The sequence below is a fragment of the Chlorocebus sabaeus genome, chromosome 19, assembly GCF_047675955.1.
Source record: "Chlorocebus sabaeus isolate Y175 chromosome 19, mChlSab1.0.hap1, whole genome shotgun sequence".
Taxonomy (NCBI): domain Eukaryota; kingdom Metazoa; phylum Chordata; class Mammalia; order Primates; family Cercopithecidae; genus Chlorocebus; species Chlorocebus sabaeus.
This window is the reverse complement of record NC_132922.1, coordinates 13,328,197-13,441,329: the sequence shown is the minus strand read 5'-3', so window position 1 is coordinate 13,441,329 and position 113,133 is coordinate 13,328,197. Positions and strand designations below refer to the sequence as shown.

Genomic DNA, 113,133 nt, shown 5'->3' with positions numbered 1-113,133 from the left:
TCTGCCCTTTAAACTGAGCCCTCCTACAGGGCAGGGGCGGTATCCAACACATGGTTTGTAACCCCCGCAAGGCTGGGCAAGAAGCAGGGTCCCAGCTCCGAGACCCTGTCGGAAGAGCCCCTCAGGCGGAACATAATGGCCTCTGCGCCCTCTAGCGGATCCCTCGAGAAACGAGCGTGCTCCCCAATCCAACAGCCCCCCTGTGGCTCTCAGGTCCAGACACTTTCTGAGATGGGCACTGGCAGATGCCACCTAATCCGCTCCTGCCCAAGGAACTGAGCAGTGATGACCCCAACGAATACCAGGCAGCAAGTGGCAAAACAACCTTTTGCGGCTCCATTTCCGAGACGTTCCCAGTCATCTTCCAGAGTGCAAGTCACAACCCTCTCTGAGCCTGTTTACTCCTTTGTGAAGGGAATATAGCAAAAGCAGCCAGTCCCCCCAGCACAGTGCCGGCAGCTCCCTTCTCCCTGGAGACCTCCAGGTCTGGCTGGATTCGCTCAGAGTTGGTTTGAAGCTCTAAAACGGTCTAAGAATCTCCCTTTGGAGACTTTGCTTTTACTGAGCAGATGTGCATTGACAAGAGTTTCAGCTCTTAGCTCACTTTCTGCCACCATATAGAAGATGGAGTTGGCCTGGCCTGAGGGTCATAGTGGACCACACCATCTAGACACTCGATCGGGATTTCTCTAGACCGTAGTGGAAAGGATACACGTCTGCACTGTCAAAGACAGTAGCCACTAACTGCATGTGGCTATTGAGTGATTGGAATTGTGGCTAGTGTGGCTGAGGAACTAAATTTTTAATTTTTATTTTTATTACTTTAAATTTAAATAGCCATAATGTGGCTTGTGGTTGCCATGTGAAATAGCGCAGCTCTAGACATATAGCAAGCTCCTTCCTAAAATCAAGCCCAGACAGACCTAATGCATGCACACAGAGAGACACACGCACACAGGGAACCCTGAGGACCTGGGGATGCGGGAAGTGGGGAGCTCAGGAGATGCCTGGAATCTTTAGCTGGATGGTTAAGACTGAGACAAACATAAGTGGTAACATATCCATTCCCACAATCACTGTCCCAGGCCAGCCTTGCCATCACCTGGATACTTGCAACAAACTCCCTCATCACCCATCTGTTTAAACCCTCCCATAGCTCCCCAGAGCCTGTGCAGGGAAACAAATATGTTCTCTTTCTCATGACGAATGATTGGCAGCAGCTGCCTAGAGGTGCTCACCCTTTGCAGAAAATGGCATGATCGATTGGTGATGTCTGCCTCAGGAATAAACAGAAGTGGACGGTAAGCCCTCTCTGCTACAGGATAAAATCCAAACTCTTTATTTATTTATTTATTTATTTATGAGACCGTGCCTCTCTCTGTCACCCAGGCTGGAGTGTAGTGGTGCAACCTCTGCTCACTGCAACCTCCACCTCCCAGGTTCAAGTGATTCTCCTGCCTCAGCCTCCCGAGTAGCTGGGACTACAGGCACATGCCACCATGCCTGGCTAATTTTTGCATTTTTAGTAGAGACGAGTTTTCCGCATGTTGGCCAGGCTGGCCTCGAACTCCTGACCTCAGGTAATCTGCCTGCCCCGGCCTCCCAAAGTGCTGGGATTACAGGCATGAACCACGGCGCCCTACCAAAAATCCAAACTCTTTAACTTGCCCAAATAAGGCCTGTTGCAGTTGGTCCTTATTTACTCCTCCAGCATCTTCAATATCACCCCACAAATGTTCTGAGTCCCAGCAACACCAAGATCTGCCCTTTCCAGACTATGCCACGAATCTCTCACCACATCATCTTCACACCTTTGTGCTTTTGATCCTGTTCCATTGACATGGGAAGCCTCTCCTCCTCTCAGATCGCTTCCCTGCCTGTCTACTTTCAACCTATCCTCAGGTACTGCTTGAAGGCTACCTCCTCAATGAAGCCTCCCCTGACCACTCTTAAGCTGAGCTGGCTGAGCTACTTCCTTCTCCACTGACTCCCAGAACACTCTGTGGAGGCCTCAATGACAGCACACATCACATCATGGCATTATTCATTCTCTATGTGCCCACCTCCCCCAACTTATTCTTCACTTGGTCGCCTCTATCAAGTAGCAACCATGTGTCAGAGGCTCACTCAGGGCCAGGCACTGTGCAGGGTCATTTTCACACATTATTCTTATTAATAAGCCACAAATCTAGACAGGAGGAGGTTCTCTTCCAGGCACACAGCATCCACCCCCCTTCCTACCAGCACCCCAATTTCTCCTCTCCCCACCACCATGTACAGTCTTGGAGGAATGTGAATCCAGGTACCTCTTCCTGCCCTTAGGTAGGCTAATTGCACTGTGGGTGGAGTGACGCGTGGGTAGGAAAATTAGCCAGAGCAGAACCATCCCCGAAATGTCAGTGCCAGGTGACACGGGTGGGCTGGACCCCTGCCCTGCATCCCAGAACCCCATCTGCTCGGCCATCTCCCAGAGGTGCACAGGAGCTGCCCCTGGCTGACAGCTCACCAGAAAGTGCCCTTTATCTTCAAGGTGAACAAGCATGGCCCACATCCAAATGACCCCACTGCCCCGGCCATGTCACCAGAAGGACATTTTTTCCAGAAAGTCCTCCTTTTTTCAAGGCTTAGAGAACAGAGGAGGAAGAGCGAGAGGAACACAGAAATGCTAAAAGCTTCGCACGTTGTTTAAGGTGAATAACAAGATTTACCCTTTGTACTTAGGTGACGTTTTTTTCACTTGGTCTCCGTGGTGTTTTGAGTTGATGCTAAGAAAATTAGGTTAAGTGATTCCTTCAGAGAAACACACACACACACACACACACACACACACACACCCCAGAGCCTGTGCGGGGTGTCACATTCCTCCTTTGGATCCAGACCTAAAATCACATTTCTGTTGTGCCTCCAGTGCTGGAACTGAGGACATCAGTTCATTGAGGACAGGAGCCAGTGGTGAGACAGAGCCTGGAAGAAAAAGATGGGCCTGGAAGGAAAAGCATGGTCCTTGCCCACGGTGGAACCATCCGAAGTGGACTAGGAAGAGATGGGGGCTGAGCTGCCTTCTGGGAAAGGTGGGCCCCCTTATCTAGGAGTTTTGTTTTTTTGGTTACTGCGACAGGTCAGGGCAAGCAAGGGTGAAGGTAGTTGTCAGATGCTGGGGCTTAGGGGAGAATGAGTAGGAGAGAGAAGAGACCACAGGTCAGGAGGAAGGTGAGGTGGAGGGAAGCCCCTCCCCCCACCCCAGGAAGCCTAGTTGCGAAGAATACATGTATTTCTAGAAAGGATTTTGACATTCTTTTGCTGTGGTGTGTACAGTATGAGCTCCCTCCCCCCACTTCAGTCTCCCTACCACCTCCTTCCCCCTATTCCCTTCAGAAACGTCTGCGTGTTTCTCCTATGAGTCATTTATTGCTTTGTAATGAATTACCTCAAAACTCAGTGGCTTAAATTTGCAAAGAGCCATGCCTATTATTTCACAGTTTCTGTGGTCAGGCATTTGGGAGAGGGTGATTCAGCCTTGGAATGTCTCATAAGCTTGCAGGCAAGATGTTTGGCTGGGGTTCCACCCATCTGAAAGCTGGACTGGGGCTGGTGGATCTGCTTCTGAGATGCTTCGCTCACATGGCTGGCAGGTTGGTGCTGGCTGTTGGTGGGAGGCCTCTGTGTCTTGTCACGTGGACCTCTCCATAGGACTGTTTGAGTGTCCTCACACTCAGATGGCGGCTGCTTTCTCCAGAGTGAGAACAAGTAAGAAGCCTGTGTCTCTTATGACCTGTCCTCAGAAGTAATACTCATTTTTGCTTTCCTGTTGGTTCCACGGATCTGACCCGTTCATCGTAGTGAGGAGCCACACAGCGGGTAGAGCCCAGGAAGGAGGTACCATCAAGAGCCAGTGGGTTTGAGATCAATCGATTATATTTGGGGAAGTTGAGGAAGTTCTGTGTTCTGCATGCAGACTCGCAAAGATGAAAACAGATCTAGAGGAGTGGCGGCCAACACAGGGAGTCCATGATTCTGAGAGCCTGTGGTCTTCATTGTTTATGGACCAAGGGCAGCTCAAGGCTAATGATGCATGAAGAATGTGCGTAAAGACCCTAGGGCTGGACAAGAGTCAAGGGTGGCCAAGGGTGTGGCCCCAATGAGGGGGTGCCTGTGAGGACCAGAGGCCAGGGTCACACTCTGGGAGATATTTTGAAGTGTCCAGGTGGATGCCTGTTGGTCCAGAGACCCAGTTATGGGAGAGACCCCAGAGAACCCTTGGAGAGGTGCTGATGGCACCCTGCTTGCCTGGCTTGGGGCTGAGATGGCTGGATGGTGAGGTTTGCCCTGTTGCCTCCCCACCAGTCTTGGTAGAGCAGCCCCGGAGTGTGCTGTCAGACAGGGAGGGGACAAGAGGACAATAGGGGGTAACCCTTTTGACATACCTGCTGCCTCCACTAGAAGGTGAGCCATTTTCAGCCAATTCAACCATCTAATCCAGATCTGTGCCAGTCACAGCAGGTGCTTGGAGAGGGTCCTGGTGAACTGCCCTACCCAATGGTGCAAGGGCCGGACTGAGAGTGTTCACCCCTCCCCCAAGCCCGAGGCCAGCTCCAACAGAAGTGAGATCTGCCGAGTGTGTACGGCCCCACGGCAGATTGCCTCCCCTCCAGCTCTCTGAACCAGGAGACTCCTCTGAGACAACCCCAGGGAGAGCTGGAGGACGAGGGAGGAAGGCTCAGGTCTCTGCATCTGCCTGACTTATCCTGTCCCCTAGCCAGAGGCCACTGCACCCCGCACTGTTGTGTGGCTGCCATCTGGATCTGAGCACCCTTGCAGGGAGCTCTGGAATTCTGCCGTCCCGGGATTCTGCGGGAGCCACAGCACAGGGAGTGGAATGAGAGCCTCAGCTGGCTCAGCGGCCAGGAGGTCAACCCGGCAGCCTGCATTATTAAACCATCTATCTGGCTCCATCCAGGGAGATGCTGGGGGTGGGGGCAGGCTGCTGCCTGGGTCCGGAACTGGGGCAGCTGGCAGCTCCTGGGAGCTAGAGGTCACCGGCCTCATGGCTGGGCTTGTCACTGCTGACCTGCTGCTGGCTCCGAGGTTCCAGATGCTGCAGGGGCTGGAAAGGAGCTGACTGGCTGGTTTCTTCATGTTCTTTTTTTTCTCCTCAAAAGCTCCTAGTCTCTGACTCCATAGGGTAAAGCACCAGCTCCTTACACTGGCATCTGGAGTTTTCTGCAGCCTGGCCACACTCTTCCTAAAATCATAAGAGCCCAAAAAGGAGGTGTTTACTCTCCTTCAGGCTTGGTGCCATGTGCTCTACATGAATTAAAGTCTCTGTGAATAATGACAACAATCTACGAGGTACTTCTGTTATTCTCATTTGACTGCGGAGGCTCAGAGAGGCTAAGCAATTTAACCAGGATCACACAGTGAAGAAGAGGTGATGATTCCCCCAGGCTTTCCTGCTGATGCAGCCAGGCTGTGGCCACGAGACGCCGGGGATATTTTAGGCTCAAAGCCCCATTCTTAGCCCCACGATCACTTGTCACTTCCCAGAGTCGTGCCTTTCCTGAGGTTCTCTCAGTGTAGAATCTGGGGGACTGACGGTCCCTGGGGAGGGGGGTGCATAGTATGTATTTCCAAGACTCCATGCGGAAGGGATGGTTTGTTTGGCTGCTACCAAGTTACTCAGGCCCAAATCCCAGATGCTACCTGGATGCCATCTGGATGCCACCTGGGCTCCTGTCAGCTCTGCCTGCTAAACCAAGGCTCTCCTCTCTCCCTCGCTGCCACAAAGGCAAAGGTAGGTGGGTCCCATTCACCTCTGTGTGCTCAGGGTCTGGCATGCAGACGGCACTCCAAAAATATTTGCTAAGGAAAATGATCAAGTGTATGCCTGAATGAACAAATGAAGGAAGAAAAGAAAAGGGAGTGGCCAGCATGAGGAGAGGAAACGGACGGGTGAGCAGGAAGGTCGGTGAATTCGACTTTGCCCTGGGGGCTGGGGGTGGGCACTGGGCAAAGGAAATCTTCACACAAGAAGAGACGCTCCAGGAACCTGCCTGACAGGTGGGAGGAGCACGCAGGCAGGGCGCCTGGAAGGGGCAAGGTGTGGAGGAAGCTTTGGGAGGGGGCAGTGAGAGCGGGCCAGAGAAGAGGCCTTGGTCTCACTGAGATCCTTCTGGTAGTTCTGACTGGTTTCTCCAAAATCTCCCCATTTTCTCTCATCTCCTACTTTCCGTCTGCCCTCATGCTTGGAGGCCATGGAACTCCAGCTCACACGGCCCATCACAACTCATTCTCAGAGCAAGCACTGGCACAGCCTTGGCATCTGACACCTAGCTGTGCCTTGGTTCTGCCAGGTCTGGCCAGGGCAGTAATAGGGACTTCCCCTTTCTTCCGCCATAGACCCGGCTCTGGTCACAGCCAAGACCCTAGCTCCCCACATCCAGGAGCTGGAGGAGGCTGGAGCAGGGCCTGGAGATGGGAAGGGATTTGTGAACCAAGCGGGCTTCTTTGAAGCAGGACCTCTCCTTCCTACCAGGGGCTGAGTAGGACCAGGAGGGGAGTCTGTGTCAGGGCCACAACCATGCAGGCTGGAGTTCGGGGCAGTTCCCAGACTCCATGGAGAGGATAACAAGACCCCTCACCATGTAGGGGTGGCTCCCCTGTGCCAGGTTGTAGATACGCCACCATGTCCTCATGACAACCTGAGAACATGTCATCAGTCCCCAGGACTCATTGGTTGTAAGTGACAGAAACCCAACTTAAACCAGTTTGAACTGGATTACACTCAAAGGTGATATATTGACTCCCATAACAGGGTAGGGTGCCTTGAGGAAGACTGGGAAGGAGGAGGAGGCCATCTTGAATGCCATCAACATCCTCTCTTTGTACTTTAGTTCTCTCTGGCCCACTGTCCCTGCTGCAGGAGAACCAGGAGCCTCCACAGGCCCAGACTTACGTCCTGACAGATTCATGGCCAGAGTGGGAAGAGCTTCTCTTCCCATTCCAAGCTGAACAATTCTAGGAAAGGACTCTGATTGGCCCAGCGTGGGTCACATGCTTATCCCTTGGACCAATCGCTGTGGCCAGGGTGACCCAGCCTGGGTCAGGTACCCCCGCCCTTGTAACCAGGGAGAGGACCTGTCAGCAGAGGAACTGGGAGGGACCCTGGCCAGACAACAGCAACAGCAGCAATGCAGGGACTTTTTCAAAATACATGTTTTATTTGGGAATAATTCAGGATTTATGGAACCAATGCAAAGATAGCACAGAGAGTTCCTAGATACCCTTCACCCAGCTTCCCCTGAAGCCAGCATCTTATATAACCATGGTACCTTTGTCAAAATTAAGAAATTAGCATTGGTGCATTACCATTAACTGAACTCCAGCCTTCATCCAGATTTACCTGTTTTTCCACGGATTCTTTTTCTGTTCCCAGATTCTATCTGGGACACGACATTGTATTTAGCCATCATGTCTCCTTAGTCCTCTAGCCTGGGACGGTTTATTGTACTATGCTTGCTTTGCTTGACCTTGACAGTTTTGAAGGGCCAGATATGTTTTAGACTGTTCCTCAATTTGGGTTTGTCTGATGCTTGCTTTTTTTTCTTTTTAAGACAGAGTTTCATTCTTGTCACCCAGGCTGGAGTGCAATGGCACAATCTCAGCTCACTGCAACCTCCACCTCCTGGGTTCAAGCGATTCTCCTGCCTCACCCTCCCAAGTAGCTGGGTTTACAGGTGTGCGCCACCATGCCCAGCTAATTTTTGTATTTTTAAGAGAGACGGAGTTCCTCTATGTTGGCCAGGCTGGTCTCGAACTCTTGACTTCAGGTGATCCGCCCGCCTCGGCCTCCCAAAGTGTTGTGATTACAGGTGTGAGCCACCATGCCTGACCTGTCTGATGCCTTCTTATCATTAATATGGGTCACGGTGAGGGAGAACAGCCCAGAGGTATAGTACACTGTCACTGCTGCGTGTCGGGGGTACAGGATGCAACGCTGGTGAAACTAACCCTGGTCACTTGGTTAGGGTGGGGCTTCCTTCACTTAACAGATAGGCCTTAAACTGAGACCTGGAGAGGTGAAGCTGCTTGCACTGGGGTGATTGTAGGGCAGGAGGTGAACCAGGCCCATCTGACTCCCATCATCCCACAATTCATTGGAGTTTTAGGCAGGGAAACTGAGGCAGAAGCCCAGCTCTAAGAGTTGGAAGGTGAAAAAAAGCTGTGCCATGGAGTCTGTATTCGGTATGCAGCAAGAGAACTGAGCCCAAGACTTCTTTTTTGGGAGGTGAGTCCCCATCAGAATGGGCCTGGGGGCCTGGAAGTCATGGTAGATGCCAGCCAAGAGGAGTGGGGAAAGGAAACGGGGGCGGGCACGAGGACCGTGGGAAGAATGAAGGAAAGAGGGAGTGGTGAGCACAACTGAGCTGAAGCAATCCAGGAAGGCTTCTTGGAAGAGAAAGCCACAATTTTAAGAATAGTCAGAAGAGCAGCTCAGGTGTGAGGTCCTTCCCAGGAGACAGGAGAGTAAAGTATTTAAGACCACAGGCCAGGCTGGGCAAGGTGGCTCACACCTATAATCTCAATACTTTGGGAGGCCAAGGCAGGTGGATCACTTGAGGTCAGGAGTTCGAGACCAGCCTGGCCAACATGGTGAAATCCTAGCTCTATTAAAAATACAAAAATTATCAGGGTGTGATGGTGGGCACCTGTAAACCCAGCTACTCGGGAGGCTGAGTCTGGAGAATTGCTTGAACCCAGGAGGTGGAGGTTGCAGTGAGCAGAGATTGTGCCATTGCACTTCAGCCTGGGCTACAAGAGCAAAACTTGGACTCAAAAAACAAGACCACAGGCCGTGGAGTCCAAGAGGCCTAGGTTTAAACCCCTGTGCTACCGCTTCCTGACCGGTGATCCTGGGCAAGCCACTGCTTCCCAAACTGGTGGGGTTTTCCAGCCCCCAGGTCTTGCCTGTCCTGCTCCCCTGTCTGAAACACTCATTCCTGAACCAGCCCCTGACCTCCCCAGACTGAACCAGCTGCCGATTTTGTGAAGCTCAGTGAAAAATGAAAATACTAGGCCGGGCGCGGTGGCTCACGCCTGTAATCCCAGCACTCTGGGAGGCCGAGACGGGCGGATCACGAGGTCAGGAGATCGAGACCATCCTGGCCAACACGGTGAAACCCCGTCTCTACTAAAAATATAAAAATTAGCTGGGCGCGGTGGCGGGCGCCTGTAGTGCCAGCTACACGGGAGGCTGAGGCTCCTAGGAGAATGGTGTGAACCCAGGAGGCAGAGTTTGCAGTGAGTGGAGATCGCGCCACTGCACTCCAGCCTGGGCAACAGAGCGAGACTCTATCTCAAAAAAAAAAAAAAAAAAATGAAAATACTGGACTCTGGACTCCTTGTTCCAAAATGTATTATGAATTTCAAGACAGCAATAGCAGAGCATTAAACCAAGCATGGGATCCTTCCAGGTGGGAAGCCGTGAGCGACTGTGCAGATTACACACCCTTGAGGCTGGCCCTGTCCCTGGCCTCAGTGACCACCTGAGCCCTGTGATCTGATGTCCATATTTTCTCTGCAGTTCCTTGTTAATCACGAGCTGTCTGCCGCAGCTGCTCAGACCATCACATCGAACGGTTGCTTCACTCACACATGTTTTTTCTTGTCTTGCCCTGGGTGGAAGGTTAGATGCGATGGACTCCAAGGGGCATCCAACAGTTAAATTTGATGTCCTTTAATTTTACGGCTCTAATATTTTTCACCAGGAAGCTTCTGAGCTTCCATGACCTAAAAATGCTAAGAGTTAAGGGGTCAGAGCTTCCCCTGTGCAGTCTCAAAATTGTGATGATCCCCGGGCAGTTTGGAGGTTTCAGATGAAAGAAGAAAGGTTGTTAGAATTTCATTTACTGATGTTTTGCAAATTTGAAATGTGAAATTAATTGTGATTTTTACAGGAATTTCCCAGTTCTTAAAGGTGCTGTGTGTACTATACAGTCCACCCATCCAAAATGGGTCCAAAGGAAACCGGATGCCATGGCTTATGCTTAAAATCCCAGCACTTTGGGAGGCCAAGATGGGAGGATCATCCAGCTCAGGAATTTTAGACCAGTCTGGGCAACACAGTAAGACCCCATCTCTACCAAAAAAAAAACAAAAAACAAAATTAGTCAGGCACGGTGGTACGCATCCGTAGTCCCAGCTACTCGGGAGGCTGAGGTGGGATGATCACTTGAGCCCAGGAGGTGTGGCTACAGTGAGCTACAATTGTACCACTGCACTCCAGCCTGGGTAACAGAGCAAGAACCTGTCTCCAAAAACAAAAAGAAAAACAATGGATTTCTCAACAGCCCTGAGCCTGGCTGGCACATTTTTACATGTTTTGCATAACTACTTGTTAACTTTGCGTTTTTCCCCCTTATTATTGTCAAGAGGCAGAATATTAGAATCAACTGTACTCATCTCTTATCTCTTCCATGAGAACATGTGCAAGTTGCTTAATCTCTCTGGGTCTCAATTTCTTTATCTGAGAAATGGAGATTAAATGAGTTCTATGTCTTCTGGTGATCATTGCTAATTAGAAATTCTGGTGGTGCAAAAAAAAAAAAAAGGCACAGCTGCTTTATTTTGCTCAAAATTCTGTGGGTCAAGAATGGAAGGGCTTAGCTGGGTTGTTTTTGCTTAGGGTTTTCATGCAGTTGGCCTCAGATGTCTGCTGGAGTTGCCATCATCTGATAGCTCAGCTGGGATGGGTGCAATCAAGATGGTTCACCCGCACAGCTGGCACCTGATGCCTGCCATCAGTTGGCAGCTCTGCTGGAGCTGGTGACTGAAGTGGCTATCTGCAGCATAGCAGAACCAGAGGAGCTGGGCTTATTACACGGCAGCCGGCTTCCCCCAGAATAAGCATCCCAGGAGAACCAGGAGGAAAACACTTGGCCTTGGAAACGACAAAACATCACTTCTGCTGTTTTCTATTGATTATACTCGAGTTACTAAGTCCAGCCCACATTTAAGAGGAAGGGACATAGACCCCACCCATCAACAGGAAGAGTGTCCAAAATTGGGGTCATGTTTTAAAACCACCACAGTATTTATAAAAAGCACTTAGAGCCGGGTGTGGTGACTCATGCCTGTAATCCCAGCACTTTGGGAGGCCAAAACAGGCAGATCACCTGAGGTCAGGGGTTCAAGATCAGCCTGGCCAACATGGTGAAACCCCATCTCTACTAAAAATATAAAACAATTAGCTGGGTGTGGTGGCGCGCACCTGTAATCTTAGCTACATGGGAGGCTGAGGCAGGAGAATCACTTGAACCCGGGAGGCAGAGGTTACAGTGGGCCAAGATCGTGCCATTGCACTCCAGCCTGGGCAGCAAGAGCGAAACTCTGTCTCAAAAAAAAAAAAAAAAAAAAAAAAAAAACCACCTAGAATAGTGCCCAGCACAGAGTTGGCCCTATGTGTTTCCTGTCGTGCTAAGCCCCAAATGACAAAAATGGATGGATAAGGCAAAATGGTTGTTGAAACATCAAAGTGGGGATGAAAATATTAACAAAATTCTGTGATTCAGAATACAACACAATCATAAGTGGTAAGTAGGATTTTTATATGCCTGTGGAATGTGCTGGTTCGGAAATGTATGATTTTGCACAAACAAAGAAGAAAAGTAAAAATAGAAAGTGCAACCCTAAATACCTGAAAGAGGAGACGCATCATACCTCTGGCCAGTGTGGGCTCTCTTATCTCAGGTGGCTGGTGGTGGCTGGAAGCCTTTGAAATGTTTTCATCTTTCCCCTACAAAACAAGGTATCACTCCAGGGAACCATTGGAATTTTTTTAGAACAAGCACAAAATAAAACTTTCCAGTACAAAATTGATGACTTCCATCACTAAAGGCAGAGAAGCGACCAAAAGCACAGAGGTATTATTCAAAGTGGTATGCCGTGTAGAAAAGCCAGGTTCAAGCCATTCTATTGCCAAGACACTTATAAAGCTAGTCACACAATGAGTGACAAGTCAGAGAAAACAGGTTAGGCTATTGGCAAGTAACACTACTGGTGGAGAGGTGCTTGAAATTCATGGCAAACAGTATGGAAGGTCCATAATCGTCACATGTGCATGCCAGCAGTTATTTCACTAGCAGGTGAGCAAAGCTGCTGGTGAACAGGACGTATCAGACTTGGGTGGCAGGCACATCCCCCATCTTTCTCTTAGCGAACCCATCTTTCTCTTAATGGGACCCTCGAGGAGGCAGTGCACCCTGTTCTAAGCCAGTCTGGAGATCCTGGTTCCTGATTTCCCAGCCTCCCTTGCAGCTAGGGATACCCATGTGACCCAGTCTGACCAATGAGATCTAACCAGAAAGCAGCCAGTGCATTTCTAAAGAAGTTTTTTCCTTTTCTTTTAAAAGATATGAGACACAACCAGTGGGGCCCCACCTTTCTTCCACCTGCTTGGAATGCTGGTGGTGATGCCGGAGCCCACTGAGGAAACCATCTTGTCCCACCTTGAGGCTTGTTGTCATGTGAGGAAGCCCCAACCCCTGCAGCAGAAACACACCTCCTCTGCCCCAAAATTTCCTACCACTCTTCCCCATCTTCACTCAAGACATCCATGACCTTGCTTCCCATTTCACTGAGGGAGCAGAAATTGTCTGAAGAGGCTCCACCAACACCTACATTCCTCTTTCTGAGACTGACTCATCAATTCTGCCCCTCACCAAGGTCCACCTCCTCTGTGCCCTATACCCAGCCCTCTTACTTCCTTAAGGAGGGCACTCCTGCAGTGTATACCCCTCTTTCTCCTCTTTCTCCTGCATTTTCATTTTTCTTTTTTTGAGTCAGGGTCTCTGATGCCCAGGCTGGAGTGCAGTGGCACCATCATGTTTCATTATAGCCTTGAACTCCTGGTCCTGGGCTCAAGTGATCCTCCCACCTCAGCCTCCCAAGTAGCTGGGACTGCAGGTGTGTGCCACCACACCTGGCTAATTTTTTTTTTTTTTTTTTTTTTTTTTTTTTTTTTTTTTTTGGTATTTTTTGTAGAGACAGGTTTTTGCCATGTTGCCCAGGCTGGTCTCAAACTCCTGGGCTTAAGTGATTTGCCTCAGTCTCCCAGGTAGCTGGGACTACAGGCATGAGCCCTGTACCCAGCCCTCCTGTATTTTCATTTTTCCTTCTCCGGGATCATTCCCATCATAACCACATGCATGTACTGCCATTTCTCCATCTTAAAAACCTGTCTCACACACACCTATAGCCCCAGCTACTCAGGAGGCTAAGGTAGGAGAATCGCTTGAACCTGGGAGACAGAGGTCGCAGTGAGCCGTGAGCTGAGATTGAGCCACTGCACTCCAGCCTGCTGACAGAGCGAGACTCTGTCAAAAAAAAAAAAAAAAAAAGAAAAAAGAAAAAGAAAAAAAAAAAAAAAACCTGTCTCAACAGCACATCCCCAGTTCTCTCCTTTCCTTAATAGAAAGAAGATACATCCAAAGAGCTACCTTTTTTTTTCACCCCAATTCCTATGCATTAGGTACTAGACTCTCCAGGCTTTTCCCTTTCATGTCACTGATATGACTTTGTCAAGGTCTCCAGGGACTCCAACGGCCAGATATTCACCCTGCCTCTCTCTGACGTGCCCATCAGCTACAATAGACTCAGCTGATCACTCCCTCCTCCTTGAAACGCTCTCCTTCTGGCTTCCAGGACACCAGGTTCTCCTCTCACTTCAATGTAAGCTCTGGGAAAAACAGGATGTTTGTCATCTTGCCCACTGCTGTATCCTCACCATCTAAAACAGTGCTTAGCAAGAGTAGGGGCTCATCTCTCTTCATTGAATTCATGAAGAGCCTGCTGGTTGTCCCTCAATATCCACTCTCCCTTTCTTCTACAGTAATATTAATAGTTTTAGCTGAGTCCATGGCTGCCTAGATAAAGACTACATTTCCCAGCTTACCATGCACCTGGGCATGGCCACATGACTGGATTCTGGCCAATGAAATGAGGGCAGAAATGAGCTGTGCAATTTCCTGTTCAAGCCCGCCAAAGAAAAGGTGCGTTCCTCCCTTTGTTTTTCTGCCCTTTCCATGGGCTGAAATGCAGATGTGATGGCAGGAGCTGCAGCAGCCATTGTAAACCAGATGGTGAAGCCACCTGCAGGTTGAGGAAAATGGGTAATAAAATGGGCACCGCTCAGCATTGGTCACATTATGTTCAGATTGCCACTGACAGAGAAGTAAATGTCTATCTTATTCAAATCATGGTGATTTTTGCTTTTGTTATAGCAGACAGACCTGTACTCTGAGGAATGCACTGTTATTTATTAAACCAATTGTAGTTTGATTTTCCATAACTTGCAACTTGATCCATCCATCCAGGAAGGAAATGGGTACCACTATGTATTTGGGTCCTGTTCATCACATAACAGTGATGCTGCAAAGGAGGATGTTTATGGGGTAAGTTAATGAATACTTTGTGAGCTGGAAAGGGACTCTGGGAACCGGACCGGCAGAGTGCCCACCATGTGGGCTGCCAGGAAGGGCACCGCTATGTGGATGGAGGCACCTGCTCCAGAATGCCAGCACTCGGCACTTATTCACAGTGAGCAGCTGGTGGGCAACAATGTGCCTCCCAATCTTCATGCAGCACAGAGAGAAACTGAGAACATTACAATTAAACCCAGGCCACTGAGTGGACGTCGTTTTAGCCAGCTGTCAGAAGAGATGGGCAGAACAAAACTGCTTTTCCAACCTGAGCAGTTCTCACTGTGGAATAAATGTGCATGTCAAGTTTTTTGAAATGAGGGGCAAGATTTTTTCAATCTTTTTAATCTTGCTTTTTAAAACAATTTTTAAATTTTTTTGTTTTGTTATTTTATTTTATTTTATTTTATTTTGAGACAGAGTGTTACTCTGTCACCCAGGCTGGAGTACAGTGGTGCAATGTTGGGTCACAGCAACCTCTACCTCCCAGGTTCAAGCAATTCTCGTGCCTCAGCCTCCCGAGTAACTGGGATTACAGGCATGTGCTAATTTTTGTTTGTTTGTTTTTGTTTTTGTTTTTAGTAGAGACCGGATTTCACCATGTTGGCCAGGCTGGTTTTGAACTCCTGACCTCAAGTGATCCACCCACCTCAGCCTCCCAGTACTGGGATTACAGGCATGAGCCACCACGCCCAACCTAAATTTTTTTTTAATTTTTTAAATCTTGGTCTACCAGGCACCATGGCTCACACCTGTATTCCTAGCACTTTGGGAGACCAAGGCAGGAGGATCACTTGAACCCAGGAGTTCAAGGCTTTGGTGAGCTATTACCACATCAATGTACTCCAGCCTGGGCTAGAGTGAAACCTGTCTCAAAAAAAATAAAATAAAATAAGTCTCTGTATGACACAATAATGCCATTGAAAACTATTTCTTTGATTTTAAGAAACATGACTCAGTGACACAGTCAGCACCTTGAATATTCTGCCTCTGTCGCCTTGAAGCTAAAGCACAATTTTCACCTTTGATCAACTGTGGGGCAAACTTCTTGATCCCCGACAGCCTGACTCTATCCCAGTACTGGTTGTTTTTGTCCACTGCTCAGGGGAAGAAATCAATGACACAGCAATGAACATCTTAAAAACCACATCCAAGTACTGCTGTCAAACAAGAAGGAATCCTCTCGAGTGTGAAATATTAAATACAACCAAAGCAGGGTCCAGGCCGTTTGTTTGGACAACTTGCCAGTTCTTGAGTGTGCTGTGTGGGATGTCTCCTCTTCTGAGGGGTACTGGAAGGAGGCTTCCATGAGAAATCACCTTTTTGTCACTTCTGAGTCTGTGTCTAATCCCCAAATCCCAGAACAGGCATTTTCGGGTGCCATCCCTGACCACCTGCAGCCTAGCAAGGGGCTATTGGCTTTGGGGAGATGAAGAGTGCAGGGAAAGAAGCTGCCTGGATAGGAAACATGAACTGCTGGCCGAACTAGCTTGCCATGGTGCCAGCCGGGACCATTTGTCCACTCAGCAAACAATGATTAAGGATCTACTGTGTGTTGGGAACACAGAGCCTGGAGGCACGATGGTGAACAGAAAAAAAAAAAAAAAAAGACAGAAGGATTGCAAACAGAATCATCACTCTCAGTGACACAAAACCTTGTTTAAAAAATTGTGATAAAGGGCTGGGCGTGGTGGCTCACACCCATAATCCCGGCACTTTGGGAGGCTAAGGTGGGCCGATTGCTTGAGCCCAAGAGTACAAGACCAGCCTTGGCAACATGGTGAAACCCCATCTCTACAAAAAAAATACAAAAATTAGCCAGGCATGGTGGTGCGTGCCTGTAATCCCAGCAAATCCCAGCTACTTGGGAGGCTGAAGTTGAAGGATGACTTGAGTCCAGGGGGCAGAGATTGCAGTGAGCCAAAGATTGTGCCACTCCACTCCAGCCTCAGTGATAGAGCAAGACCTTGTCTCAAAACAAAAAAAAAGCAAAAAAAAAAAAAAAAAAAAAAAATTGTGACCAAATATATGCAACGTAAAGCTTACCATTTTTAATCTTTTTATTTATTTATTTATTTATTTTTTTTTTTAATTTTTTTTTTTGAGATGAAGTCTCGCTCTGTCACCCAGGCTGGAGTGCAATGGTGTGATCTTGGCTCACTGCAACCTGCACTTCCCGGGTTCAAGTGATTCTCCTGCCTCAGCCTTCTGTGTAGCTGGGATAACAGGTATGTGCCCCCAGCCCAGCTAATTTTTGTATTTTTAGCAGAGACATGGTTTCACCATGTTGGTCAGGCTGGTCTCAAACTCCTGACCTCAGGTGATCCACCTACCTTGGCCTCCCAAAGTGCTACTGGGATTACAGGCGTGAGCCACTGCCCCCGGCCAATTTTCATCATTTTTAAATGCACAGTTCACTGGCATTTAGTACATTCGTGTTGTGCAAACATCATCACTGTGCCTTTCCATGCCTTTTTCATCATCCCCAACATAAACTCTGTACCCACTCAATGATAACTCCCCAATTCTCCCTCCCCACTGCCCCTGGTAACCCCTGGTAACCTCTGTTCAACTATCTCTATGAATTTCACCATTCCAGGTACTTTCTATGCATGGAATCATACAATATTTGTCCTCTTTTTTTTTTTTTCCTTTGAGATGGAGTCCCACTCTATCACCCAAGCTGGAATACAGTGGCGCCATCTCGGCTCACCGCAAGCTCCGCCTCTTGGGTTCAAACGATTCTCCTGCCTCAGCCTCCTGAGTAGCTGGGATTACAGGCACCTACCACCACGCCTGGCTAATTTTTTTATTTTTAGTAGAGACAGGGTTTCGCCATGTTGGTCAGGCTGATCTCAAACTCCTGACCTCAAGTAATCCACCTGCCTTGGCCTTCCAAAGTGCTTGGATTATAGGCATGAGCCACTGCACCTGGTCAGTATTTGTCCTTTTATGTCCAGTTTCTTCCACTTAGCATATTTGCGAGGTTCACTCATGTTGTAGCATGCATCAGATTTCCTTTTTAAGGCTAAATAATACTCCACTGCATGTCTACACCACATTTTGTTAGTCCGCCCTGTGTTGATGAATATTTGGGCTGTTTCCACTTTTGGCTATTGTGAACAAGGCTGCCACAAACATGGGTGGACATGTATCTGTTTTAGTCCCTGCTCCCAGTCCCTTAAGTTACATGTCTAGGAGGGGGACTGCAGGATCACATGGTGATTCTATATTTAACTATTTTTTTTTGAGATGGAGTCTTGCTCTGTCGCCCAGGCTGGAGTGCAGTGGCATGGTCTCGACTCACTGCAACCTCCGCCTCCCGGGTTCAGGCAATTCTCCTGCCTCAGCCTCCCGAGTAGCTGGGATTACAGGCGCCCACCATCACACCCGGCTAATTTTTGTATTTGTAGTAGAGACAGGGTCTCGCCATGTTGGCCAGCCTGGTCTTGAACTCCTGACCGCAAGTGATCCACCCCCCTAGGCCTCCCAAAGTACTGGGATTACAGATGTGAGCCGCCGCACCTGGCCCTATATTTAACTTTTTAAGGAACTGTTAAACTGCTAAACTGTCTTCCACAGCAGTTGCACCCTCTACATTGTGTTTTGTTTGTTTGTTTGTTTTGGTTTTGGTTTGGTTTTTTGAGATAGAGTACCGCTCTGTCGCCCAGCCTGGAGTGCAGTGGCCCGATCTGGGCTCACTGCAAGCTCCGCCTCCCGGGTTCACACCATTCTCCTGCCTCAGTCTCCCAAGTAGCTGGGACTGCAGGTGTCCGCCCCCACGCCCAGCTGATTTTTTTATATTTTTAGTAGAGACGGGTTTTCACCGTGTTAGCCAGGATGGTCTCGATCTCCTGATCTTGTGATCCAACCACCCCAAACTGCCTCTCTACATGCACAAGCCTTCTCTGAGGATCCTGAAGGTGAGACGTGGGAAGGGACTGACACACACTCCACAGAATCGGAGGTTTCCAAGTCCTCTCAGGGACAGCACCACCATCAGTATCCCTCTGTCTAGCCCCCTCAAGCTGTCTCTGGGTCCCCCTTCCTTCTGCCCAGATCCCTGCAGCACCCACCCCACCCTCTGCAGCAACAAATTTCTCTTCCTTCTGCAAAGCAGTGGCTGACATGCCCAACCCACCATGGCAGCCTCCACAGAAAGCCGGGCGCTCTCACTCCTCGTGAGCAGTCAGGGCTGCTAAGAACAAACATTTTTCCCCTTTGTCACATAGAGTAATAGACTCTTGAAAAATCACATTCTGGGAGGCTCATGGCTGAATCTTATAATCTGAGACTCTCCATCAAAGAACCTCAGAGCCACCGTCTAATAGAATCTCGAAGTCAGTGACCGGAGAATCCTACAATGCTGCACTCTCTCCATCACCGACTGGACAACAGCTGGTGTCACAGAGCAGGGCAGGCAGGGAGGCTGAGGGATCGTGGAGGCAAGAAAACCTTGGGGTACAGAGGACAGGGTGGGGTGCTGGAGGGAGGCCCAGCCTGTTGTCATGCTGGAGGAAGCAGTTGGTGGGTGAGGCCTGGCTTTGTTACTGATGGTTTTTAATTATGTAAATCAGCCCAGGGCCTGCGCCTGGCACAGGCTTGGCATTCATCAGCTGGCAGCAGAATTAATCAATAAAGAACCAGCTGGATGGGCCTCGGCATGAACACCCAGCCACGCCCCCACCACCCCTCCAGAGGGGTCCTCCCAGGTAGGCAGGGGAGGAGCTACATGGAAGCTGCTACTCCTGGCTATCAGTGCAGTTGCACACACACGCACACACACGCACACACACGCACGCACACGCACACACACACACGAACGCACACGCGCACACACACGCACGCACACACACGTACACACACGTGCACACACACGTGCCCGCACACGCACACACACGCACGCACACACGCACACACACGTGCATGCACACGCACACACACGCACACACATGCACCACGCGTGCATCAGCAGCTTGGACTCGCTGTGCATATGCACAGGTGAATACACCTGCACATACAGAGAGGCGTGGCATGCAAAGCACGCACTCAGACCCTGCGCCCCCACAGCCCAGCACACATGCAGGAATATAGCCATGAGAGGCGAGGGCCTCGTTACAGCCTCACATTTCTCAGCTCACAGCCACACCATTCCCCTCTACAACCCGCCCTGGGAGGCTGGCTGGGCTGGGCTGAAGCCCTCGTTTTACAGATGAGGAAACTGAGATCTAGAGAAGGGACTTGCCCAGGGTCCTCTCCAGGGGTCCTTCCTCCCTACCCACCTCACTCCAAAGTACAAAGGTGCTGCAGGCCCAAGAGAACTGAGGAAGGAAAGAGGGGGGCACAGGTGCTGGTGGCCCCAAAGCTTCTGAGGCAAGGTCTCCTCCCTGAAAGTAGGGCCCTTGGTGACCTGGCAGAGAACAGGGCAGGGCAGGTGACCCAGTGGGGGAACAGGTGGGGGCCGGGCAGGAGCAGGCAGTGGAGCTGGGCGCCAAGGCCCTCTCCGCTCTCCAGGGAGCCGTGATGGATGGCTGCCTCCCAGCCTGCGTGCTCACTCCTGCTCCTGGGGCTGCCCAATAAATCAGCTCCATCGTCTCCGCCGTGGCTGTTCCTTGATCACTTTTCAGCATCGACAGGAGAGGGGGATGTTCACCATCCCTAGGGGCAGGAGGGAGCTAGCAGAAAGGATCATAAAATTAATAGAAAGGTTTTCTCGTCCCCTTTTTGCCTTCTCTCTGCTTCCAGCTTTCTGCCAGCCTCTACCCGTCTCTGGCTGGGGCTCACTAAATACTGAGTGAGGAAATAAGACCTGAGGCATGGATGAATCTCCGAGACATCTGGCACTGTGTGTCTCTGTCACAGCCTCAGCCATGGGGTTTCCTAGCAGCCCCCAAAGACCAGGAGAGGAAGCAGGAAGGTGCCCTTCCTTATCCGAGCAGATCTCTGGAAGGAGGGCAGGAAAGGGCCTTGGGCACCAGGGACCCCTTTTAGAGACCAGCTTTTGGAGCCCCCCGCCCCTTGGAGAAGCCAATGAAGGCTGTCGGTGTCTGTGAAGGCCCTGGGAACACGATGCCACACAGCGCAGTAGTTAGCAGTTCGGCCTCTCGGCCCAGCCTCCCCAGCCCAAGTTCAGGTTCTGCCACTTAGTAGCTGTTTCACCATGGGCAAGCTGCTTCCCCTCTCTGTGCCTCAGTTTCCTCATGTGCAAAGCAGGGTGAGTTACAGGACCTGCATCCTAATCAATAGATACATATTCTTTAGAAGAGTCACTGGGGATTATAGAGTTAAATGCTCTAAATATGATCAAGTGTTATCGTTATTAAAGACACTGGCTCTCAGACCTTTGTGTGTATTCGCTGGAGGCTTTTACTGTTTGCTGCCCCCTGAGTTCCTGTCTCAGCAGGCCTGGGGAAGGGCCCGAGGTTGCATTTGTAACAAGTTACTGGCTGATGCTCGAACACTGGCGGGCCACACTCAGAACCCACTAGAGCCCGTGTTGGTGTTGCTGATCCAGCTCAGCCTCCTCAGCACTCCACATCTTAAGAGCTGAGGCCCAGAAAGGTGAGCTTGTGCCCAGGGCCATACCCAGTGAGGGTGGCCTAGGCCTCAGTCTACCAGGGGGAGGGGTTCTCAGCAGGAAGTCAGAGGAGGGGATCTGGAGGTGGAGGCAGCTCCGTCACAGCCACCACCCACCCTCCTTCCTCCCCCATTCACCCCCAACCAGCTCCAAGAGCAAAGAGGCAGAATTTGCCTTCCTGGCCAGAGGTAATCTTTTAATCTCTTTGGCTTTAATCTTGCAGCATAAACCCAAATCTGTACAGGGGAAGGAAGAGGGTGGGAGATACAGATCTCCTGTCCTGGGGAGGGGATAATCTAGGCTTTGCCCTTCACTTTGCCACAGATCTCCCATACCATCTCCACCTTCCCCACTCCTGCTTCTGGGAGCACTGGGCTGGGAGGCAGATCTAATAGGGCATGAGGAGGCAGACAGAGCAGCCAGATGGGGTGAGGCAAGGGAGATTCACTTGTTAAGAGCACTCCACTTTGATAGGCAAAGCTTTCTTAAACAAGACATGAAAAGCATTAGACATAGAAGGAAAAAAATTACAAATTGGGCTTCCTTACAATGAAAAACTTATGTTCAGCGAAATACACCATCAAGAGAAAGAAAAATCAATCCACACACGCAGAAAAGATATCTCAATACATATATGTGACAAAGGACTAGTAGCCAGTATAAGTAAAGGACTCCTACCAATCAATAAGAAAAAAAAATAATTTTTAAGTGGGCAAAAGATATGAACAGGCACTTCACAAAAGAGAATATCAAAATGCTCAATATATACTTGAAAAAGACACCAGCCATGAGCAAGCAGCGGAGATACACAACTTGAAATTACCTCAAGCTGTCATTCACACTCGCCAGACTGGCAACATTTAAAAGAACAAAAACATCAAACGTTGGAAGGATGAGGATCAACTCTCTTATACAGTGAGTGGGAGTGTAAATGGTTCAGCCACTTTGAAAAACTGTTTGGCAGTTTCTTCCTGCTGTGGTTTGAAGGTATGTGTCCCCTCCAAAATTCATGTTGAAACTTAGTTGTCAATGTGACAGGACTAAGAAATGAGATCTTTAGGAGGTGATAAAGCCATGAGGGTGGAACCCTTCTGGATGGGAATCATGGTTTTATACAGGAGGGTCAAGGGAACTGTTCATCCCTTTTTGTCCCTTCCACCATGTGAGCACGTAATAAGAAATCCCAGGCCCTCACCAGACACTGAATTTGCAGGCATCTTGATCTTGGACTTCCCAGCCTCCAGAACCATGGGAAATACATTTCTCTTATATGAATTACCCAGTCTCAGGTATTTTGTTGTAGCAAGAGGAAGGGACTAAGACACTTAAAAAACTAAATAAACACCTATTCTACAACCTAATCATTCCATTCCTAGGTATCCACACAAGATAAATGAAAGCAGGCAGACACTGTGGCTCACACCTGTAATCCCAATACTTTGAGAGGTCAAGGCAGGAGGATCACTTGAGGCCAGGTGTTTGAAACCAGCCTAGTCAACAGAGTAAGACCCCATCTCCACAAAAGAAACGTAAAAAAAATTAGCTGGGTGTGGTGGCATGCACCTGTAGTTCCAGCTACTCAGGAGGCTGAGGTGGGAGGATCGTTTGAGCCCAGGAGGTCGAGGCTGCAGTGAGTCAAGATTGTGCCACTTGCCACTGCACTCCAGCCTAGGCAACAGAGTGAGACCCTGCCTCAAAAAAAAAAAAAAAAAAAAAAAAAAAAAACCAGAAGAAAAGAAGAAATGAAAGCTTATGTGTATACAATGAATGCAAATTCTCACTGACTAATTTTAGTCCCAAACAGAAAACAGCCCAAATGTCCATCAACACGTGAGTGAATAAACAATTCTGGTCTATCCCCACAATGGAGTTCCAGTCAGCGGTAAAAAAGGATCAATTCCTGACATACAAACCACAACCCAGATGAATCTCACAAGGCTTATGCTAAGTCCAAGAAGCAAGAGAACGCACTTTATGAATCTATTTGAGGTATAAGAACAGGAAAAAACAATTTCTAGCAATAGGGGTTAGAAAAGTGGTCACCTTTGTGGAATGGGAGGTCATCGACTGGGAAGGGACACAAAAGGGACCTTTTGGGGGTTTTGTTTTCATTTTTTGTTTTTTTGAGGTGGAGTTTCCTTCTTGTTGCCCAGGCTGGAGTGCAATGGTGGGATCTTGGCTCACTGCAACCTCTGCCTCCCGGGTTCAAGCGATTCTCCTGCTTCAGCCTCCCGAGTAGCTGGGATTACAGACGCCCAGCTAATTTTTTGTATTTTTAGTAGAGATGGGGTTTCACCATGTTGGCCAGGCTGGTCTTGAACTCCGAACCTCAGGTGAGCCACCTGCCTCAGCCTCTAAAAGTGCTGGGATTATAGGCGTGAGCCACCGCGCCTGGCCAAAAAGGACCTTTTTGGAAAGCTAGGCATGTTTGATAAATGTATGTATATCAACAAACTAAACACTTAAAACCCATGCACTTTCTTTGCTTTTCTGTATGTAAACTATACTCAGTTTTTTTAAGTTAAAGTAAAAAAGAAAAGGTACCACATTAGGAAATGCACTCAGGCCATCCCCAACCCCCTCAGGAATGAAGGACGCAGGGACCCAGCCCAGCTCTGCCACCATGTACCTTTCACCTCATTCTTTAGCCTCCCTCAACCTCTGCACCTACACAGTCTTCCCATCTGTAAAATGGGGATGACAATCTCTGCCCACCCTACCCAATGTGGAGAGGACCAATGGGAAAATGGAGGTGAATGTTCCTTCCTGATTAAATGTCCCCTCTCATTGTCACAACCCTCGTGACGCTCTCCCACGGCCCAGCAGAAAGAGTGAGGAGCCAGGAGCATGGGCTTGGTCACTGGCCCTGCCGCAGAATCTCAGGAGGCCGTTCCAGGCGGCCTGCCATCTGCGGGTCACCACATCCGCAAGACCCTGGGGCGCCTCTATCCCGCCCTCCCGGATGGGCCACCCAGACCTTCCAACTCAGAGCGATGCCTGCAGTGTCAGATGACTACACTGCCACTATCGCCACAGTTCCTCTCGGAACATACCTGCAAGGCACAGCCCCATGCCTGGCGGCCTTCTCCTTCTCTCCTTAGATCCCTTCCTGACTGTCCACAGAACCTCCCTCCCCAAGGCTGGAACTGCCACAGGATACTAAGGGAGAAATCAAACCCCGAACTCACAATCAGCTGACGGGGCGGGTTTCCGGTGCTCACCTGTGGGACTCCTTTCCCCTCACCTGTCTGGCTGTTTGGGCTGAAACGGTCACAGCGCTTGGACAGACAGGTTGCACCTTGGGATGCACAGGAGTCTACTGTGTGCTGTGGCAGAGACTGTGGGGTGCCCCTACCATATTCTGTCTCCCACTTGCCTTTGCAACAAACACTTGGATGGCAACGTGCCTGGCCAAAAGGTTCTGTTTCTCAGCCTCCCTTGTGGCTAGGAGTGGCCAATGAGGGCCAAGTGTAAGTTATCGGGTAGGACAGAAAGCAACATTGGGCTAGTGTGTGCCCACTCCCTGCTAAAAGTTAGACGTGATGATGGAGGCCCAGCAGCCATCTTGGATCATGAGGTGACCTTGAGGATGGAAGCTGACTGCTAAGGCGGGTGGGACTGAAAGAGAGGAGCCTGGGTCCCCGAAAACACCATTGGGGCCCCCATCAACCCAGGACGCCTACCCCCTGACCACCTGTGTTAGGTGAGAGAGTGGGAAGTCTGGATATGGTTTAAACCATTCTTATCAATATTTCCAGCCTCTGCTCAGCAATGGGAAATAAGCCCTGACTGATACACAAACCCTGTGAGGTAGGTATTGCTGTGCCCCTGCCTCTCACACCCCCGTTTTACAGATGCACCCCCAGCCTCCCTGCCTCCCTCTATGATGTCCGTGATGCCCAAAAGACCAGTGTTCCATTCCCAGTCCCGAGACGCTGTGAGTCAGCCTCTGCCGGACCTGGAGCGGGTCTCACGGCTGCAATGTCAACGGTGCTCCATGGTGCGGCTCGAGCTGGTGATACGAGCGCTGTTGAGAAAGCAAAGTGCTGTCATGGACAGCGTGCCCTGCTGTAGAGATCAAGGGGAAGCCGGAGAATATTTACAAACCACAGAGAACAGACACACGAAGCGAATGCCAGTTGGGAATAGCAAAAGCCTCTTTTAAACCTGTCCTCCTCTTTCTCTGCCGTGTGAAATCAAGTCATTGGCAAGAAGCTCTCCGGTAAGACTAAGGTTTGCGGTTCTGCTGCAGGAAACACCGTGAATTCCACCCCGTGACCATGTGTGGGGCTGCCCTGCAATGCAGGGCACAGTGGCTGGGACTTGGCAAGGACCCTAGACAGCCTGGGCTCACATCCCTGCTCCGTGAACTGGTTAATCTCAGAGCAAATTACTTCACTTCTTTGTACCTTAGTTTCTTCATCTGTGAAATGGGCAACAGAGGGCGGCTGATCTGGGAAGAGCTGCTACACAGGAGAGGATATTAAGGATCAGCACCATTCTCAGGTGCACGGTGAGAACCTAATTCCCTTATTGTCTGTTTGTTATAGGAAACTGAATTTACTCACCAGTGTTGGAACATTCCATCCGCTGAGTCACACTCACTTCTCTTATCATCATTAACCCCATGTAGGGGCTCCTGGCGCCAGGAGGAGCCACCCAAAGCTCTTCGTCGTGGTGAGGCTGATGCAAGTAAAAATAAGTGGTGATTATAAGTGATTCATTTGTCAAATGCAAGGTCAAGGGTCCCAATTTGTACATGTCACTAAGGCAGCATCAAGAAGCTCCCCACATCCCAAACTGTCTCCCCTCTGACACTAGTGGAAATTTCACCATCAGAGCCAGAGAACTCCGAGGAGGAGAAGCAATTTCAGAGCACAGCGTCTTAGAGTAAATGCACATATCGAGGTCAGCTGTGGCGGGGGCGGGGCGGGGGCGGGGGGGGGGCGTGAATCATGGCAAGGAAAGGGAAGGAAGGCCACAGGCAAGTATTTGGACCCTCTCAGAGTGGTTGAGGATTCCGCAGTGACTAAAGGCGTGCGCGCGCGCGCGCACACACACACACACACACACACACACACGCTGGTAATCGCTTTACCCCAGTAGTAGAGGCTTAAGCCTCCATCTAGGCTAGCCCCACCCCCACCCCCAGCTGCGTTAGCCACCTCTGTCCCAAGGCAGGATCCCCAGAGGTTCAGCAAGGAAACCCTGCAGGGCTGGAAGCCGAATGCAACAGAGAGTTAGCAGCCACCAGTGGTCACACACAACTCACATGCATACAACACTCATGCACTCATACACACAGACAACACACTAGACTCAGACACCCACCGAGCTGTCCTCCCAAAGTCATGACAAATCCAGAGAGATGTCCACAGAATTGTCCTATCCCAGAGAAAGCCACAGAAACACAAGAAGCTGGGCACCGAGATGCTCATACTCTGTCCCCGGGATCTCTCTGCCTGGGTGCCCCCATTCCTGCCCCTGGATAGACATTCTGCCCCCGGGAGCCAACCCCAGTCAGGGTTTCCTCTCCCCACCTCTCCTTTCCCAGGTACGCAGGCCCCCAGTACATTTTCGCCTCCCATACCTCCATTCGTGCCCCTCCTCGCCCAGGGACTGTGAGAACCCAAGAACAAGGACAGTCTGTCATTTTCCTGCCACCTCCCCAGCCCCCATAGCAGGAGCCGCAAACCTCCCCCAACCCTTCTCAGGGTTCACACCTCATTCCAGCTATTCAGAGAAGCTGGCGGCTCTTCTCATTTTCCAGTGAGTGCGTGAAAATACAGATTAGACCAATTAGGGAAAAGCCATCAGAGGGCAAGGCCAGAACCACCACTGCACCTAATCGTCAGGTCCAGCAAGGCACGATGAGGCAGAGTCACAGATTACAAATGCACACAAATTCCGGAGCAGGAAGGGGGGTGGCGGGAGGGGAGCAGGCGAGGTCCATTTTAGATTCCCTTGTTTTTGTTTAGACGGCTCTCCCCTGTTGGCAACACACTTCTGCGTTCATGCTCCCAGGAGAAGCAGGTAGGGTGGGAATGATTTCAGTCCCATCTTGCACAAGGGGAACATGAGGCCCAAGGGACTGGTAAAGGACAGTTGCAGAAGGCCCAGGCTACCTGGACTGGTCTTCTCCTGGCTGGGCTGGAGGTGGGATTAAGGGGGCCAGTCCCCAGGAGAGCCCCCATTGGCCCAAAGTCCTGCTCTCTGTCCCGCTCCTCTCCCTACAAAGAACCAGCATGTGCCCAAGAGGCAACCTTGGCCTTCACCAAACGGCAGGATTATTTAACTGATGGCTGCTGTCCCCCAGATGGTCATGTTTATTAAATCTGGTAAGGAGATGTGCTGTGTGTTTTCTTCCCCCTGGCTGGGGAGGATTTTCTCAGAATCTGAGTGCAAGGGGCCCACTTTCATGCCCTTTTATCCCATAAGGCCCCTCCCAAGCCTGGCCTGGTACCCCCCAGCGGCACCCCAATCATCTTAACCTTCCAGCCAGGCCTGCCTTGCCCTGGCCCAGGTGAGAAGCCAGTGGTGATGCATGAGTGCCCCCTGCTGGTGATGTTCTGCACTGTCCACTGGGACTCCAAGCCCGGATCCAGCCAGGTAGCAGCATTCCCCACACACACCTCCAGGACTGCCTGGCTGGCTGGAAGGAAAGGGTGGGCACCTGTGGGAGGAGCACAGCGCCCTAAGACTGTGCTTCATAAAGGCCGGAAGAAGCTGGGAACAGCTCCATTCCTGTTCCAGCAGCAGGGAGTGTGACTGTGGGTGGCAGGTAGACACTGAGCATTTTCCAGCAGCGGGCAGCGGAGGGTCCCTGTCATTGAGTATGGACTGCCAGAGAGACTCAGGATATGTGGGATGGACGAAGGAAGGAATGAGTGAATGAGGAATGAATGAACTCATTATTTCCTAAAAGGTCGTGTGAATAACACTAGTAAACGATCAGGGTAATTTTTAGATAATAGTGATGAACTTCTCTAAGAGTTATGTATCTATTTTGATTGTATCTGATCCATCACATTCATTAATATTTAAAACAAATGTCTTTAGATACAAAAGCATCCATGTAAAGAAAGACATTAGGTAAATAACATGTATGTACTCTCAGCTCCTAGCATAGGTATTCAATAAATGCTAGTAATGAATGAACAAAGAAGAAACAAATGCAGGTACAGCTGACAAGGCAGATCATAGATGATCATTACAGGGCAGTCGGTCCCACACTTAGCTGTACCTTGATATCACCTGGGGAGTTTTAAAAATTATCTCTGGGCAACTCTGTCTCTGAATCTCAGGGGGCGAGGGAGGAAGATGGTGTACCCTGGACAACCCTCAGAGGAGGAGAAAATCACAGGCGCCCAATTTGGGCAGCGAATCAGAAGCAGCATGGATTAACTGCCTTTTGAAATAGTGAGGCCGGGCGCGGTGGCTCACACCTGTAATCCCAGCACTTTGGGAGGCCGAGGCGGGTGGATCACGAGGTCAGGAGATTGAGACCATACTGGCTAACACGGTGAAACCCCCCTCTCTACTAAAAATACAAAAAATTAGCCGGGAGTGGTGGCAGGCGCCTGTGGTCCCAGCTACTCGGGAGGGTGAGGCAGGAGAATGGTGTGAACCTGGGAGGCGGAGCTTGCAGTGAGCCGAAATCGCGCCACTGCACTCCAGCCTGGGCGACAGAGCGAGACTCCAGGAAAGAAAGAAAAGAAAAGAAAAGAAAAGAAAAGAAAAGAAAAGAAAAGAAAAGAAAAGAAAAGAAAAGAAAAGAAAGGAAGAAAGGAAGAAAGGAAGGAAAGAAGAAGGAAAGAAGAAGGAAAGAAAGAAAGAAAGAAAGAAAGAAAGAAAGAAAGAAAGAAAGAGAAAGAAAGAAAGAAAGAAAGAAAGAAAGAAAGAAAGAGAAAGAAAGAGAGAAAGAGAGAAAGAGAGAAAGAAAGAAGAAAGGAAAGAAAGAAAGAAAGGAAAGAAAGAAAGAAAGAAAGAAAGAAAGAAAGAAAGAAAGAAAGAAAGAAAGAAAGAAAGAAAGAAAAGAAAGAAGAAAGAAAGAAAGAAAGAAAGAGAAAGAAAGAAAGAAAGAAAGAAAGAAAGAAAGAAAGAAAGAAAGAAGAAAGAAGAAAGAAGAAAGAAAGAAGAGAAAGAGAGAGAGAGAGAAAGAAAGAGAGAGAGAAAGAAAGAGAGAAGAGAAGAAAGAGAGAAAGAGAGAGAGAAGAGAGAAGAGAGAGAGAGAGAGAGGAAGAGAGAGGAGAGAGAAGAGAAGAGAGAGAGAGAGAGATAGGAAGGGAGAGAGGAGAGAGAAGGAAGGAGAAGGAGGAGGAGAGTGAAACTGCCGTCATTGGAGAAAGGCAAACTCTTCTGGGAGAGAGGTTTGAACTAAGTGAACTTGAAGGTTTCATGCAAGGAAAGAGAAGTGAGCTGATATTTATGTAAACCAGCTTCTAGATTGACACTAAGTATAAAGCTAATGTGTATTTACTACGGCTTTAATCTATACCAATTAAGAATGTCTCATTTCTTCACCTGCACATCATGTTTTACTTGGCGTATGTCTTTATTATAGTTAATATAAATATTACATTAGTTGCTTACAGAGCATATAGAATTTGCTGTCCTGAGTTTATTTACAAGTTAGTATCTCGCTTATGATACTTTTTACCCCTTGAGAACATCCACCTTCTTCTTGAAAACTGTGACTGGTTCATTATAAACATATATTCATATAATGGAGTTAATGTGGTTATTATCTGTTTATCTCTTGGTTATTATCTGTTTATCTCTTTTAATTAGGCCCTGATTTGCCCATAACAATTTCAGTTACTTTCTTGATTACAGTCGGAGGAGCATGTGGTTTGGTGTGGGTTTGGTAAAGAGCTGCTCTCTACTTCTCTAAATCCACGTCTAGCAAACTACGTGCAGGTTGAGTTAATATTTGATACGTGAGTTATTCCCTTATCTTGCTATATAGTCCTGATAAAAGAATTCCCACTCATGAATTTTCATGGCTATACCTCTGGGAAGGAATTGAGAAAAATAAACGTTGTGCTCTTTGGAAATATTGGGAGACACGTTGCAATGGAGTCTGAGTTTTGATATCAGCTTAATGGTTTTTAAATAGTAGCTTTTTTTTTTAGCTTTGAGCGGATTTTTAAAACATAAAGCATAAATAGATTTGTCACAGTGCAGGGTCAAAATTAGTTCTGTCGATGGCAAGTTATGCAATATTAATTCTGTTTTATGAACAAATGCAATTAAGTTGCAAATCCCTTGACAGAGTGCAATGTTAGGCCAATGTTTTCATCAGTATGAGGAAATGGCAGAGTAGCCTCCCCAAGGAAGACAAAATCTTTGGCACGATCCCGAAAACATACGTGTTTGTTTTGTAGCTGTGCCTTGCTCTCTTACATGGCTGGTGGGAATAAAAGTGGACATATTCACTCTCGAGGACAATTGGACAGCGTCTACCTAAATGATAAATACACCTTCTCTCTCTGTTTCTCTCTCTTTTTTTTTTTTTTTTTTTTTTTTAGACGGAGTCTCACTCTGTCACCTAGGCTGGAGTTAGTGCAATGGTGCGATCTTGGCTCACTGCAACCTCTGCCTCCCAGGTTCAAGTGATTCTCCTACCTCAGTCTCCTGAATAGCTGGGATTACAGATGCACACCACCACGGTTGGCCGATTTTTGTGTGTGTGTGTATTTTTAATAGGGACAGGGTTTCACCATGTTGGTCAGGCTGGTCTCGAACTCCTGACCTCGTGATCCACCCACCTCTGCTTCCCAAAGTGCTGGGATTACAGGCGTGAGCCTCCGCACCCGGCCATAGATGCACCTTCTTTTTAATCCACCAGTCCTCCAATGTACTCACACCTGCACTTAATAACACATGTATGAGAAAATTCACTGCAGCATTGTTGGAACAGCACATGATTGGAAAAACCATCCAAATGCCCATCCGTAGAGGACTGGTCAATAGAAAACTGTACATCATCTATTATGTGGAATGCCATGTGGCTGTCAAAAAAAGAATGAGGACTCAACAACAACAACAACAAAACCACCTGAATAAAAACTGGGCCAAAGAGTTAAATAGACATTTCTCCAAAGAAATTATATAATGGGTGGCCAGTAACACCTGCAAAGATGCTCAGCATCCCTAATCATTAGGGGAATGCCAATCAAAACCACAATGAGGTGCCGTTTCATACCCAGGACAATGGCTATTTTAAAAAAGAAAAACAGGCAAGTGTGATGACTCACGCCTGTAATCCCAGCACTTTGGAAGGCTGAGGCAGGCGGATCACCTGAGGCCAGGATTTCGAGACCAGCCTGGCCAACACAGTGAGACCCTGGCCAACACAGTAATTTTTGCATCTCTACTAAAAATGCAAAAATTAGCCAGGTGCCATGGCATGCACCTGTAGTCCCAGCTACTTGGGAGACTGAGGCAGGAGAATGGCATGAACCCGGGAGGTGGAGCTTGCAGTGAGTGGAGATCGTGCCACTGCACTCCAGCCTGGACAACAGAACGAGACTCATCTAAAAAGAAAAAAAAAAAATGGCTAAAATGGCAAATTTTGTTATATATATTTTAAAGCAATTTTAAAAAATTAATCATGTCATTTTTAAAAGTGTGGAAGTCTAGGGCTGAGCACAGTGACTCACTCCTGTAATCCCAGTACTTTAGGAGGCCAAGGCGGGTGGATCACCTGAAGTCAGGGGTTCAAGACCAGCCTCGCCAAGATGGTGAAACCCCTTCTCTACTAAAAATACAAAACTTAGCCGGGCATGGTGGTGTGTGCCTGTAATCCCAGCTACTTGGGAGGCTGAGGCATGAGAATCGCTTGAATCTGGGAGGTGGAGATTGCAGTGAGCCGAGATGGCGCCCCCGCACTCCAGCCTGGGCGATAGAGCAAGACTCCATCTCAAAAATAAATAAATAAATAAATAAATAAATAAATAAATAAATAAAGTGGGAGTCTAAATCCCCTCCCTTCGAATATGGGCTGACCTTGGTTACTGGATTCTAATGGTATGATGCTGCCTATCTTCCTAGACCAAGTCATAAGAGGCCCTTTGGCTTCCACCGAGCTCTCTTAGCTGGGAGCCCTGAGCCAACATGTAGCAGTCCAGCTACCCTGCAACAAGATACTGGAGAGCACTCATAGTCATAGGAAATGATGCCTGCCCAGTGCTGGCCCGATAGGACCAGCTGTTCCAGCCCCAGCTATCAGGGTCTGCCCCACCTGGGCCTCAGACAGGTGAGAAAGCCTCCTGATTGTCCCACCCCACTTGGGGCCACCTCAGTCAACACGGTGCAGAGGTGGATGGAGCAGAGACGAGCTTTCCCACGGAGCCTGCCAAAATGCGGGTTCATAAGCAAAATGAGCGCTGGTGCTGTTTTATGCCATGAGGTTTTGGGGTGGTGTGTAATGCAGTGGTAGATAAATGGAACAGTGAACATATTACTTATGTATTTGAATTTGTTTCAATTTAATTTAAAAAGCATCAGATTTAAAGAAAGTGGATTTAAACTACATAAATGTCTCTTGCAAACCAATTGGTAAATTGGATGGTTTTCATTCTCATGGTTTGCATCTTGCCTCTATAAAGCTATTAAAGGTACAAAAATGTTTTCACCTGATTACCGAACAAAGCTTGCAGTTGGGGGGCGTCGTCAGTGAGGTGGAGTGAGGGGGAATATAATTCGGAGGGCTCTCTACCCAGAAGGCAAGGGCGGGAAGGGGAAAGGTGGCTGGGGCTACATACCATGAAGGGGCAGATTTCCAACCCAGAAAACGAAAGACAAACCTAGTCAGCAGGTGCTTGGAATAAAACCCAGAATGTGGAGAAGTTAAGTGAGTGATTGACACATCACCTGAGATGGGGTTTCAGGAGGCTTGAGAAGGGAAGGAAGTTATATGGCCTAAAACCAGGACCCCTGAGGAGCTAAAGGTTTATTCGTTAAGCTTAGAAGAATTTAAAAGAAATCCGGCTGGGCGCGGGTGACTCCCACCTGTAATCCCAGCACTTTGGGAGGCCAAGGCAGGTGGATCACCTGAGGTCAGGGGTTCGAGACCAGCCTGACCCATATGGTGAAACCCCATCTCTACTAAAAATACAAAAATTAGCCGGGCATGGTGGCAGGCGCCTGTAACCCCAGCTACTCAGGAGGCTGAGGCAGGGGAATGAGGCTGAGGCAGGGGAATCGCTTGCAGTGAGCCGAGATCGTGCCACTGCATTCCAGCCTGGGTGACAGAGCGAGACTCCGTTTCAAAAAAAGAAAACAAAGGAAATCCATAATATATCCTCCCCCAAGGATTCTCCACTGTCCCCTTCCTGTTTATTTCCTCCATCACCCCATCATCTCTGAAACTCCTGCTTGTTTGCACCTGCTTGATGTCTGTCTCTCTGTATTTGTCAGGACAGGTTAAGTGCTGCAACAAACACCCCAAAACTTAGGGCCTCAACTCAACACTAGTATGTTTCTGCTGCTCACAACAGTTCAGTGCCACTATTTGGTGAACAGACTTCCTCCTGCTGTTTCTGTTTCTGGGCCCCTCCCATCTCCAGGCTCTGCCCTTTTTGCACCCGAAGGCTTCTCTCACCAGCCAGGGATGAAGACGAAAAGAGATCATCTCATGGGGGAGGGTTTTATGGGCCAGCCCTGCAAGTGGGGCACATCCATCAGGCGGAACTCAGTCACATGGCCACCCTCACTGCAAGGGAAGCTGGAAACGTCGCCCAGCTGGGGGCACAGGAGCAAAAGAGAAGGAGCCATGTCTGCCTACTCTCCCAGTATCAGATCCCTGGGTGCCAGTTCTCATCCACCTTATTGTCCGTGTCTGGCACTGTACCTGGCATATAATGGGTCTTCAGCAAATGTGGAGTCTATGAATAAATGAATGGTGCTGAGGTTGGGTCCTGGGAACCAGGCCAGGTGGGCACTTTCCTAGTACATGCTGGGGGGTGGGGCAGGGATAGAAGGAGGGATGCATTCACTCCCAGTTCTAAGATCAGGAAACCGAGGCTCTGAGAGCAAAGACACATGCACAAGGTCACGCAGCTTGTCAGTGCCAGTTCTCAAATGCGGGAAGCCTCTGCCACCAAATGTCTGTTCTCTCCACTCCCCTGGCTGCCTCTCTAACACGCACACTGACCGGACTCAGGGTCTGCTTATCTTCAAGGCTGCTCTCCTTTCTAACAACCAGTGAACCATGTTTGACAAGCTGCAGGTGGCTTGAGGCGGCGGCTCTATCTCTCTCTCATCCCTACATGCCCTGTGGCTACCAGCACAGCCCTTGAACACAGTAGGTGCTCAAACCATGTTTGGGGGATTAATTTGTTCACACAGGCTCAGGCTTCATGCTTTGCTGCTTGCACAGTATGGGGTCGCTTACAACTTATAAAGGAAATCGAGGGGATATTTATTATACGGCCCCTCCCTGCACAGAGTTGAAGCTGTCTCTGCAGTGAGACTGTTGTCCTCCCTGAAATTTGCTCCCGAAGCAGGGACCGAGGCTGTGTCATGCGGGGGTCAAGACCACAGGTGTCACCTGGCCCCCATCAGGATTAGACTGTGGATCCCTGCCACATACAGAGACTGACCTTCCTTGCCCCCCCGCTAGTCAGTCCCAGGAAAGAGAGTCGATGGAGGTGGCAGTGTGGCTCTGTCCACGGTGCTGAACTCTCTTCTAACTCCCTCACCTCCTTCTCTAACCCAGCAGCAACTTACGACCTCCTGGGTGGGGGGGCAGGTAAAAATACAGATTCCCTGGCCCTCTCTTTAAACACTTGGGCTCTGAGGGTCTAATATGGAGCCCTGGGATCTGTTTTAACCAACTATCCTAACTGCCTGTGATTCTATCCAGCCATTTTGGTACTGGCCTGAGTTTGAACACTGACCTCAATAATCAGTTGGTCTTCATGGATTGCCTGCTATGTACCCAGCACTGTGCCAGATACTGTGAGGCACAGAGCTGCATCAGGCAGGGTAGACGTGGGGAGGGAGGGACAGAGGGAGCCCCTTCTGTTTTGTGTAGACACAGCACCAGGCACATACCTGGTCTTTATCCTGCAAGATGAGATACAAAGGCACATGAAAACAGTAGTTATTATAACCATAACCAGCATCTGTATCTTTCCTTGGAGTCTCCATGGCCCTATCTGCAAGACGGAGTATGACACAGTCTGCTCCTTCAGATCTCCTCATGGCCTAGGACCCAGACACAATGCCACTTCACACATCAATGTGCCTGATTCCTGCCACCCTGAACCCCCCAGAATGTAGTCCACCCTCCCTGCACCCCACGGTTGCTGATTATCATTGTTTACATGACGTGCTATTTATTTATTTATTTATTTATTTATTTATTTATTTTGAGATGGAATCTCGCTCTGTCACCCAGGCTGGAGTGCAGTGGCACAATCTCGGCTCACTGCAACCTCTGCCTCCGGGGTTCAAGCGATTCTTCTGCCTCAGCCTCCTGAGTAGCTGGGATTATAGGCATATGCCACCATGCCTAGCTAATTTTTGTATTTTTGGTAGAGATGGGGTGTCACCATATTGGCCAGGCTGGTCTTGAACTCCTGACCTCATGATCCACCCGCCTCAGCCTCCCAAAGTGCTGAGATTACAGGTGTGTGAGCCACCGCGTGGCTGCTATGTTTTCAATCATGTCCCAGCTGGGATTGGGACTCCCTATTGAAAGCAGGGCTTGCACCTGATTGTCCCGTGTAGCATCTGACACAGGGACCCATCCCATCCCTACTTCTGCCACCCTGACCCCTGCCAGAGGAGGTAAGCAATTATTGGAGGATGAGTGGGGAGAGGAATGTGCCCATGGGCAGTGCTCCTGGGTTACAGAGCAGCTGAGACAAGTGCTCAGAACCCAAAGAAATCAGGGTGGGCCTCTGGGAAACCAGGCAACAGGCCAAATGCAAATCAGGCAGAGGCCAGCATTGAGTCAAGGCCTGGCTTTCCTTTCTCTGGGTGTTTGGGGCTAACAGGAAGTGGGGCCAGAACAGCTGTGCCTGGTGAAAACAGATGTTCTCTGGGCCTGAATGTGGGGCATGAAGGAGGGGAGAACTGGAAGGGGAGGGCCACAGCCAGAGAAATGAAATATGTACAGACCCACTTTTATTTATTCCATTTTACTTTTATTGTGGAAAATCTCAAACCCCTACAGAAGTAGAGGGACGGATATGAGGCATTCCCACGCACCCCTCACCCAGCTCTAACCGCCATCTCCACTTTGCCATTCTCATTCCATTCCTCCCTCAAGCCCCTTTTTAACAAAAATGTCAGACATCAGATCATTTCACCCATTAATATTTCAGAATGTATCTCTCACACATTAGCACATTTCTAAAAATAAGTCCAACATCATCACCACACCTAATAAAATGAACCATTCCTTAAGATCCTCTAATATGCAGTCCATCTTCAAATTTTCTCATTGTCCTGAAAAATGCCATTTTAGGGTTTGTCTGTTTGAATAAAGATCTAAACAAGGTCTTGTTGGCCAGGCTGGAGTGTAGCAGTGTGATCTTGGCTTACTGCAACCTTCGCCTCCCAGATTCAAGCGATTCTCTTGCCTCAGCCTCCTGAGAAGCTGGGATTACAGGCACCTGCCACCACGCCTGGCTAATTTCTGTATTTTTAGTAGAGATGGGGTTTCTCCATGTTGGCCGGGCTGGTCTCGAACTCCTGACCTCAGGTGATCTGCCCACCTTGGCCTCCCAGTGTTGAGATTACAGGCATGAGCCACAGCGCCTGGCCCATACATTGCATTTTGGTGCTTTATTTCTTAAATCTCTTTTCCTCTCTAACAGTCCTTTCTCTCTTCCTTTTTATGCCCTTTTACTTGTTGAGGAAACCAGGCCCTTCGTCATGTGAGACTGTCCTCATTGTTGATGTGGCGGACCGAACCCTCATGGTGTCATTTAACATGTTACACTGTCCTCCTGCTTCCTGTGGACTGGTGTTTAAGTCCAGAGGGTGGATGTGATGTAGTGTCAATTATTCTAGCAAGCAGACTTCCTGGGAAGTGTTGCGTCCTTCCTACAGGATCACATCTGGAGCATACTAAGAATGCTTTCTGGGTGATACTAAGAAGGTGTGGGGCGCTGGTGCACTGCTCACCCTTAGGGAAGAATGAAGGCAAATGGGCTTAAGATGCCGGCCACGGCCAGCACATAAAATCATAGGATCAGCCGGGTGCGGTGGCTCACACCTATAATCCCAGCACTTTGGGAGGCCAAGACGGGCGGATCACGAGGTCAGGAGATCAAGACCATCCTAGCTAACACGGTGAAGCCCTGTCTCTACTAAAAATACAAAACATTAGCTGGGCGTGGTAGTGGGCGCCAGTAGTCCCAGCTACTCGGGAGGCTGAGGCAGGAGAATGGCATGAACCTGGGAGGTGGAGCTTGCAGTGAGCCGAGATCGCGCCACCGCACTCCAGGCTGGGTGACAGAGCGAGACTCCGTCCCAAAAAAAAAGAAGAAGGTTTGGTGCATTCTGCTATTGCCAGTCTGATCCCTCCATTGCATTGCCTCAGTTATTTCAGTACCTTTCACAGAATCTTAAAATACGGACAGAGATGGAAGAGATCTGAGAAGTCCATTCACTTATGTTTCTATTTGTTCCTCAAATATTTGTTAAGCATCTACTATGCCAGGTCATGAGCTGCAGGGAACAGAAGCAAGGGGATCCCTGATCATGGAGCTCACAGCCAGGTGGGAGTAGACAACAAACAAATACCTGGAAGGCAGGTCTGCAAGGATGACGGGTTATGAGTGACTGTAACAGGAGGTGATTGATGACCACGAGTGGCTGCTGTGTAATGGGAGTGGGGAGCCTCCCTAAGAGATGGGACATGGGAGCTTGACAAGAACAAGCCAGCTGTGCAGGAATGGGGGTTGCAATACAAGGAGAGGCAAGAACTGGTGCTGGCAGAGAACATGGCACCTGCCACAGCAAGCAAGGAGGCCCTTGTGCCTGGAGCCAGTGAGCAGTGGAGAGAGGACTATGGGAGCAGTGAGGAGGCTGCTGTGATAACAGCCCGGGCAAGGAGTGGAGGTGATGGCCAGCCCAGTACCCCTACCTCTTACTGCTGAGAACGTGAGCTCAACAAGGACAGAGAGGTGCTACTTACTGAGCAACTACCCCGCATCAGGAGCTTTCTAGGCAGCATCTCAAAGGCTCACATCCTGCTGCATAGGAGTCACTGTGCCCATTTTACAGATGAAGCCAGTGAAGAGTGAAGCCACCTGCCTAAGGGCCTAGAGCCACAGGTGGGCAGCAGGGTGGAGCCCAGGCCTGAGGAGGTTCTCCAGCTCTTCAAAGTCGTCCCGCAGCGAGATGACCGCTGCAGAGTCAGGCTGCCTCCAACCTTGGCTCTGGCACCAAGGAGACCTGTGACCTGGCCCAAGGACCTTCTCCCCTTCTGTGCCTCAGTTTCCCAATCTGTAAAACAGGAATAATGATTGCACCTACTTCTAATAGGTGGGAATGAAATGAATTAATTTATGTCAAGCACTTAGAACAGTGCCTGACCACCAGCATGCCCTTGATAGTAGATATTTACGTTTACAGTTCTGTTGGCATCAATACTTACAGAAGGGCAAAGCTGAGATGCTAGTTCACCAGCCTCCTGGGGTGGAGTCCACCTCACTCACAGCAGGTGCAGGTGCATCAATTAAGAGGTTGCCAGGGCCAGGCGTGGTGGCTCACATCTATAATCCCAGCACTTTGGGAGGCCAAGGCGGGCAGATCACTTGAGGTCAGGAGTTCAAGACCAGCCTGGCCAACTTGGCAAAACCCCAACTCTACTAAAAATACAAAAATTTGTCAGGCGTGGTGGCACATGCCTATAATCCCAGCTACTCAGGAGGCTGAAGCACGAGAATCGCTTGAACCCGGGAAGTGGAGGTTGCAGTAAGCCAAGATCACACCACTGCACTCCAGCCTCGGTGGCAGAGTAAGACTCTGTCTCAAAAAAAAAAAAAAAAAGTTGCTGGGAGGAGAGGAGGTTTACCTTGGGCCCCCTGCACACTCCTTGCTGGGGATAGGGGCTGGATGAGGAAGCCATAGACCCCTGGAGAAGATCTCCAGGCTCCTTCTAATGTCTGCCCCAGGCCAGGGCTCCTGTTCTGGCGTCACTCTCTGTCCCTGTTATCATGGGGGCCTACCCTCAGCCAACCAGCCCAAGGATCAGTGACCACCCATGGTCCTCAAAGTATCCCATCCGCATGCACCCTAAAATGGGCAGGCAGGGCTCAGGCTAAACGCGAGGACGCTGAGCGGCAGCTATGTGCCCAAGGGGCATGGCAAGGCCAAGACTAGGTGGCCTAACCTTGCTACCCCACCCCACACTCAGCCCCTCCCTCTGGGGTCCAGATGGGTCACTTCGGCACAGGGCACAGGGAGCTTCCTAACTTCCCAGGCAGACACGCAAAGGGTTAAACTCAGACTCCCTCCTTCCTCCATCCCAATTCTGATCCTTGCTGACTCTGCTCCCCCTCCCTACCCCCAGCTATTCTGGGACAATGGAGGCAGCAGATGGCCCAAGTCCTGTTCCCTCCACCCGACCCTCAGGATCTGGGAGCAACCCGAAAATCTGCTGCTGCGTCTAAATGTGGGCCGACGAGCAGCCTTCCCTGGGTGGGGTGGGGAGGACGACGGCTATGGATGGCACCATTCCAGCCCTACCGGGCTGCAGGGCCAGAGGCTGCCCTCACTTGACTGGCATCCAATAAACCCAGCCCTGGGCCAGCCCAGAAAGAAACGGGGCTTTGGAGAAGCACAAGAGGCCGGCTGCACCCAACTCACTGTGTGACCACAGCACGTGGCAGTCCCTCTCCAGACCTCTCCTCCCTGGAAAATAAGGGGCTGGCTTCAGGTGCTCAGTGGTTCCAGATGTCCCCAACACAGATGTAGCCAGAAGATAGTTTCTGATTCTTCAGGGGTGGAGCCCCTGGCCCTAGCTCCCTGTGTCAGGGCCCCTCTGGCCCTCAGGATCCCTCCTCTTCCTTCCCCATCCGAGAGCCCCACTATGACTCCAACTCCTAGCATCACTGGGCATGATACAGACCTCCCCTCTCTAACCCTTCCCTGCCTACATGCCGCCATACCTGAAATTTCACCATGATCACTTTCACTCATCCATCCACCTCCTCGGGATCCGACATTCCAAGGGCACTTGTGTTTATTCAGTTCCTGCTCTTTGCTGTCAAATCACCCTTTGGCACCATTATCTGATACCTGAGGCTAAGTCCCTCAGCCCGGAGTCTCCATTCCGCCTTCCCTGATTCTCTGACCTCCCCCAGCCCAGGGGCAGAGAAAAGGAGGAACCACTCCACACCTCACAGCACACATGCTCACATGTACACATCATGTACACATGTGCAACACAGCCATAAAAACACACACGGCAGGCTGGGTGCAGTGGCTCACGCCTGTAATCCCAGCACTTTGGGAGGCCGAGGTGGGTGGATCTCAAGGTCAGGAGATTGAGACCATCCTGGCCAACATGGTGAAACCCTGTCTCTACTAAAAATACAGAAATTAGCTGGGCATGGTGCACGTGCCTGTAATCCCAGCTACTCAAGAGGCTGAGGCAGGAGAATTGGGAGAATTGCTTGAACCCGGGAGGTGGAGGTTGCAGTGAGCCAAGATTGTGCCACTGTACTCCAGCCTGGTAACAGAGTGAGACTCTGTCAAAAAAAAAAAAAAACATGTACATCTTTATGCACAGACACATGTAGAAGGTATATGCCACACACACACACACCTGTGCACTGCCTCACACACTATGACTCACAAATACACTAGTAACAGTCACCATCCACTGTGCCCTTCCTTTCTCTGTGCTAGGCTCTGTAACATGGTCTTGCACGCATCACATCACACCACCAAAAGTGACCGCCATCTGCACTGTGATAGACAGAAAAAGACCCTACCCTCGTCAGGAATACTTTGGCTGCATGTAACAGAAAACTAGACCAAGAGAGACTTAAACAAATAAGCATTTAATTTTCGTACAGAACCAGATGCTGGAGGGAATAGCTGGGATGATTGTCTTGGCCTTTCCTTCATGGTAGCAAGGTGGCTGCCCCAGATCCAGCCATCACACCCACATTCACAGCAGGAAGATGGGGAGTGGGCTGCAAAACCTTCCCCAGAAATGTCTCTATTGGATTTGCTTAGTTCCCTGTGGCCAGAGCTGGTCCCATGGTAGCCCCTAACAGCAAGGGAGGCTGGGAAATGAGCAAAAAGGATCATCACGATTGGCTGGGACCCATTATGCTCCATCATCTGGGTCCCAGCATGCTGAGGATCCAAACCAAATCTGGTCCTGTTAGCAAGGGGTAGGGAGCAAGGAGCTTTGGGAGATTGGTTGGCAACAACAGCAGGTGCTTCAGACCCTGGATTCTGCCATCATTCCCATATCCCTTCAGGAACTCAGGACCCAGGTGAGGGAGGCAGCAGTGGACGGCCCAGTGCTCGAGCCCCAGGGGAATGACTGAGAGACATGAGCCAGGGCCAAGGGCCAGACCCCACCCAGAGGCCATGTCACTGCCTAAAGGGTTAGGACCCCTGAGCCCCAGGCCAGCTCAAGTGCCCCCTGCCCTTTTTCAGTTCAGCCTCCTGAGGCAGTCTAGCCCCTGGAGCTTCTCTGGCCATCACCTGGTCCACCTGGTCCCCTGGGCTGTCTAACTCACCTCCCAGGGGCCTGGGGTACCTTCAGTGCCAATTGCCACCCAGATCCTGGGCTTGCCAAACACCCAAAGGCCCTGCCAGGGACTGCCTATCACAAGACACTTGCTAGGGACCCTCAGTGCCACCTTGCGAGCCAAGGCACACCTAGAAGCCTCTGCCCAACCTTTGCCCAGCAGTTCAGGATTCATCGGGCACCCAGCTGAGGACACCAGGGTGTATCTGGGTACAGGAGACAATGGAGGGAGCGAAACCTGCAGAGAAACCAGAAAAGGACAGGATGGTCACCCCCACTTCTGCTCTCAGCCCACTCTCCTAGGTGGACACATGCCACAGAGACGATTTGGAGCAGGGTTTCTCTAACTCAGCACCACTAACACTTAGGGCCAGAGAATTCTTTGTCGTGGAGCCGTCCTGTGCCTTGCGAGATATTTAACAGCATTCCTGGGCTCTACCCACAAGATTCCAGTAGCATCTTCCTGAATCGTAATAATCAAAAATGTCTCCAACATTGCCAGATGTCCCCTAGGAGACAAATCACCCCTACTTGAGAACTGCTGGTTTGGAGAAACTTCAAAAGCCAGAGAAGCCATAAAGAGACCTCAGCTAAGGCCAATCATCTGACCATATGCATCTGAATCTCTAAGTGGCTCCAGACCCATTTGACAGTAATCTATGACTTCTAAAATCTGTGGGCTTTGAGGAAATTTAACAGCAATTCTTAAAGCTCTTGTCAGTATAGCTATGGCTTACACACTTCTGCTGACGGGAGCTCATTCTATTAGAAGGCAGCTTCATTCATCTTGGAATTTTGAATTTTTGTTCCTATATCGAGTCAAATTCTGTCTCCTTGTAATACCCAACTTGTTCAATGCAGCCTTGGCCGCAAGGGCCCTCAGCATCGTGGGAGCCCTCTGCCCCGGGAGAGGCAGCACTGCAGAATGTCAAGGCCAGGGGCCCTGGTTCCCCCAAGCATCGCAAGCGTCCAGACAGAGCCTACAAAGGCCTTGGAGAGGCCCCCTGCCACGTCCCCAACTAAATCTGACACCATTCCTTCCTCTTCTCCACATTCTGGTCACACAGGCTCCCTTTCCTACCTTGAGCAGGTCAAGGCCTGTCTCCTGCCACCAGGTTTTTGCATATGCTGTCCCCTCTGCGGGAGCGATTTGCCACCTGCTCTTCTCCTAGCGAACTCCTGCTAGCCCTTCAGGTCCTTCACGTTACCTCCTCAGAGAAGCCTTCCCCGACCAGCCACTACTCCCCAGTCAATATCAGGGCTCTGGCTTACTCTCCCATAACAGCCTGTACTTGCATACTCACCCTCATCCCCTACACACACAGTCTCCCGGACTCCCCATCCCCCAGGAATCCCTCTGGATAAGTCTCTGTCACTCAAGTGGACCCAGAGTTCACCCATGCCCTCCTCTACTCATTACCTCCCTGAGTCTCTGCTCAGTCCCCAAAGGTAGGATCAGGCCTCCTTCCCCAGTTTCCAGACCCACTGCATGTCACTACAGGGAGCAGAAATGGAAATAGAAGGGCTGGGGCCAGTCCAGCTGCCCAGAGATGGAACAGACGGCCACAGGAGGGAGGAGCTCCCCATGGCTGGAGGCATGCAAGGTGAAGCCAGCCCATCAGTTGGTGGAGATGCTGGGAGGGGTCAAGCATCAGTTTTGGGGTTGGACTGATGGGCCCAGAGTCCATGTGTCCCCTCCCCCTACTCCTCTCCACCCCCATCCCACCACCCCTGGCCAGCATCACAAGCTATAGCTGGGCCGGGGGCAGCGGCTCATGCCTGTAATCCCAGCACTTTGGGAAGTTGAGGCAGGCGGATCACTTGAGGTCAGGAGTTAGAAGCCAGCCCGGCCAACACGGTGAAACCCCGCCTCCGCTAAAAACACAAAAATTAGCCAGGCATGGTGGTAGGTGCCTGTAATCCCAGCTACTCGGGAAGCCGAGGCAGGAGAATCGCTTGAACCCGGGAGGTGGAGGTTGCAGTGAGTTGAGATCGCACCACTGCACTCCAGCCTGGGCGATAGAGCGAGACTCCATCTCAGAAAAAAAAAGAAAAAAAAAAGAAAGAAAAAGGAAAAAAAAACAGCCATGGCTGGCAGGTGCTGGTGTGTGGAAAGGAAGCTGCATATCACAGGCTATGTTCCAAAACTGCTCTAGACCAGTCAGGAGCGGATTTGGATGACCCATCTCCCCGTGGCCAGTTCTGGGCAGAACTGGAAGGCATTATTCCAACCCTTTACCTACCTAAAAGAAGCATTTAAGAGTATCAAAGAAACAATAAGTCCAAAAGAGATAAAATAAAAATCCCACATTAGAACCTGAAGTTCCACCATGAGAGCATTGCCTGTGCTCAGGGAAGGCATTTCAGCCTTCCAGGGACTCCTGAAGAACCCAGAAGACTGGGGCTGGGACAGCTCTTCAGATCCACGATGTCCAGTGTCCAGGTGTTACTAATGGGAGACTGAGTCCCAGAGAGGGCAAGACACTTGCCCAAGGTCACACAGCAAGCCAGTGGCAGGGTCAGAAACTGAAATCCACTCCGTCCACTCCTAGCTCTGTGCTGTCAGCCACCAAAACCTGTCCAACTCCGCTCCCTCCCAGCTCCCCCATGCTTGGATGCCTGGACTCAGCCCCCACTCCTCCCATGCAAGGTTCCAGCCCTCAGACCCACCTGGAGGGGTCCTCCTCCGGGGAGAAGGGGCCCTGTAGCTTAATGACGTTGAGTTTCCCCTCAAAGACACCGTAGCTGAGGGTGACCTGGGCAGGGAGATAAAACAGTGAGTGTTGGGGTGTCGCACTGGGGATCCCCACAAGGGGGCAGCATCTTGGCACAGGTGGAGGAGGGCGTTTAAGCTGCAGGGAAAGCTGCCCCGGAACCTGAAATTCCCCACTGGTGGTGGGAGCTCACCCCACGCCCCAAGGCACTTCACAGCTGGAAAAGCACTGCCATGCCCTTAATCCCATTTGCTCCCTCAAGAGTTGAGCTCCCCTGAGAGACTGGAACAATACCGCACCTACAGATTTGGAAACTGAGGCTCAACAGGAACAGTCACCTTTCCAGTAAGCTGCATGCCTGGACTAGAATGGAGGTTTTCTGAGACTCACTGGAGGGCCCTGGCACATCCCTCTTCACCGGGAGCCTGTACTGCACCAGTCAGTGATGACATAGATCATGATTTCAGCTCAGAGTCTGCAGAGCACAGTGGTTAAAGACTGTGGGCATAGGGACCACCCAGCTAGGGTTCCAGTGCCCCTCTGCCCTATATTAGCTGTGTGCCGTGGTCAGTTCAGCTCGCTGGGTCTCATTTTCCCCATCTATAGAATGGGGATAATGTTAGTACTGACCTCGTGTAAATACTGTGAGGAAACAGAGAGTTAAAGAAGGGTGGCTGGGCTCGGTGGCTCATGCCTGTAACCCCAGAACTTTGGAAGGCTGAGGCAGGTGGATTACTTGAGGTCAGGAGCTCGAGACCAGCCTGGCCAACATGGTGAAACCCTGTCTCTACTAAAAATACAAAAAATAGCCTGGCATAGTGGTGGGTACCTGTAGTCCCAGCTACTCAGGAGGCTGAGGCAGGAGAATCACTTGAACCCAGGAGGTGGAAGTTGCAGTGAGCCAAAATTGTGCCATTGCACTCCAGCCTGGGCAACAGAGTGAGACTCCATCTCAAAAAAAAAAAAAAAAGAAGAAGAAGGGAAAGCCCCCAGCGTGGTGCCTGGCATTATGGGTACTCAGGATACCCTAACCATCAGGGTGCCCTGGTGTGGGCTGCCTCAAATCTGCCTCCTTTTCCTGGCTTAAGGCCCTGCCATCTTAATAGGACCAACCTCACATCCCAGTTCCAGGCCTGGCCAATCGACACTAACTCCAGGTGCTGGTAGGAGATCAGTCACGTGACCCAAGCTAAGTCGTCAGACCCATGAATGCCAGCCCTGGGATCTGAAGGAAGGAGGTGCTCTCCTCCGATGGTAGGGGGAAAGCTGGGGCTGCCATCTTGCCAACATGAAGGCTGAGCCTGCTTGAGGACGGGCCAACTTGGGGGAGAGCAGACTAGAGTGGAGAGAGTCTGGGAGGCCATCTGCACACCTAGACCCCGCCAGACCTAGCCAGCCAGGCCCTCAGCTTCTCAGTTATGTGAGCTAACCATTTCCTTTTCCAGTTAGCCAGTCTATGTTGAGTTTCTGTCACACTGTTGGGCAGGAGATTCTGGGGACAGCCAGGACCATCTACAGCGTCACAGGGCAGCCTCTCCGAGGCAGAGCCAGTTGGACCTGTATTACCTGCCAGGTGGTGGGATGGGGTCCCCCTTCTCCCCCAGCCTAACGTAATGCTGAGCATCCCCCCGAAGACCCACTCCATCCCGGTAACCTTAGGGTTGGCAGGAACAGCACTGAGCAATGGATAGGGGAGTTTTGATGAAGCAGGGGTCTCCCAACGGGTAAAATCAGAAAGGGCCAGCTGGGCTCCCCGGGAGGAATGTGGGGAGGATGGAAGACTGAGTAGAGGCAGCAGTGGGGAGCAGGGTGTTGGGAACCTGGAGACAGCCTCATCTCATCTGTTCAGGTCCTTCCGGCTGGCATTTGAGGACCAGATCAAAGAATTTCAGCTTCACAAATGCTAATCCTTGAGGGTTAGAAGTGAAGGGGTTGAGTCCCTGTGTACCCTTAGGGGGTCCTTTGCCATCCTAGGCCTCAGTTTCCCCATCAATAGGGAAGAGCCAAGCCCCATAATCTGGAGTTCCAGGTTTCTTTCACACACCAGGAGTGAGGGTTGGAGAGACCTCATGTTCCTTTGGTTCCCCCTTCCCATTTGCCACCTGCCCCAAGGCCAGCTCACCTGTTCTGGGAGCTGCGCAGTCCTCAGCAGCTGCAGGGTCTCCAGGTGGGAGTGGAAGAGGGGGCTGGGCTGCAGGCGGCCACCCAGCTTGCACTCAATGATATAGCCCATGGTGCAGTCATCAGGCAGCCGGATGAGAGCGGATGTGTCCATGAAACGGGAGCCGCTGAGAGACAGAGCCAGACTGTAGACACTGGCCCAGGCCCTCCACACCCAAAGCCATGGGCTACCCCATGAAGGCCCTCCCCTGGGACAAGCTGGCGAGCAGAGCACCTGCCTCCTGCTTACTGTATGACCTTGAGCAAGTCGGGAACCTTGGGGAGCCTCAGCCTCAGTCTCCTGTTCTATGAAATGGGGATGCTAATGGCCCTGTCTTCACGGGGCTATTGTGAGGATTAAACGGGAAATGGAAAGGTGAGGCCCTTTATAAATGTAGCCTTTCCTTCTCTCCCTGTCTTGTTATTCATTCATTCACTCATTTATTCATTGCTGATGCCAGATACTACGCTAGGGCTGAGGATACAGAGATGAGAAAGAAACGCTTCCTGCCCCCAACAGCAGTCCCTATTCTGGAGGGAGACAGAGCAGGGAGCAGGTCTTTCAAAGAGTGGTGCTAAGTCAGAGGGAAGTACGCTGTCTGGGGGTATAGGAAGAATCAGGCAGGCTTCCCAGAGGAGGTGGTAGTTTTTTGTGTTTGTTTGTTTGTTTGTTTTTGAGACAGAGTCTCCCTTCATTGCCCAGGCTGTAGTGCAGTGGTGCAATCTCGGCTCACTGCAACTTCCGCCTCCCGGGTTTAAGCAATTCTCCTGCCTCAGCCTCCCAAGCCCGCCGCCACACCCGGCTAATTTTTGTATTTTTAGTAGAGACGGGGTTTCACCATGTTGGCCAGGCTGGTCTCAAACTCCTGACCTCAAGTGATTCACCCACATCAACCTCCCAAAGTGCTGGGATTACAGGCATGAGCTACCTAAGCAGTCTTGCAGGATGGGCTGGAGTCAGCCAGCGCTGAGGGGAGAGAGGAATAGAGTCCCAGGCAAGGACTTCAACTGGCCGCACACACCGCATTTATGCTGCTGCCCTGGGTGCTTGGCCAAGGGGCAAATGGGTGCAGAAATCCAGCCTGTACTCCCCTCCCCAGCCTTCGAGCCCTCAAGCTGCACCTGCAGGATTTGGAGGCAGTGGGCTTTTTCTAATTCACACAAAGGTAATTTAGAGGTTGGCAGAAGCCTGGGTGGGGGCATCCCAGGCACAGGGATGACCCTGGTCATGTGTACACACACAGTTCTGTGGACATGCCTCAGGACAATGAGCCCGCTCTTGTCCTGGGGGGCCCCTCCTAGCCAGGCAAGGCAGGGCAGGCTTGGGTAGTAGCAAGGCTTGCAGACCATGGAGCCAAACCCAGCAGCTGAGTGACCTTGAACCTGGCTGACCTCAGACTGGCTTCATCTCAGCGCCTCAGTTGCCTGAGATCTAGAAACACAAGGCTAAGGCCACCTTCTCCCCGAGGCGTTGTGATCCTGTTGCTGGAGCACAGAGCTGGTTCAGAGTCAGCCTCAATACAAGAGAGTGGCCGCTGATGGTGCTGTTAATAACAACAACAGCCGGGAAAGACCTCCAGAGGCCAGGCCTTGCCACTTCTGGAATACCAGTGTCCCACCCCCACACACTGCGGCCTCCACTACCCCTGAGATCCCCTCATGATATTAGGAGTGATATCATCTCCCTTAGACGGTATGACGAGTAATACCACAGGGTGTACACCCACTGTGATATTAGGAGTAACATCATCTCCCTTAGATGGCCCAGTGTAGTGTACATGGGGCTGACCCAGCTCAAATACCACCTCTTCCTGGAAGTCTTCCCTTCTGCCCTCAACCAGAAGGCCCTTCTCCCTCCTCTGAAAGCCCTTACATTTGGCCTTCGCCTCCCCTACGGCACTGACCAGTCAGAAAAGGGCAGCAAATAGCACCTACCAGGGCCAGCCCAGACATTTTCTCATTGAACCCTTACCACACCACTGGCCATTGTATTATCAGGCCCATGTGCAGACGGAGGGACTGGGGCTCTTGGAGATGATTTGACTCGCCTGTGTGTGGCAAGTCATGCACTCGGCCGCGCAACCCCGAGGGCAGGTGGCAGGTGGTTTGCTCGCCACTAACTGCCGCACTGTGACACACATGAATGAGGAGCAGCTTCTCCTGAGCTCACTCTCAAAGCCCTTCCTGCTGCCAAGGCCCCTCCTGTACCCCAGCCGCCACCCCCTCCCTGCCTGCCTTGGGGTCTCTGCTTACCTGGCCCACGGAGCCATCTTCAAAGCCAGTTTGCGATTGATGCAGAAGCCAGCACCCCCGGTGGCGAACCAGAACTGTACCAGCCTCTGAGGGAGAGGAGGCCAAGGGGCAGAGTGAGCCTGGGGGGATTTGTGGGGGAAAGGGACAGCCAGACCACCTTTCACCCCCAACCCGCATGGCTCAAAAGCTCTTTATTTTGAATCTCACTAGAATCTCGCTACAGCCTGGCACTACTGTGCCCATTCTATAGATAAGAAAACACAGGCCCGAAGTCACATAGTTAATTAGGAGTGATGAGGTCACTGGTCAGACTCAAGTCCAGCTGGATTCCAGTTAAAGGGGACGAGTACTGGTTTACCCACTTGCCCCTTGGCCAGGCATCCAGGGCAGCAGCATTAATGGGGTGTGTGCGGTCAGTTGAAGTCCTTGCCTGGGACTCTGTTCCTCTCTCCCCTCAGCATTGGCTGACTCCAGCCCATCCTGCAAGACTCTGTTTAGGTGGCTCATGCCTGTAATCCCAGCTCTTTCTTTGGGAGGCTGAGGTGGGTGAATCACTTGAGGTCAGGAGTTCGAGACCAGCCTGGCCAACATGGTGAAACCCTGTCTCTACTAAAAGGCCACTGTGCCCCTTTCCCCTCACTCCACGTGGCTTGGGAGGGGCTGCCAAACACCGTACCTGCTCTCCTGGGCCACAGAGGTGGGCCTAGGTTGACGGGGCCTGAGTGTGCAGAGGAAAGATGTGGCTGGGAAACAAAGGTCAGGCTGTGTCCAATACGGATCACTAACACTTTCTTTTTTTTTTTTTTTCAGAGACAGAGTCTTGCTCTGTTGCCCAGGCTCAAGTGTAAGTGCAGTGCTACAATCTCGGCTCCCTGCAGCCTCCGCCTCCCGGGTTCACACCATTCTCCTGCCTCAGCCTCCCAAGTAGCTGGGACTACAGGCGTGCACCACCACACCCAACTAACTTTCGTATTTTTTAGTAGAGACGGGGTTTCACTATATGTTGGCTGGCCAGGCTGGTCTCAAACTCCTGACCTCAGGTGATCCATCCGCCTCGGCCTCCCAGAGTGCTGGAATTACAGACATGAGCCACCGCGCCTGGCCTCAGATCACTAACACTTTCTAGTGTTGACTTCGTGCCAGGTCTCATTCCAAGGACTTGGATAGATGACCTCATTTCATTCTTTCTTTGTTCACAACCACTCTTTGAGTAGGGGTTGCTATTACCCATTTCACAGATTAGGAAACTGAGGCACAGAGAGGTGAGGTGACCTCATCAAGATCACAAAGCCAGGAGGTGGCAGGGCTGCCATGTAAACCCAGGGAGTCAGGCTCCAGCACGCAGTTCTCCACCCCAGAGGCAAATGGCTTAGGCAGAGGTGAGTGGCCAATGGCGAAGTGGTATGGGAGCCTGGGGGACCCCCTGGCTCCCCTGGAATCACTCACACACAGAGCCCCAGGGCCCAGAAGAATTTAATTAAGGTTCAGAGGCTGATTAGCTACTGATAATTAAGGTTTTGTGTTTTCTGCTCTTGTTTTTTTCCTAATGAAGCAGATGGTGACCTGAGAAGGGAGGTTGAGCCCTGCTGTGTGCCCAGCTCCTGCACCAGGCACTGCCTCTAGAGAGGGACCTCCCGACCTGCCTTTTTCCTTGGGCCAAGGGAGCCCTAGGGCCTGGACCACTCTAACACCTGATATCCAGTGGGTCCTGGGGACAGGGAAAGAACCATGCAATATTTGGGACATACTTATACTAAAAAATTCCTCATTATTTATTTGAAAGTCAAGTTTAACTGGATGTAGTGGTTTTTCATTTATTTGTTTAATGAATCTGGCAACCCGAATCAGCATCCATCCAGGTCAGGAACTGAGGTGGGTATGGAGCCCCCTGTTGTGCCAGGTGTCAACTCTTCAGTCACAGGCTAGTGGAGGTGTCTGGAGAGAGAGGGTGCCCAAGGAGGGGAAGTGGGGGAAGGGTTCTGGGGCTCAGGCAGCAGCAATTGATCACCCAGCCCCACAGTATTCCAGCAATTTTTTTTTTTTTTTTGAGACGGAGTCTTGCTCTGCCACCCAGGTTGGAGTGCAATGTCGCCATCTCAGCTCACTGCAACCTCTGCCTCCCGGGTTCAAGCGATTCTCTCTCTCAGCCTCCCAAGAAGTTGGGACTACAGGTGCACGCTACTATGCCCGGCTAATTTTTGTATTTTTAGTAGAGACAGGGTTTCACCATATTGATCAGGCTGGTCTTGAACTCTTGACCTCAGGTGACCCACCCACCTCAGCCTCCCAAAGTGCTGGCATTACAGTTGTGAGCCACTGCCCTGGCCGTTCCAGCATTTTAACAACCTGCACACCTACATGGTCACATGAGGTGGCTGGGAGCCCTGCTGTGGTGTCACGCAGCCTCAGCTCACCTGGAGGCTCCCTGAGTGACCAGGACAATCCGTGGTTCCTAGAGGACGGAGGCCTCACTATGTACTATCTCTGTGCCACGGCTGCATGATCTCAGTCTCCTCATTTCACAGAGGAAGAGACTGAGGGTCAAAGAGGGGAAGCCGCCATCCCAAACCCACATGGGGCCAAACCCGGAACCCAGAACCCCTCTCACCTCTCTAGCACACCCCCGCCCCTGGGACTGGCCCGGCCCTGGGACCAATGGGCCAAGAGGCAAAGGAGGAGGAGAGGGACCCACCGTGCGGTTGTGGGGCTGTGGCTCTGAAGCGTGGATGGGCCGGTTCAGGCTGGGCCTTCCCACGTAGACGTCGCTGGCCAGCGGGAAGGCTCTCAGCAGCTGCAGCAGCGCTCTTGGGTTCACATAGTTGTCATCGTCCACGTGGCAGAACCACCTGTAGGGATGAAACAGGGACAGTGAACTTGTTAGTGGGGGGTGTTCCAAGCCAGGGTCCCCAAGCACCCCCACAGTCGGTCAACAGTAACAGAATGGGGGTGGGCTGGGGGAGGCTGACATTTAAGGCATCTGTTTTGTGCCAAGTTGCATATTGTGTAAGCTCGTGAGGAGGGTACCCACTTCACAGTTGAGGACCAAGACTGAGAGGTTAAGACACTCGCCCTGGCCAGGTGTGGTGGCTCATGCCTGTAAGCCCAGCACTTTAGGAGGCCGAGGCGGGTGAATCACTTGAGGTCGGGAGTTCGAGACCAGCCTGGCCAACATGGTGAAACCCCATCTCTACTAAAATTCCAAAAGTTAGCCAGGCGTGATGGTGGGCATCTGTCATCCCAGCTACTCGGGAGGCTGAGGCAGGAGAATCGCTTGAATCCAGGAGGCGGAGGTTTCAATGAGCCAAGACTGCACCATTGCACTCCAGCCTGGGCGACAAGAGTGAAACTATCTCAAAAAAAAAAAAAAAAGTCATTTTCCCAAGGTCACATATCCAATCCTGAATGGCAGGACTGGAACCCAGCTGGACTTCATCTGCCCACTGCCTGCTAGGGGAGTGGGGGCTGAAGTCAGACCCCAGGAGGCCCACGGGTTATTTCCTCTGGGCCCAGACCACACCTATCCCCAGAGACCCAGGAACACTCGCCTAAGCCCACTGGCCAAGAAGGTGTCGAACTCAGCAGCCATCTTGCAGGACAGAGCTGGGTGGCTGTGTTCTGCGGAGCAGTTGGTGACCACAAGGTGGGACCCTGGAGAAGTGAGAGGGAGTCAGGGGACCCTGCCCAGCTCCCCGCTTCGCAGCCCTGAACACAGAATACAGAGCAAGGCTGGACTACAGGGAGCCTGGAGCGGCCCACCCACTCCCATTTTACACATGGTAACACTGAGGCCCGGGGAAGGCAGACCTGCCCAGGACCACAGAGCTAGTGTACAGCAGGCTGGACTGGGACTCAGGTGTCCAGGGCCTTATCCAGCACAGCTCTTCCCCTACCCATGCCCACACCAGTTTCCAGGGAAGAGGCCCACTTCCCTCCTGGGCAAAGGGGGATCCCCACATGCCAAGGGTGGGCAGCCCATTTCCTGGAAACCCTCAAGCCAGGACACAGCCGCCCCAGCTTTCCTGGGCAACAGCTAAAGACCCCCACCCAGGCAAGGCTGAGTTACCCAGTCTCTCCTGGAGGCCTTTGTCTGGACTGTCGGTGAAGACGAATGTCTAGGAAGGAGAAGAAGGGGTCAGGACTCACGTCGGCCCAAGCGACACCCCAGACCAATCCACAGCCCACCAACACCAGGCCCCAGATGGACTCTGTACTCCTCCAGTGACACACACACCCCTCTCATGGTCACACGCTGCTTCAGGACAACATATAACACATACGACTCAGCCTTTGTAGACACACAACTTCAGGATGTACACAGCCCACAGTCTAAACACATACCCTCGTCCCCTTTCCAGAGGAGCCACAGGGACCCAACCACAACCACACACCTGGGCAGCATCTCACCCTTTTCTATCACATACACACACACACACACACACACACAATCACAGCTGCACTCGGCTCCTCCACAGTCACATAACACAACCTTAAACCCATTATCAGGACATAAACTGTATGTGAACAGACCCACGCCCACGCCCTGGGACACTGCGCCACTAGGGAGACATCACACCTTCACAGCCACACAAACCCCCTGTGAAAGCCATCTCGGAAATACTGCCTCACAACCCAGTCCAGCTCTCCCAGATTGGACATGCACCTGCCCCCAGCGACCCTCAAACCTCCAAGGCAGGTGTTTTCATCTGTTCTCTTCCCAGACGACGAAAAGGAGGCTGAGCGATGGACCAGGGTTGGCAAGTGCCAGGCTGACATTCGAACCCACGGACCTCTCCCTGCCGCCTCCCAGGCAGCTAAAGCTGCTCAGCCCCTACATAATCCAAACCCAAACTCTGAATGAGAGGTACAGGAAGCACATGGATGCGACAAAGACAAGCCAGGCTGGGGACAAAGACGAGCCAGGCTGGGGACTGGTGTCCTTCCCATTTCACGCCCGGCCCAACACGGGCAGAGCTTCTCAGCTGCCCAAATGGGTCCTCTCACTCAGTGAGCACCTCAAGGGCCTTCGAGGGCCTCCCCAGCCCTGGGACTGCCCGGCCCAGGACTCAGGACAATTCTGGACCCTTTCCAAGTGCCCCACCTCTTTAAAGCCCCCAGACTCTCTCAGCCCCCACTGGCGCCACACTCGTGGCTTAGCCCTGTCCTCCCTCGAAGCTCAGGGCCTCCAATTGCAATGCTCCCCTCTGCTTACCCACAATCCCCTCCCTCCTTTCCAGGAATTAGCCCTTCAGATCAGAACAGTCCCCGCCTTGAGCCTCAGTTTACCCATCTACAAAAGGGGTAGATGGCTGTGAGTAGTGGCTGTGAGAATAAAACAAGATTGTGTGTAAAAGATCAAGGAAGAGTTGACAGTGAAGTCAGGCTCATCTACTTGTATTTCAGGAGAAACTGAGGCATAGGAGGCCAAGAGGCCAGGAGCCAGGTTTGACACAGGAAGGGGCAGGAGAGAGCCAGGCTGTCTCCCAAGGCCCATGGCCACAGCCCTGCTTCTGAACCACTATCACCTCTCACTGGACTATTGCAAGACTCTGCCTCTATCCCTCAGACATGTTTTCCTGCCAGGACCAGAATCAGATAACATCCACCTCCACCACCAGCCACTAACACCTTCCATGGCTCCCTACCACCCTTGGGATAAAGGCCAGCCTCCCTGTGGCCAGTGAGGGGCCACCTGGCCACCCTGCCTGATGTAGTCTGATCTCATTACTTCCTGCCCACTCTTGGGGCTTCTCTCTCTGTCTCTCTCTCTCTCTCTCTCTGTGTCTCACACACACACACACACGCACAGGCCCACACCTCTGATCCTCTGCACATGCTGTGCCCTCTTTCCACCCTCTAGCTCCCAGCTCAGGCATCACCTCCGCCAGGAAGCCTTCCCTGACACCCCTCCAGCTACTTTAGGGGCCCCTGCTATGTGTTCCTCAGCCCTCTGTTCCTCCTGTCACTAACAGCAGTTAGCAAAACTCCCTAGTTACAGAAATTTATCTCTCCATCTCTTGATGCCAAACAATGGCATCCTGGAGGCCACAGGCTGGGTCCAATTTGTGTCCTTGTTCCGGCACCTGGCTCTCCTCGGGAAGGCCTGAGCAGTGTCCACCGTCTGAGCCCCTCTCCCTGGGGTCTGTCTCCCACCGTCAGATTTAGCAAATGCTGGAGGTCTCCGGATTTCCGCAGGGGGAAATGTTGGTGGTCCAAGCCTAGGCCCTGGTCCGCTTCTCCACGAAGCCCACTCCATCAGTGATGCCATGCAGCCTCTCAGCTTTAAACACCATCAGGGAGCTGGAGACTCGTGGACACCACCAGCCCTAGCCTCTCCCTGAGCTCCAAACTGTCAAATCCCCTGAAACCACGACACCTCCTGGGGGCTTAACGCATAAAGACTGAGCCCCCGTGCTCCCCAAGACCTGCTCCTCCCTCTCACTGGTTGGAACCCAAAACCTCAGACTCTCTGCTCCTCCTCTCTTCCTCTCACACCTCCCCCCGAGCCTATCATCAATTCAGCTCACCAGCCTCCAAATAGTCTGGGACGCTGCTCTTCCCTCCAGCCCGCCCCGGCCACCTGGGTCCCCTCCACTGGCCACTGTCGTCACCTGCTGCCTGCTTTGCCGCAGGCCCTTCTCCCTGGCCTCCCTGCTCTGTTCTGCTCCCACCCCAAGACTGTTTTCAACACAGCCTCAAGGGATCCTATAAAAGAAGCCAGGCCTTTCCTGCCCTGCCCTCGGCAAACTTTTGCCACCAAACAGCCACCAGATAGTGAAGCACTCTCAAGCTTGGAGCATGGGCCAAATGGGCCGAGGACCATTTCCGGGTGAAGATCTAGTAACCTGAATAAAGCAGAATAGGCACTTTGGGAGGCCAAGGCAAGCGGATCACCTGAGGACAGGAGTTCAAGACCAGCCTGGCCAACATGGCAACACCCCATCTCTACTAAAAATAGAAAAATTAGCCAGGCGTGGTGCACATGCTTGTAGTTCCAGCTATTCAGGAAGCTGAGGATCGATTGAAACCAAGAGAAGGAGGTTGCAGTGAGCCAGGATCACGCCACTGCACTCCAGCCTGGGCAACAGAGTGAGACTCTGTCTCAAAAAAAACAAAAACCAAACCAAAACAAAACGAAACACATCAGCCGTGAGCAGAGTGAGGGAGGGAGCCAGGAAGGCGAGTCCAGGTCCAGAGGGGGCGGGGGCACGGGAGAGGGCAGTGAGGCTGGTGCTTTCAGTCCCTGGGAATCCTAAGGTTGGCACAGAGCAATGGGCAGAGTTTCCTCGGAGCCAAGGGCTGTATTTGACTTGTTTAAGGAGGAGACCTGACAATGGGGAAAACTTCACAGGCAGCCGCAGGAAACAAAGGGACACGCAGGCTGCTAGGGCAGGGGAGGGGTGGCCGGGGACCATCTGCTGCAGACGAGGGGAGGTGTGGGGCTGCTGCCACGTCTCCCCCCAACGAGGGGACCATAGGGAGGAGAAAGCCTCCCCTTGAGCACAAAACCCGCCTCCCCCAGCCCACCCCTCAGCCCAGGACAAAGGCCAGCACACGAGTCCCGGCCCCTGCCACAAGGCCCACCTGCCACCCGACCGCCCTTAACCAGCCAGGCAGGCGCCCAGCGCTGCAGTTAACCAGCTCAGGCCCGGTCCAGACACTCCTGCCCCGTGCAGACGGGGAAACTGCGGGCTGAAAGGGGAGGGCCTTGGCTGAGGTCACAGACAGAAGTGAGCCAAAGGGTGAGAGATGTGGGGTAGCGAGCGAGGGCCTCCCTGTCCTCCCACCTCCTCCTCTATCTCAGCATCCTCCTTCTTTCAACTTCAAGGACAAGATTTCTAGAGTCTGCCCCTCGCCCCTTGGGTCCAGCTGAGTGGATTCATCTCCCGCCTCGGCCGAACCCTGCTCAGTGTTTGCACTGTAAGGCGGGAACATCACGGTCATCACAGCCGATCTCTGGGGCTTACTGTGAGAGTGAAACAAGCAACTCGCCTGATCTACAGCCCTGAGCGGCGGCAAAGCTGCCAGCACCCCCACTCCCACCCCACCGCCTGATTCGCATGTGGGATCGAGCTTGGGACAGGGAAGGGGATGTTCTTGCCTGCCTCTCCTGGCCTGGTACTGCCAGGCACAGCCACCCAGGCTGAAGGCCAAGGACCCTCTCCTGTAGCCCAGTGACCCAGGCCTCACAGGGCTCCCAAGTCTCAGCAGGGAAGAAAAGCACCCAGCCAGGAGCAAGGTTCTAGGTCCCACTGGGCACTGCCCCCTCAGGCCTTCTGCGTGACACCACGTCAGCCAGCACTTCCTCCTCTCTGGCCTCAGTTTCCTCATCCGGGGCAAGGGCAGCACCGCAGTGATGGAGACAAGACAGGAAAGGGCCGTGGGCCACGTGAGGCCACGCTCCCGGGTACACAGACGCATAAACAGGAAGGCCTGCGGGAGGGCCCGCCTTGGCGGCTTCCGCAGGAAGAACCAGGATCTCCCCAAGATGAGAAGCCGTGTGGGGCCCAGAGAAGAGCTGGGGTGCTGGGGGCCAGCTGGGGAAGAGTTAATCCTGAGTATAAGGGCAGAAATCAGGGCAGGGTGCCCCTCCCCAGGAGGGCCTGGCCTCTGCCAGCCATCTTCTCCCCCTCCTTTTGGTCTTCCAGGAGGCCTCAACTATCTCCAAAGACTCAGTCACTTCCTTCCACTGAGCCAGCCGCCAAAGAGGGGACGGATGTGTGTGTGTGTGTGTGTGTGTGTGTGTGTACCCGTTTTCCACCTCCCCCATCAACGGTCCCTAACACCCGACATCACTGACTTTGCTTAAGGAAGATACTGGATGCGAGGAGGGGAAAGGCTGGAAGAGACTTGGCTTGCCGGAGCCATGCAGCCATGTGACAGACACGCCTCTTGTCACGCACATCTAGCACACTCCAGCTCCGTGCATGTGAGCACGCGTACACACACACACAATCCCACCTACTGCCTCACTGAGGCCTCCCCGACCTATTGCCCACCACTGCCTCAGGCACCACCCTTGTGGCATGCGCTCTCCTTCCCTGCCTCAGAAGCAGCCCACAGGAAGCCAGCGCAGGAGACCAGACATGGCAGCCTCGGCACACCCAGGGCAGCAGAGGCATAGCGGGAGGGGCTGTCGGGAAGCCCGAAGGGATGCCTCCCCCAAGAACAGACCCCACCTAGACATTCTCCCCCTATCCTCCACCCCCAGAGCCTGGGCAGGACAGCACCTAGGCTCTGGGTGGAACAGCCTGGCCTGGGCACGGGTCAGGGTCAGGATCTCTTGGAAGCCTCCACCCCAGCTGCCCAACATCCACCATTACCCCCGATGCCAGGCTGGGTCTGGGTGGCTGGGGGTGAAGCCCTCACGGGAGCAGCTAGGAATAGAAGGACCCCCAGGAAGGACCTGGGAGCGTGGAGCAGGGGCCCAGCCTGGCCCCCAAAAGTGGTAGAGTGGTGGGACCTGGATGGACCTGGAGTCAGGACCAGTACAGGGCACAGGCAGGACCACAGGCAGCCCCTGAAGCCGGGAAGAAGGAGAGGGGAAGAGGGTCCCAGATTAGGCAGGTAGCGGGCAGCTTCTCCCATGAGGCAGTCAGGGACCCCAGCCCAGTAGAAAGACCTCTGAGAACCCCTTAGGCCAGGGGACACTCCCAGGGCCCAATGTCACCCACTTGTCACCTGTTCCCTGGTCCTGGAAACCCACGTGTCAAGCAGCAGCTCCAGGCGCAAGCGGTGGAAGGCCCGGGTCGTCTTCACTGCGATGAAGACATCGTGTAGCTGCAGCTCAGGGGGCCGCGGGCTCGGCTGGCTCAGCTCGGGGGTCTCCTGCACCCGCTGCGGGGACAGGTTCAAGTGGTACCGCAGACACAGGAGCCCCATGCACAGGAGGGTGAGGAGGGCTCCAGCCAGGCCCCGCGGGAGCCGGCACTGCATTGGTTGGCCCTGGGACCCCAGACAGCTCAGCCCCCAAATCCCAACCAGACAGGGAGGGGAAGCTGGTCAGGCAGGGGCTCCGGCAGAGGCAAAAGTCTGGCAGGCATCAGGGGCTGGCAAGGAGGGAAGAGGTAGGAGCTGAGGCTCTGGACCCAGAGGCTGAGCCATGGCAGCACGATCTCGACCGCCGCCAGCCCTCCACCTGCTCCCTGCTGTCCGGCCTGCCGCAGCCTCCGGGACCGCCTGGCCCCGCCCCGCTCAGCCCGAGGGGCGGGGCCAGACGAAGGGAACCCCAGACAGACGCGGCTGAAAGGAGGCACCAGCAGAAGGGGCAGCCCCGGCTCTGCCAGCTGCTGCGGTGGGAGGAAGTCACAGCAAACCCTCCGTGCCTGGTGGAAGAGAGGGTCCTCCAGCACCATCCACTCCTGCAGAGAGCTGTCAGCTTGGCCCATTCAACACCGGTTACTTTGGTGTCCTGCTTCATCCAGCCCCCAGCTTTTGCTCACCGGTTTCCTCCGGGATGCTCTCCCATCTTCCACCAGTCTCACCCACATTCCCTCCGCTAGGCTGAATTCTATCTGGACTTCAAAGCTTAAGGGTTCCCTTCTCCAGGAAGCCCTCCGTGATAACCTCTTAACCTTTGGGGCTCCCACAGTTGTTTGCTCAGTTCCTGTGGTCTTCACAACAGCACTAGGACTGTCATTCCCAGTTTATAGCTGAGGACATAAGGCACAAAGGTACAGAATGAGCAAAAACAATCCAGCAACTCAGCTGCAGAGCTGGTGGAACCCAGGTCTCTGGTCCTCCTCAGGTTCACAGGAGGTCCCCTGAGGGCACCTGTCCAGCTTGCCCCAGCCCAGACCTGACTTCACTCCGCAGTCTCTGGAGCTGCCTCTCTCCCAGCACCCAGCCAGTGGACAGACAGAGGGCCTTCTCCAGCCACCACCTCCATCATGTTTCACACAAGCTCACTCACACCTCCTCCCTCCTCCACTCAAAGCCTGCACTGGCTCCCATTTTCTTCAGAACAAAAGCCAAAAAGCACACAGCAGCCCACAAGGCCCTGCGTGAGCTGGCCCCCAAGTTACTCCCACCCCATCTCCTGCTACTCCACTCCAGACCCCTGGGATCCCGGCTGGCCCAGGCATGCGGCCGCCACAGGACCTTGGCACTTGCTGTTCCCACCTGGGCCCCTCCCTAGAGACCTGCACGTCTCACTCCCCCACTCCCTTCTGGTTTTTACACAAAGGTCACCATCTCTGTGAGGCCTTCCCTGACCACGTTGTTAACACTGCAACCCCTCACCGCCTCCTTCCCAGCCCCCAGGCCTGTCCCTCCCAAGCCACTTCACTGTTTTCTCCATCATGCTTTTCATCTTCCAACATTCTGTATGTTTAATTTACTTATTGTCAGCCCTCCTCATGAGAATATCAGGGCAGGATTTCTTTTTTGATCACTGAGTCCCTAATCCCCAGTGCCTAGAACAGTGCTTGGCAGACAATAACTCAATCAATGTTAATTCAACACAACAAAGTACCAGGTGGCTGGCGAAGTGAACTGGCCCTGCTGGGCTCAACCCTGCATGAGGACAGCTTGGGGAGAGGAAAGGAAAACCAACCCTTTGAATCACCCTCTCGTGGGCCAGCCCCCAGCCAGGCCCCTTCACAGGCCATATTCTCAGAATGGTGATGATGCCAGCCTTAGTGATGATCCCAGGCTCTGTGCTCCACAGACCAGGTTCAAATCCTAACTGGGGGCTGGGCGCTGTGGCTCACGCCTGCAATCCCAGCACTTTGGGAGGCCGAGGCAGGCAGATCACTTGAGGTCGGGAGTTTAAGATGAGCCTGGCCAACAGGGTGAAACCCTGTCTCTACCAAAACTACAAAAATTAGCCAGGCATTGTGGCAGGCGCCTGTAATCCCAGCTAGTAGGGAGGCTGAGGCAGGAGAACCACTTGAACCAGGGAGGCGGAGGTTGCAGTGAGCCGAGATGTCACCACTGCACTCCAGCCTGGGCAACAAGAGTAAAACTCTGTCTCAGAAAGAAAAAAAAAAAATCCCAACTGGGCCACTCACTGGCTGTGTGACTCTGGCCTCCATACCCAGGCACCTGCGTGGTCCAGTCTCTGAGACCCTCACCACCTCTCCTCTACACCCACTCCTTGTCTCCTCCCACTAAAGATGGAGCTGTGGCCCCCCAATCCACACCCCAATCCCCTCTCTCAGCTTCCCCATTCCCTTCTCCACCCACCGCCCCAAATCCCCAGTCCTGACCCCTTCTTAAGCATTTTTCTTGTCACACATGGAGATCCAAACCCATCCCTGGAGGCCACAGAGCCCCTCCTTCCTGTCTGCTCCTCTCTCCTCCACTGCCCCTGCCCCCCGTCGGCCTCAGCCCTCTCTGTGTCAACTCCCACAACCCTGCTCCCGCATCCCCAGAGGCTCCCACAGCCTCCAGGGCACAGCTGAAGCTCCCCTGTGCTCCCAACCCTGCACCCCTGGACTTACCCTTCCCAACCTCATTTCTGACCCCATCCAAGGTGGCCAGATCCAACCCGTGCTGCCTCTGAGCTTCTGCCCTTGAGGCTACCCTATGTAGTTAGTACACCTACACCCTAAGCCCCAGGGGCCTGCCCAGGCTCCTCACAGTGGCTGAGGACAGTCACCTGCACTTGGACACAGAGGTCCAATAGGTGGTTCTGGAAGGAAGAAATTCCAACTCCCAAGTTCAAGTGGCACCTCCTCCAGTAAGGCTGCCTGGATTGCTCCCAGTGGGAGCAACCATCCTCTCTCTAGTAGAGCTGTCTCAGGAACCTGCGTGCATACCGAGGGTTTGCTCTTGAGCTCCTGGGTTCAGCAGCCAGGTCCCTTCAGTCTGAGGCCACACCCTGCCAGTTTTGGTGCTCCACTCCGGGGGACACTCCTCTGATGGTCAGCTGTGGGCAGGGCTGAGCACTGGGGTGGCCCATCTGTGGGGCCCTACTCTGGTCATTCAGGGGCAGGTAAGGTGACGCCAGCACAGATGGCAGGCGGCCCTGGGAAGAGGCAGGCAGGAAATCTGACCCTCCCAACGGGCAAGCAGGGACCTGAAAGGTGGTATCCACCTGAGCTGGGAGACAAATGAGGAGAGTGGCAGGGGCCCAGGCCAGGGATACAAGCGAGCAGAAGGCCACCAGCATCTATGACAAAAGTGTTTAATGTTCCATAATATGCAGCTTCTGAGTGAAAAAGGCCCGTTAATCACCCACGGGCCGTACATTCTCATGACAGAGCAGCCGCCCTCCCCGGCCCCCCAAGAGGGAGGCAGGGAGTGGGCCCTGTGAGGCACGGTCCTGCGTGTGCCCACCAGGAACGCACGCGTGTTAGCGCCCACATGAAACGGGGTGGGGCGTGACATTTACACAGGAAAGAACCACAGACACCCATGTGAGGAGACACGAGGGGCACCGTGGGCCAGGGAAGCCCCCAGTCCATGCATGGCTGAATCCATGAGGAACATGAGCTGGATGGCAGGAGTCATGCGGTAACAGGCTCAGGGCTCCTGGGAGCAGAACAGGCCCAGGTCCTCGGGAGATCTCGTGCCCAGGGCAGCTGGACAGACCTGAGCCTGCCCGTGAGAACTTGAGTGTGCAAACCTGTGCACAGGTGTGAGAACAGACTCCAGGGTGAGTGTTTAAGGAGAAGACATAGACACACATGTGAGACTCACTAGTGGGAATGTGGAGACCCCGGGACACGTGGGGAGGCCCAGAGCAGCAAGTAGAGGGGAGTGGGCGCTCTGTCCCGGGGCTCCTGCAGGCTCGGCAGGGCCAGAGACAGTCTTGGGGGTGAGATGCCAGAGCCAAGGGCCCTGTGTCTGAGAGTCCAAGGGTCTAGGAAGGCTCAGGGTGGGAGGGCCCAGCTGCACCGCAGACACCAGGGTCCCCCCTGACTTGGGAAGAAGCTGCAGGTATCAGATGAACCTCAGGCCTCACTGCTGCCGGGGCAGCCTCTGCTGCTGCCGCGCTCCACCCACACGAGGCGGGCCTGCTCCTGCAGGATGCGGCCGCGCACCACCTTGGCCAGCTCCTCTGCATGGCCCCACTCATGGGCAGGCACCTGCACCCAGGAGCAGGGCAGCCCCCAGAGCACCTGCTCCGAGCCACGGCACTGCCTCAGCAGCTCTGAGTCCCGCCAGCCTGGCCGGCCCAGTAGACCCCTGCCGAGAGAGGAGTGGGCGGTGGTCAAAGTAGGGGACCAAGACAGACAGAGAGACAGGGAGAGAGGGACGGACAAAGGGGGAAGAGTCAGAGAGAGAAGACGGACAACTCAAGAGAGACAGATGGCAGATGGAGAGAGAGAGAGAGAGAGGTGGGGGGGAGGGAGAGAAAGGGGTAGGGGAGGAGGGGGGAGGAAGGGAAGAGCGAGGGGGAGGGGGGAAGGGAAAGAGGGGTAGGGGAGGAGACGGGGAGGGGAGGGGGAGGGGGAAAGGGGGGAGGGAGAGAGAGGAGTAGGGAAGAAGGAGGGGGAGGGGGAGAGATGGGGGAGAGAGGGGGTAGGGAGAGAGGGGTAGGGAAGAAAGAGCGGGAAGGGAGAGAGATGGGGGAGAGAGAAAGGGGAGGGAGACGGAGGGAGAGAGGGGGAGGGAGGGGGAAGGGGGGAGGGAGAGAGGGGTAGGGGAGAATGAGATGGGGGGAGGGAGAGAGGGGTAGGGGAGAAGGAGAGAGGGGAGAGGGAGGGGGAGGGAGGGTGGGGAGGGAGAGAGAGGTGGGGAGGGAGACAGAGGGGTAGAGGAGAAGGAGGGGGAGGGTAGAGGGAGGGAGAGAGGCAGGGAGGAAGAGAGTGGAGGAGGGAGAGAGAGAGGGGAGGGAGAGAGACATCCTCAAGGTGCAAGCTCTGGGGTCTGAGTGCCCTGCCGCTGCCCCACCCACCTCACCTGACTTCCCGGACGTTCTTCTCAGTCACCTCCACATGGATGACGATGGGGTAGATCTCGTTCTGCACCAGCTCCCGCACACCCCGAGCGCCCAGCTCCAGCAGGCAGTGCTTCTGCTTGGAGGATCGAGGCTACACTGTACTCTCGGGCCAGAGACATCAGCCTCCCACGCTCTGCTCCCAGAAGGGTCCCCTATCACCGCCTTCCCAGATGCAAGTCCTGCCTCCCCACCCAGAGGGACCCTGGCAACGAGGAAGGAGTCCAACAGGACAGAGAAAAAGCCTGGGCTCATGGGCGACCTGGAGATACAGACCTCCCCACCCAGAGGATGAAGCCGACCCAAACCCACCCACCACCCTCCACCCGCCAGCCGACCACCAGCTCCCAGGAGAGTGACAAGTTCAGCGACAAGGACGTGTAGGTGAGCTGTGTCAGCCGGACACCTCAAGGGGGGCCCATATGCAGTCAACTGCCCCCACACACCCAGACCACAGGTGAGGAAACTGAGGGCCACAGGAGGGAAAGGACTTGCCCGGGGCCACCCTGCCAATGAGCAGCAAGAGCATGGCCCGCACTCAGATGCCGGCGCTCAAGCCTAGAACAGTAGCTCCCACTCTGGGCCACCTCTCTGAGCACCCCAGACCAGCCCTCAGCACCCACCTTCCCAACAGACTCCTGGATGGCCCGGATCCTGCTGCCCAGCCCAGGGGTGGCAGGCTGAGCCTTGGGGGCTCCAGGCGCTGAGGATGGGCACAGTTCCTCCCCGGAGAGGCTCTCTGCACAGGGAGTGGAGAGGGAGAGATGAAGGGTCCGTGGGCCCAGCTGCCCAGAGGGCCCCCCAGCCCTCCCCTCCACGACACACGGTCTCACCCGCTGGGCACACTTGGAAGTCCAGCCTGGAGCTGGGCAGGTCTAGCAAGTTGCGGATAAGCCGGGGCGCCAGGCACTCAGGCAACAGCACCACGGGCCGCAGGGCAGACACCAGCAGCGGCCGCACCAAACTGTAGGGTCTGAGGCTCCGCTCTGGTTCTGTGGCAGGGGAGGGGCGCAGAAGAGATAAGGGCACAGGCAGGCAGCATACCAGCTCCTTGATACCCCAAAACCCACACCGCCACCCATCCCTTCCTAAGTCCTGCTGCTGCTCCTCCTACACACACACACACACACACACACACACACACACACACACACACACACACACTCCCTTAGTAGGACCCACAGTGGCAGTAGGCTCCTCCCTGATTGTCTGCCTCATCCCTGCCCCCTACAGGTCATTCTCCACCCAGCAGCCACCGAGGCTTCGAAAAGCAAATCAGATCATGTTAACTCCCTTGCTTTCCACACACCAGTGACTTCCCAGATTCTCAGGAATAAAAACCACAGCCCCCACGCAGGTGACGCAGTCCTGCCTGAGAGCCTGGGGAGGCTGCCAGCCACTGACCCCACACCACCACCTCCACTCTCCCTTCAGCTGCCTCCAACCACAAGGCCTTTGCATGACCTGAGGCTGCCCAAAGCCCCACCCCCCACGCCACTCAATCCAGTTAACCCTTGCCCTCCCTTCAGAGCCTAGGTCACACCTTCCCTGGTCCCCAGACAGCAGGGCCCCTGGCATGTGCCCCATGGCCCCCGGTTCTCCTCCACTGCACACCTCACACTCTCTAATTGTGTTCATAGGTGGGATTATCTGACCCCCTACCCCCGAGTTAGACGGCAAGCTCCATGAGGGCAGGGACAGTCACATCCCCAATGCCTGATGGAGCTGGTGCTCAATACTCACCTGCTGTACCCAAGACCCTCCAAACACACCACACACAGCCATGCCTCTGTGCCTTCTGCCTGGAACGAACTCCTCTTTATCTTTGAAGGCCCCAGCGGAAACTCCCTCTCTTCCAGGAAGTCTTCCCTAACTACCCGCTCCTCTTGCCCAGATTTGCCACTCCCTCATCTGAGCTCCCACAGCCCCTTCTCCCTGTCTGGCCTGAGACCTCACCCTACTGCCTCCGGGAACCCCCCTGGGTCCTCACAGCACCCACCACTACACACACTCTGCCAGACAAGAACAAGCCCATGTTTGTCTGAACCCACAGTCACAGTCACGCCTACATGCACCTCCCTGCAGGGTCTCCCTCAACCTTGGCGATCACCATGGCAGCAGGGTGGTCTTGTCTCTCAGGTCACCAGCATGACCCCCACCCCTGTTGGAACCCTCACAACAGGCCCTTCCAGGCCAAAGAGGCCACCCAAGCTAAAGGACACCCAGCTGCACACATCCCTGGACACCGGGAGCAACACGGATACAGCTTTGCCTCCGCGCACTCACCTGCACAGGGCTCCAGCAGCAGCTGCTCCGGGGAGTCCCCTGTGGGCGCCCCCATGGGCTTGGGCCTTACCAACCGCAGTTGGTCCAGGGCTCTCTTCTTCAGCTGGGAGGGTACAGGGAGAGAGGAGCATCTGAGAGCTCAGCCCCACCCGCTCAGGGAGAGAGGAGGAAACGGGACCCCTGGCGAGTGGACTCCACGGCCACTGTGGTCCAGGCTTGCCGGAAGAGCCTGGGTCAGCAAAGATGTCCTCCTCAACCAGGCCCTCTCCTGCCCCTCCCCGGCCCAGCACAGTCCCCCAGGCAGATGAGAGCAGCCATCCCTGTGGCCCCAGGAAATCAGCCCGTCTGAGCCCAGTGGAGGAGCCTTAGGTCTAACCCCTAAGTTACAGATGGGGAGACTGAGGCCCAGAGACCAAGAGGAACCAAATGTCACATACGAGGCAAACTTTAGGGTCTCTTCCAATGAATTAGCAAGGTGACCTTGGTAGGAACATTAATGAAACCAATAACGACGTCTCTGACAGGTCCCCAATGCCTACAACATGACAAACACTCACTAAGCCCTTGAGGGGCAATAACTCACGGAGGCCATCTCCCGCCATGCACACAGCCTGAGAGGCAGTGCAACCCCCGCATTTTACAGATAGGGAAACAGCCTCAAGGAAGGCTCAGGTGATTGTCCAGTCACACAACTGATAGTGGCAGAGCTGGGGTCGAATGCAGGCTTCCTGGCTGGGGCCCTGTGCCTCCTTTATCTGATGGCTCTGAGCCTCACTTGCCCTTGTGCACAGCAGGGCTGGCCATGTAGCCCAGCCACCATCCAGGCGTTGGAAAAGGGTACGTGACTGCTGTTTTTTTGTTTTTTGGGTTTTTCTGAGACAGAATCTCACCCTGTCGCCCAGGCTGGAGTGCAATGGCGCGATCTCGGCTCACTGCAAGCTCCGCCTCCCAGGTTCACACTATTCTCCCGCCTCAGCCTCCCAAGTAGCTGGGACTACAGGTGCCCACCACCACGTCTGGCTAATTTTGTTTTCGTATTTTTAGTAGAGACGGGGTTTCACCGTGTTAGCCAGGATGGTCTCGATCTGCTGACCTTGTGATCCGCCCACCTCAGCCTCCCAAAGTGCTGGGATTATAGGCGTGAGCCACCGCGCCCGGCCTGTCAAATGTGCTAGGGGTACTCCTGAGTACTAGGCACACTTTACCTCATTTCATCTCTAAACTACCCCGGATGGTGAGCTCTGCTGTTCTGTTTGCTAGGCACATAGTAGATGACCAATTAAATCACCAGGGAAGGAGGGAGGGAGTGTCTTCCTAGGTTGCCAGAGAACAGAGCCTGCTAGCTCCCTTTTGGGCTCCACCCTTGGGGCCCCCCCACCCACTTCCCACCCAGCTGTGCTCACATTACTGCGGGGGCCTCGGTGCCGGCTGGAGGGCAGGCATTTCTCCTGAACTTCTAGGAGCTGCTGGGCTCTGTGGGACGGAGTGACATCATGTGTGTAGGAAGAAGGAAAGCACCGCATCTCTTCTCCTTGAATCCCCCGCCCTGTCCCAGAGGATGGTGAAGGACTGCAGGAGGAGGGAGAGCACCCCCATCTGGGCCCTGGCTCCCAGGAGGACCCCATCCCCAGCTCCTGGCTCTGCATCACCTCTGATAATTGGGTACGGTGCCCCGGTCCAGGTCCCGCAGAGTGAGGGGGTCAACCCGGGTGCAGAACCATTCCTGCCTCCGCTTGTAAGCCGGGTCCACCAGCCGAAGGATCTCTTGGGCTTTCACACAAAGGGCATGGGGATCTGCCCTCTCAGGCAGGGTGAGGTTGGCACGAATGTAGAAGGGCTCGGCACTTGGCCCCTTTGCCCAGGCTTCTAGGGCCTCGTGGAAGGACTGGCAGGCTAGGCATGGATGGGGCAAGGGGCAACAAGGAGGATGAGAGGAGGATGGTGAGGTCCAGGATCGGCCTCGGTGGGGCCATAGTCATGGCCCTCTCGAGGCCTGAGCTCCCAGGACTTCACCTTCCCCTTCTTAGAATGAGAGACTTAGGTCCAGAGGGAGCAGGGACTTGCCCAAGGCCAGTGCCTTCTAGGAGAAGAGCTAGGACTCAAACCCAGGTCTCTGGACTCCTAATGCAGTGCTCCTTTTCTGTAAGCTGCTTACAGAGGGAGACAGAGAGAAAGGGCACAAGGACAGACAGAAGGAGGTGTCAGCAGCGGGGGAGCCAGGAGAAGGGCAATTGGGGCGAGGCTGGTCCCTTCTCAGGTCCTTGATCCCCTGCCCCCATGCACCACGGGTTAGAGGACCCCTCTAGGGCCATCAGCTCCAACTCCCAAGCCAGACTTACCCTTCGAGTCCATCAAGGAGGGGAGGGTGGATCCCTGGTTCCAGAGCAAGGTTCTCTGCTGGGCCTCGGCTTCCAGGCACGCCCCCTCCAGACCAGCAGCTTCCACCCTTTGCTGGGAGAAAACCCAGGCAGGGAGGGAAAGAAGTGAGACTCTGAGAGCAGAGCAGCCCAGGGACTGGAGGAAGACCGGGTGTGGGGGTGATCATGCCTCACAACTCAGATAGCGCCCCCTCAGAAACTGCCATGCCCAGCCCAGTCAGACCGGCCCTCATCCACAGGACTCCCCAACCCACCCAGCTCATCCGACTTGAAGTGCAGGGATGTAACATGCTGTCAGTTGGCTCCACCTCCCAGTCCCCGCCCAATCAGACTTCAATTAACCCTGGCTGAGCGGGCAACCGCAGCTAATCACAGCCCGCTTCTGCTTTGGCCAATCCCCAGAAGCTCCGCCCAGTGATCTTGATCCACCAACTAGGCGGTGTCCAGCCTGGGCCAAAGCACTGACCCCGCCCCCCAGCTCAGGAGGCGGGGCCTCACCTCTCTTGGTTCCATCCTGGCGGACCCAGGCCCAGACAGCACCCTGCGCACCACAGCCCCAGACCATCTGTCCCCATAAAACGACAGTCCATCTGGTCCCTTGTCCTGAGGCTCTGGGCCCCCTGGGGGGCTCCGGCCAGACACCCGAATAGCCAGAGACCTGAGAAGGGAGAAAGGAGATGAGAATTAGAGTCCAGTCAGTACTTGCATTCAGTTCAGCATTCTTGGAAAACCACAGTGATTCCATTTCCCAAGTATGCCATGACTGCCACCCCCAGGCCTCTCCATCTTCTGTGCCCTCTGCCTGGAATGCCCTTCCTTGCCTTCTCTACCTGGGAAATGTTGACCCTCCTTCAAAGCTCAAATCACAAGCGGCCTCTCCCCTGAACCTGGGCACAGGGTGCAGTGGAGCCTGCCACAGGAGCACGCCAACTTTGCCTTGCCACAGCCCTTTCGTTTCCTTCATCAGAACGAACGCCTCCAGGACCAAACTTCTATACTGTTACGCTCTGTATCCCTGGCACCAAACCCAGTATCTGGCACATAGCAGATGACTAATAAAAGCTTGTTATACAGCCGGGCACGGTGGCTTACGCCTGTAATCTCAGCACTTTGGGAGGCCAAGGCAGGTGGATCACGAGGTCAGGAGTTTGAGACCAGCCTGGCCAACATAGTGAAACCCCCATCTCTACTAAAAATACAAAAAAATTAGGGAGGCGTGGTGGCAGGTGCCTGTAATTCCAGCTACTCGGGAGGCTGAGGCAGAAGAATTGCTTGAACCCAGGAGGCAGAGGTTGCAGTGAGCCGAGACCGTGCCACTGCTCTCCAGCCTGGGTGACAAGAGTGATACTCTGTCTCAAAAAAAAAAAACGCTTGTTATGCTCACAGTCTGAGGAGGGAGGTCACCATGAGCGCGTGGCACAGATCTGAAGGTGGTTACAACCAGCCATAGAAGCAGAGAGAGGCTTCCCACGGAAGAAGTACCTGGGCTACACACTGGTGAAGAATAGACGCACTTTGGTGACAGATGGAGGAAACGGAGTTCCAGGCTGAAGGAATATATCAAAGCAAAGGTGTAGAGGACAGAACACACAATGTGTGGAAGAATTTAATAACAACAATAGCAGCGAACACTTCCTGGGTGCTTTCCATGCACCAGACACCATGCTGAGCTCCTTGTCCTAATTCTCATTTTACATCCTGGGAAGCAGCTCCCAGGAAAGGCAAGCTGGAGCCACCCTTTGGAGGGCGTGGAACAGAGGTGTCTGGTTTTCCTCCCATGGGCAGGGGGACCACTGACAGTTAAGACATCACCAAAATCCCCTTCATGGTAGGGTTCTGCCTGTCCCTGGATGAGAAAAGGTGAGGCCTTGTGGCCAGGCTCAGAGACAAATGGACCCAAAGTCCCCTGCCAGACACCTTGGCCTGGAGGAGGTGGGGAGACCAAGGTCAGCAGGTGTGCTGGCTGGAGAGGCAGCAGGGCAAAGCATCTACATCCACCCAGGAGCTGCAGCCCAGACACAGCTGCACTGCCCCCTGCTGCCAGCCTGGGGAGGGCGAGGCTGCAAGGACCTTCACCCAATCAGCACCGCTGGGGAGCAGCCCTGCCCCTCAGGTAAGACACAGAGCCAGGCCAAGGGGCTGGGCAGATGCAGGCATGGGAGGCATGATTCAGTGCTCATGTCCTGGCTGCATCGAGGTGGCATGGAATGGTGGCAGGCCTGAGACCCAGCCTGGCTATGCTGGCCCTGGGTGTGTGGCTGGAGCACACGGTCCGCTCCAAACCCCAGGGTAAACTGTACCCTAGCCTGGGCAAATGAGCCGGTGGCTGGGCATCAGTTACCGCATGCATAACACGAGGCTGACAGTGGCACCCCCTGCCCTCTGTGGGTGTGGGCGGGGGGGCACATGAATAAAAGATAATGCAGGGAGAGGGGGATACCAGAGAGCTCTGGGGCCTCCAAACTGCAGGCCTGGCCCTTAGTGGGTGGTGACATTCCCTGGGTTGTGACTGGCACAGCTAGATAATGCAATGGAATAGAAAGTACAAGGCTATCCCCCACCCCAGGTAAATCCAATTATTATCTCATGACTTTTTTGTTCCAGGCGTGTGTACCAGGTTTCTCTCACTGTGGGTTGTGGTCAGATGGTCTGAGAAGCACAGCACGCAGGGCGCCAGCAGGAACTCTGGGGTCAAATGGCCAGGCCGCTCAGCCGCTGAGCCTCAGCTCCACCTACCTCTCTGGCTACTCGCTGAGTTTAGACATGGGCAGCTCTCAGAACAGGGCCCAGGAGACACTAAGTGCTCTGTCAAAACTAAACATTGACTGGCACCAGGTGTAATTCATAACAAATCACCTCTCTCGCCTCAGTTTCCCACCTGTTTCAAACCCACAGGCAACTGACCATCACGGCCTCCCCAGACCAGGGCCCAGTGAGCAGCCGGAACCCAGGCTCTTCTGCCAACCCCACCCACCCCACCCACCCCACCCACCCCACCCACCTCTACTCGCTCCCTCCCCCACACCCCTCCCCTCTGCAATGCAAGTATCAAGGCTGACCCCATCCTTGACCACAGGTTTTTCAGGCTCTTCTTGACAACTGCTACAGATCCCTGAAGACCCAGTTCAGGCACCCCCTCCTCCAGGACACCCTTGCAAACCTCCTCAAAGAACCAGTGACTTCTCTGAGACTCCGCAGATCAGGAATACCCACTCCCAGCATCCTCGGAGTCTGCAGAGCCCACCTGGGGGCTTGCCAGGAGCAGGGTCCAGATAGGGTCCCTCCCAGCACCCCCGCCTCAGCAGGAGAGGTAGAGACAAGCAGGAGGGGTAGAGAAATAACATGGCAGGGAGAGGGGCTACCTGCTCCCCGCTCCTGGGACTGGCTGACCAGCTGGCTGCCTGTGGGGTGCTAGGAAGCACGGTGTCCCCAGCCACCTGCTCCCGGCCACCCGCCCCGAGTCAGGTCAGGTCACAGGCAGACAGGAATGGGGCAAGTCTGCCAGCTCTGCCAGCTCTGAGCAGTGACGGGCCACATGGCCTCAGTGAGTGTCCCCCAGGGCCCTGTGGGAAGATCTCTGAGTAGTCTGCATGCCTGCTTGGTACCAGGTCAGGGACCTGATGCTTAGACTGAAGCATGCCACACAGATCACCTCAGTCAATCCTCCTGACAACCCGATGGTTGAGATAAGGGAAACTGAGGCACAGGAAATTTAACTTGCCAAGAATGGCACAGCTAGTAGGCCATGGAGCCAGGCAATGACTTATGGGAACCTTCTCTTTGCAAGGACAGAAAGTGCCAGAGATCCCCTGGGGCCACGTGAGCGAGCTGGGGCAGTGGCGGGGCTATGCTGGGGAGACAGCACCCCGACACCCTCCAATGCTCTCCATGCCCTGCCCCTCTCACCCAGCACCTCACTTGCCCCATGAGCTCTCCCTTGCTGTCCCCAACCTGGCTATCTGTCAGCCCATCCCCCTGCCTGCCCCAGTCCCCCACTATCCACCATCCCCTCCCGGCACTCAGGCTCCAGGAGCTGGGAACGACAGGGCAGAGGCTGAGGGCAAGAGATGGGCAGGAAATGGGAAAGAGGAGAGAAAATGCGCAACATGGTGCCCAGCACACAGTGGACACACAACACAGATGTGAGATCTCCAGCAGCTGAGACAGGGGGAAGGCACGTCAGAATCCTCAACCAGCTCCAAGGGGCCTGTGACTTGGGACCAATTTCTGTTTTTGAGACAGAGTCTCGCTCTGTCGCCCAGGCTGGAGTGCAGTGGTGCGATCTCGGCTCACTGCAAGCTCCGCCTCCTGGGTTCACGCCATTCTCCTGCCTCAGCCTCCCGAGTAGCTGGGACTACAGAAGCCCGCCACCATGCCTGGCTAACTTTTTGTGTTTTTAGTAGAGACGGGGTTTCACCGTGTTAGCCAGGATGGTCTCGATCTCCTGACCTCGTGATCCGCCTGCCTCAGTCTCCCAAAGTGCTAGGATTATAGGCGTGAGCCACTGCGCACGGCCCTTGGGACCAATTTCTAACTGTCTCTGCACTTCAGTGTCCTGGTCTGTGTAACCAGGTTAAAATTCCAGCCCTGCAGAGCTGCTCTGGGGGTTAAATAACAATGGCGACAATAATCATAGCTAACCGTGAGTATATGCTGACATCCACTTTGAGTGTGCTAAGCATTCTAGAAGGGATACTGGAACCCCCACAGTGACTCTAAGGGACAGGCACTATGTGAGCCCATTTTACAGAGCAGGAAACTGAGGCACTGGGAAATTCAGAGACTTGCCCAAGGTCCCACAGTAGCAAGTGCTGGCACCAAAGTCGGTTCTTCCTACCTCACCACAACACAACCCCAGGAGACATGCAAGTTGCCCAGACCTGGGCCCTATCTGGGCCCTCATCTCCCTCCCCACCTGTCCGCCTCTCTCTCTCTCTCTCTCTCTCTCTCTCTCTCATTCTCTCTCGCTCGCTCGCTCTCTCTCTCTCGGTCCACCACCTCTGCGCCCTCCCCAGCCTGTGTTCTTTCCCAGGATCCTCTCTCCTCCCCAGGAACAGCATGGGCAGCAGAAGTGGCCCCATGTGACCGTGGGGCCTGGGCGGGGCTGGGACAGAGGCTCCTGCTCCCTGGCTGCATGCTGGCGCCCCCTGGACAGCAGCCAGGACCCCTGCTGCAGCCCAAACTGGAGGAAGGGAGGAAGGGCCGAGGCGAGCAGGAAGGGAGGCACCTCCACCCCTTCCCCGAGAAGCACGTCCTGCACAGGCAAAAACAATGTCTCGCTGGGCCCACTGCCGGGGGCCAGGTGGGGGCAGGGCCTGCACACTGGCCTGACAAAGCCACTCCGGAGGCCAGAGGCCCCGGTCCAATGCTGCACTGATCTACTGCGTGACCCGTCCCTCTGCAGCCAACACCCCCACATTCCAGCGCTGACAATTCACGTTTCCTACGCCCTTTCCAAAACCCAAATCTGATCAGGTCACTACGAACCCAGACCTGGTACTTCCCAACTGTGGGACCCTGGGCAAGTTGCTTAACCTCTCTGAGCCCCAGTTACCTCCTCTATGGAACAGAGATAATCGTAATTATGCCTACTCCCAGGACAAACAGCATGCTGTAAAACGGCCAGCAGCTGGCCTTGCAGTTAATAACTAAACCCTCCCACATTTCCCAGAGTGTACAAGCCAAAGTCCACACTTTCCCGGCCTGACTCAGGAAGCCTTGATTTTCACCCTTCCCCCTCCCTCCTCCTCCACAGTCACCGGATGCTCTCCCTACCTGCCCTCTCCTCACAGCCGAGTTCCAAGACCACAATGGCAGTGCAGCCCCCGCTGTGCCTCACCCCTCCTTAGATACACTGGCAAGTGTGAACAGAGGCCACGCACCGGCCACACCGACAGCACGTCGCCTACAGTGCACTCTGTGCTAATGGGCTTTGTGACTCCTGTTACGGGCCTGTGGCTGGCCCAGTCACAGGGGCTCCTGAGGAGACCCAAGCCCACCCACAGCATGAAACTTTGCTGGGTGGCTCAGTCCCAGGGACTCAGAGCCAAGGGACTGACAGGCACGACACTGGGACAAGGATAGCTTGTAGTGACAACTATCACTAAGCACCTGCTATGTGCCTGGCAGAGCTGGGTGCTTTGCTTCTGTGAGCAGAGCCCTCAAAAGACCTCCATGCAAAACGGGTCATTATCTCCCTTTAGCTACTCAGGAAATGGAGGCCCACAGAGGTGAAGGGACCACCCAAGTTACAGGGATAATCAAGAGCAGCGGCAGGATTTGAATCCAAGGGCTGCCAGTGTCTACAGACCTTAATCTTCAGACAGTTGCATAAAACAGGGGTGAGGCAGTTGCTCCTCCCACCTCACTCCTGTTCCCCTCTCAAGCAATCACCCCAGCTCCACCCACCACAGGCAGCTACAGTACCTGTTGAGGAGGTCCAGGCCACAGCCCCGAGCCAGGAGGCCTTCCGGCTTTCCCAAAGGCCACACGCTGTCGGAGGACGAGGATGAAGAGAGGCCAGGGGACCAGGGCTTAAGTGTCACACTCCCTGGGGAAAAAGAACAAGGTTCAGGGGTCTGGGACTGGGAAACAGGGATGACCAGGGTCCATGACCAGGGCTGACCCCCTCCAGCCCAGGACCCGAGGGGCCTTGGCAGGTTGGAGGCCCTAGGAACACATCAGACCCACTGGGCTCAGAGACAGGTCAGGGCCCACCAGGGTGACCCCGCAGTTTCCTGGAAGAGGGTGAAAGGTGGCCCAGAACTGAAGAGCCTCGTACATCACAGCCAGGAACAAGAGTGAGGCCTAGGACTGGGCTCAGGGTGAGAGGCCAGAACCAAAGCCCCCAGGGGCCTCCCAAGCACAACCTTCCTGCCTGGCAGGGGCCACAGTGGGGCTTCAGGGAAGGGGATGCAGGCCAAGGGTAGCACAGGTGGCAGGCTTCAGGTGGACTGCAAAGCCGCCTCCCCCTCCCCAGAGGAGCCCTCCCCATGGAACCCAAGGGCTGTTACCTGTGATGTCTGACATGCTGCTGAAGGATCTGGGCAGAGAAAGGGCAGGGAGGGGGCAGGGAGGGGGCAGGAGGTGAGGCATGGTGGGCACTCTGCCCTGTTCCCTCCTCCTGCCCCCACACCAGATAAAGGTCTCACAGCCCCCAAGCAAATGCAGGCTGGACTCAAGGCGGGGTCCCAGGTACAGGGCATCCATGCCACCTGGCTCCCCTAAACTCACAGGGCAAGAAGTTAATGTCTTGGCCTCTGTCCAGTGTTGTTCCACCTACAATGCCCTGGCATGCCCTTCAAAGCCAGCTCTTTCAATGCCACCTCCTCCTGGAAGCCACCCCTGACCTCTCACCCCTCACCTCACCCTCACTTGCCACCTTTGTGGTTTGTGGCTCCCAGGTACGCCTCCTAAATTAAACCATGGCCTCCTCATCAGATGCCTCCTTGGGACAGATTCACACAGACCAAGGCCATACTGACCACAGCCTCCCAGGCCCAGCCTCTCACCAGTAAAGGAATAAATCAAGGGCTGCTTACAGGGGAAAAGCAGTGACAGGGATCGCGCCCCAGGAGGCAGGCTATCTCCCGCCCTTGGTCTTGCTACCAGAGGGTGCGCCTTGGTCCCTATTTTCTGGTCCCTATTTGCTGCTGATGCCCAGACCTGAGGCCTGGCTTTCTTGCTCGAGGTCCCTGACACCTTGAAACATTCTCCACGCCCCCTAGTCCTGCACCATCAAGCTTCTCCTTGGATATAGGATCTTCGAGGCTTGACCCCCAGTGACTCTCCTGCCTGGATGCTTGGCTAGGACTGAGTTCGCTCTGCCCATCGGCCTTGTCTTAACCCTAACCTTGGTCGCCCCTGTGACTCACAGGGCCTGGGTTTCCAGAGCTCCAGCCATCTGAGGGCAATAAAGGGAAGTGCCTGCCTGGACCTGACTTTGGCATTGCAGATTCTGGGAGGTGGCTGTTCAGGACACAGCAGCCCCACCTCCCTGGGTATCTACTGCTATCCCCAGCCATCTCACCTCTTAGGGGGTGTGGGGTCCTCCTCACGCTGCCGGCGGAGGATGGAGCCAGCACTCGGGGGGAAAGGCAGGATGGACAGCCGGTTGATCTCCTTTTCACTGTCTGTGGCTTCCTCCTGCAATGCCATGACAGGGCCTGGGTCACCCCCACTGCTCAGCACCACCCCAGTCCTCAGCACACCTGGTTTGTGCCCATTCCACAGATGAGAACTAGGGCCCAAAACAGAGGAATGGGGTCTACATTACAGTGTGTGGGTGGCTCCCCAGGCCTCCTGGCACCCGGGCCTAGCAAGGAAATGGTTCTGGGTGAGCTTCAGTAAAGTACTTGACCTCCCTGCGCCTCAGTGTCCTCACCTGTGAAATGATCCTTCAGAACGCACTCTCTACGTTAGTAATAATGCTACAGCAGCATCCCCCCTTATTTGGGATAGGGCAGTTGTCTTACCGAGTTGTGAGGTTCAGGTCCCCCCATGACAGCGGCCTCCCCAGGTGCTTCTGGGCCTCCCAGAGGGGAGGGGAACTCGCTCAGGCTCCAAGTGCTGCTGAGGTTGGAGCACAGGGAATGGGAGGAGGCACAGGCCTGGAAGAGGGAGAGGGGAGGAAGGAGGTGAGCAGTGCTAGGCCCAGGACAGTCAGTCCTTTACTGAGCACCTGCCATGTGCCAGCACAGGGACAGATCGCTGTCCTCAGGGAGCTCACAGCCTAGACAGGGAAACAAACTGTAAACCAAGAGACATGTGAACAAAATAGCCTCAAGCTAAGACGACAGCAAAAGGAAGGTGCCTGGGGTGTGGAAAACATACAAATACCCCATCCAGCCTGGGAGTCCAAGTACTCTCCAAAGAAACTGTGGTTTGAACTGAGAACTCAAGGGTATACAGGCACTAAGTAGGTCCAGTTGGGATGGTCCAGGCAGACCAATGGCATGTGCAAAGGCCCTGAGGCAGGACTGTGATGCATTCCAGTTGAAAGGCTGTAACCCACAGAACCAGGTGAGAGGACAAAAGGAATCCCATCCGCAGGGCCTCTTGGCCATGAAAAGGGACTCTGTCTTTACCAGACAGCAAAAAAGCCACTGGGGGTTTAAAAAAAACAAGTCATGGATTAATGCTGACTTTTCCTATATATTCCTCCGGGCCCCAATGCTTCAAACACCAACCTGCAGAGCTCACTGTCAGGCAACTCAAAATAAAAAAAAGCAGGCTGGGGCCGGGCGCGGTGGCTCATGCCTGTAATCCCAGCACTTTGGGAGGCTGAGGCAGGCGGATCACGAGGTCAGGAGATCGAGACCATCCTGGCTAACATGGTGAAACCTCGTCTCTATTAAAAACACAAAAAATTAGCCAGGCGAGGTGGCGGGTTCCTGTAGTCCCAGCTACTTGGGAGGCTGAGGCAGAAGAATGGCATGAACCCGGGGAGGGGAGGAGCCTGCAGCGAGCTGAGATCGCGCCACTGCACTCCAGCCTGGGCGACAGAGCGAGACTCCGTCTCAAAAAAGAAAAAAAAGAAAGAGAAAAAGCAGGTCCCAGCACTTTGGAAGGCTGAGGCAGGAGGATCTGTTGAGGTTAGAAGTTTGAAACCAGCCTGGCCAACATGGTGAAACCCCCACCTCTACTGAAAATACAAAAAACTTAGCTGGGCGTGGTGGCAGGCACCTGTAATCCCAGCTACTAGGGAGGCTGAGGGACAAGAATAGCTTTAACCTGGGATCCAGCCTGGGTGACACAGCAAGATTACGTCTCCAAAAAAAAAAAAAAAAAAAGAGGGAAAAGCAGAGCTCCCAGCTGCAGCCTGAGGACCACGATCCAATTTACAATGTGTCTGGGACTCCAGCTCCAGTGCCAGCTGGCTGTGTGGCCTTGGGCAAGCCCCTGACCCTCTCTGGGCCCCGTGCAATGAGAGGATTAGACCGGTTGGTCTCTGAGGGATGCTTAGGCTCATGTTAGTCCTGACTAGCTGGTCTCTGAGGCTCAGGCTTTGCATTCTAACAAGCACACAGGCCTTCGGGCAGCCAGCTTTCCCCAGCTAAATGCAAAGACCAGCTCCAAACTATTCTTAGTGTCCCAGAAGCAACCCCAGAAACTCAGAGACCAACATGCCCCCTGCCTGCTCACCAGCCCACACCCAGCCCAGCCTGGGTTCAAGTTCCCACTCCTAACTGAGGGCTCTTACCACTTCCCCCAAGCTTCCTCCCCCAGCTGAGGTCTCCCACCAGGGCCGGCATGTTCCCAGCCCTGGCCAAGAGCTCCTGCCTGGACCCCAGCCTTCCCACCAGGACTCCCACAGTCCTGACCCGCTCACCTTGAGGCAGGTGCCACCCTGGGCCCGCTGCAGCTGCACCTCCAGCAGAGCCTTGGTGCCCTCCAGGCTGGTGAGTGTCGTCAGCAGCTCATCCCGCTCTGCCTCCAGGCCCCGCACCTGCTTGCGGTACTGGTCCTTCTCGATGAGGCTCTGTGAGTACTGCAACTGGATCCGGTCACGGCTCTGGATGGCCTAGGGTTGGGGGAGGGGAGGCAGCAGCTGAAGGAGTCACCCTGGCCCAGCTGTCCTGGCCTATGACTTGGAGAATGGGGACAGTAAGGAGAACGGCAGCTATCACTTACTGAGCACTGTGTGCTGGGCCCTGAGCTAAATATCAGCTCATTTAAATATCTTCATACTAACTGGCTTAGTGAGATACTATTAATATCATTATTCTCATTCTGCAGATTGGGGAAACCAAGCCAGGAGAGAGAGAGCTGGGATTCAAATCGGGCAGTCCATTTGCAGAATCCAGGCTCTCACCATTTCACCAAGAAATGAAAACTTTTCCACGAGACCTGCTGTGTGCCAGGGGCTTCACTCCCAGCATCCCAGTTGGTGGAGAAGCCGGGAGTCAAACCCAGCCCATTGCATCCACAGTGGAGACCAGGGGCTCTAGATCTAGACCCATGGTCCAGACCTGACAGCCACGCCTCAGAGAGAGCTGAGGGCAGCCCCATAAAATGCAGATTCCTGGGGCCCACCCCAGACCACCTGAATGAGAACATCTGGAGAATGAAGCCCCAATTTTGCACTTTCAAGCTTGCCAGGGGATTCTGAGGGCATTTCTAATATGTAGACTTCGGCTGGGCATGGTGGCTCACGCCTGTAATCCCAGCGCTTTGGGAGGCTGAGGTGGGTGGATCAATTGAGCCCAAGAGTTCAAGACCAGCCTGGTGAATATGGTGAGACCCTGTCTCTACTAAACATACAAAAATTAGCCGGGCGTGGTGGCATGCCTGTCATACCAGCTACTTGGGAGGCTGAGGCAGGAGAATCACTTGAACCCGGGAGCTGAAGACCGCAGTGAGCTGAGATGGCACTATTGCACTCCAGCCTGGGCAACAGAGCTAGACTCAGTCTCAAAAAGTAATAATAATAATAACAATATGTAGACTTCAACTCCTCTAGTGGGATTCACACTTGGTCAAGAATAACAATCTCCTGCCCTCCCCCACTGCACATGGAACCTGGTGACACTGGATGGAGGTCCTCAGCCCACCCTACAACCTTGGCAGGAGACAAGGGTCATAGTGCCCAGGGACGGAGAGCCAAAACTTTTGAGAATTTCTTCATCGGCTTCTATTTGTAAGCACCTCCTCTGTACTGGCCTTGTCTCTGAGATGGACAGAACAACGGATATTCAGAAATGAAGACACCAGGACCAGCTTCTGTAACTGCCATAGGAGCTCAGACGAGGCCAGTGGGTCCAGGGTGTAAGGTTGGTATCTCAAGGGCTCCAGGTCCCCTGTCTGTTCCCCCAGCCTTTGTGCCCTGTGCTAACCCACCAGGGAGCTGCTAACCTCTCTTTCTACCCTTCTAGTCCCCTCCATTGCTTCTCATCTCCTCCCATATGAGAAGCAGCAACTGGCCCAGGGCCTCGTACACAGCAGGCTGGGCTCACCTGGTCTCGCTCCTTCTCAATCTCCTCCAGCTGGGCCAGGACAGTGGCCATGCGGTGCTTGTACAGGTCACAATCCTTCTGCAGTGTGCGGTGCTTGAGCCGCAGGTCTTCCATCTCCTGCAGGTACTGAGGGTGGCACGGGGCGGGGTCAGACCAAAGGGCTGGGGACCACCAGAAAGTTAACCAGCAGGTGCCCAGGAGGGCCAGTGAGAGCCAAGAGCCTGAGACCCGATAACAAGTCCCCTCCTGCCCAGTGGAGTGGTCTGAGCCACTGACTTTACCTCACGGGCCCTCAACTGCCTAATCTGTAAAACGAGAAGAATGATCATCATTTCACCCATCCGGTCACCCTTGGCCTCCCCACTAAAACTGCAACCAGCCCCTTCCCCAGCTCTGCGTCTCCCACGGTGCTCATCGCCTTTGGCTATATGAAACAGTTGACGTGGGACTGTGTGTCTCCCATACTGCCGGTCTCCCCTGCTGGAGTTCCCCCTAAAGGAAAAGGCACCTTTGTTTTGCTCACTGCAGCATCCCAAGCGCCTAGAAGGGTGCTTCTGTCAACATCTGAGAACGAACGAACGAATGCAGTTCTCAGTAAGGCACCTGCGTCAAGCGGATGCTCAGGGAAGGTGTGAGCACACTGGCCCTGGCTGACACCCTCTCCCACCAGGGGCAGGGCATGGGCAGGGCCCCACCTGGTCGCGCAGCTCCTCGGCCCACTGCAGCTCCCCCTGCACGGCGTGCAGCTTCTGGCACAGCTCCTGCCTGCTGTCCTGCGCTTCCCGCCAGTCATGCTCTAGGATGTCCAGCAGGATGCGCTCGGAGCCCGGGGCCCCTGGCCGGCTTGCCTCCTGGGGATCACAGGGCAGGGCCACCTCAGGGTCTGGCTCGGGGCCCACCCTGGGCATGGGAAGGAAGGGGACACACGGCTGTCAGCCCTCCAAACCCACCTGACCAGCTCTGCCATGCTGGCCTGGGGACTGGACCCTCTCTGGATCTCTGTTTCCCCCTCGGCAAAGTGGGCGTGGACCCACCAGCCCTAGCTACCCTCCAGGGAGCATCTGGCTAATAAGCTAAGTGGATAAGGGTGTGACTGGACAAGTTCAGCCAGGATCTTATTCCTAAACAAGCACCAGGCACACACTTGTGCTCTGGCCCTCACCCACCATCCGGGGCAGCAGACGGTGGCCGTTTCCAAGGCCTATTCCCACCCCCATGACTAGGGGTCTTCAAGGGGCTGATCCTGGCCCATACAGGTAGACCCTGGGCCCAAGATCTTGCCCCCAGACCCACACTCCAGCCAAGTGCCCCAACCTCATGAAACACACTGGTTCCCATCCCCCACTTCCCGTGTGGAACAATGGCCAGGAGGCAGAGGCCCATGCAGCCGCTGACCTGCCACTGACCTGCCACAGGACGCTAAGCAAGCCCTGGGACCACCAGACCACACTGGCTACAAATCAAATGAAAGCTGGGGCCCTTTCCCCAGAAAAATGCTCACACTCAAAATCAGGTGGACAGTTTTAGGGAGTTCGGGGACCTTCTGGAGGCTGCTCACACACCTTAGACCAGACAACCAGGGACAGCCACGTGCTAAGGGCCCTCAGCTCAGAGCTTCAGGCAAGAGGCTGCCGGGACTCCATCCAGATCTCAGATCCCTGGTTCTGAAATCCTCAGCTTTCCAGGCCTTGGGAGGATGAGCAAGCAGCAAGAGGGCCTGTTTTCCAGGTCTAACCCCCACCCCTACTCCATGCCCATGGGCCCCAGCCGTGATAGCTGCTGCAGGTCCTCCTGACCGCCCCCCAGCCTATGCCCACAAGCCTCGGCCCTGGTACCTGCTGCAGGCCCTCCTGACCCCCCACCCCGCAGCCTGTGCCCACAAGCCCCGGCCGTGGTACCTGCTACAGGCCCTCCTGACCGCCCCCCCCAACCCCCACGCCCATGGGCCCCAGCCCTGGTGCCTGCTGCAGGCCCTCCCAACCACCCCCCACCCAGCCTGTGTCCACAAGCCCTGGCCCTGGTACCCGCTGCAGGTCCTCCCAACCCCCAACCCCACAGCCTGCGCCCACAAGCCACAGTACCTGCTGCAGGCCCTCCTTACCACCCCCCAGCCTGTGCCCATGAGCCCTGGCCCTGGTACCTGCTGCAGGCCCTCCTGCAGCTCCCGCAGCGATGCCATCAGCCGCTGGTTCTCAGCACGCAGCTCAGAGACGAGGTCCATGTTGTCCGGCTCCTTCTCCTTCTCCTTCTCCTTCTCTTCTGCCCCAGGAGGCGATCCTCTGGCCCTTCGCAGCAGTGCACACTCTTCCTCCAGCCGACTCACCTTGAGCTTGAGCTGATCCACCTGGAGCACAAGACATGGGTCAGCCCAGAGGGGGACACATTGGGAGCCACAGGTCACAGGGGTGGGAAGTCCTGCTCCCTCACTCCTGGATGCCTTCCAGATTCCCAGAGAAGCCGAAGCAGGGGTCCTCCCCAGACTTGTCTATGAAAACAGGAGAGGCTGGGCAGATATAAAACAAACAGGGCTGAGGAAGAAGCAGTGGGCAGTAAGGCCAAGGACACCGCCCCCAGGGGAATCCACTCTAAGAACTTGTGGGTGAACGTGCTGCATCACAACATGCTGTCTGTCCCGCAGTTCTGACACTGACTCCCGTCAATTTAGCCCAGTATCCTCATGGCAGAAAAGGAGGAGGGCCACATCCAGAAGAAGGGGGGCCAGGCACAGCAGCTCACGCCTGTAATCCCACCAGCCTGACCAACATGGTGAAACCCCGTCTCTACTAAAAATAAAAAAATTAGCCGGGCGTGGTGGCACATGCCTGTAGTCCCAGCTACTAGGGAGGTTGAGGCAAGAGAATCGTTTGAACCCAGAAGGTGGAGGTTGCAGTGAGCCAAGATTACACCACTACACTCCAGCCTAGACAACAGAGCAAGACTCTGTCTCAAAAAAAAAAGAATACGGGAAACCAGGCCAGGTGCGGTGCTCACACTTGTAATCCTAACACTTTAGGAGGCCGAGGTGGGTGGATCGACACTAGCCTAGTTAACACAGTGAGACCTCGTCTCGACAAAAAAAATTTAAAACATTAGTTGGGTGTGCTGGTGTGCGCCTATTATCTCAGCTACTCTGGAGGCTGAAGCAGGAGAATCACTTGAGCTTTGGGAGGTTGAGGCTGCAGTGAACCATGATCGTGCCACTGCACTCCAGCCTGGGCAACAGAGCGAGACCCTGTCTCAAAAAAAAAAAGAGAGAGAGAGAGAAGAAAAAGAAAGAAGGAGGGAGGAGGAGAAGGGAGGAGGAAGAGGGAGGGGAAGGAGGGAGGAAGAGGGGAAGGAGGGAGGAGGAGGGGAAGGAGGAAGGAGGAAGGGAAGGAGGGAGGAGGAGGAGAAGGAGAAGGAGTAGAAGGAGAAGAAGGAGGAGAAGAAGGAGGAGAAGGAGGAGGGGGAAGGAGGGGAGAGGAGGCTGGAGGAGGAGGAGGAGGAAAGAAGGAAGAAGGAAGAAAGAAGAAAGAAAGAAGAAGGAGAAAAAAAACAAAAAACAAAAACAGGGTCAGACTCCAGCTCCATCTCTAGCTCAGTGTGACCCTGGACAAGTCATAGTCCCTCTCTGCGCCTCAATCTTCTCATCTGTACCTGGGGTGTGAGGGGAGAGGAGAGGACAATGGTTTTAAGAGTTGAAGGTCTCATCCAGCCCAGGAACCAGACGCTCCCCCTACAAGCCAACATCTCACCTCAACATACTCTCAGTGAACAGACTTAGTCCGGTCCACCCTGAAAGGAATTCCTGAGAGAGCCTCTACTCCAGAAGATTTGGCTTTTGGTTCATCCTCCCTCAAGAGCTCCATGTCCAGGGTTCAGGTTTCAATTTTGCTACTTCTTTTTTTTTTTTTTTTTTTTTTTTGAGACGGAGTCTTGGCTCTGTCGCCCAGGCTGGAGTGTAGTGGCCGGATCTCAGCTCACTGCAAGCTCCACCTCCCGGGTTCACACCATTCTCCTGCCTCAGCCTCCCGAGTAGCTGGGACTACAGGCGCCTGTCACCTCGCCCAGCTAGTTTTTTGTATTTTTTTTTTTTTTAGTAGAGAAGGGGTTTCACCGTGTTAGCCAGGATGGTCTCGATCTCCTGACCTCGTGATCCGCCCGTCTCAGCCTCCCAAAGTGCTGGGATTACAGGCTTGAGCCACCGCGCCCGGCCTCAATTTTGCTACTTCTAGGCTCTGTCATCCTGAGCAAGTCACTTATCTCCTCTGGGCCTCAGTTTCCTCATCAGTAAAATGGGCCCAGTCGATCTCCTGGCCTCATCATTTGCCTTCCAAAGGTGTTGCAAGAATTAAACAAGACAGCAAGTGGGCAGAGGCCTCTAAACTGTGAAAGGCAGGCTACAGAGCTGCCACAGTGTGACCGTGGCTGTCTTCACAGCGTTAAATAAAATCCCATGCCCCTAATCGATCACCAGTTCGGACTGTGCAGCCAGAAGTTGGCCCGGTGTGGTGAGTGGGCAGCTGTGGGGTGACCACCAAGCTGGGAGCAGACGTGCATGGTCAGTTTGCTGGACTATGAGTGCACTCAGCCAAGTGTGACGCATGTGGGGTCTGAGGTGGCCAGACAGTGACAAGAGTGGCAGCAGGTGGCAGGCTATAAAATGAAGTCATTGTTGGGAAAAGGTCACAATGACTTCTGGTGCCATAGTCAGGCATGCAATATTTGGTGCCCCAGGAGTCCCCTGGCCTCTCTTGGAAAATGACTTGCTAGTCCCCCAGCCTTGAGAGGTTAGAATGGCACCCCCACCACACACACACACACACACACACACACACACACACACACACACGGGTCTGGAGGCTGGGTCAGGCAATTCCACAAATTAACAGTCCACTCCTCCTCCTCCGCAAGAGACTTAGAAATTCATGACTCCCACATTCCTTTCCACTCACAAAACATGCTTTGTGAATAGCCAGAGAAAGACAGCTCATTACAAGGACAACTGTGGTCACACCCTCTCAGCAAACCGCAGCCACACACCAGGGCCTCCTGCCTGACCCCTGGCCGGCCGGCTTCCCTGATGAGCTCAGAGGACAGGACACCTGGGAGTCTCCGACGAGCAACAGGAAATACAGATGCATTTAATCCCAGTGCACAAACTCATTGAGCACAAAATTATAGCGTTCGTTCCTTCAGTTTATGTTGCTTAGAAATAACCGCTCATTAAATTTGCACCTCATAAAACAGGGTATTAAATCCCAGCCGCCACACACCTGTACATGGGAGGTGACGACAGAAGCTGCCAAGCCAGGCACGATCAGGTGCTCTGTTCAGATCCATCTGCAACACCTTTGTTAATTTTGGAGCAGAAAAGCTCTAAACATAAATTATACATTAAGGCAAACTTATAGTAGCTAAGTTTAATTTCACTTCCTTTTTTCTTTTTTCAGATGGAGTCTCGCTCTGTTGCCCAAGCTGGAGTGCAGTGGCTCAATCTCGGCTCACTGCAAACTCCACCTCCCGGGTTCAAGCGATTCTCCTGCCTCAGCCTCCCGAGTCCCTGAGACTAAAGGTGCATGCCACCACGCCTGGCTAATTTTTTGTATTTTTAGTGGAGACAGGGTTTCACCATGTTAGCCAGGATGGTCTCACTCTCCTGACCTCGTGATCCACCCGCCTCAGCCTCCCAGAATGCTGGGATTACAGGCGTGAGCCACTGCACCCGGCCAATTTCACTGCTTAGGCCCCTAAAATAGGAAAAAGCAGTCACTCTGCCTAGAGGTAGATGACCTGCAGACTACAGAGGCACCTCCAACCATCTCTTTTCCATCCCAGTCGCAGCAGCCCCCAGATGGCCACACACACCGGACATCTCCTGATCCCATCACACCCAACCCAAAGATGGGACAAGCCATGCAGGCTGCAGCCTCTCCCAGAGCCCCCAGTCCGCAGCCCTCATGCCGTCCTCTCTGAGCAGCAGATTATTTCTTCTGAGAAAACTTTACAGCAAGCCCATGCCTGTGTCAGAAAAAAGGGGAAGCTCTCTGGGTAAAGAAAGGGGAGCACTCCCACCTGCCAGCCACCACTCCTCAAGCAGTGCTGAGAGCCAACTCAGAAATCCTTCAATCCGGCCAAACACAGTGGCTCACACCTGTAATCCCAGCACTTTGGGAGGCCAAGGCGGGCAGATCACCTGAGGTCAGGAGTTTGAGACCAGCCTGGCTAACATGGTGATACCCCATCTCTACTAAAAATACAAAAAAAAAAAAAAAAAATTAGCCAGGCATGGTGGCACACCCCTGTAATCCCAGCTACTCAGGAGGCTAAAGCAGAAGAATTGCTTGAACCTGGGAGGCGGAGGTTGCAGTGAGCAAAGATCTCGCCACTGCACTCAAGCCTGGGTAACAGAGCAAGACACCATCTCAAAAAAAAAAAAAAAAAAAAAAAAAAAAAAAATTCCTTCAATCCCGGGACACTGGGAAAGTGCTCTAACCAACTTCTCTGTGCCTCAGTTTCCTCCTCTAGAAATGGGGAAGATGGTGTTGTCCACCCCAGCGTAGTGTGGCTGGAAAATTAAAGGGGTCTATGCCTGGCAAGCACTTAGGATTCTACCTATAAAGCACAAGGGTGTTTTATAATTGTCACATCATCTTTATCTGTGATGAGGATGAGGAAACTGAGGCACAGAAAGGAAAGCCTTCCCCATGCCACATGATTTTTCGCAGTAGAGCAGGCCTGGGACCTGTGTCCCTGTCCCTGCCCACCACTCCTCAGAAAGCCTCCATCTCATGCCACACACCAACCAGGCCCTCAAACGATGGCCTCAAGGTCATCTCACAACCTGAAACCAGCCCCCTTCATTCTCAAGCAGGACCAGCGGCCTGGACCCTTCAACTGGTGGCCTCAACACCCCCATCAGGGCTCACCTCCCCAGGATATCGACCCACCTGGCATGCACAAACCGAGGACTGGCACACCGGTGCACCCATATCTACAGCTTCACAGTCACCTGCAACGCTGTAGCCACAGCCCGAGGCTCCCGGGTTAGGGAGGCTTCAAACTCCACGGTCAGAACCCACTGTGGAGCCTTGAGCAACATGGCTAGAGAAAGCCTCCTGCGTGCCATGCGGCTGGCACTGCTAAGCCCTTGACGTGGATGAGCTCATTAAATCCTTGGAACAATGCCCTGCGGCAGTCAAATACCAGTATTATCCCCCTGCTGAGTCCCAGTCGGAAACCAAGAAAGTGAGATGCAGCAGGAGGCACGACCTCACTTGCTGCTGGAGGGAGTCGGGTGAGACTTCCCCACACAGGGGGCAGGCGGAACAGCAGCGTGGGAAGCGGGCTGGCACTGGAGCCAGCCAGACCCGGTTCAAACCCAGGCTGTGCAGCTTCTTGGCTCTGTGACCTTGAGCAAGTCCTTTCACTAATCTGAGTCTCAGAGTCTGTATTTGCAAATGAGGACTTGGCGTATGGTGCGTTGGGGAGGATTAGAAGACACGATGTTTATAACCTGCGTGGCTCTTGATAATATCAACAATGGCTATTGACACAAGCTGTGAGCAGTGTGCTAGGGACTGTACATGTTTGAAACTCTGTGTCTTAAATGGAAACTCACTGGGCCGGGTATGGTCTCCCTCGCCTATAATCCCAGCACTTTGGGAGGCCCAGACGGGCGGATCACCTGAGGTCAGGAGTTCGAGACTAGCCAGGTCAACTTGGTGAAACCCCATCTCTACTAAAAATATAAAAATTAGCTGGGTGTGGTGGCACACGCCTGTAATCCCAGGTACCCGGGAAGCTGAGGCAGGAGGATCACTGGAACCCTGGAGGCAGAGGCTGCAGGGAGCCGAGATCACACCACTGCACTCCAGCCTGGGCAACAAGGGTGAGACTCCGTCTCACACAAAAAAAAACTCACTGAATCCTCATAGCCCAGTGTTTCTCGGCCCCAGCCCTACCGACGTTTTAGGCTGGGTAATTATTTGTTGGGGACTGTCCTGTGCCCTGTAGGGCGTTTGACAGCATCTCTGACACCAGATGCCAATAAATCCCCACTAATTGTGACAACCAGAAATGTCTCCCAGACATGGCCAAATGTTTCCAGGGGGTCAAAATCACCCCCCATTGAGAATTACAGTCATAACCCAATGAAGTAGGTACACTGAGCACTAAAAGGACTTATCCATGTCAAAGAGCCAGCAATGGTTGCTCTGGGACGCAGGCTGGTTGGCTACTATATTGCAAAAGCTGCCCCTTCCCTTGCCTCCCCAACTCATCTCCCCAGGGCCTACCGCCAGCTGCAGGTCACGGCTGCGAAGTACAGCCGAGTTCTTCTCCTCACTGAGCTGTGCCAGGCGCATGGCGATCATGTAGTTCTCATCCTTGAGCCGCAGCAGCTCCAGGCTGCTTGCCTCCCAGTCCTCCCGCAGCCGCTGACAGCGCTCCTGAGCCTGCTGCTGGTCCCGCAGCCGCTGCTCCAGCCCTGCCCGCTCCTCCTCAAGCACCCGGCCACGGGCCTGCAGTTGCTGCTCCCGCTGTAGCTGGCTCTTGCGAGCTTCCCGCAGCCGTCGCACCTCTGTCATCAAGAATTGGGTCAGGCCCTCAGGCCCCTCCTCATCTGCCAGGACAGAACAGAGGACAGAATAGGCAGCTCAGGCAAGTAATATCCAGGAGATAGTAGACTGTGTCAAAAAACTCAAATCATAAAAACACTAGAAGGAAATTCTGGAATATATTTGTAGAATTTGGGAGCAGTGAAGGTCTTCCTAAACAACACACAAAATCCAGGAGTTGTAAGAGAAAAAAGATGGACAAATCTATATAAAAATGTTTAAACCGGCCAAGCACAGTGGCTCATGCCTGTAATCCCAGCACTTTGGGAGGCCGAGGCAGACGGATCATGAGGTCAGGAGGTAGATATCATCCTGGCGAACACAGTGAAACCCCGTCTCTACTAAAAATACAAAAAAATTAGCTGGGTGCGGTGGCGGGTGCCTGTAGTCCCAGCTTCTCGGGAGGCTGAGGCAGGAGAATGGCGTGAACCTGGGAGGCGGCAGAGCTTGCAGTGAGCCAAGATCACGCCACTGCACTCCAGCCTGGGCAACAGAGCGAGACTCCGTCTCAAAAAAAAAAAAAAAAAGTTTAAACCTCTGAAAAATGAAAGATGTAACAAAGTTAATAAGCAACAGAGTGGGAGAAAATATAACAAAAACTCAGAGCCATAATATATAAAGAGCCCCTACAAATCAATAAGAAAAGATCAACGACCAAATAAAAATATGGACAAAAACTATCAATAGGCAAGTCCCAAAATAAAAATGGTTAATAAATACAGGAAAATATGCACCAACCTACCAACAATAATTACAGTAGCTACTAGTATTTGTTAACTTAATTCTTTGTGCTAGATACATCTTATTTAATCTTTATGACAACACTATAAGGTAGGTACTATTATTGTACCCATTTCAAAAATAGGAAAACTGAAGCACAGAACAGTTATTTACCCAAGGTTTAATAAATATAACCTGGGAACTGTATCACTCAATGAAATATAAACTTAAAACAGTAATATTATTTTTTACATATCAGAATGGCAAAAATATTTAAACATGATCCCCAGGATTCAAATGGGCACTTACACACTCCTGGTAGGAGGTATGTTGATTTAACAGTTAAAATACACAGATTCTTTGAGAAATTATTCTCAGAACCTCTTCACCTGAGACGCATTTGCGCAAAGACACACATGCAAGGATGTTCCCGACATCGTTGTAATAATACAAAAATGGAAACCTAGGTATCCATCAACTGGAAATAGGTTAAATGAATTATGTCCTAACTTCACTAATGAATAGTATGCAGTCACTTAAAACAAGTGTATGTAACAGACGTGAAAGAATCGCTAAAATCAGTTGTTCTAAAAAAAAAAAAAGCAAAATACACACGTAGGCGTGTGTGTGTGTTTTATATTTAAAAAATTCAGCTGGGCGCAGTGGCTCAGGCCTGTAATCCCAGCACTTTGGGAGGCCGAGGCAAGCAGATCACAAGGTCAGGAGATCGAGACCATCCTGGCCAACATGATGAAACCCCATCTCTATTAAACATACAAAAATTAGCGGGGCATGGTGGCTCGTGCCTGTAATCCCAGCTCCTCAGGAGGCTGAGGCAGGAGAATTGCTTGAACCTGGGAGGCGGAGGTTGCAGTGAGCCGAGATCACACCACTGCACTCCAGCCTGGTGACAGAGCGAGACTCTGTCTCACAAAAAAAATAAAATTCAAAGTCACCTGAAGCCTCTGTATTTTTCACATAAAACAAACTGTACATCTGCGTATGTCAGACATGTGTCTGAAAACAGCATCAGGGAGAAAGAGCCATCTTAAGCATGTGGCTCTGAACTTGGAATAACAGCACTAGCATCAGCCCCACCCTCAGCCTACCGTGGGGCCCTGCGCAAGCCCCTTCAGCCGCTCCATGCCTCGGTTTCCCTTACTGTTCAACAGACATAGTGGGAGCGCCTCCGTAACAGGGATGGGGGAAGGAGCCTGTGCACTGGAGGCTGAGGTGCCAGCATCCACCGCAGGTCCACTCACCGAGGATCATGGAGCACCGCTGGGCAGGTTCCTGGCCCGTGAGCAGCGTGAAGTGTTCGGGGTAGTAGAACTCCAGGGCTTCCAGGAAGGCCTCATAGCCCCTCTTGCCACGGCAGCGCAAGATGTCCATCAGGCGCCCTGGAGAGTAGTGGGGGGATGCACCCAGGGTCCAGGGGAGGGCCTCCCCAGGTGCCTGGTTGCTTCTGCCCCCACCATGCTCCAGGCCCACGTTCCCCAAATTTTTGAGCCAGTGACACACACAGGGGCCTGTCCCAACACATCAGGGAAGAGAAGAGAGCCAGTCTGCCATAGCCAGGGGAGCACACTCCCTCATGACTCCTGGGCTCCCAGAGCTCCCCAGCACCCCCCACAGACACAGATGCGGGTCCGCAAATGCAGCCTGCCTTTTCAGTGGCACAGAGAAGCCCCTCTATCCCCAGAAGCAAAGAAAATACTTCTCCCATTGGCCATGCCTGAAATTCCACCATTAAGACCATTCCATCATGCCTTTGTGAGCTCTGTTTCAAAGGCACACCCTGTGGGAGAGGGTCGCGGACCCTCGTAAAGCTGAGATGGGTCTTGACACTTGAAAAATGACTGCCCCAGGAGTGTGTGGCGCACAGAGGAGGGGACAGACAGAACTCGGACATCAAAGAGCGCAGGAAAGGTGCCAAGTCCGCCAGCTGTGACCGGCAGGTCCCAGGCCCAGCCGGCCCTGGCAGCCACATCCAACCCTCTGCTCTAATATGGACCCAGGAAGTGGGAGAGAACCCCAAGACAAAACTCTGACGCCGGTGTGTGCAAGGTGGACCACCAGGGCGCAGTGGTTGTTAGGGAGGAGGCAGGCTGGTGGGCATACCCAGCCGGCCCACTTTACGGATGCGGAGACCGAGCCCCAGGGCAGCAGAGCCCTAGCTTCGCGCTCCACGGCTCTGGGCGCTGCGCCAAGGGCATGGCCGGCCCGGGTAGTGACCCACTCGGGCCTCGCGGCTCACCGGTGCGGTTGACGCGGCACGGGAAGCGGTAGGTACTCAGCACCTCCTCCTCGTCCTGCTCGTCGATGACCCGGCACTGGCGCAGATACGGCGTGAGCTTGGCCGGGTTCAGGGCGCGAGCCAGCCGGTGCCGGACGCCCTCGATCCGCTCCCACAGCGCGTCCTCCTCCGCCTCGGACCCCGAGCCGGCCCCGGCCTCCTCCTCGGCCTCCCCCGCCTCCGCCCGGCCCGGCATGGCCGTGTCCTCGGGGTCTGCGGGCAAGAGGCGCACGGGGGTCGACCTGGGCGCCCTGGGGCTGGGTGTGCGGCCGAGCCCACCCGGGGGCGTCGTCCGCAGGACCTGCCGTCGGGGACGCGCCCCGAGCTCCCTGCGACTCACCTCGCACGCTACAGCCGCCTCGGGCTCCCGGGTCCGCGCTCGGGCGGCGGCTCCGCAGGCGCAGGGGGGCGGTGCCCGCGGTGCCCCCGGCTCCGCCCCCGTCCCCGCCGCCGCCCAGGCTGCCCGGGCCTCCCCACATCGCCGCCAGCCCCGGGCCGCGCGTCCGGCCCCCGGTCACCCCGCGCGTCCGTCCGCACGCCCTCCCTCCCGGCCGTCCGGCCGCGCCTCCCCCTGCTTCCTGTTTCCCGCCGGCTCTCCCAGCCCTGCTCGGCGGGGTCCTGGCCGCCCGCCCACACCTGCCCGGCCTCTGGGCGGGGCGGGGGCGGGCACGCGCGCTTATACCCCCAGCGCGCCGCGACACACCTTCCCCGGGCCACGCGCATCGCCTCCCTGCGCCCACAGTGCGCCCGCCCGCGCGGGGCTAGCCGCTCACTCGCGGCGCAGCCTGCGGACACACAACCTGGGCTTGCCCTTCCCGGGTCCCCACATACGCTGCAGGCTTCGGAGCTTCCCTGGAGCGCAGGACAGCGCAGCTGGGGGCAGCAAAGGGCAGAGGTCATGGGCGCCTTTTGCAAGATGGGGGTCTGAACCTGCAGGGCGGCGCTACCAACTTCCCTCCTATGCAAACCCCCGTGGCACTTGGGGACCAGGGACCCGACAATTCTCAAAGGGTGTTCCTCCAGGTGTTGGTCCTAGAGATGCTGGGGGCGGGCTGTGGCTAGCCATCCATACTCCTGCTCCCGCCTAGGAGGCCTGTTGTCGCTTACCATGGTAGTGGCTGAGTCTACACAGTATCTGCTGGTGCATGCGATACAGTCTCGCTATGCATTAGAAGCTTCCAGGTACTTGCTGCCAGGGAGGAACAGAGGAGGCACAACCGATACAGGAAAGAGATGTGAGCTCCCCAAACCCCTTCCACAACTTCTGAATTAGATGCCGTGCACATATGTATTACTTATCCAAAGAATTAAGGTTTCAATCAATAAAGACTCCGAAAAGCCCTGCTTAAATTAAGGCGGGGGGCGGTGACCCATGCCTGTAATCCTGACACTTTGGGAGACCGAGGCAGGTGGATCACCTGAGGTCAGGAGTTCGAGACCAGCCTGACCAATATGGCAAAACCCCATCTCTACTAAAAATACAAAAATTAGCTGGGCGTGGTGGTGCGCGTCTGTAATCCCAGCTACTCTGGAGGCTGCGGCACGAGAATCGCTTGAACCCAGGAGACGGAGGTTGCAGTGATATCGTGCCACTGCACTCCAGCAGCCTGGGCAACAGAGTGAGACTCCCCTGAAAGAAAGAAAGAGAGAAAGAGAGAGAGAGAGAGAGAGAGAGAGAGAGAGAGAGAGAGAGAGAGAGAGAGAAAGAGAGAAAGAGAGAAAGAGAGAAAGAGAGAGGCCCAGCAGTAAAGAAACAGATTTAACTTTATATATCCTGGTGTCCTTTTCCAAACTTAATTAACCACAGCCTCTTTTTGGTTTGGATTTGTTGTACACGTGTTTCTGCTTTGGGTGTTACCCGTTTACATGCAGAAGAAATGCTTGGGGAGAACTGAATTCTAGTGCAAATTCCTTAATTAACAGAGGAGGAAGCAGAGCTCAGAGAGGGCAAGGAACTTGCCCAAATTCACACAGCGAAGCCACAGTGGGAATAGGCTGGAGCCTAGCCCCTGGCCTCTGTCCTCTCCAAGCCCTGAGTCCAGGCACACACCAGGCCTCCCTTTCAGTACGTCCTTTCCCTCTTTGTGGCCTTGGTTGCCCTCCCACGCAGAGTGGCAGCTCCTCCCACCAGCTGCCCTGCTCCTTGTGGGTATCCTTGTGAATATTTTTAACTTGGCCAGCAAAGCGGGATGGACGCCTTGGAAAATGAGGCTATGGTTAATTATTTTTTCATCCGGAAGCCTAAGCAGGGCCCAAAGGTAAGGCACAAAAGCCAAGAGGTCTCTGCAGATAAGTGGACAGAGAAGTGAGGGCACACTGGGTCCGAATAGGCAGGTAGCTGGGTACCCTGAGCTCCCCTGGTGCCCGGCATTCCAGGGGGAACGACAGTGTTCCTGTGGGCACCACACTCCCATATTCACATGTACAATTATACAGGCATGCACACACACCATCACATATACATGCACACATACACACTCGCCCACTGCGGGCATCAAGCCAGGCAGGAGGCAGACAGGGGCGTACCCACTTCCCCACAAACATCTGAGCCTCCTCATCTTTCCCTGGATGTCCATAGCACCGAGTGTGCTAGCGTGTGATTAGGTACCACGTCCATTATTGTCCTCTTGTGGGTTCTGCTACATTCGTCTGCTCTCTATAGCTATGCCAGGAAGGCGGGCAGGGACTACAGCAGGAACACAGAGAATCTAGACTTTGTACCAGGGGCCCTGGATTCTATCACGGGCTCACCACTATGAGTATTGTTCTTCTTTGAGTCTCCATTTCCCTGTCTGCAAAAGGCAGGCGGTGAGTAGTCCCAGCCACACCTACAAAGGCAGACAGTCCAGGAGCAGAGAGTGCCCTGGAGACCAACATTCAGCCTTAGCTGCATATACTGGGACAAATTCCTCCCCCTCTCAACTTCTACATCTGAAAAATGGACAATAGTCTCCCATGTGCAGGGACTGCCTCTGAGTTGCAGTCGATCATATGTGAAATGGGTACAGGAATGTCAGTCCTCTTCCCAACTCATCAAAAGGCATCCCTCCATGTTTCAAACAGGTCCGGGTCCTACCACCTGTAGCCCCATTGGTCCAAGCCACACACGCCCCCACAAACTCCCACCCACAGGGTTCTGGGCTATGGTATGTTCTCCACTCTACAGCCTTAATGATGTTTGTTTGGTTTGGGAGGTTTTTCTGAGACAAAGTCTTGCGCTGTCACCCAGGATGGGGGAAAGGTGGGCAGAGAGACCTTGAGGCTGCATCTTTATTTGGCCTGTCAAAGCACCATATTTGGCAGGTATTGCTTTCTGAGCCCCGACAGCCATTTCCTCTCTATCTGACATTTTCTTGGTGCTTGCTTTGCCGCACCAGGAAAATGTCAGCAACCTGTGTGTTGCCTACTTCCATCCCAAGAACAGAGCCGTCCTTGGCTAGCAGGAGTGAGCTAGAATGTTCCAAGAGTGGTGAGGATGAGGAGTGCAACAGAGGAGGAGAGGAGGTTGAAGGAGGATTGGAAGGGGGGCAGACAGAGCAAAGGCCTTGAAGGTCATTATGAGGACTTTGGCCTTCACTTTTCTCGGTAGCAATACCCTGCTATCATTGTCTTCCCCAAATCAGCCACAGAGGCCACAGAAGCAGGGATCCACCTTTTTGTTCATTCCTTCAAGGATGCCCCTGGCCCTAGCAACCCTTCCATTCCCCTTTGTCGGCCTCTGATTGCATCCAGAAATGTGGATCTGGAGTTATCTAGTCCGTAAGTCTGGGTACCTGGTGAACCTGTGCTCCCTGACCCAGCCCCCAACCCCATCTTGCCTCCTCTGGCCATCTCTTCACGAGGATCGGGGCCTGGGCCGCATGGATCCCAGCACAGGACCTGGCACTCGGGTGTTCAGCAGGGGATGAGTGAGTGGGCCGAAGAGCGGCTGAATTCCTGTGATGAGCTGCACTACACCACAGCCAGAACGCCCATGGTTCAAATTCCAGGACAATGTGTGTTGTGATCATGGACAAGTTCCTAAACCTTTCTCTACCCCTCATCTGAGGGGCTCTGGCACAGCCTGAGCACAAGACGGATACTAAATGCCCATCCTCAATTGAATTTGTCCGGAGATGTCGCTTCTCCTCCCCATTGCCAGTGTTCCCCTGGGGCACCTTTACATAGCAGCCTTCCCTAGGTCACATTCCTTTTTTTTTTTTTTTTTTTTTTTTTTGAGACAGAGTCTTGCCCTATCACCCAGGCTGGAGTGCAGTGGCGCGATCTTGGCTCACTGCAACCTCTGATCCCTGGGTTCAAGCGATTCTCCTGCCTCAGCCGCCCTGGCAGGTGGAATTACAGGCGCCTGCCACCACGCCCACCTAATTTTTGTATTTTTAGTAGAGACGAGGTCCCACCATATTGGCCAGGCTGGTCTCGAACTCCTGACCTTGTGATCTGCCCACCTCGGCCTCCCAAAGTGCTGGGATTATAAGCGTTAGCCACCGTGCCCAGCTCCCTAGGTCCTATTCTATGGGACTGGGGAGAGAAGGGGCTGGGGAGGTTATTGTGCCCAATCACAAGAGTCTAGGCTGAAAGGGTCCTTAAGACCTTTATTTTATAGCCAGGCACGGTGGCTCACACCTATAATCCCAGCACTTTGGGAGGCCAAGGTGGGCAGATCACTTAAGGTCAGGAGTTCGAGACCAGCCTGGCCAACATGGTGAAATCCCATCTCCACTAAAAATACAAAAATCAGCCGGGCGCGGTGGCTCACGCCTGTAATCCCAGCACTTTGGGAGGCCGAGGCGGATGGATCACAAGGTCAGGAGATCGAGACCATGGTGAAACCCCGTCTCTACTAAAAAATAGAAAAAAATTAGCCGGGCGCAGTGGCGGGCGCCTGTAGTCCCAGCTACTGGGGAGGCTGAGGTAGGAGAATGGCGTGAACCCGGGAGGCGGAGCTTGCAGTGAGCCGAGATTGCGCCACTGCACTCCAGCCTGGGCGACAGAGCTAGACTCCGTCTCAAAAAAAAAAAAAAAAAAATACAAAAATCAGCCAGGTGTGGTGGCGGGCACCTGTAATCCCAGATACTCGGGAGGTTGAGGCAGGAGAATCGCTTGAACCTGGGACCCAAAGGTTGCAGTGAGCCAAGATGGTGCCACTGCACTCCAGCCTGAGCGACAGAGCGAGACTCTGTTTGAGATGGAGTCTCGCTCTGTCGCCCAGGCTGGAGTGCAGTGGCCGGATCTCGGCTCACTGCAAGCTCCGCCTCCCTGGTTTACACCATTCTCCTGCCTCAGTCTCCCAAGTAGCTGGGACTACAGGCACCCCCGATCTCGCCTGGCTAGTTTTTTTGTATTTTTTCAGTAGAGACGGGATTTCACCGTGTCAGCCAGGATGGTCTCAATCTCCTGACCTCGTGATCCGCCTGTCTCAGCCTCCCAAAGTGCTGGGATTACAGGCTTGAGCCACTGTGCCCGGCCACTATTATTTTATAATTTTATAGATATTGGGGAAACTGAGGTTGCAGTGGCCCAACTGAGCCCTGGATTCCCCAAGGCAGAGAGAGCAGAGCACAAGGAAGCGAGATAGGAACAGCCAAAGGGATGGTGTTGGCCCTCCAGTATCAGGTGACTGCATCTGCCTGAGAACCGGGGACTCCTGCAGGGGCCAGAGGAAGGGTGGCCCTGTCCCCACCTTCCCTTTCTCCCATGGCCACCTCCAGCAGCCTTGAGAGCACGGAGTAGAAATGCTGACCCGGCCGGGCGCGGTGGCTCAAGCCTGTAATCCCAGCACTTTGGGAGGCCGAGACGGGCGGATCATGAGGTCAGGAGATCGAGACCATCCTGGCTAACACAGTGAAACCCCGTCTCTACTAAAAAATACAAAAAACTAGCCGGGCGAGGTGGCGGGCGCCTGTAGTCCCAGCTACTCAGGAGGCTGAGGCAGGAGAATGGCGCAAACCCGGGAGGCGGAGCTTGCAGTGAACCGAGATCCGGCCACTGCACTCCAGCCTGGGCGACAGAGCGAGACTCCGTCTCAAAAAAAAAAAAAAAAAAAAAAAGAAATGCTGACCCACCCTCACCCTAATTCAGACCAATTACGGAGATATGTGCTACTGCCTGACCTTGGGCTAGGCAAGGAGCTGGGCTAGGTTGGGGATATCCAGGCATGGGGCAGGAAGCTGTGCCAGGAGGTGAGAGATGTGACCGGGGCAGGCTGGGAAAAGACGGAAAAAAGTGAAGCTGGGCTCCCCCGGCCTGGCTCCCCTCGCTGAGGCTGTGCCATCCAGCCCGGTCCCTGCCCCTCTCTGTGTCTCAGTTTGCCCCTTTGCACCACAAGGTGGTTGGAGGGAGATGGTCACCCTAGCAAGCCCCCTGCACCTGAGACGGGCTCCCAGGACACAGCCAAGGGCGGCCATGGGGGCTCAAGTCACCCACCAGCATCTCCATGGAAGAACACTGCCTGGGGCCCTGAATTCCAGAGAAGAGCCTGTGGAATCACTGAGGCTGACTCAGAGGAAAGGGCGGGCCAGGGGAGCCGTGGCTCTGAGTCACCAGGGCTGCGCAGGCTGGCGTGCCTTCCTCTGCCGCCCACCCAACCACAGAGCCCCAACCACGGAATCATCCTGACCTGGATTCAAATCCCAGATCAGTGAGGTTGTCAGGTCGTGACCCTTGACGGGACTGATGTGTAGAGACAATCATGGTTGTGTCTGATTAAAAGAATGACTTTATGTAAAGTGCTTGGCACAAAGGTGGCACTCAGTGACAAGCACTTTGCTCAGTAGCAGACAGTTTTGAGCACTTTCTATGCATCCAACGTATGATGTACAAGCATTCTCCAGGGTTAGCTCCTTAAATCTTCCTAATAAACCCACGAGGTAAGTCCTCCTATTCTCTCCACTTTTCAGAAGACGGAACAGGTTTGGTGAGGTCCTACAGTGGGCACGTGTGGACCTGAAAGGGAGTTATCACTGATGTTAAGGGTGGGGTGAGGGCACCCCACCCCTCACCCTACAGCCCAAATTGTGACCTTCCCCCACCTGCCAGCACAGTCCCCTGCCCAGACTCTGTGCCCAGCCCTGTTTGGTGCCCTGAGGACCCAAATGAATGGACCAACCCAAGCACTGCTCTGAGGAAACAGGTTCATACCCAACCACTTTAAGTTGCTGGCAGCGATGAGAGGAGGAACTCCTCGACTGCCCAGGGGCATCAAAAACTAAAGCAGAAGAAGAGGCAAAAGAGGAAAGGTGCTCCAGGCAGAAGGAACGGTCAGTGGTCAGTGCGAAGGCCCAGAGCCCAGAAGTCTCATGCCAGGTTCCTACAGGGATCCTCGTCCTTCGCTTGCTTTAACTTGCACCGTTTCGGTCCTGTTCGTCCTTGTTCCCATGACTCAGGCGCCCCCCACACAGGAGAGGAGCTGGTGAGTGGGCGGTCCCTGCCTGGAAGGCCAGTGAATAATTATCCCACTGGGGTTCACACTAAGACTGAGCCAGGTGCTGAACTCATTCCATCTCACGCTACCCCGGGGGCGGGGCCTGTGACTACCCCAGGTCCAAGCGAGGAGGCCTAGGCTCAGGTAAGGCCATGGGCAGAGCGCCCCGGTCGCACCCAGGCACCTACGTCAGCCTCAACACACACTTGGGAGAACGAGCAGCCTCTGTGGCTGTGGAAACCCAAGCTGAAATCCCTACTCTGCCCCTCTTTTGTTACTGGACTTTGGAGAGTTGACACCTTCTTTCTTGGCCCCATTTTCCATCCCTGTGCAGTAGGGGCAGCCTGAATGAAAGGGACTGCAGCATGGCCAGGGGTCAGGAGCACAGGCTCTGGAGCTGGACCACTTGCATTCACACCTTCTCTCTGGGCCTCAGTCTCCTCTTCTGTAAAATGGGGAGGATAGGAGCACTGTCAAATGACAACATGTTTAGTTTAAAGATCTAATTGGATTTTAGGGCTGGGTGCAGTGGCTCACACCTGTAGTCCCAGCATTTTGGGAGGCTGAGGCAGGTGGATTGCTTGAGGTCAGGAGTTCGAGACCAGCCTGGCCAACAGGGTGAAACCCCATCTCTACTAAAATACAAAAATTAGCTGGGCGTGGTGGCAGGTGCCTGTAATCCCAGCTACTAGGGAGGCTGAGGCAGGAGAATTGCTTGAATCCAGGAGGTGGAGGCTGCAGTGAGCCCAGAGAGAACCACCACACTCCAGCCTAAACAACAGAGTGAGACTCCATCTCAAAAAAAAAAAAAAAAAAAAAAACTAATTGCCTTTTATTTGCAATTCTAGAATCAGGCAACACCTCCCTCTGTGAAATAGAAGGGAGATTCCAATAAGCTGAACAGAGGATGTTAGCTTTTTTATAGGCAGAGAGGCGCTAAAGAGGGCAGAGACAGAGAACGAAAAACGGGATGGTTGTTTCACAGTTACTTTCCTTGTAAAGGGTTAAAGCAGAGACTCAGGTTGACTGGAAGCTCCTGTTTTCTAGAGCAACAGACTCATTTCAAAGTTCAGTTTGAGCATGGAGCTCTTAGCACAAGTGACTCCTTTCTGATTTGGTCTGGTAGGATGGGCCTAGTACAGGAGGCTAGTCTGAAACAATGGCCTCCCATGCATTTTATTTAATAGCACCTACCGGATAGGGTTGTTCTGAGGACAGAATGAGTTAATACATATAAATTGCTTAGCACAGTGGCCTCCACACAGTAAGTGTTCAGCATAGTGTTGGCTGTTGTTATATATGAGTATACTATCTGCTGTGACAACCCTGACCAGCAATCAGGGTGGCAGCAAATTCTGCCCACTCCCCCCAACCCCCACCATCTCATGCCCATCCTGGCCTAAGTCCCACGCACCTGGCCCCAAAGACACCTCTGGACTAGCTCCCCCTCTCTGTCTGGAATGCTTTTCCCTCCCCTTTCCTCATGCCTGGTTCCAAAACACCCTTTGTTTCTCTGCTCACAGGTCTTGCCCACCCAGTAGAAAGGAGGTCCTCCAATATTTTATTTTATTTCATTTCATTTCATTTCATTTCATTTTATATTTTATTCTATTCTATTCTATTCTATTCTATTCTATTCTATTCTATGATAGAGTTTCACTATTGTTGCCCAGGCTGGAGCACAATGGTGCGATCTTGGCTCACTTCAACCTCCACCTCCCGGGTTCAAGCGATTCTCCTGCCTCGGCCTCCTGAGTAGCTGGGATTATAGGCACCCGTCACCACGCCTGGCTAATTTTTTGTATTTTTGGTAAAGACGGGGTTTCACCATGTTGGCCAGGCTGGTCTCCAACTCCTGACTTCAGGTGATCCACCCGCCTGGGCTTCCCCAAGTGCTGGCATTACAGGCGTGAGCCACCGTGCCCAGCCCTCCAATTAGTTTTTTTGTCTCCAGTCCCTATTTTTCACTTTGGTACTCTCATCAAAATCTGTCAACTCTGGCCAGGCGCTGGTGGCTCACACCTGTAATCCCAGCACTTTGGGAGGCTGAGGCAGGCGGATAACAAGGTCAGGAGATCGAGACCATCCTGGCTAACACGGTGAAACCCCGTCTCTACTAAAAATACAAAAAATTAGCCGGGCGTGGTGGCGGGCGCCTGTAGTCCCAGCTACTCGGGAGGCTGAGGCAGGAGAATGGCATGAATCTGGGAGGCAGAGATTGCAACGAGCCGAGATGGCGCCACTGCAGTCCAGCCTGGGTGACAGAGCGAGACTCTGCCTAAAAAAAAAAAAAAAAAAAAAAAAAAAATCTGTCAACTTTTTAATGTATTTGTCCACTTCCGTCTCTATAGAATGTACACCCTGAGGGCAGAGGTGGTGTTGGCACCTCCATCGCTGCATCCCTAGATCCTAGTTCAGTACCTGGTACTCCAGAGATACAGGTAGAATCAACAGGTAGAATGGATAGTATGTAGTAGGTTCCTAGTAAATCCCAAACACTAAGCCTAGCTCATCAGTGCCTGGCATACAGGTGCTCTCAAGAGATATGTGTAAAATGAATTAATTAATAGTATGAATTAGGTTCCCAATGAGTGGGCTCCCAGAGTACAGGATGGGACCCTAGTGCCTGGGGAAATACAATAATTGCCAACATTATGGCTGGGTGAGGTGGCTCATGGCTATAATCCCAGCAGTTTGAGAGGCCAAGGCAGGTAAATCACTTAAGCCCAGGAGTTTGAGACCAGCCTGGGCAACAAGACGAAATCCCATATCTACAAGAAAATACAAAAATTAGCTGGGTGTGGTGGCACATGCCCATAGTCCCAGCTACTCAGAGGGGCTGAGGTGGAAGGATGGCCTGACCCTGGGAGGTGGAGGTTGCAGTGAGCCAAGATCGCGCCACTGCACTTGGGGTTGGGTGACACAGCAAGACCTTGTCTCAAAAAATAATAATAATAGGCCAGGCACGGTGGCTCATGCCTGCAATCCCAGCACTTTGAGAGGCCAAGGTGGGTGGATCGCCTGGGGTCAGGAGTTCGAGACCAGCCTGTCCAACATAGTGAAACCCCGTCTCCACCAAAACTATAAAAATTAGTCGGGTGTGGTGGTACATGCCTGTAATCCCAGCTACTTAGGAGGCTGAGGCAGGAGAATTGCTTGAACCTGGGAGGCAGAAGTTGTAGTGAGCCAAGGTCATACCATTGCCCTCCAGCCTGGACAACAAGAGTGAAACTCTGTCTCAAATAATAATAATAATAATTGCCAACATTATGGAATGCTTGTTATATGCTAGGGAGCATTCTGAGTACTTTCCATAGATTAACATCTTTCCTCCCCACAACGAACCAGTGAAGCAGTCACTATTTCTATTTTTTTTTTTTTTTTTTTTGAGACCGAGTCTCACTCTTGTCACCCAGGCTGGAGTGCAGTGGCGTGATCTCGGCTTACTGCAACCTCCACCTCCTGGGTTCAAGTGATTCTCCTGCCTCAGCCTCCTGAGTAGCTGGGATTACAGGTATGCACCACCATGCCTGGCTGATTTTTGTATTTTTAGTAGAGACAGGGTTTCACCATGTTGGCCAAGTTGGTCTCAAACTCCTGACCTCAGATGATCCACCCGCCTCGGCCTCTGAAAGTGCTGGGATTACAGGTGTGAGCCACCGCGCCCGGCCAGCAGCCACAATTTCTATCCAGATTTTACGGATGAGAAAACTGAGGCTCAGAGGCAAGGAACTTGCCCAAGGGCACCCAGCTGTGTGACCTGGAATTTGAACCTAGACACACTCTGGTTCACAAAGGTGACTTGCTTTTCAACACTGCCCGTACTGCAAGCAGGAAGGCTTCCTGGAGGAGATGGGGCAGAAGCTGGGCCTGGGAGAGTGGAACAGATTCCTACAATAGGGAACTGAGTCGCTGGGTGCAGCAGCTGGCAGGAGTGGAGCGGAGATGGCACTGGGGAATAAGGTTGGCAGGTGTTTCAGTTATCTCTTGCTGATAGGAGTCCACCCAAAAACATGACTGCATTGACTTAGCAACAACCATATACTTAACTCAGGAATCTGCAATTGGCAGGATTCAGCAGGGACAGCTCGTCTCTGCTCACATGACGTCAGTTCTCTGTGGTGTCACTACCTGGCCTCTACAACATGGTGGCGGCAGGGCAGCCAGCTTCCTACATGGTGGTTTCAAAGACACGTGGCAAGAGACAGCCAGAGGAAGCCATCGCCTTTTATGATCTGGCCTTGGAAGTCAGCCAGTGTCACTTCTGTTATATTGTATTAGTCAAAATATAAGTCTGCCCAGGTTCAGGGGAAAGGGGAGGACTAGGTATAGCCTGTTTTGTAGTCTGATAGATAGTTCTGGATGCTGAGAAGTCCAAGATCAAGGAGTCAGGAGATTTGGGTCTGGTGAGGGCCCACTTTCTGGTTCATTGATGGTACCCTCTTATTGTGTCTTCATGATGGAAGGGGTAAGGAGTCTCTCAAAGGTCTCTTTTATAAGGACACTAATCCCACTCATGAGGGCTCCACCCTCGTGATCTAATCACCTCCCCAAAGCCCCACCTCCTAATTGTTTTTTAGGGTTTTTTTGAGACGGAGTCTCGCTCTCTCTCGCCCAGGCTGGAGTGCAATGGCACGATCTCTGCTCACTGCAACCTCTGCCTCCTGGGTTCAAGCAATTCTCCTGCCTCAGCCTCCCAAGTAGCTGGGATTACAGGCACCTGCCACCACACCCAGCTAATTTTTTGTATTTTTAGTAGAGACGGTTGCATCACCTTCGCCAGGCTAGTCTCACCTCAGCCTCCCAAAGTGCTGAGATTACAGGCATGAGCCACCGCACCTGGCTGCCCTACCTCCTAATACCATCACCTTGAAGGTTAGGATTTCAACATATGAATTTTAGGAAGAAACAGACATTCAGACTGTAGCATGATGAAAAAACAGCATTTAAGTGTTATAAACCCCGAAAAAGCAAAATTAACATCAACAATAATAGTAGGAGGGGAAATAGGGAAAAAAATGTAAAAGAACTTTCACCTTTTGTTACAAAGAATCAATTCATACTGATTAAATTGAAACATGTAGTTCTTTTTTAATTATTCAAAATATTCCAAATAAAAGATAAGACTGTCAGGCTGAATAAAAGTAATAAACCTATATGCTACTTACAAGATACATGATTTAAATATAAGACCACAGAAGGCTGGGTGCGGTGGCTCACACCTATAATCCCAGCACTTTGGGAGGCCGAGGTGGGGGGATCATGAGGTCAGGAGTTCAAGACCAGCCTGGCCAAGATGGTGAAACCCTGTCTCTACTAAAAATACAAAAATTAGCTGGGCGTGGTGGCAGGCACCTGTAATCCCAGCTACTCGGGAGGCTGAGGCAGAGAATTGCTTGAATTTGGGAGGCAGAGGTTGCAGTGAGCCAAGATCGTGCCCCTGTACTCCAGCCTGGGAGACACAGCAAGACTCTTTCTCTTTTTTTTTTTTTTTTTTTTTTTTTTTTTGAGACGGAGTCTTGCTCTGTCGCCCAGACTGGAGTGCAGTGGCGCGATCTCAGCTCACTGCAAGCTCCGCCCCCCAGGTTCACGCCATTCTCCTGCCTCGGCCTCCCAAGTAGCTGGGACTACAGGCGCCCACCACCACGCCGGGCTAGTTTTTTGTATTTTTTTAGTAGAGACGGGGTTTCACGGTGTTAGCCAGGATGGTCTCGATCTCCTGACCTTGTGATCCGCCCGCCTCGGCCTCCCAAAGTGCTGGGATTACAGGCTTGAGCCACCGCACCCGGCCAAGACTCTTTCTCAAAAAAACAAACAAAAAAAAAAACCAAGAACCCAGAAAGGCTGCTGCAAATTAAAAGATAGAAAGAGATACATCACCCAAACAATAACCACAGTAAATCTGCTGTACCTGTCCCAAAGTTAAAGAGTAGAATTTAAGGTAGGAAGCATGAGCAGAAACTTCATTTCAGTTAGGAAGGTATCAGAATCCCAAATCTGTATACATCCAATAGCAGAGCTTCAAAATACAACTAAAGCCTAATGGAACTAACAGGAGAAATGGGCAAGTCTAGTCATGGAAGGAGACTTAAACACACATCTCTAAAAAACTTATGTGGATTTAACAAAGTCACGAGAGATGGGGTCAATATATAAGATCAACTATATCTCTGTCTACTAGCCACAGATATAAACAAAGGTTTTTAAATGAACCCACTAAACTCCTAGCAGATAATATGGAAGAAAATCTAGATGACCTTGGGTTTGGCAATGACTTTTTCTTTTTTATTTTTCTTTTGTTGTTGTTGTTGCTGTTTTTGGTTTTGTTTTTGGAGACAGGGTCTTGCACTGTCACCCAGGCTGGAGTGCGGTGGCACAATCATGGTTTGCTGCTGCCTGGACCCTCTGGGCTCAAGCACCCTCCCACTTCGGCCTCCTGAAGCGCTGGGATTACACGCGCGAGCCACCACTCCCAGCCTTATTTTTCTCTTTATTTTTTTCCTTCTGGTTTGTCACGGGCTCAGAAAGAGGGTAATGACTTTTAGATAAAACTGCAAAGCCATGATCCATAAAAGAAATAATTGATGAGGCCGGACGCTGTGGCTCAGGCCTGTAATCCCAGCACTTTGGGAGGCCGAGGCGGGCGGATCACGAGGCCAGGAAATCAAGACCATGCTGGTTAACACGGTGGAACCCCGTCCCTACTAAAAATACAAAAAAAAATTAGCTGGGCGTGGTGGCGGATGCCTGTAATCCCAGCTACTCGGGAGGCTGAGGCAGGAGAATGGCGTGAACCCGGGAGGTGGAGCTTGCAGTGAGCCAATATCGTGCCACTGCACTCCAGCCTGGGCGACAGAGCGAGACTGTCTCAAAAAAAAAAAAAAAAAAATTTAAAACCTGTGCTCTGAGAAAGACACTGTCAAGAGAATAAAAAGGTAAGACCAGGAGAAAATATTTGCAAAAGATGTATCTGATAAAAGACTGTTTGCCAAAATATATGAAACTCTGAAAACTCAACAATAAGAAAATGAACAGTGGAACGTGCCTATAGTCCCAGCTACTCAGGAGGCTTAGGCAAGAGGATCACTTGGGCCCAGGAATTCAAGACCAGCCTGGGCAACATAGGGAGACCCCCATCTCAAAAAAGAAAGAAAGAAAAGAAAAGAAAAGAAAAGAAAGGAAAGGAAAAGAAAAGAAAAGAAAAGAAAAGAAAAGAAAAGAAAAGAAAAGAAAAGAAAAGAAAAGAAGGTGGGGCACAGTGGCTCACACCTATAATCCCAGCACTTTAGGAGGCCGAGGCAGGTGGATCACCTAAGGTAGGAATTCGAGACCAGCCTGACCAATATGGTGAAACCCTATCTCTACTAAAAATACAAAAATTAGCTGGGCATGTTGGCACATGCCTGTAATCCCAGCTACTCAGGAGGCTGAGACAGAAGAATTCCTTGAACCCAAGAGGTAAAAGTGGCATTGAACCCAGATCATGCCACTGTCCTCCAGCCTAGGCAACAGAGTGAGACAAGAAAGAGAGAAAGAGAGAAAGGAAGGAAGGAAGGAAGGAAGGAAGGAAGGAAGGAAGGAAGGAAGGAAGGAAGGAAGGAAGGAAAGAGAGAGAGAGGAAGAGAAGGAAGGAAAGAGAGAAAAGAAAGCAAATGAACAACGTGATTAAAAAATGGGCAAAAGATCTGAACAGACACCTCCCCAAAGAAAATGAATAGATGGCAAATAAGCACATGAGAAGATGTTCCACATCATGTGTCGTTAGGGAAGTGCAAATTAAAGCAACAAAATACCAGTACAAACACCTTTTAGAATGTCCAAAATCTAAAACACTGAAAACATCAAATGCTGACAAGGATGTGGAGTAACAGAAACTCTCATTCTTTGTTGGCGGGAATGCAAAATGATACAGCCACATTGGAAGACAGTTGGCAAGACAGTAAAGCTTCTCACAAAAATAAATATAGGCTGGTTGCAGTAACTCATGTCTGTAATCCCGGCAGTTTGGGAGGCCGAGGTGGGAGAATCGCTTGAGCCCAGGAGCTCAAGACCAGCTTGGGCAACATAGTAAGACTCCATCTCTACCGAAAAAAAAGGCTTTAAAAATTAGCCAGGTGTGGTAGCATGTGCCTGTGGTCCCAGCTACTCAGGCAGCTGAGGTAGGAGGATCACCTGAGTCCAGGAGGTCAAGGCTGCAATGAACCATGATCATGCCACTGCACTGCAGCCTGGCTGACAGAGTGAGACCTTGTCTCAAAAATTAAATAAATTAAATAAATAAATAAATAAATAAATAAATAAATACACTCTTACCATACAAACCAGCAATCATTGTACTCTTTGATACTTACCCAAAAAGAGTTGAAAACTTACTTCCACACAAAACCTGCACACATATGTTTATTGAAACTTTCTAGGCCGGGCGCGGTGGCTCAAGCCTGTAATCCCAGCACTTTGGGAGGCCGAGACGGGTGGATCAGGAGGTCAGGAGATCAAGACCATCCTGGCTAACACGGTGAAACCCCGTCTCTACTAAAAAATACAAAAAACTAGCCGGGCGAGGTGGCGGGCGCCTGTAGTCCCAGCTACTCGGGAGGCTGAGGCAGGAGAACGGCGGCGTGAACCCGGGAGGCGGAGCTTGCAGTGAGCTGAGATCCGGCCACTGCACTCCAGCCTGGGCGACAGAGCGAGACTCCGTCTCAAAAAAAAAAAAAAAAGAAACTTTCTTTATAATTACAAAACTTGAGAGCAACTCAGATGTCATTTGGAGGGTGAGCAGATAAACTGTGGTACTTCCAGACAGTGAAATACTATTCAGCACTCAGCCTGGGTGGCAGAGTGAGACTCCATCTCAAAAAAAAAAAAAAAAAAAAAAATGAGTTATCAGGCCATGAAAAGACATGGAAGAACCTTAACTGCATATTGCTAAGTGAAAGAAACCAGTGTGAGTACGCTACATACTATATGATATTCCGGAAAAGGCAAAACTATGGAGATGGCAAAAGGATCAGTGTTTGTCAGGGGCCCCGGGGAGGGAGGGGATGATTAGGTGGAGCACAGAGGATTTTTAGGACAGTAAAACTATTGACTATGATACTAGATACTATAATGGTGGATACATGTCATTATCATTTGTCAATTTCATAGGACGTACACCAAGCATGGATGTACACCAAGCGTTTACAATGAAGCTTACGTCAACTATGGGCTTTGGGTGGCAAAGATGTATCTATCCATGTACCTTCACTGATTATAGCAAATGTGCCACCCTGGTGTGTGATGTTCGTGGAGAATTCTGAGTTAGCAGGGTGGGTGTTATATGGGAAATCTCTGTACTTTCAGCTCAATTTTACTATGAACCTAAAACTGCTCTAAAAAATAAAGAAAGTCTATTTTTAAAATGAAGCCATTTATGGAAGCATCAAAAACATCAAGGTGGTAGGAATAAACCAAAGATGTGCAAGATCCGTACACTGAAAACTACAGAACATTATTATGTATGAGTCACTAAGAAATGCAGATCCAAACCACAATTCGATACCACTTCGCACCCACTCAGATGGCTGTAATCAAAAAGGCAAACAAAACAAGTGTTCGCCAGAAGGTGGGGAAATTAGCTCCCTCACACGTTGCTGGTAGGAATGTACAATGGCACGGTCTCTTTGGGAAACGGTTTAGCAGTTCCTCAAAAAGTTAAATATAGAGTTACCATATGACCCAGCCGCTTCACTCCTAGGTATAAAATACCCAAGAGAATTGAAAATACATGCCCACACATGATGTTCATTACACATGATGTTCATAGCAGCATTATTCATAATAGAACAAAAGTGTTAACGACCCAAATGCATGGGTGAGTGGATAATAAATGTATCATTCCAGCTATAAAAAGAAATAAAGTTCTGATATGTGCTACCACATGGATGAACCTTGAAAACATTACACTAAGCGAAAGAAGTCAGACACAAAAGGCCACAGACTGTATGATCCCATTTATATGGAAAGTCCAAAATAGGCAAATCCATAGAGACAGAAAGCAATTAGTGGTTGCTAGGGACTAGGGGAAGGGGAAACAGAGAATGACAGGAATGGAGGGCGACGGGTGGTGTATGGGGTTTTGGCGGGAGTGAAAACATATCCGGAAATTAGGTAGTGGTGATGATTGCACAACTTTTTAAATACACTAAAAACCTGGCCAGGCGCAGTGGCTCACACCTGTAATTCCAGCACTTTGGGAGGCCGAAAGGGATAGATCACAAGGTCAGGAGTTCGAGATCAGCCTGACCAACACGGGGAAACCCCGTCTCTACTAAAAATACAAAATTAGCTGGGCACGGTGGCAGGTGCCTGTAATTCCAGCTACTTGGGAGGCTAAGTCAGGAGAATCACTTGAACCCCAAGAGGTGAAGGTTGCAGTGAGCCGAGACTGTGCCATTGTACTCCAGCCTGGGCAACAAGACCCAAACTCTGTCTCAATAAATAAACAAACAAACAAACCCACTAAATTGTACACTTTAAAACAGGTGAATTTTATTGCATATGAGTTATATCTCAATTTTTAAAATTAATAAAATGACATTATTGTGGGAAATTAAATAAGATCTAAATACATCACTGGGCACAGTGGCTCACACCTGTAATCTCAACACTTTGAGAGGCCAAGGCAAAAAGATTGCTTAAGCCTAGGAGGTTCCAGACCAGCCTGGGCAACATAGTGAGATCCAGTCTCTACAAAAAATAATTTAAAGATTAGCCAGGTATGGTGGCACGTGCCTGCAGTCCCAGCTGCCGGACAGGATCACTCAAGCCCAGGAGGTCAAGGCTATAGTGAGCCTCTTTATGTTTTGCTGGGATTACAGGTGTGAGCCATGGTGCCGGGCCTTTTTTTTTTTTTTCTTAATAGAAACAGGGTCTCACTATGTTGCCCAGACTGGTCTCAAAGCCCTGGCCTCAAATGAACCTCCTGCCTTGGCTTCCCCAAAGTGCTGGGATTACAGGTGTGAGCCACTGCGCCCAGCCAGTCGTCATCTTTTAGAGGGGAACTAGAGGCCTACATGAAGTTGGTTTCATTTTGTTTTATTTTGTTTTTTGAGACAGAGTCTCGCTCGATCGCCCAGGCTCAAGTGCAGTGGCACAGTCTCAGCTCACTGCAACTTCCACCTCCCCAGTTCAAGTGATTCTCCTGCCTCAGCCTCCCGAGTAGCTGGAATTACAGGCATGCACCACCACAGCCAGCTAATTTTTGTATTTTCAGTAGAGACAGGGTTTCACTATGTTGGCCAGGCTGGTCTCAAACTCCTGACCTCAAATGATCCACCCACCGTGGCTTCCCAAAGGGCTGAGATTGCAGGCGTGAGCCACCGCACTCAGCCCTACATAAAGTTTTAACCCAGTAAGTATGGTATGGTTTTTAAATCACCAAATAGTTCACACATATGCAAATGTTTAGAGAAAACCAATGAACACCAAAATATTCAAAAAGACTAATGTTTGGAAAGTACTCAGAATTGTGTTCCCCAAAAATTCATTCCCCCAAGACCCACGGGCCTCAGCGGTCTGCAGGTCTCAGGGCCAGAGACGGGGAAGGGGCCACCTGGCAGGGGCAGTCGTTGGCACTTTCCCCCCTTTACAGAAGAGGAAACAGGACACCCTAAGAAGTCTGAAGGCTCGCACCCAGACCCATGCACAGGTCTGGTTTTTGTCCACAGCATGGTGTGGGTGTGACTTTGGAGTAGGCGGCAGCAGAGGGCTGGGTGACATTGGCAAGGTCTGAGCCTCAGTCTCCTCATCTGAAAAACTGGATAGTAATCCCCTCTTTATATTGCGGCCATGAAAAAGAGGACTGATGTGTGTGGAGTGACTGGTGGACGGCAGGCGCTCTGTAAGTGGCTGTCAGCAGGACAGACACTGGGCTCAAGCCTGCGACCACACTGCTCCAAGCTGGACACATGGTGGCGCCCTCATCCCGCGTGCAGCACCAGTTCCAGCCTCTGGTGGCATCGGTTACTGGAGGGAGGGAAGAAGAGAGGAACAGAGTTATATCTGCAAACACATTGCCCACTCTGGGGCCTAGGGGTGGAAAGGTGAATGAGGACCACACAGTTCCTACTCAAGGAGGCTGGATTGGAGGGGCTGGGAGCCCTGAGGAGGAGAGGAACATGGGAGAGGGCTCTGCCTGGGGATTTTGCAGTGGGTTGACCAGTTGCCCCCCCTGCAAAAGACAGGTCCACCTGGAACCAGGGAATGTAGCCTTATTTGAAAAAAGAGTCTTGCAGATGTAATGAAGATAAGGATCTCGGCCGGGCACAGTGGCTCACGCCTGTAATCCCAACACTTTGGGAGGCTGAGGCTGGTGGATCACCTGAGGTCAGGAGTTCGAGACCAACTTGACCAACACAGCAAAACCCCGTCTCTAACAAAAATATAAATAAAAAATTAGCCAGGCATAGTGGCAGGCACCTGTAATTCCAGCTACTTGGGAGGCTGATGCAGGAGAATCGCTTGAACCTGGGAGGAGAAGGTTGCAGTGAGCCCAGATTGCACCATTGCATGCCAGCCTGGGCGACAAGAATGAAACTCCATCAAAAAAAAAAAAAAAAAAAAGGTAAGAATCTCAAGATGAAATCGTCTTGGATTATCCAGGGGGTGCCAAATCCACTGACAAGTGTCCTTACAAGAAGAAAAGATGCTGACACAGAGGGAGCTACACAGAAACGATGGCAGAGGCAGGAGTGAGGCTGCCACAAGGCAAGGACACCTGGAGCCCCCTGAAGCGGGAAGAGGCCAGGAAGGATTCTCCCCTAGCACCTTCAGGGGGAGTGGGGCCCCTCCGAGACCTTGATTTCAGACTTCTGGATTCCAGAACCAATCGTGTTCGTTTGTTTGTTTGTTTTTCAGTGGCAGGGTCTTGCTCTATTGCCCAGGCTGGAGTGCAGTGGTGTGATCATAGCTCACTGCAACCTTGACCTCCTGGGCTCAAGCGATTCTCCCATCTCAGCCTCCCAAGTAGCTGGGACTCCCAGCTCACACCACTATGTCCAGCTAATTTTTTAAAGTTTTTTGTAGAGATGAGGGTCTCACTATGTTGCCCAAGCTGGTCTCGAACCACTGGGCTCAAGTGCTCCTCCTGCATTGGCCTCCCAAAGTGCTGGGATCACAGGTGAGAGTCCTGCACCTGGCATGGAAAGAATAAATTTTTATTGTTTTAAGCCACCAAGTTTGTGGTTATTTGTTACAGCTGCCACAGGAAACTAATAGAGATGTTTAAATTCTCTTCCTGTCACACGGTTCACTGACCCCCACTCCCAATAGCCTACAGGATGCTGCCCAAGGCTCCAAACTCCTGGCCCCCCTACTTCCCCCTAAAACCCAAACTCCACCACGCCCACTGCTCTCCAAACACACAGGCTCTTTGACACCTCTGCACTCTTGCTTTGGGGACTCTCTGTCTGGTATGCCCTTCCCTTGCTGATCCGCTGGACAACTCCTAGAGACACTTCAAAGTCCTCCTTCGACATCCCTTCCTAAGTATATTAGTATCTTCTCAATCAGTGGCTTCCAGGACACCCGCACTCCTCCATCTCCCTCAGTCCACTGTGTTCCTAACTCCTTGTTTCATCACCATCAGCTCAGCTACATGCTGTCCCCCTCCACTAGTCCTCTCCTGGCCTCTCCATCCCCAGA

At 52.8% G+C, this 113,133-nt stretch overlaps 2 protein-coding genes across 4 annotated transcripts; both read right to left on the bottom strand.

Annotated features, from left to right (window-relative positions):
* Window positions 1-41,068: 41,068 nt before the first annotated feature.
* On the bottom strand, window positions 41,069-61,025 carry MFNG (MFNG O-fucosylpeptide 3-beta-N-acetylglucosaminyltransferase). 2 transcript variants are annotated; one of them, XM_007975701.3, is made up of 8 exons: window positions 58,594-59,934; window positions 52,979-53,027; window positions 52,461-52,563; window positions 51,608-51,761; window positions 48,916-49,001; window positions 46,625-46,790; window positions 44,459-44,544; window positions 41,069-42,026 (listed from the first exon to the last, which is right to left on the bottom strand). In XM_007975701.3, exons 1-8 carry the CDS (start codon window positions 58,846-58,848, stop codon window positions 41,960-41,962), a joined length of 966 nt encoding a protein of 321 aa, XP_007973892.1. In that variant the 5' UTR covers window positions 58,849-59,934; the 3' UTR covers window positions 41,069-41,959. The 2 variants fall into 2 exon arrangements, with proteins under 2 accessions (XP_007973892.1, XP_037863407.1); XM_038007479.2 differs by lacking the exon at window positions 52,461-52,563 and having other exon boundaries at window positions 58,587-61,025.
* A 1,000-nt stretch (window positions 61,026-62,025) lies between these two features.
* CARD10 (caspase recruitment domain family member 10) lies at window positions 62,026-92,523 on the bottom strand. Of its 2 annotated transcripts, XM_073006733.1 has the most exons (22): window positions 92,371-92,523; window positions 91,992-92,243; window positions 90,997-91,134; window positions 88,694-89,019; window positions 82,558-82,761; window positions 81,113-81,268; window positions 80,699-80,722; window positions 80,418-80,543; window positions 78,794-78,985; window positions 76,938-77,072; window positions 76,493-76,608; window positions 75,477-75,505; window positions 74,890-75,013; window positions 68,962-69,121; window positions 68,425-68,536; window positions 67,735-67,978; window positions 67,489-67,558; window positions 66,086-66,188; window positions 64,633-64,791; window positions 64,423-64,538; window positions 63,763-63,875; window positions 62,026-63,045 (listed from the first exon to the last, which is right to left on the bottom strand). In XM_073006733.1, the coding sequence occupies exons 1-22, from the start codon at window positions 92,507-92,509 to the stop codon at window positions 62,811-62,813; spliced, it is 3,273 nt and encodes a 1,090-aa protein (XP_072862834.1). In that variant the 5' UTR covers window positions 92,510-92,523; the 3' UTR covers window positions 62,026-62,810. The 2 variants fall into 2 exon arrangements, with proteins under 2 accessions (XP_072862834.1, XP_037863405.2); XM_038007477.2 differs by lacking the exon at window positions 80,699-80,722 and having other exon boundaries at window positions 92,371-92,521.
* Between the last annotated feature and the right edge of the window lie 20,610 nt (window positions 92,524-113,133).

Bases quoted from the DNA above. Each gene is read 5' to 3' on its own strand.
- MFNG (XM_007975701.3), bottom strand. From the start codon at position 58,848: ATGCAGTGCCGGCTCCCGCGGGGCCTGGCTGGAGCCCTCCTCACCCTC. The intron at 52,564-52,978 runs GTAACTCAGCCT...TCACTTCTCCAG, and splicing joins AGGCCTCCAGGAGAGACTGG to GGTCCCACCTTGTGGTCACC. The intron at 42,027-44,458 runs GTGGGTCTGAGG...GTTTCTCTGCAG, and splicing joins CCGGAGGAGGACCCCTCCAG to GTTTCGCTCCCTCCATTGTC.
- CARD10 (XM_073006733.1), bottom strand. From the start codon at position 92,509: ATGTGGGGAGGCCCGGGCAGCCTGGGCGGCGGCGGGGACGGGGGCGGA. The intron at 78,986-80,417 runs GTGAGCCCAGCC...CCCCAACCCTAG, and splicing joins TTGAGAAGGAGCGAGACCAG to GCCATCCAGAGCCGTGACCG. The intron at 75,506-76,492 runs GTGAGATGGCTG...TTCTCTGCCCAG, and splicing joins GACCCCACACCCCCTAAGAG to ATCCTTCAGCAGCATGTCAG.